Genomic DNA, 144,179 nt, shown 5'->3' with positions numbered 1-144,179 from the left:
ACATTGGTACCTAATGATGGGAGATACAGTATGATGCTGCAGATTGGAAGCTTTGAGGTAATTTTTCAAATAATTCACCAATTTCTATAAAAAATTATAACTTTAGAAAAGAATTGCAACTTGGTAGTTTGGAGTACATAGATATATTTACCCATTTGTGATTTGCCAGAATCTGCTCTTTCTAATAATGGGTAGTTTTCTAAGGTAAACCTACTGGGAAGGGAATCACAATGCCCTCAATCTTCATTTTACCTCTGAATTCCATCCTACAGAGATAAACTTTTTGGATATCATGTTAAAAGGTCAGGATGATGTAGTTATGACTACTCTTTATCGGAAAAGTTGTGCTGCAACACCATACTGCAGGCCTCGTCATCCCATCCCAAACATTTGATCAAAAATTTTCCAACAGATGCCTCAGATGTTTATGCTCCAATTTTCAGGAATTTGTAAAACAGTCTTGCAGCCTGAGAGACAGACTACTCTCGAGGGGTTGTCAACTGTCTATACTCACCAAAGCATTTGAGAAAGCTTTAAGAACTCAAAGAGATTCCCTGTTGCAGAAATACTCCTCAAAATATTTGCATCAACCACAATCACAACAACCAGGAACACCACTTTGCATACTCACCTTTAGCCCTCAACTTTCTAGTATTAAAAACATTATCAACAAACACCTGCCCATATTACAGACAGATTACAAACTTAAAACCATTTTGGGTCCTAGGTGCAAATTTGTCACCAGAAAAAGTGATACGCTAGGGAAGAGTTTCTCACCTAGTGTGGTTTGTGATAAGAACGTTTTTAAGCCATCGATCGAATGATTTTTAATCAATCAAAGTGCTCAGTAAGGTCCCCATAGGCTAACAATGCACTTCGGTAGCTTTAATCTGGCGAAGTATGAAGTCGAAGTTTTTTTAAAGAGACAGTACTTCGATTATCGAATGGTCGATTAGTCGAACGATTTTTACTTCGAATCGTTCGAATCATTGGATACGATCGAATTCGATTGAATTTGACCAATTCGATGGTCGAAGTACCTAAAAAATTACTTTGAAATTCGAATATTTTTGCATTCGAATTATTCACTCGAGCTTAGTAAATCTGCCCCCAAGCGTGTAATAATAACAGATAATGTATTTTTCTATATATAAAAAAAAAAGAGGTTCGATTTTTTTAGAGACATATTTTTAGAGAAATATATTCATATCATATTTATTCATTCATATTTATACACTATTATATTGCTTAATAGTCATATTAATCTTTTGAACAATACCATTTATGTATTTACTATTATCATAATTATTCACTTACTATTTATCTACATTCATACATTTTTCTACCTAAATATTTTTCTAAAATGCCTTTATATAATCATCTTGCTCATTGCTAATTGTTTTTAGATGAATTTAGCTTATTTCCTTTATTCATATTTTTTCTGTGCCTTTTGTACATATAGTCTGTGTATTTTTGTGTATTTGGCCATATTTTGCCTTTAAATTTGGATTAGATGTAATGTGCTGTCATTTTTCCTTTCTCCTCCCCCTCCCTCTTGATTGGTGGTTCAGCCTTTAAATATTGATCCATATCTGTGTACACTCAAGCCTATGATTAAGGGGCACATTTACTAAGCTTGAGTGAAGGATTCGAATGAAAAAAAAACTTTGAATTTCGAAGTTTTTTTTTTTGGCTACTTCGAACATCGAATTGGCTACTTTGACCTTAGACTATGGCTTCGACTTGAACGTTTCGAACTAAAAATCGTTCGACTATTCGACCATTCGACCATTCGATAGTCGAAGTACTGTCTCTTTAAAAAAAACTTCGACCCCCTACTTTGCCACCTAAAACCTACCAAGCATCAATGTTAGCCTATGGGGAAGGTCCCCATAGGCTTTCCTAGGTTTTTTTGATCGAAGGAATTTCGTTCTATAGATGGATTAAAATCCTTTGAATCGTTCGATTGAAGGAAATGCGGTAAATCCTTCGACTTCGATATTCGAAGTATTTTACTTTGACGGTCGAATATCGAGGGTTAATTAACCCTCGATATTCGTCCCATAGTAAATGTGCCTCTAAGTATCCTAGTGATACGAAACGCGTCAGACGAGAGATGATTATGTAATAAAGCTTCAATTTTTAATTTTTAATGCCTGTATAAATTCTATAGTATATGTGAATTTTAAGGTGACTGTCCTTATTAGTGTTTTGTGCCCCATTTACATTTGCTGTGTAAAGCTTGATTTCAAGGTCAGTAAAAGTTGCTGCCCAGCACCCTGGGCTTCTCCCGGACAAAGGCAGACAGTAGAGACTATTCATTTAATCCCTGTCTAATCTTATACATAATTTTATGTGCAACACAATATTGCCAACATACCAGATTAATTTACTGAATGTGTTTTATCACCATCATTTTTATATTCATTATCACCTTGGAAATGTTACTGCAATAATTGCGCACCTGCTTGTCTGAGTTCACAGACATTTGAATAAATCATTATACTTTGTACATAATACTTTTTGCTTTCCAGACACTGCACTTGTTTTACCTTTTTTTTTCTGTTCTGGGTTCTGTCATTAGGGCTCATCATTTGCAAACTGTACAATAGCTTTTATATAAAATGGGCGATTGACAAAAATAAATATATAGATAAATATTTTTTTTTTTACACAGACATATCTGATTCCACAGTCTGATGCACCCCTAAAAAAATCCCCAAAAATCCTTTAGACTGACAGTGTCATACAGCCGTTCCCTCAACTTGTTCTATTTTCAATTAATGGGCTCTGGGACCTGAAGCCCCTCTTCTTCCTATAGTGGCTGGTGCACAGATTCTCTGGAAAGCAGAGTCCCAGAATATACCGTATGGGATCCATTATCCGGAAACCCATTATCCAGAAAGCTCAGAATTATGCATAGGCTGTTTTCCGTAAATGATTCCCTTTTTCTCTATAATAATAACACAGTAACTTGTACTTGAACCCAGCTAAGATATAAACAATCCTTATTGGGAGCATAATCAGTCTATTGGGTTTATTTAATGTTTACATAATTTTCTAGTAGACTTAAGGTATGAAGATCCAAATCATGGAAAGATCTGTTATCTGGAAAACTCCAGTTCCCGAGCATTCTGGATAACAGGTCCCATACCTGTTCCACTTCACAGCTGATCCCTGTATTACAGGAAGACTATCATGGCTTCATTTCAGTCTGCAGGGCCGGATTTACCTAGTGGGCGCCCATAGGCCCACTGCTATTTGTCGCCCCTGTCCCCTCCCTTTTATTCATGCAAATTTTCATCATCTGGACCGGAGCAAGGGGAATTGGCGCAGAGGAAATTTAAAAAATGATTGTACCTCCAGCGCATCCCCAGTGTTTTTGAACCAATGTGGGTGTGGTTGGACAGCAGGCCGCCCCCCTAAAATCCTGCCACCCTAGGCCCGGGCCTAGGTGGCCTTTCCACAAACCCGGGCCTGTCAGTCTGTGGAATCAGGTAAAAAAATATTACTAATAATAATATTACTAATAATTACTTTTGGCAATTTAGACAGTGTTTATGTACCTTTTGTACAACTGAATGAGCTCTTGTGAAAAGGGGTGGGTAGATTTTCCCTTAAAAAAAAAGTAAGAAAGCAGAAAATGTTTAGAGAAAATGTTTGTGGGTTCCTCCTAGTCGCTTCTTGTTATTCTTATGTAAAATGTTATAGAATAGATTTCTAAAACTGTATGATCCTTCTTTTCTCCCAACATACAAAATGGGTTACATATTTAAAGGAAAACTATACCCCCAAAATGAATACTTAAGCAACAGATAGTTTATATCAAATTGAATGACATATTAAAGAATCTTACCAAACTGGAATATATATCTACATAAATATTGCCCTTTTACATCTCTTGCCTTGAGCCACCATTTCGTGACTGTATCTGTGCTGCCTCAGAGATCACCTGACCAGAAATACTACAACTCTAACTGTAACAGGAAGAAGTGAGGAAGCAAAAGACAGAACTCTGTCTGTTAATTGGCTCATGTGACCTTACATGTGGTTTGTATGTGTGCACAGTGAATCTTACGATCTCAAGTTCAACCCCTCAAAGTGAAACCCAGCGCACATACATTCACACCAACCCCTCCATACACTAACATAAACAATACAGTATGTACCCATATCTTTATTAATTGTAGATTTAAGTATTACAATATCCTATGATATTATGCTGGTTAAGACATTAACAGAATCAGAGATCACATCATCAAAGAAAAAAAAATGCACGCACAGCATATCACATCAAAGCATTTAATTGTGCATGCATTTTTTTCTTTGAGTATATAAATACATGGACCTGTGCACAGTGCTCACCAATTGACAGCAATTAACCCATACAAACACTTGATTCTTTCATATCACAACATCATCCGGCAGTGCATTCCACAACCTCACTGTCCTCACTGTGAAGAACTACCTACGTTGCTGCAAATAAAAGTCTAAAGGGGTGATGTAAAATTATTGTTAGTTCTTAAAGGGGTTGTTCAGTTATAAATTAAATTTTAATATGATGCAGCGAATGCTATTCTGAGACAGTTTGCATCAGTCCTTCATTTTTCATTATTTGCAGTTTTTTAAATTATTTAGCTTTTTTTTTTCAGCAGCTCTGCAGTTGAAATTTCAGCAGCTATCAGGTAGCTTTGGTCAAATTTAACCTAGCAGCCAGGCAGTGGTTTAGGGCAGAGACACACGGTCAGATTTGGGAGATTAGAGATTAGTCTTCCGGGTGACAAATCCCTTCTTCTTCGTGGCGACTAATCTCTCCAAACTGCCTTCCCCTGCCATTCCCGCCAGCTAGAATGTAAATCGCAGGAGGGATGGCACTCTGATCGCTTTGTTTTCAGAAGTTGCCTCTCGAGGAAACTTCGGGCGACTTCGTAAAACAAAGCGCTCCGATTGCCAACCTTCATTTGAAAACTGTAACGAGTCAGAAGAGAAAGAGCAAATAATTAAAAGAACAATAAAAAAAATAAAAAGAGAAGTCCAAAAAAAATTTGCTAAGAATAGACCATTCTATAACATACTGAATGTTAACCTGAAGGTGAACTACCACTTTAATTAACCCTGGTTAATACAAAAATGCATTCTTCCCTGGGCAGACATAGTTAAAGGAACAGTAACACTCAAAAAATGAAAATGTTCTAAGGGAATGACAATATAATGTTCTGTTGCCTGCACTGGTAACACTGGTGTGTTTTCTTTAGAAACAAGCTGCTGTATAGCCATGGGGGCAGCCAGTAGGAGCGCAAGCACAGATGAGTTTTGAAGAATTCCATTGTAAAATACAGAGTTTATCTGTTATCTGCTGCATATCCTGTGCCTTTTCTCCCTTTTCAACTTTAAATGGCTGCCCCCTGGCTACACAACAACTTGTTAATATAAACTGTAGTTGTGCTTCTGAAGCAAACAGACAAGTTTTTACAAGTGCAGGGCAACACTACATTATATTGTCATTCATTTAAAACACTTTTTTTTGCTGTTACTGTTCCTTTAAGCTAAAGGCTTTAAGCTTGTTAAATGCCCATTTTAGCAGTTGATAAAGCTCTGTACTCAGTTTCCATAAAATATGATCCTGCATGCAAAACCCTTAATGTATAAAAAATAAAAAGAATGAAAATGAGATCTGTGAGAAGTCCACTTGAGAAGGGTATTTGTAAAGGACCGGAATCTGCCGCTGCAGGCTCCATGCAAGGCAATCAACCCAAAGCTCAAGGAGCAGTGAATGTTACACAAGTTACGTGACGTTATCAGAAATCACTAATGCAATGCACTATAGGCTGCTGCACTTGAAGTAAACCTCACGGAGCAGATTCTGACCTGTACAACCCACCTTGATGACTGTGACATGTAAATTGTCACATGTAAGTAATGTATCAGTGTTTGCAGATGACACAAAACTATCCAGCCCAATTAATTCCATCCAGTATGTGGCATCCTTGCAACAGGATCTTGACAAACTGGCAATCTGGGCAGCTAAGTGGCAAATGAGATTCAATGTTGATAAATGTAAAGTCATGCACCTGGGATGTAAAAATATCCAAGCCACGTATACCCTTAATGGGACTGCACTAGGCAAATCGATTATGGAAAAGGACCTTGAAGTCCTTGTAGATGATAAACTTGGCTGTAGCAAGCAATGCCAGTCAGCAGCATCAAGGGCAAATAAGGTCTTGAGTTGTATTAAAAGGGCCACAGAGTCACGGGAGGAGGGGGTCATTCTTCCACTGTATAGAGCACTTGTAAGGCCCCATCTAGAATTTGCCGTACAGTTTTGGTCTCCGTCACTCAAACAGGACATTATTGTATTAGAGAGGGTACAGAGAAGGGCAACTAAGCTGGTAAAAGGTATGGAAAATCTTAGCTATGAGGAAAGACTGGCCAAATTGGGGATATTCACGCTGGAGAAGAGGCGTTTAAGGGGTGATATGATAACTATGTATAAATATATAAGGGGATCATATAATAATCTCTCTAATGCTTTATTTACCAGTAGGTATTTCCAGCTGACACAAGGTCACCCATTCCGTTTAGAAAAAAAGAGGTTCCGCCTAAATATTCGGAAGGGGTTTTTTGCAGTGAGAGCTGAGAAGATGTGGAATTCTCTCCCTGAATCAGTTGTACAGGCTGATACATTAGATAGCTTTAAGAAGGGGTTGGATGGCTTTTTAGCAAGTGAGGGAATACGGGGTTATGGGAAAAAGCTCATAGTACAAGTTGATCCAGGGACTAGTCCGATTGCCAATTTGGAGTCAGAAAGGAATTTTTCCCCCTCTGAGGCAAATTTGTGAGGCTTCAGATGGGTTTTTTGCCTTCCTCTGGATCAACTGGCAGTTAGGCAGATTTTTTTTTTTTAAAAAAAAAAAAGGTTGAACTTGATGGACGTGTGTCTTTTTCAACCTTACTTACTATGTTACTAAGTTACTATGTTACTATGTATGTCTCCCATAATCATCTACAGATCTCACCAATTTGTAACAACATTGCAGTTAGTGTTAGCGATGCCTGCAAACAGTAGTGGTATGTATATGTATTCCTACATTGCCTTCCCTAAAATGTGAAACAGACCAATTCTCGTTGTTTCATCTTTCAGCTGATCAAATAAAAAAGTTTATTTTAGACTGTTGCTTTTTTCTACATTTATTCCCTTTTCAACATCAGTTCTTTAGTCTGTAGCATGAACTGGCTCAATTATAGCTTGTGGCCCCATTTTTTAATGGCCTATGGAAAAGATTTGTGTCTTGGCAAACCTTTTATGTCTGTATATAACCTGCCTAACTGCTATTTGATCCAGAGGAAGGCAGAAATACATCTGAAGCCTCTCCAATTTGCCTCAGAGGTTGAAAAAATTCCTTCCAGGCTCCAAAATGACAATCGGACTAGTCCTTGGATCAACTTGTACTATGAGCTATCTTCCATAACCCTGTGTTCCCTTACTTGCTAAAAAGCAATCCAACCCCTTCTTAAAGCTATCTATTATATCAGCCTGTACTACTGATAGAAACCTATCTCCAATTTACTTTAATTAAAAAATGTGTACCATTTTTATAAGAAACCTGACTGTATGCAGTGAAATTCTCCCTTCATTTACTGCTGTGGATAGGAATTGTCAGACGGTTCCTAACTGCTGAGCAGGGAAACAATCGTACTTATGAACAGCAGGGGGAGCCCCCGCCTTACTTACCAGTCATGGAGGACTCAAGCTGCTTTGTTTATGACGATCCCTAAGCAGCCCAGACCACACTGAGCATGTGCACTTAGTCTTAGTCTTGCAAAGATGTTTAACAAAGTTATAAGATGGTGACCCCCTGTAGCCAACTTTGAAAGCATAAATTATTTGTTTGATTAGGCTTGTGATGCAGTAAGTTCATGTTTATATTTAGTATACATAATACAGCATTTCTAGCCTTATTCTATATTAGACTTTACATGCCCTTTAAGGAGGCCATGCGCGGGCAGGTTTAATATACAGTTTACCTGTATGGAGCCCTTAGACGTTCTCCCAACCAATATCATTGGATAGATTTAAAATCCCATTGGGTTTAAGACTGTATTGACTTGCTGATGCAGTCCTTGTCCCAATAGTCTTCATCCCCATCATTGTCATACAGTCGTTTGGACCTAGGGTCAAATAATTGGATCAACCTCTCTGGCCAGGACTTTACTCTTTTATGCCAAAAAAGTGATTGTGATGACATGGATGGGTGACAAGCATCCCACCTTGGATCGTTGGATCAACCTTGTTAATTCAGTGCTCCCCTCGATTAGAATAACTTATGAATCTCGAGGCTCCCCTGCGAAATTCCAGAAGGTGTGGGCCCCCTGGCTTGATATTCACTTAGTTGAAGATTAGTGATGCTTCTGTGATCACACTCATTTGTTTTTCGGCTAGCCCTTCTCTACTCTGTTTGTAACAAGATGAGCATACGTTTATAGAGCAGCTACCTCTTTATATGTACTATGTTAAACACTGTGCATTCTCTTTCCTTCTTTCTTTCCCTCTTTCTTCCTTTCCTTTCTTTCTTGTTTATTGTAAAATGAAAATAAAAACCTTTTACAAAAAAAAATAATTGGATCAACCAGATATTGTCTACCTCAGGGTGGGCATATCAGGGAAATATCTGCATATCTTCCTCTACATATTGTGCCGAAAATGACACCTAGATATAAAAACTTTCCAAACAGAACATAAAAGTCCTTTTATTTACACTGCATAAGAACTGACAACTCATATAGCTGCATAAACAGCTATTTGTACAGTTATGACAGAGCATATACATTGTATATATAATACCTCCAGGAATGCTGCACACATTATTTGCCACTTTCTATTTCAACTTCATTTTGTTGTTCATGTATGAGAGTGGGATCAGAATTTCTGCTATAGTAATGAAGAGCACTCTTGTAGAGCGTTGTAAGGCTGAATGTTCTGCCAAGTCTAGACAATCCAGCCTTTTGTTCATGTATAGCAAGTTCTTGGAAAACCGGGAATTGCTGTGTGGCTCTGTATCTTTGTAACCATCTGCAAAGATGCCGCTAGCACAAAGGGTGACCTTTCTGTTCATTCTGCTGAATATTAGCATTCTCACCTTGGGTTGGGCCTACAGCTCAGATAATCACTGATTACAAGTGTGCAGAGAAATATCACACCAGATCTGAAATGCATATATGAACTAGTCTCTGGTGTTAGCGCGCCTATCCTTACCCCTCTCACCCCCTCTTATAAACCAAGTCCTCATACTATTACTTACCTTACCCCAGCAGTAATGTTTTTATATTAATCAGATGCTATTTTGCTAAAATAAACCTTTTGTATAATCAAGTGATAACTGGTTGCAGTGTTATAGAACTAATGACACTATTTGAATGTTTACAAATAGAACCCCTTTCCAGGTCAAATTAGAATTGCTTGCACCTTACCTTCTATTGACAGACATTTTAAATCAGTGACTGTAAATCCACAAATCTCCATATGAACTCAAACAATTGCAGGAAACAAAAACAGAAATTATTGTCTACTTTGGCCTTGCACATCTATGCAGAAGGGACCATAGATTTTCTATATACTCCTAAACATGCTACCTATCATATTCTACTGGTATGGGACCTGTTATCCAGAATGCTTGGGACTTTTCCGGATAATGTATCTATCCGTAATTTGGATCTTCATACCTTAAATCTGCTAGAAAATCATGTAAACATTTAATACCCAATAGGCTAGTTCTGCTACCTGCTACCATTGGAAGGGATGCTTAGATAAAGTTAAAATTTACATTTAAAGGGAACTGCCTAAATCCTATCATAAAATAGTTCATGCTATACTTTGTGGACCAATTTAAATACCTTTAAAGTTTCTTTACATTTAAGGGTAAGGCCACACGAGGAGATTCGGGGAGATTTTGTCGCCTGGCGACTAATCACCTTGTCTTCTGAGCTGAGGCAACTTCGGGCGACTATGGAAAACGCTTTGCCGCGTGTGCATTAGCACAGGCAACTTTTCATTATAGCCTATGGGAAAACACGCTGACGCAGTTCGGGAGATAGTCGCTCAGAAGACGAAGCGATTAGTCGCCAGGCAACAAAATCTCCCCGAATCCCCTCGTGTGGCCTTACCCTAAGGAGATACTCAAACAACTGAAGGTCCCATGTTGTTAGTAGAAGACCATCACTACATTACATTATATTAATAGACAAATAATCCATCCACTTTCTATTCAGCAAGGCACATTTGGAATAAAATTAAATCATCTGAGCCTTCTGGGATGGGAAAAGGAGGCCTTTTCTACAAATACATCTTGGATTTAGGCCATACCTCCTAAAACATGTATATTTAAAATATGTTCCAGTATTTGTGCACATTGTCTTTTTTATGATGTGTTTTTGATCTTTTTTCAAAACTCATCCTGGCTATTTGTATTTCTTACCCTATATGAAACTATTTCCTAACATTTTTATTTGACCTGAGGGCTTCTGTATGAAATAATGAATGTTAAAACCGAGTCGTTTGCACAATCTCTTATCCGACTCTGCCAAGGAACTTCTCAATCCATACTTGCCAATGAGATGGCTTTCCGCTGAGAGCTTATTCTTTCTTAGATTGTGACTGGCAAATGGCTTAAAAAAGGTTTACATTTAAAACATAGCTGTAGTCAATTATAGGGTGATTGATGCCTCTTGTCTTCTTGCCAACAGTATCTGATAACCCTAACAGGACAGCTTCAAGAAAGATCCTGATGAGCCTTATTTAGCATTACTGTTTAGTCCATTAATAGACTTCTATTTTTACAAGATGCTTTGTAGACAATCTGTGAAATAAGGCCAAGTTCAAATTGATAAAAGCTGAATATCTCAAATGAATTGATGCACCAATGATCTAGAGTCAAGAATAAGCAAAATTTATGGAACAGAGAGGTCGATTGATGTGAAAAAGCTTATTGGAAGAGGAATTAACCAGATGTAGAATAGACCATTTCTCAGTGGGATATCTCAGAAAGGAGACTGCAAAGTAACAGGATTCAGCTTTTGTTGTTGAATACAAATAGACTATGTTAATGCATGTTTTCTTTTTAGCTTTGCAAAGATCCAATATTGATAAATGTTTGCTGAAGTCCAAAACAGTCCAAAAGCCAAAGTCCATTCATCTTTGGATAACTGTATGAACATGGACAGAGAACTATTAAATAGTACTAGCGGAGAGTAGATATCAAATGCACATCTTTTATTAGATTTGTGTTATACAGTACAGCAGAGCTTTGCCTTGGGGCCACTTTCATTTAATAAAGATAATGTTTTAATGAAGAAATTGAATGCAGGCATTGAAACCAGTGTATCTGTGTTTGCAGTTAACACAATATTATGTCGAATAATAGAATCCAAGAAGCGGCAGATCAAGATACTAAACTCTCCACTGAAACAAATGCTCTTTCTCCTAAACCCATCAAAAGTGCAATTAAATCAACTCAACCTCTAGACAAATGCCCCCCCCCCACCTCTGGTTCTCATCGCTACTGCTCTGATCAAACTAAGAATTTTTGGTACTGTTGAATCCATGCCGGATGTATCAACCTTGTGTGGGGATCTTAGAAAACTAGTGAACTGGGAAATAAATAGATTGGTGATCTCCAACCGGTGGCTCGTGAACAACATGTTGCTTACCAGCCGGTACTTATTTCATGTTTCTTACTTGGAGGCAAGTTTTGGTTGCATAAAAACAATGTGTACTGCCAAATAGAGCCTCCTGTAGACTGCCAGTCCACATAGAGGCTACCAAATAGTGAAGCATAGCCCTTATTTGGTACCCTGGGGACTTTTTTCATGCTTTTGTTGCTCCCCAACTAATTTTACATTTCATTGTGGCTCACAGATAGAAAAGGTTGGGGACACCTGATATAGATTATACATTGATATAGATTATACATTATTCACACCACTCCCTGCACATGCATAGAGTTAAGTGTCTGATTACATTGCAATGTGAACTGGGGTCTTTTTCACCAGAAGTCAATAACCTACAGTATGCTTTTTCTAATTTGGGAGGAAGCCAGAGTACCCCCAGGAAAGGGGCACAACATACAGACTCCCTGCAGATAATGACTAGGTCGGTATCAGACTCAGGATCCCAGCTCTATAAAGCAGTAGTGCTACCCAATGAGCCCCCGTGCTGATAAGCATTCAGACTCAAACATGAGTTCTCTGATTTTAATAAACTTGCTTATTCTCTGTAAAAATGTTCTTTAGCATATGTTAAGAGTTTGGAAACTGTCTTTGGTACAAAATATAAACAAACACAAACTGTAGCCATATCCGTTTCAAATTTCAGTTTCAGATCCGAGGGTGGATCCGTGTCTCACCATACTTCATGTTGTTTTAACAGAGATTTATAGGAATAGTCTCTCCTAACATGTTAGTAGGTGCACCTTGACCAGGGTAATTTGGTTTTCACAACACCCATAGAAGACATTGTAGTCTGCATTTGTTTCCTAAAGGGTAGAGTGCCCACAGTCTTGTACATTTAAAGAAGCCCTTCAGCATGTCTCTTTGAATACAGGGGGCTCTCCACCCAGTGTCAGAGGGCCCACTGACACCTGGGCCCACAAGGATACCAGGAAAACTCCACGTGGGCCAAGGTGTCAGTGGGCCTCTTGCTTCTAACCATTTAGCCTGTTTCATGATCATTCCCTATTTCTTTATGGGGAAAAGGCATAATAATGGAAGAATATAGTAAGTAGATATAAAAAGAGGAGAATAAAGAGGTTGAGTGAGGAGAGGAGGAATAATAGTTTGGAAAGTGAGCCCACTGTCTAAGGTTTTCTGGTGGGCCCACGGTCTAAGGTTTTCTAGTTGGCCCCTCGCATCCCTGTCCAGCACTGCTCCAGCCTCTGTTTCTGAAGGACATTTCCAACATGGCTCCCTAGACAAGGAAGAATCTCACACATTAGCAGAAATAAAATACCTTCCAGCCTGTGTTCCCTGATAAGGAGCAAAAGTCCCTAAATAACTGGGCTCCTCAGTCCAGCCTCCAGAAATTCTGTTGCACACTTTGCTTGCCATCAGTTCCTACCAATATTGGCAATATCACAATGAATGCTTCATTTACATTAAGCATTTCTCCAGTTATGCCCATTTGGTGTGAAATGACTTTGCCTGGCATGCCACCAATCAAAAACATAATTAAAATATATACTGTCCTGTAACCAGAGAACTCAGGGCAGTCTTCCATTGATCTCTAGTCATCAAAAACATTACATAGAAACAAAGAATATCTAACTTTAAAGGACCCAGGAAGGTAGTTTCACAAGGAAAATGAAAATGTATAAATTACTATATGTTTTGTTTTGGTAGCCGAGGATGAGTAGAGTTTAACAGTGCTTTATTAGCAGGCTCATGCAGTCATTACACAACACAAGCTGTATACAAGGTATGCACAGTATAAGTCTTGAGCACAGTGACATCTACAGGCCATTTGTATAAACACCACACTATACATTCACGAGCAACATAGAGATGAAACGTAAGTGGGAATGTAATAAAAGTCGGTAACGGAAAAATTTTCACGATGCAAAAAGTTATGCCTCTGTGCAAACAAATTTTCCTATGCGTGAATTTAATATAGCTTTTGCAAACCTTGAAACTGTTTAGCGACCACTTCCGACTAGGGATGCACCAAATCCAGGATTCGGTTCGGGATTCTGCCAGGATTCAGCCTTTTTCAGCAGGATTCGGATTCAGCCGAATCCTTCTGCCCGGCCGAACCGAATCGGAATCCTAATTTGCATATGCAAATTAGTGGTGGGGAGGGAAATCGCTTGACTTTTTGTCACAAAACAAGGAAGTACATTTTTTCCCCTTCCCACCCCTAATATGCAAATGCAAATTAGGGTTTAGATTCGGTTCAGAATTCGGCCGAATCTTTCACAAAGGATTCAGGGGTTCGGTCGATTCCAAAATAGTGGATTGGGTGCATCCCTACTTCCGACAGTGGAAGAAGGTTTGCAAATGTTATTATTTGCGCGCAGTGAATGTAATAAAACTTCTTACTGAAAAAGTTGTTGTGTTTACTCCAAAATATTACAACACCAGCACTTCTTAAAAGTGGGCAATGTGCAATGAAAATTCTCAATGCAAAAACAGCTTAAGGAAGAGTATTACATTGCCAAATCCAATTATTTATTCTTATTTGTGCGAATTGTTTTGCTCTTTGCGACTTTTATTACATTCCCATAATGTTTAATGCTTAGTTTGTTCAATTTAATGTAAGGAAAGAATGAAATGAAAGACCATTTGAAAGTGTCCACCTTGTTCTGTATTACAATTAACTAAGGCCATTAATAATATTGCATCTTTCCAGTTTTGAGTATTTTACACAGTGAATATTGGCAATTTCAATGGGACGTATCTTGGCAGGATTGAGTACCAAATGTTCATTGCTGTGTTTGTGACAGATGGAGCTCATTGTGTTCAGATCCTTCCACCACAGGTGCTTAACTCTACTATTATATTGAAAGCCAGTGATCCATAAGGTACACTTGTTGTGTGACACAATGACACAAAGACTATGATTTGTTTGGAGTGAATGATATGATAAACAATATGATATGCAATATCTGATGATATCAAACATTCTACAGGTCAATACTCAACTGGGGCACAAGCATTAGTGATGTCTCATTTTAACAACAGGCCTTGACAGTAAATCAGCCACGAGAATCATGAATACAAAACATTATATACCATGAGCATTCACAAGTACTGTAAATGCAGTATTTTACAGTGTCTCCTACACTATACCTTATGCTTTATTGCTTTCCCTGTGAAAAGAATGGCAGTCAAAGCACTCATTATCCCAAATCAGTGCTTCTTGAGCATCTTTCTCCATGGCCTCAGAAGCTTATCATAGCCAATAGCCAGGCCTCAACTATCTGAATAATCACTAGACTAGTGTCTATATGAATTCTGTACACACGTTTATACATGTACAAAACAAACTGGAATGATGTGTTAGGCACTTATATTTAAAGGGCATGTAAAGTCTAAAATAGAATAAGGCTAGAAATGCTGTATTTTGTTTACTAAATATAAACATGAACTTACTGCACCACAAGCCTAATCAAACAAATAATTTATGCTTTCAAAGTTGGCTACAGGGGGTCACCATCTTATAACTTTGTTAAACATCTTTGCAAGACTAAGACTAAGTGCACATGCTCAGTGTGGTCTGGGCTGCTTAGGGATCGTCATAAACAAAGCTGCTTGAGTTCTGCATGGCTGGTAAGTAAGGCGGGGGCTCCCCCTGCTGTTCATAAGTATGATTGTTTCCCTGCTCAGCAGTTAGGGACCATCTGACAATTCCTATCCACAGCAGTAAATGAAGGGAGAATTTCACTGCATACAATCAGGTTTCTTATAAAAACGGTACACATTTTTTAATTATAGTATATTGGAGATAGGTTTCTTTTTCATTAAAGAAAGTAAAAATTGGATTTTATTTTTTTGGCTTTACATGCCCTTTAAAGCAAAACCTCTGTGTATCAGCTGAAGGAACCCCTGGGATGCAAAGGTTCTACTAAGTTCTCACCAATGATAGAAAGAAATACATGTATGTTAAGGCCTTGGTGCCATAATGGAGGAAAAGAATGCACAATGTTCACAGAATGGCACAACAAAAGCATGCATATTAAAACAAAAAGATCATGGGTTTACATTTACAATCACATCCCAAGTGCCCAACAAACACATGGTAATATATTAAAAATAATCAATGTTTTTGGATAAAATATAAGTTGTGGAGTTGCTGTTTGGGCATAGGCATATTTGTAATGCCTGTCAATGTACTTGGTGCTGAGAAAGGAGATCAGTCATGTGCCCACTAGAACATTCGTTGTTCCATCCTCAGCAAGAGTGCAGTAGTTGGGATGTGAATTACAACTATTCAATAACTTGTATAAACATCTGCTCTGTAGCACCATTGTCCTCAGGGAAGAGGGAGCGTTCAGCTGCCTCTATAAATAACTATGGCTCTGACAGTCACTCTTGTAGACAAAGCCTTAGCTTCAGGGCTCAGCCATTTACATGTTGGCACATCTCTGGCTCTTGAACATTGTGCCAACAAATTTACTCAAGTAAACTGGTCATTATGCAGTGTGAGCATTGCATTATTCATTATTTTAAATTCATTGGATTCATTTTAAGTGTTAACAATAATAATAAAATGGCCTGTAAAATATGTATATTACTCAGCAGATTCTATGCTGGGAACAGTTCAAACATACTGTATATAATATTTTATTAATGACAGAGGGCTTTTTGTCTGGCTCTGGTACTCTAGGATGTTTTTTATTGCAGATGGCTGATTGTAGACTCTCAATGTCACAGTTAAACACTGGCTGCCTTTCCTTCTTTGTTCTATTCACAGATGACGACATTGTCTACTAAAGCTAAATATACTTGTCAGGGTGGCTTGCTGCTATGGCACACTCAGATACTGCATTGTGTAGGTGCCATGCAGAAAGCTGCCAGGGCACTCCTTTCCTGAAGTGTATTATCCAATACAGCCGGGATGCCAGGCGAAGGAGAATTTACTGAATGTGCTACAGTAAAATGCCAGGAAGAATCATCTTAGAATGCAGAATGATGTGTCCTCATATGACCTACTGAGTACTTCAGTCGTCTCCCTCCAAGGAATCTCTCTCTTTAATCTGCTACATTGATAGAACAATTGCTCTCGAAAATAGCTTGTCCCTATCTGACCTGCTTGAGACTGCCGCAGTTTTGTCTCTTTGTCTTTCCAACTCTCTCCTTTCCTTTCCTTTATTTTCTTTTCCACTACCTTCCTCAATATTCCTTTGTTTCCCATTACTGAATATTTACTCCTGATCTCCAGTTAACTATATTTAAATCTGCCTGATTTACCCAATTCCACTGTTTCTCATTTGCCATATTGCTGTGCTGTGAGACTGTCCTTAAATGACCCAGACTACCAGCCAGCAATAGGAAACAAAGAGACGTACGGCTGTGTTTGCTAATATCAGGATTCTTTACTTTTGTATCGGCATATTTACAGCAGAATTACTATATCTTATATAGCTATTCTCTTGGCTTTAAATATGCGTTTGTATCTGCAGCCTATTACCAACTGAGTAACGTCTAGCTGTGTAGAGGAACTGCAATTATCATCATTCTAATGACAGCTGAAGGTGAATGGTGTGAATTTCATATTCATAGTGTTAATTGTTCTATGATAACAGAAGTAACTTAAAGGAAAACTATACTCCCAAATTGATAAAAACAGTTTATATCATATTAAGGGGCAGATTTATCAAGAGTCGAAGTGAATTCGAGGGAATTTTCGAAGTAAAAAAGTAATTTTTTGGATACTTCGACTATCGAATAGGATACTACGGGGCACATTTACTAAGCTCGAGTGAAGGATTCGAATGAAAAAAAACTTCGAATTTCGAAGTATTTTTTTGGGTACTTCGACCATCGAATAGGCTACTACGACCTTCAACTTCGATTCGAACTACAAATCGTTCGACTATTCGACCATTCGATAGTCTAAGTACTGTCTCTTTAAAAAATACTTCATCTACATACTTCGGCAGTTTAAAGCTACCGAGGTACAATGTTAGCCTATGAGGACCTTCCCCAGCACTTTACTAACCTTTTTTTGAAAAATACTTCGACTTTGATATTCGAACTCAAAATATTTTAATTCGATGGTCAAATTTCAAAGTATTTTACACTTCGAAATTCGACCCTTGATAAATCTGCCCCTAAGTGACATATTAAAGAATCTTACCAAACTGGAATATATATTTAAGTAAATATTGCCTTTTACATCTCTTGCCTTGAATCACCGTTTTGTGATGGTCTGTGTGCTGCCTCAGAGATCACCTGACCAGAAATACTACAGCTCTAACTGTAACAGGAAGAAGTGTGGAAGCAAAAGACAGAACTCTGTCTGTTAATTGGCACATGTGACCTAACATGTATGGTTTGCTTGGTTTGTTTGTGTGCACCGTGAATCCTAGGAACCCAGGGGGTGGCCATTATTTTTTAAAATGGCAATTTTTTATTTAGGATTTCCAAATGGCACATACTACCAAAAAAGTATATTATCATGAAAACAGTTTATTTATATATGAGTTGTTTTATGCAATATATTTTTATATTTTATATATTTTTAAAGATACCTACTTTCTTCTCGGGGTATAGTTTTCCTTTAAATAGAAAGTGTGATCAGTTAGGGCAGACGGGGATTTCACTTGTGGCTAAATCTTAGTAATAAAGTAAATTGCCAATGGGAAAACATTTGTTACGCTTTGTTTTCTACAGTTGCCTCACAAATGTAACCGTGGCAACAATACTTAGGGGCAGATTTATCAAGGGTCGAAGTGAAAATTTGAATGAAAAAAATTAGGATTTTGAGCTATTTTTTGTATACTTCGACTAGGGAATAATCCAAATTAGATTCGAATTTGAAAATTCGAATATTGAAATTTATCATGTACTGTCTCTTTAAAAATTCGACTTTGACCATTCACCATCTAAAACCTGCCGAATTGCTGCCCAGGGGGTTTCCTTCTCCTTTAAGGACTGGTGAAGGCAGGTGATACTTATACTGTTACCTTGTGCTGCGTCTTCTGTCTTGCGCCTCATGAACTTAATAAACCACAAATTGATGAAATGAATGGCATCAAGATACAATAGCGCAAGATTTCACTGCATGCTTTGTGGTGAAAGCCTGTGATTTACCCTCCTTGCCCTGACCTCTCCATGTTGTTACTCCTGCCCACAGAAGCCATGGCCCTATGATTCCATATCTTACACTCTTGAGAGAGCGCTGTTATTAGTTGTATAACTAGATAATACTGGGCCCCACAGCAAATTATTTGTCAGGCCCCCGAAATGTCTAGAGGTTGACTTGTTTTATCAATATTTATTGAAATTGGATATGAGTTAGGACCTCGTGTTACCCCTATACCTCCTGGCCCCCTGCAGCCGCAGGGTCTGCTTCCTCTGTAGTTATGCCCCATGGTGCTATATTAATAATCATCATCAAACAAGCTTGGAATATGCTCTCTGCAGGTTTGGATTGGAAGCTCTGAATTTCAAGACTGAATATATGTTATGAAACCATAGCAGGCCTCCTTTGTATAAATATTTAAAAGTGAATTAAACCCTCTTGTCTTTAGTTTTTAACAAGGAGTGCATCCTTTACCCAGTCTTGAAATACAGCAATTTATCACCTATTTCTGCACCTAAATGTGTGTCTAGTAATCATAAATGAGTCCCTGAATATTGTGTATGTTTAATAACTGCAGTAATAAACAAAAAACCAAATCATGCGTTTGTGGCCATCATGAAACAGATGTACAGGTATGTGCTGTAAGCATGAATGGTTTTTGTGGCACAGTGAAATGCTTCCAGAGATACAAAAAACATAGAATATGCCACTAATTGGGCACTTCTAATTAATGTACAAAAATTGTAATTCTAACTAATCCCTGGATTTATTTAGAGTGTTATATTCACTGGCAATAAACAATATGTCTAATCTACTTCCTGCTACACAATGTGAAAATGCAGTTTCAGGGAATTTTATTTACCCACAATGCAGCATTGTTTCCCATAATTCTATCATAATTGAGTTTGCGAGGGCTCAATGCACCTGACAAAATTGCAGCCAATGTGTTCAAATAAACGGACTTGCACATGGGCTTCAATGTGACACAATTGCACTGAAGTCTGAATGTCACTTCCGGTACTTGCCATCAAAATGGGCCCAAGTATGCCATGGGAATTGATGCAGAACACTGTCATTAGACGCACTTATATATAGTTTTTTAAGCAAACAAATGGGTGCTCAGTGCAACTATTTGGAAAAGCAAGGGGGCAGCTTTAGACACCAATGAATAATAAAAGGCATTTTTGTGCAACTTCAGCCATTTGGCACAATGAGGACTGTAGTTTTGAGTTATAAATGACCTGTAATACCTCTTGTTGTACAATGTCACACCGGAGGGAACCCACCAGAATCCCTTAGGCCAGTGATCCCCAACCAGTAGCTCGTGAGCAGTGGCGGAACTACCGGGGGAGAAGGGGGTGCGAGCGGGCCAGAGCCCGCACCCCCTCAGGGCCCCCCGGCAGCCGGTGCGCCACTGAAAATGCGGCCGTAAAGAGGGGGGCGGGGCCCGGCTGCGCGTCACGCACCAGGGCCTGCCCCCCTCTAGTTACGCTACTGCTCGTGAGCAACATGTTGCTCTCCAACCCCTTGGATGTTGCTCTCAGTTTCCTCAAAGCAGGAGCTTATTTTTGAATTCCAGACTTGGAAGCAAGTTTTATTTGCATAAAAACTAAGTATAGTGCCAAGTAGAGCCTTTTGTAGGCTGCCAGTCCACACAGGGGCAACCAAATCACAGCCCTTATTTGTTACCCCAAGGTGTGTTGCTCCCCAACTCTTTTTACATTTGAATATGGCTCACGGGTATAAAAGGTTAGGGACCCCTGTCTTAGGCTATTGGCCCGTTGACATACATATTCTTTACTTACTTGCCATGCTCCATATGCAATATACTGCAAATATGCCCTGAAATACATCTCCATACTTTTGCTTTGAAACAGGTGACAAGGAAATGCTATCTGCTGGTTTATATAGGTTACCACCTTTTACAACCACCCTTCATTACAAACCCCACTATTCTCTATCATTTTATTTTCTGTCTTCTGATCCTGTGGACTATGATGTCATTTTGCCCTTCTCTTTTCATTCCCTCTATGGAGAAAGACCATAACATAAGCATAGCCAATAATAGCTGGGCCTGCCAGGGTCCCCTGGGTGTTTTCCTTGTACCCTGGTGGGCAAGTTTACTACTTTCTTCTGGGCACTAAGTAGCAATGTATTATTTATATTGTTATAGTAACACCAGCCTCATAATTTTTTGTCCACTAACAAAGGTTCCGTCCAGGATATTTTACCTGAAATATTGTTACAGTCATTCCTATTTTTAATATACAAAGCAGTGATGTAATGAATACATTTCCTGATTTGCTATGTTAGTGTGCCACCTTCTGGACAGAAAGAGCAAGAATTAACCAGGGCAACTGCCATGAAAAGACATTATGTGCAGTTCATTTCTTATTATCACAGAAACAAAAAAAGCCAATCAAAAATAAGAATTTTTTTTTTAAATTAGCATTGCTGTATTTCAGAGCTTTCTGGATAACTGATTTCTGTATAATAGATCCCATACCTTTAGTTAAAGGGGTGGTTCACCTTTATGGTAACTTTTTGTATGTTATAGAATGGATAGTTCTAAGCAACTTTTCAATTGGTTTTCATTATTTATTTTTTATAGTTGTATAATGATTGATGAAAACTCTGCTGCGTCTTCATCCGACAGTCGGATAAATGTAGTTCTTATCTGCGATTTCTCCTTCACTTCCTGTATCTTCAGGACATCTGACACATCGCATGCGTTTCATCGCATGGGACGCATCAGCTTGAGCCGCACCGGTGAGTTCTACCCTTAGAAAAGAGTAAATGGGTCTGATGTGAGTCAAAACACAAATATAATTGTGCAAATTGTAATACACTGGATGCAATTGCACCTGCATTATGGGGAAAGTGCTACATTGTGCTTAATAAAACATGGCAACTGCGGTTGTAAATGACCTCTAAAGTCTATACAATGTGTAGTTAGGGATATTGTATAATTAATACTGCCAAATCTGAATTGTGCAGCTCCTTGCCCAGCGGCACTCCAGACACATATCATTCCACATAGAATTAGAAAAACAGTATTTTCCTTAGAGTGAATGAAGACTGCAATAAGCTGCCTAACTGAGCCACATATACCAGATTAATACATATGTGAAATATTCACCCATGTATAGACTCTGCTCACTCACAAACTGTTTTACTGCTTTTGACAAAGCTGCATAGTGATGAATAGAAGTTCTGTAGTAGTTAAACTACAGCTAACTATATGCCTACAGTCTCTGGAGTAGCTTACTTACATAGTTACACCTATTATGTAGCAGTTAAACTATATCAGCTAACTGGTGCAATATTCCAGCTAGAAGGAGACTAAACATTGGAGCATGACAATCATCTACACATCTACACCTGATTAGACAGCATGATTTAGACCTGTGAATCATAGGATCCCAGGGGACAGCTCTTACTTCTTAAAATGGCAATTTTGTGTTTAGGATTACCCAATGGCACGTATTTCTAAAAAAATATATCATTATGAAAATGGTTCATTTTACATGAAGCAGGATTTTACATATGAGCTGTTATAGAGACCTATATTGTTTGTGGGGTATAGTTTTCCTTTAAGAAACAAAAGGTGCTGGTAATACATGAGAAACATGAAAAGCCTGGAACTCACTCAGGGCACCAGATGAATTACCTACAGGAGGTGTTAATTCCAGGGTTACCATTGCAGTCTGCATCAGCAGACACAGAAAGTGCAGCTGTCATTTTAAGGGCTCTTACTGATGAGCGTTGAAGCTGCGCTCCCCTGCATTCCGTTTTTCTGCGTTCAGCCGCAGGGGATCGCAGAAATAGATGCATTTTTTCAATTGGGCTGTACTTACACAGGCGCGTTTAGGCGCCGAACGCAGGAAAAATGCAGCATGTTGTGTCTCAACCTGCGTTCAGCGCCTACACGCGCCTGTGTGAGTACAGCCCCATTAAAAAAAAAACTTAATGTGTCTATTCCTTCGCTCTCCTGCGGCTGAACGCAGAAAAACGGAACGCAGGGGAGCGCAGCTTCAACCCCCCGTCAGTAAAAGCTGCTTACTCCACACAAATGCAGTTGTATGTATCAGGCCAACTTGTGCCAAAGGAAAAACATTAAGTGCCCACAGTTTTGCTGGAATTCTGGGTGAAAAGTAGTAATGTATAAGGAACAAACATGAAACAAAAATTGCACTCAGCACACTACACTTGCAGTCATAAACAAGCTCTTACATGGTACATTATGGGATGTTCAAGCATGAGGGCACCTATAACTCTTTCCTTACTCACTGGTTATGCTTTAAATCTCAGCACTTGTTTGACTCCATTGACTTTCCATAAGAGTGTTGCTGCTTTGATTATGTTAATGGTGATGTTGTCTCATAGTAGTGAGATTATGAATTCTGCAATTAACGCTACGACCAGCCTGTGAAGCAATCCTCCCCTGCTCGTACCTCATATGCATATACTACGGCTAAATTCTATTTTTCAGCTGTTCTGTCTACGACATTCACCAACAAACAAGCTCTTTCTCCATTTCATAATAACAAGCTACACAAGAATTTACAAGACTTTTCATTTTGGCTGGTATTTTATTTTTAAATACTTCAGTTTTTAATACTGCAAGATAAAATATCCCCCAACCCCAGAAAATGGAAATGCCAGTTTAACCGAGAGTGTTGCTTATAATGAGTGAAAATTAAGGCAGTTGAGCCTTTGTGCGCTAAAAGCTGAGAAGCATCTTATCATGTGTCCAACATTTAATCCTCAAACACGGTAGTGACCAAGAACAAAAGGCTTGTGGAACTGAATATGAAGTCCATGTGGTGATAGAAAGTGCATCATACACTTAAAAATGCCAAGAACAGCAGCAAATGTGTTTTCTCATTTGGCAAACCAGCCAGTAGCCTTCTAGTATTATAATTACCCCTTGTTTATAGTGCCAATATGTTATGCAGTTTTTTTACTGGCTTTGCTTTTCATTCACATCAGTCCCTGTCCAACCAGAGTTTATAATCTCAGCTAGTAATTCTGGTTGAAATCAAACTCATGCACATAGGTTAGGCTTGGTTTCATCAAGAGCCAATCTGCCTGTATGGAAGAACACATACTTTGTTCATAGTCCTATGGTTGGAACTGAACTCAGGACAAAGCGCTGCGATGTAGTTGCACAGCAATGTGTCCTCCATTGTCCCTGTAATAGCTTCCTTGTTTGTATGATTAAGATGCAATCCATTCTGGCAGCAATAATTTAATGTTTAAAGTGTTCTCCAACCCAGTTTGAGTTTATTGTCCAAAGGTTCATATGTTTGGAGATGGATGATCATTATCTCCCACATTCAGGTTTCTGTTTTAAGACGTGAGGCCTGTGTGGTTTTTGTGGTTTCTGCACTGTGCTGTGTATCTCTGCTGAGAGGAGAAACACTGGACTCAATGATGCTCTCCTTGGACCCCGCTCTTTTCTGTAAGACAAAATGTTCATAGTGAGGTTTATGGGAGGCATTTATACACGATCAGCTTATGTTACGGCTGATGTTCAATAAAAGGTGCAATCGATTTTGTTAATTAATAGTGGTGGCCAAACACGCCTAGTACCTAACATGAATCTAAAATGCAATACAAGATGCTTTTGCAGTATATACAACTAGTTGGGTATTTTTCAACATGGCGCCTTGAGTAGAGATTTATTTCTCTCTACACCATGGTAAGTAGAAAATAAAAGAGTTGGGGGTTGAACTAGATAAAAATATGACCTTTCTCTTGGTGCCCTTGAAGGAGAACTAAACCCTAAAAATGAATATGACTAAAAATGCCATATTTTACATACTTTACTTATTGCGCCAGCCTAAAGTTTCAGCTTCTCAATAGCAGCAATGATCCAGGACTTCAAACTTATCACAGGGGGTCACCATCTTGGAAAGTGTCTGCGACACTCACATGCTCAGTGGGCTCTGAGCAGCTGTTGAGAAGCTAAGCTTAGGGGTTGTCACTAATTATCAAGCAGAAAATGAGGTTGGTCTGTAATATAAGCTGTAGCTACAGGGCTGATTATAAAATTCTGATGCTCATTGCACTGGTCTCTGTGCTGCCACATAGTAATTATCTGTATTAATTACTAATCAGCCTTATACTGTGACATTTCTATTCTATGTGTACTGTATATTGTGAGTGGGTCCCTAAGCTCAGTAAGTGACAGCAGCACAGAGCATCTGCAGTGAATCAGCAGAAAAGAAGATGGGGAGCTACTGGGGCATCTTTGGAGACAGATCTTCACTGCTAAAGGGCTGTGGTTGCCTTGGGCTGGTACAGAAGCACAAAACATAATGTACATACTTTCTAGTCTACTTCTTTAGTTAAGCTTTAAAAGGATACTGTCATGGAAAAAAAAATTTTTTCAAAATGAATCAGTTAATAGTGCTGCTCCAGCAGTGCTCTGCACTGGAATCCATTTCTCAAAAGAGCAAACAGATTTTTTTATATTCAATTTTGAAATCTGACATGGGGCTTGACATTTTGTCAATTTCCCAGCTGCCCCTGGTCATGTGACTTGTGCCTGCACATTAGGAGAGAAATGCTTTTTGGCAGGCTGCTGTTTTTCCTTCTCAATGTAACTGTCTCAGTCGGACATGGGTTTTTACTATTGAGTGCTGTTCTTAGATCTACCAGGCAGCTGTTATCTTGTGTCAGGGAGCTGCTATCTGGTTACCTTCCCATTGTTCTTTTGTTTGGCTGCTGGGGGGAAAAAGGGAGGGGGTGATATCACTCCAACTTGTAGAACAGCAGTAAAGAGTGCACATGACTTGCACAAGTCACATGACTTGGGGCAACTGGGAAATTGACAATATGTCTAGCCCCATGTCAGATTTCAAAATTGAATATAAAAAAATCTTTTTACTCTTTTGAGAAATGGATTTCAGTGCAGAATTCTGCTGGAGCAGCACTATTAACTGATTGATTTTGAAAAAAATGTTTTTTCCCATGACAGTATCCCTTTAAACAAATAAGAGGAGAGGGGTGGCTGCAGTTGAACATTATTTACTGATTTATCAATTCCATGTGTAATGGAAGTCCATTGACAAGCCCTGAATGCTCTGTCATCATATTCTAAAGATACACATGATAATTTGCAGCTTGCCTCCTATGCCAGTTGCTGGATCTCGGGGAATCTTTACACCACTGCAAAGCAAAAGAGATTTACTCACGTGTTGTGCAGGAGGCCCAGTTGAACCATGAGTGTCTGAGGCACGTGTCACAGTTAGAGGAGGAACAAGGTCGTTTTTTGCACTGAAAGCAAGAAATGTGGCATCGCTGTTACACAGTAGAAGGAACATTATGCAATTAAAATAAACAATGGATCTTGAGTAACAGCAAAATGAATAACAAGGAGGAGTACAGGAGGAAGATCACTGTGCCTGGGTTTGCCACTATTGGTCTACAGCAGCATGTAAAGGGTTGATCTGCTACACTAAGAAATTACAAGGGTTAAATATGTTCTTTCCATCTAAGTTTCAAAACAGAGCTAACTCTAACTGGCAGCCATTATTTCTGGGGTTCCATTGTGAAACCTGCTTGAAGCAGTGCAGCCTGCAGGCATCTACTAATAAACTGTAAATTCAGAGAGGTACATAAAACACGTGTCTGGCACCATTTTTCGAATGCAACTTACTTGACTTCTGATAGTACTGATCTCTCCCCATCAGAACACTGAGATCGTCTATACTGGCGAAAGCTGCGGGGAGAATGGGAGTGGCGGATACGGATGGGGTCACCCTGCGTCCTGATAAGGGAATACAATAATGTGAGACTACGTTGATATCAGCTTTAAGTCAATATAATCATAGCTCTTACAGCAACATAATCAGCCACCAAGATAAGTGCTGTATCGTCTGAAATGACAGATAAATACCCTGTATATACGAGTTGGTTCATTTAAGGTGATAGAACTTACTCTATTTTCATGTATGGAATTTCCTTTAATTGTTCATCAGACAAGCCTGAGGGATCAACCAGTTCCTTCCTGCAAAATAAATCAAGAAAATTAACTTCCAAGAAAAGAAGCAAAAAAGATTTGCAGCCAAAATTTCCCATTATCAGTGTTAAAGTTTTGATGAAACACTTGTCCCGGTAGAACAAAAAGGCAGGTTCAAACCCTTCATAATACACTGGACCTGAGCTGCTGCTGAGACTCTTCATCTATGCACCACTACACGTGACACTTTAAATGTAATTTGCCAAGGCAGGCAGTTTCCCACCCAAACATAACACAGGTTTGTAGTGTAGGAATATTTGCTTCACAAAGCATCCAGTACTCTACTATTTAGTGTCTACTAAAGATAGAAAAAGCATTGTGTAGTTCTTCCATATTTACAATTCCTTGAATATAAAGGATGACATATAAGTATTGATTTAAAGGGAATGGTACACTCTTCTAGCAGGCCTTTATTCATACACAATCTCTATTAACTGGCCTGTGATTTAGGGCTATAGGAATGAAACACATGAGACATATAAATGCTTTACAACAAAGAGGAAAGTTTTTACCTGAAATCAGACATGCTGTGGAAATGCCATTTTCAATGAGTAATAGTTGACTCCCACTGCACTGGGCTGAGTATAGCCCTTTAGTACTAAATACTAACACTTCAAACACTTTACACTATTGCTGTGGGTTGAGTAAAGCCCTTTAGTACTAAATTATTAACACTACTAATACTTTACACTACTGCTGTGGGTTGAGTAAAGCCCATCATACTAAATACTAACACTACTAATACTTTACACTACTGCTGTGGGTTGAGTATAGCCCATTAGTACTAAATACTAACACTACTAATACTTTACACTACTTCTGTGGGCTGAGTAAAGCCCATCATACTAAATTCTAACACCACTAATACTTAACACAACTGCTGTGGGTTGAGTATGGCTACACCCAAACCAACCGTTAGTTGTGTTAATAGAGAGATTGTGTGCTGGCAGATGACTTGAGATTTAGTAAACCAAAATTGCAATTGCTTTATTGTTAAGATTTAGGACTGGCTTGCTTATTTCCAATTCAGGATCTATACACTGTGGGAGTGTAGAGTTACAGTATATTTTAGTGCTTGAAGATATCTGTAGTTTCCTGAATAGATATCAAATACTATGATATGGTGTGCATGCTAGCTGGGCTCTCCAGGGTGCAGTAACATTTTTTTTACACAGAGCCAGAATTAAAAGAATGACCGTTAGAACGCTTTCCAAATGTGCACTGCCCTATCCTTTCCCCACACACAAACAATAACTAAACCTGATACTGCCACCAAGTGGAAGCCTCGCCTAACTGTCTGCCATTCTGAAAATTGACAGCAAGGGTAATGAGATATGTGATCATTATTATTATTACACAAAGTGCCAACATATTATGAAGTACTTATACTTTGCATACATAATTCGGTGTCTGTGTTTGGACATTATCCATCTAGCATTAACATACTGTAGTACCAAGAATCACTGCTTCCTCCGCACAGGAACCATATTCTATTACGATATTCTATTATGAAGCAGCTGGAACAATAGACAATGCCAAGGAAACCACATTCTAAACAGTTAATGTTCATTACTATTACATTTCTATTGTGCTTGATAAACCCACTTAATACCTACAGCTGAATGCAGGCATTGGCCTCTGGAAAATGAAATATGTTCTTTGTAGTTGGTCAGTTTTAATAGCTACCGGTAAATGAAAAAGTAACTTTGAAAAGAAAATGGTACTTAATAATAAGTTCCCTTTTAATGAAAAGAATGTTAACCTTTGTTTTTCATTGTGGCACCACATTATGGGGCAAATTCACTAAAGTGCGAAGTGGCTAACGCTAGCGCAAATTCGCCAGCGTGACGTCATTTCGTTACTTCGCCGATCTACTAACGGGCGCTGGCGTAAATTCGCTAGTGAAGTGGACCTACTCTAGCGATACTTCGCACCCTTACGCCAAGCGAAGTTGCGCTATGGCGAAGGGACGTAACTACGCTAATTCACTAACTTGCGGATTTTCATGAACCTTAACTCTTGCGCCAGACTTGCCTTCGCCAACTGAGACCAGGCAAAGTGCAATACAGTAGATAGGGCTTCAAAAAAAGTTGAAATTTTTTCTAAGTCCCAAAAAAACGCTGGCATCTTTTCCTTTTTAAGAGTGATAGGCTGAAAAAGATTGTACATATTTTTGGGGGTACCCTCCTTCCCCCCTACATTTCCTAACATATGGCACCTAAACTATACAGTGGGCACATGTATAGGGCAAAATAACAACTCTATTTTATTTTATGAAGCTTTCCCAGGCTTGTGTAGTGTAATGTATTTGGTGCTACACATACGTCCATTGTACTTTAAGTTGGCGCCGTATGCAAATTAGGCATCGCTAGCGTAACTTCGCTTTGCTTGACGAATTAACGCTAGCACAACTTCGCTACTGTTCGCCTCCCTGAGCGCAACTTCGCAATTTAGTGAATTTGCGTATCGCTGGCGAAACTACGCCTGGCCAAGTGCGGCTGAGTGTGGCGAAGGCATCGCTAGCGCATTTTCGCTGCTTAATGAATTTGCCCCTATATGCTTCAAATAAATAATAACCTTCTTCCCCTGTTGGAAGTGGTCGCTAAACAGTTTCTGGGTTTCGCAAAAGCTATATTAAATTCACACAAAGGCAAATTTATCGCACAAAGGCATAACTTATCGCATTGCGAATATTTTTCTGTTACCGACTTTTATCACATTCCCCTACTGTATGTGTGTTCCATTGACCAAACAAATCACGCCACATTCTCTATATCAGGCACCCAATAAGGAGATCAAACGCCTACTAATCAAGTCAGATAGGGCTAACTCTATTGAATTAAGAATTCAATGCTTACCAACTGGCAAAACTTTTATTTATCAGCTCAATAACACTGGTCCTGGATTTCTAATAAAGTACTATAAATAATGCTGCAGCAGTTCAGCTATGAACTATGCCTTCTGCCACATAGGGAGAACATTATTATAACCTATACTATTCCCAATGTAGCCAAAAGGAAGCACCCTACTTCCACTCCATCAATAGCTGCAAACTACTTTATTTCCATCAATTGTATGTGTTAATCATAAAGATCATAGATCAGTGTTGCACAGCATGTAGACATATCCACACCTGGAATAACTGGTCTCCTTTGCTAAGAAAGAAACTTACTGAATATGCTTCCATAACGCTTCTTTTGCTTGCACGTCTGGGCTCCTCCTGAAACAAAACACACAGATCTTGATTGGTCACTTTCTCTGCTATGGCACAGGACATAATCCATGCAAGACAGCAACAGTAGTACAACTGCTTTTTGTTTTTCTGTTTATTCTGTTTACCTAAAAAGATATCTAAGATATTTTTAAAGCATAGAGACATCTATTGCTGACAGTGATGCTATCCCCAAGATTTTTCTGTACTGATAATGAACACGTCTTAAAGTGGCCATACACGTGCAGATTTTTTACTTCCAAACGACTGATTCCAGAACGATAATATTGATAACCGGATGGTTGATGGTGTACCAACGATCGTCTCGACATTAGTGTTTCCAAAATTGATCAGATGAGTTTAAAAATTTTAGTCGTTCAGGGATAAAATCCCTCTTTGTGCATGAATATCACCCTATCACCTCATATGGAATATCACCCTATCACCTTATATTTAAAAGAAGTTTATTATGCCATAGCAAGACATAAATCCATATGTCTGCATGGAGCAGGGAAGGAGAAACTGACTATATACTACAGACAGTGACACAATGCTAGCACCACTCCTCGTTTGTTGAACAACGTTTGGCATATGGATGGCATATCATATGGTAAAATAATCATCAGATGGTCGTTTAACAATACAATCGTTCACTGCAGAATGATAAAAGAATGCCTGTGTATGGCCACCTTTAGTTATCACATCACCTTGCAAACTCTTCTTATAACACAAATAGCTTTAAGGCAACTAAAGGCCCAAACAAATGTATAGCATTGCATTGAATGAACAGGATTAGCCTCGGTATTTGCATTTGACACATATCTGAAATCTGTTCAATGACCCGCATATAAGCTGCACCCACAGCATGGGCACAATAATATCCTCAGGCCACTTTTGGATCAATTGTAACAATTCTCCTTTTAAAGCATCTTGTCTCTATCCAGTAAGGGTGGTGGCAGATGAGGCTACTGGGGGAGAATTGTCGCCCAGCGACAAACGGCCTCTTCTTCGGGCGACTAATCTCCCCTAAATGCCTTCCCGCCGACTAGAATGTAAATCGCCGGCGGGATGGCACTCGGATCGCTCGTGAGGCAACTTCGGGCGACTTCGGAAAATTAAGCGTTCCGAGTGCCATCCTGCCAGAGATTTATATTCTAGCCAGCAGGAAGGCACGAAAGCTGCAGCAGTTCTGAGGAAATCCTCCATATTCATTGGCAGTTCTGCCTGTAATGTTCTATTTGTGACATATGTGGAACAATGGCTTTGACTTGCTATCTCTTTGCTGCGAAATTGACATTAGTATTTGAAATTTTCAGAACTGACACAGTAACCCAGGAAGGAGGTGTTGTATTTAGTTTCTCCAGCTCTGTATGTGGAAACATGTACATTTGTATCTGTGAGGTTAGGTCCTGTCCATGTGGTTAAGACTTAAGGTGGCCATACACAGGGAGATCCGCTCTTTGGCGATGTCGCCAAACAAGCAGATCTTTCTCCGATATGCCCACACTGAGGTGGGCGATATTGGGCTGATCCGATCGTGGGCCCTAGGGCCCAACAATTGGATCAGAATGGAGGCAATACGGGCGGTCGGATCGCGGGGCTGCATCAACAAACAGATGCGGCCACGATCCAAACTGATTTTTTTACCCTGCCCGATCGACATCTGCCTGACTCTCAGCCAGATATCGACCAGGGAAGACTTAGTCTGTCAGCAGCTTTTATTGGCCCATGTATGGGGCCTTTAAGCTGGCCATAGATGTTCAGATTTAATTTGTCATCTGACGAACTTTTGGAGATCAAACAAAATACTGCAACAAGCTAAAATTAACATTAAGATTTAAATTGTTGGATGAAAGTAAAAAAAATAACAAGTCGGTGATGTTCATTAAAGGGCATGTAAAGTCTAAAATAGAATAAGGTTAGAAATGCTGTATTTTGTATACTAAATATAAACATGAACTTACTGCACCACAAGCCTAATCAAACAAATGATTTATGCTTTCAAAGTTGGCTACAGGGGGTCACCATCTTATAACTTTGTTAAACATCTTTGCAAGACTAAGACTAAGTGCACATGCTCAGTGTGGTCTGGGCTGCTTAGGGATCGTCATAAACAAAGCTGCTTGAGTTCTGCATGGCTGGTAAGGTGGGGGCTCCCCCTGCTGTTCATAAGTATGATTGTTTCCCTGCTCAGAAGTTAGGGACCATCTGACAATTCCTATCCACAGCAGTAAATGAAGGGAGAATTTCACTGCATACAGTCAGGTTTCTTATAAAAACTGTACACCTTTTTTAATTAAAGTATATTGGAGATAGGTTTCTTTTTCATTAAAGAAAGTAAAAATGGGATTTTATTTTTTTGGCTTTACATGCCCTTTAATTAACAGACATAAATCCTGCAAAAGTAATGACCTCGAAACAGTAGTAACATATGTTAAACTTTCAACCCGGAAATTACTTCCTTGCATAAATGGATACTGCATGTTCATACAAACTAACTGGTTCTTTATGACTTGCTGTTCTCTATTTTGAGCGGTCAGGGGTCCACCGGGTTCTTTCCTGGTGTCCTGCCGGCCCAGTCCAACCCTGCAATTCAATGTGGGGAAATTTGTGGGACCACTATTGTGCTAGTTTAGTTTAGATTAGGTTAAACATTAAAAAAAATGAATAAAATGAGTTTCCTAAAATATTATAAAGTTAAAAAAATGATTATTACCTCATATACTATATTCACAGACCTAAAACTATGGCAACAGAATGCTTGCTGAACTAAGCAGTTACTTGGTTACACCCAAGAGAACTGGTATCAATTTCACTACTTAAAAATGAAAGAAGACAATGAAGTGATTGTCGATGGATAAGAATTTTAGAGTATGTAATATGGGTGCAGGGTGCTTAACGTACGATCGAGATCGATGCCTGGATCTTCTGTAGTTCGGGTCAGCCTGGTTCTTCTCCTTTTGTCTTCTTAAAACGGCTTCCCACTGAGGGGCTGAATCGACCATATCATTTTCCTGCCGTAACCTGCAATAAAAAGATATTTTGTGTTTTGTATAGAAGCACGTGAATATTATTTATCATGAGGTGGCATGTAATAGCAAATATCTCAGCACAGGGAAAGCCTTAAAACCCACTTATCTTAATCTGCATTTTCCTTCTAGGTATGGACTTGTTATCTGGAATGCTCTGCACCAGGGGGTTTCCTAATGAGGGATCCTTCCGTAATTTGGATCGCCATACCTTAAGTCTACTAAAAAAATAATTTAAACATTAAATAAACCCAATAGGAATGTTTTGTCACCAATATGGGTTCATGCAGCTTAGTTACCATGTATCATTTTTAAAAAAATTAAAAATTTGATTACGATGGAGTCTACAGGAGATAGTTTTTCTGTAATTTGGAGCTTTTTGGATAACAGATTTCCAGATAACAGATCCTATATCCATACTTGCATTGCCTCCATCCATTCAATATAGGCCCTGGCATTTCCAGTACACAAACAGCCCTCCCCAGCCCATTAAATAGTCTATGGCATATTACAGCTGCCCCTCTGACATTTGATATAATCCATAAATTGCCAGATTATTGTCCAGATTATTACTGCTATAAATATCTGTCCTTAGGGCCCACAGCCTGAACAGCAACCAGAATGGGCTGAAGTTTATGCCAAATGATACTGAGGAGGTCAGATAGGTCATTAAGCAAGTGATTAAAGGGATACTCTCATGGGAAAACATTTTTTTTTCAAAATGCATCAGTTAATAGTGCTGCTCCAGTATTCTGCACTGAAATCCATTTCTCAAAAGAGTAAACTGATTTTTTTATATTTAATTTTGAAATCTGACATGGGGCTAGACATATTGTCAGTTTCCCAACTGCCCCAGTCATGTGACTTGTGCTCTGATAAACTTCAGTCACTCTTTACTGCTGTACTGCAAGTTGTAGTGATATCACCCCCCCAGCCCAACAACAGAACAATGGGAAGGTAACCAGATAACAGCTCCCTAACACAAGATAACAGCTGCCTGGTAGATCTAAGAACAACACTCAATAGTAAAATCCAGGTCCCACTGCGACACATTCAGTTACACCGAGTAGGAGAATCAACAGCCTGCCAGAAAGCAATTCCATTCTAAAGTGCTGGCTCTTTCTGAAAGCACATGACCAGGCAAAATGACCTGAGATGGCTGCCTACACACCAATTTCACAACTAAATAATACACTTGCTGGTTCAGGAATAAAATTTTATATTGTAGAGTGAATTATATGCAGTGTAAACAATGTAATTCAGAAATAAAAACTACATCATAAAAATGAAAAAAGAATCCCTTTAAACCAAAGCTCTCTCATGAGCCACCATTCTCTCTGTTTGCCGGAGAGGCCAGACAATTCTTGACCAGTTACAGTAAGTGAAGGGGTTACAACTAGTAGTAGTACTGTATTTTCTGCCCATGCACGTTATATTCCTTTGGGTGCTTCAGCTGTAATATATGCAGGAGATGTGAGAAGAGTTTTCCGTGTGTCTGCAGAGAAATACAACGGCTAACAGCTGACAGGATAACAGCACTTGATAGCAGTGATAAGAACAGACAGGAATAACAAACATGTCACAGAGACAAACAAGCAGCAAAATCTACACTGACATTAATATAAGCAACTTTTCAAGTGCATTCTCAGAGCAGCACCATGGGGTGACACCTTCCTGCTGAGAACAAGGAAATCATGGCTGGCTCATGCTATACGCCTGTACATGTGTTTGAATCTATTAACAAGTGCAGATCTCTTTTATGAGCTGTATTCTCAGGGGTGATTGCTGGGAATAAATAGACTAAAAAGACTTTTTATTTTGATAATACATCAAATACAATTACCTGGCTTTATGCAGTATGGTGAATATTCCAGAGAATGTTCTGGTGTGTGGGTTTTGTTTATCAGTGATGCTTCAATCCCCTCCTGGCTCAGCAGGAATAAAGAAAGCCTCTTTCTAGGGATTTCTCATTAATATTTAAATTCATAGGGGCAATGGCACATGGGGTGAATTGGAGCATTTTATCGCCCTGAAGTTTGTAGCTCAAGGGTCGGAAACAATATTTTTTAAACTAGCCCTTTTTAATATGGAAATCCCCTAGGAGTACCTGGTATTTCCATTCAGAGTAAACAGGGGCAGTAAAAGGCATTTTATAAATATTCCAGGGTAAAAAAACAAATCACCAGGTGCCATTGCCCTAAAATAAAAAAAATAGCAATTACTTGTGCAAATGACCACTCTAGCATTTTCTATTTGATACTTAAAAATCCACAGTACATAATTTTTTTATTCCTAAACTGTTAATCTGAGCAGGTTCTGAATACACCAGTACAAAAAGTCTTCCCTATTAGCACAGACTTGTTATTTGGGGAATTAAGAAGTGGTATGATCATTGTACCTGGCCTACAAGGAGCAAGAGACGACCCATTTAACCAAGGTCCATCTGTGCTCACTCTGATCCTTTAGACAAATCTAGGGGTTTTCTGGATAAGGGATCTTGCATGTAAATTGGATCTTCACTTACAGCTACTATAAAAAAAAACATTTAAAATCAAATGAACCCAATAGGATTATTTTGCCTCCAATAAGGATTAATTGAATCTTAGTTAGGATCAAGTACAAGGTACAGTTTTATTGTTCCAATCGTTTATGCAAAGTGCAGGTACAAACATTTGCTGATGACCCATGAATTTGCCAACATCATCAGCAGATTAAATTTTAAAGCCGTCTCATTTCAGAAGCAAATGATAGCCATAAAACATGGATGTTAACTGGCCATCATAAACATAATTACTGCATGGTTATAATTCCTTTATGTCACATGATATTATTGGTATGTGTATGTCCATCTTGAGTATATCCAGGGATTAAACATTTCTCCCTCTATATCAGATGCAACCCTTCCAGAGCAGCATTATGTAAACTAACCACAAGTTACAGGTTTGTTTTATAGGTTTGGGGGGGGGGGAGGTTGTTCCTATTTAGCTATAACATTAATGAGATTTCTGGAGCAGGTCTGCTCCTTTATGACAAGCTGTTTGTGGAAGTTCATTGTAATTCACTTTATGAGTGTTTTCACTGCATTCTACTGGTGTGATTTGATTCATTTATCACAAAGCTGTCTTCTGTATTGATCGTGACAGGCACAGAGCTGAAACAGTAATGTGCCATAGAGTGGTAATGTAAAAATAAGAGAGCAGATTAAATATTCCCTTGATAATTAGATAATTAGAATACAAACAATCAATGAAGACTGTTTGACAAAGGAACAAAAAATCCCATTTTCTTCTTTTTTTATAATAGCAGCATATCCTTGTATCACAGGTGCCTTGAGAGACTTTTATGTTCTCCTACTAATCCCTCCATTGACATTTATTTGCACATTTAAGCAGAGCTTCCTGGCCAACAAGATAATCTGCTCCTGAGACACATGGATGGAAAGCCATAAAGTTCAGTATCTTGGGAATCAGTCTTCATTGGGTCCGTGAAGCCTTTGTCAGAGCCCTGTGTCTTTATCCACAGGGTCATTAATTTGAAGTAACTATAAAAAAAACTCATAACATGCAAAAACTGTCTCCCTGTCAGTGACTGGGCAGTAAAACTCATTCTTGAGACATAACTGGGTGGGCTATAACATCTCAGTAAAATTCTACCAGTTACCAGAAAGCTTCTTGTCTGTCTCTTTAGAAACCTATTGTTCCTCTCTCTTACCCATTGTTGATTAGAATTAGGTGTTTGACAAAGGGGGGCTGGGGCACAGGGATATCCTGGGAGTGGTATTTAGCTCAGTATAAAGAACAAGGCTCAGAATAGCCAGAGACCACACATGAAATAATTCAGACATACAACTGCCGCAGTGGGCTTTTTTGGATCCCATTATTAGTTGTTTTGTTATTATCCAGAAACCAGGGCAGTATAATGGCATGATCCGCTATATTATATTTTTGTTGTAGAGATGTTATAGAAATGACATATCCCCATTAATGCAGTTATACCACAACAGTGGAAAAATAAGGACATTTTGCCATTACAAAGGAACTTAATATACAGCTGTAAAACATTCAATGCTGTATAAAGTGGAAAAGGAACATAATTACTGCAAACAGAACTGTTACACCATGTATGGCATTATCTAAGTACAAAATTATGTGAATACACATAGTAATATGGATCATGTTGTGATTACATTACAGAACAGGGACCTCTCACTGCTTAACACTTGGTACTATTGTATATTTGTATTTATTTCTATATATTGCACTGATTTTCCCCCTTTGCTATATATTTTAAGAAACGAAAAGCGCTATGTACAAGTGAGCTCCCTGTGCAGACATTAAGCGGGTTATTTACTAAACTCCGAATGCAAATATCACAAAAAATTTCACAAATGTTTCGGAATTTATTAACCCCTGAGGATGGAAAAGTCAGAATCTGAAAATCCAGCATCTCAGACCTGTCGAGGTTTCCTATAAGTCAATGAGAGAAGTCCCAATGATTTTTTGATGTGCACTGGGTTTTTGTGCAATACCCCAAAGTTTTTGGGTGAAAATTCCGTAAAAATCATGAAATTTGTGAAAATCGGATGAAAAAAAAAAAACGTGAAAATCTGATTTTTTCCTGCAAAGCAAATTTTCGGGAAAATGTAATAATAAATAAACATAACAAAACCCAAACGGATTTGATCAGAGTTTGTAGAAGGAAATATTGAGATAAATTCGGACTTTGACAAATAACCCCCTATAAAATGAAGTGATACAGCTCAGGGAGCTGTGGGGAAAACACTTATAGGGGGCACTGCGGAAACAGCATGTTTCATAAATAGTCAGACTGCCAGTGGATCAGTCTGTTCTGGTTTCAGAAGATTCAAATTAAATTTATTTGGCTGCAAATGTTGTATGTGAAGCTAAAAAGTGCCCTGCAGGGGCGTAACTATCGAGGAAGCAGACCCTGTGGCTGCAGGGGGGCCCAGGAAGAATAGGGGCCCCATGAGGCCCTAATTCGTATACAACTTCAATAATTATTGGTAAAACAGGTCAACCTCTAGATATTTTGGGGGCCTTAAATAGTGTCTGACTGGGACACCAGGGGCCCACCCAAAAACCTTTGACCAGGGGCCCACCAATTAATCTTAGACCAGGGGCCCACTCTTAGTATTATTTTTCTTCCTCTCCTCACTCAACCTCTATTCTCCTAGTCTCTTTTCTTTACATACTATACTCTATTTTTCCAACTATTTAACGTCTTTGTTCTCATAAAAATAGGGAATGACCATGAAATAGGCCAAATGTTTAGCAGCATGAGGGCCCACTGACACCTGGGACCAGCGGTACTTTTCCTGGTATCCCTGTATCCCAGTCCGACACTGGCCTGAAAAATATTTTGCTCTAGGGCCCAATAATATCTAGTTACACCACTGGTGCCCTGTCTTGTGAAAAACCCTGCTGTGAATAAAACTCATGTGTGGACCTGCTTGAAATTTACTGTGCTTCAAGTCTCTTCATATAAAAAAGGTATTGCCATTTGAGTAAATCCCCACAATACAAGCGAGGCACTGCCTGCAAAAGCTACTTCATTCCACTAGATGGTGCTCAGTGCTCCTAGTTCTGTATGTAGTTTCCCTGTGTACATTAGAATACATGCCTGGTTTCACCTGGGAGATAAAGTAAATTTTATGTATATTATTGCTTACGAAAAGCTACTTTCTGCAGAGTTTGATTAAAACCTTAACATGGCTTTAACATTCCTATCAACTGAACCACAGATGATGCGGTTTTGGCAATACTATTTATTTTTGCATACAATAATTTCAGCTTAAGTATTCAAGGGAATATTTTGTGGAGGAAATTTCATTGTAAACATTAATTCCATCACAAATCTCTAGGCACACCCGACAATCCTCCCAGGAGACACAAGCTGGGGGAAAGGATATTGGGGAGGTCAAGTGTATGTTCTATGTATGCCAATACTTCCCTCCAAAATTCCCGTACCCGGGGCACTCCCAGAAGACATGGTAAAATGTACCCACTTCATTCAAGCATTTTGGGCATACCTCTGATGCACCCTGGTATACAGGCCCGGATTTGCGGCAAGGCCGCATAGGCCCGGGCCTAGGGCGGCAAAAAAATAGGGGCGGCATGCCGCCCAGCCGCATTATGGGGACGCGTGCGTCCCCATTCATTTACAGCAGCTGCGCCGGCGTTTTTTCGCCGGCGCGCTGGGAAGGGGAGGTGAGGTGGGCGCTAGGACCGCGCGGCCGCCTGGTCGGACTGCGCGGCCTAGGGACGCGCCTCATTTAAATCCGGCGCTGCTGGTATATTTTGGATATCTTATGTGGCATGAGGTACACCCTGTGAAATTTCATTTGTATATATCTGTCCCTTGCTGAGATTGTGAGTTGGGGTATTCCATCCAATGCTTCCTCCCACATCTCCTCATCCAGCTCTGGGATATTGAAACCTCGCAATATCAAATAAAGCAGCAGCACTCCGGTATTGTTGAAAGTAGTGAAAAAGTTTACTAAAATGTCTTACAAAAGGGCTTATAAAGAGCCTGCGTAGCCCGAAATGTTGCCTGAGGCATTTTAGTAAAGTTTTTCACTACTTTCAACAATACCAGAGTGCTGCTGCTTTATTTGATATATACACAGTTTACCCTGGCAGGGGGTACAGCTTGCACCCGGGGCTGCAAGGAGCCTAATCCGCTTTTGAAGCACACTTGAACTACATTCGTTGAAACCTAGCAATGAGATAACTACTGCATTTCCAAACTGGAGAGCTGCAAAGTAATTTTATAAAAACATTAAAACTGAAGACCAATTGCAAATTGTATCAGAATATCTCTGTTTTACTAAAAAGGTAAACTACCCCCTGAAGACAAAAAGCGGAGGGTGTTTAAAAATACGCGTCAAAGGTTTGCTTAGACTCGAATTGGAAAAATTTACTGAGCGATGAATAAAAACAGATGGCTGGATTTATGTGCAATTATGCATGCTTTACTGAATACACACAGTTATTTGCCTACTCTCAGGTCACTTGGACCTTAACTCTGTTTGCTCTCTGCTGTGAGACCTGTAACAAAATCCTGTAAGAACGTAAACAACAATTCTCTCTCAAAACATTCAACATAGTTTACTTTATCTGTCTGTCTCTCTATTCCCACTGTCTATATGGGAAGAGGTTCTCAGAATTATTTTTTGACCAACTTGGTTTTGCCAAAAAAAATCACTGCAACTTTCTCAGGCCAAAGCTTTTAAGACATATGGCATATGACCTGCAATGTCGCTACTACTAATTCCAAGTGGAAATATCTGCAGTACTGTTATCTAAAGTTCCATGCTCACCTGTTTCTCTTCTTCCTGTGTTCTCTGTTGCAGTTTTCAGATTCACTGCCGCTACTTGTATTGCAACGAGACCGTGATCTAGATGAAAAAATGAAAGTATTACCTGTGCAAATTTGAATAGAAGTATTGTATAATACACTCTCAAAATATAGTTTGTGCCCAAAACCCCTATTCAGGGCAGTGCAAGGCTAAATCTTTTGTACAATACTGAACAATACAGTCATATGAAATAGTTTGGGAACCCCTCTTAATTATTTGGAATATCCAAACCCTGCGTAACTTCAACTTTGTGACTGAATTCATCCGACCCGCGACTTTAACAAAGGCCCCATTCCCTGAACTAGCCACGTAGCCCCACAGCATGATGGAACCTCCACCAAATTTGACAGTAGGTAGCAGGTGTTCTTTTTCCAGCATGCAAAGCGCTTTTTGTTATGAACAAATAACTACATTTTTGTCTCATCAGTCCAAAGAAATTTGTTCCAAAATGACTGTGGCCTGTCTAAATGAGCTTTTGCATACAACAAGCGACTCTGTTTGTGGCGTGAGTGCAGAAAGGGCTTCTTTCTCATCATCCTGCCATACAGATGTTCTTTGTGCAAATTGCGCTGAATTGTAGAACAATGTACAGGTACACCATCTGCAGCAAGGTGTTCTTGCAGGTCTTTGGAGCTGATCTTTGGGTTGTCTGTAATCATTCTCACAATCCTCTGCATATGCCGCACCTGTATTTTTCTTGGCCTGCCAGACCTGAGTTTTACAGCAACTGTGCCTGTGGCCTTCCATTTGCTGATAACATTCCTTACAGTTGAAACTGACAGTTTAAACCTCTGAAATAGCTTTTTGTAGCCTTCCCCTAAACCATGATACTGAACAATCTTTGTTTTCAGAGCTTTTGAGAGTTGCTTCGAGGATCCCAGACTGTTACTTTTCAGAGGAGAGTCAAACAGAAGCACAACTTGCAATTAGCCACCTTTAATACCTTTTCTCATGATTGGACACACCTGCCTATGAAGTTTAAGGCTTAACGAGCTAATCCAACCAATATGGTGTTGCCAGTAATCAGTATTGAGCAGTTACATGCATTCAAATTAGCAAAATTACAAGGGTACCCAAACTTCTGCACAGCCAGTTTTTGACATTTGATTTAATTTCATACAACTGAATACTGATTAACTAAGCATCTTTGTTCAGAAAACACCCCAGTACTAAGATGTTCCTGTGAGATGAAAGACATACCATTGTTATCTTTTTCGTTGAAAGTGGAGTAAATAATTATACAGGTTGAGAGGGGTTCCCAAACTTTTTCATATGTAGAACTGTACTTGCACTTGAAACTTGACCATCAGGTGGCACATCCAATATGAATAAAATGAGAAGAGCTAGAGGTTTATATAGTCTCATACTAAGGGCTCGCCAGTGTGCGTTATACACAACAAAATTCGCCTATATCAGCAAGCGGAATTCTGTGAACACTTCTGCATTTTACATTGCTGGTCACTGGTAAATCATGTGGATATCTCATCATACTGCGCCATTATTAACAATCCACAAAGACTCCTGGGACGAAGAGGTTACTTTTGGCTTCATAAAGGTTATTATGGCTTTTCATGGGCCAACTCAAGTAAATAATGTTGTTTAGCCTAAGCTTTATAACGTACATAAGCATTTTTATCAGCAATAACAGATTACCCCTCTAGAAAACTACGTTTTACAACAAAAAGATGACTAAGAACATTATTGTAGAGCCTTCACATATATATAAATATATTTAAAGAAATATGTGTTACATAAGCTTTACTGTGTCCCTGCAAAACTAGGATATACTAATAAGGCAGGAAACAAATGGCAACGAGATTACAACATGGATCAATTGATTTATATCCCAAAGAACAATTAAGTGCAGATTTGAATTACACTTTGCCCTCTGAGATATAAGGATTTGGTGTGAGGATAAAACCAGGGTAAAAACATTCTTTTAAATTGTATTTTTGTTACATCATTAATTATAAGTCATGGGAAACCGTTACTAACCAACATATGTGCATACGTGTAATAAATATAAAGAAAAAGCACATACTTTTGGGCAGCTAAGAGAATTTTAGATTTTAATTGAACATCAAGGCAAGCCATTATTGTTTTTTAAATCTTTTCTACTGTTTCCCTTTTTTTCCTAGCAATTGTGTATATTCATCCCACAGATACCACAAGGGACTAGGCAAGCAATGAATTTGTGTGACAAACCTTCTTCTGTGCTTTACATCTGCATCATCACCACTGCACTGTCCTTTCCTGCAAACATGTGGTTAGGAGCATCAATAACACTTCCAGTGAAAAAAGCATAGGAAGCTTGCATTTTTAATCTCTCCAGCCATCAGAGGAATGCAATACCTACTGGAGATGATTTCCTACCTTCTCGCCAGTTGTCCTGTTTCATTATCACTACCGGAATGGTTACGATGGCGGGGAGTTGGGAACTTTGGTGATTTGTTGCGGTCAGTAGGAGAATTATACAGTCCACTAAAGAAAAAACTTCTTAGATCACTTTATCAACATCACAATTAAGTAGCAAATACAATGGTGCATATTTAAAGGTTTATATGACTATTATTTTCATTCATCCAGGTCATGGAATATCTAGTACAGGTAAAACTAAAAACAACTGGACTTGCTTAGTAATCACTGAATGCTTTTTCTCTTCATGATATCGAAACCATCTACACTTTGATCTCAAATGCCGACAACAGGGACTCACCCCTTGTAGCCTACGCATGGGTTCCACCAACAAGCCAACAAGCCGAGCATCATGAAGAGAAAAAGCATTCATTGATTACTAAAGGTTTATATGTTGCAATATTCAGCGACAAGGCTATTAGGGCTACTTGGTTCAAGGAAAAAGAAAGATGATGCACTGTCACCTGCTCCTTCGTGTAGCCCCACTGAAAGGCAAGGTGTTGGTGTCTGTGTGCTACACTGAGAAGATTTGAGCACAAAATTGTCAAGCAGATGACAGCGTACAAAATGCAGGCTGAGGAAAGCAGATAATCCGCTCAGTGTGCCCTTGCCTTAACTGATCAAAGTGAGCCTCGATTATAGCCCCTTTAAGTCCCTAGTTATCATAGTTAAGTCCTTAGGTCTTTTAGGAATGACTAATTGCTCACAATCAAAAAGTAGGCACCTAGATCCACAGTAGATGCTGAGCTGGTTTGGAGGTTACAGCTATCAGATCTGTACCAATTCTGTTTTTAACATGATTGTTTTTAATCTGTTCTTGATGGTAACACTGGAGCACACGCTTTTGAGAATAAACTTGTAGTTAAATGGGTTAAGGAAGGCTTTTCTACAAGGATGTGCTGCTGATAATGTTTCATTCCTAATTGGACTTTTAAGGATTTTAAAGATCTAGAGAACATGTGCTGTGATAGTCAAATTATATTTGATGTGAAATTGCATATATACCTGTAAATGTAATTTTAAAAAATGGCAAACGGCTTTAAACAGATTAATGAGAAAGCATAAGGCAGTAGAAACATCAAGCAGAACAGGTCAATGCTCATGATGCTCAGAATATCTTTATCTGCAAAATCTATCTATCTATCTATCTATCTATCTAGATTCTCTATAGTACAAGATGTCAGATATAGGCCTATGTAATCTCCCTCTTTCCTCTTCTCAAGGAAATTCATTCCTTCATTTCCATTCCTAGCATTTACATAGCCTAGTCCCCAGCCACTGTCTCCAACTAGACTGCACCTATGCAACAAACATTGTGTCTTATTCTACATGAACTAGGTGAAGCCATAATTGTGTTTGATATTCCATAAATATAAATTTACCATACCTAGGAGTGCCATTTTCTTCCCATGGTGCACTTGTTTTGCTTTTATTAGTATCTGTGCTTGTATCACATTTTGCTTTCTTGGAGCTGAAATTAATGAAAAAAATATGTAAACCTAGTACTGAAGAATACTTGGCTGGATGATTTTTTGGACAGACATAATATCAAAGGCTATTGTGATACTAAACTCTATAGTTTGTATAGATATGGATATATATATAATTTGTGTGTAAAAAGTATGGAGGGGTGTGAGTATGGATGCTGGGTTTTCATTTGGAGGGTGTGAACTTAATGGACTTTGGGGCAGATTCACTAAAAGGGCAAAGTGACTAACGCTAGTGAAAATTCGCCAGCGTGACGTAATTTCGGTACTTCGCCGATTTATGGTCGCTGGCATAACTTCGCTAGCAAATGAGATAGACTCTATCGGTACTTCGCTCCCTAATGCCTGGTGAGTTTGCGCTCTAGCGAAGGGACATAACTATGCAAATTCACTAAGATGTGGATTTTACTGATCGTTACCTCTTGCGCCAGACATGCCTTCGCCACCTCAGACCAGCTGAAGTGCAATAGTAATAGAGTAGATAGGAGTTCTTCAAAAAATACTTGAAAAAGTCCCAAAAAAATGCTGGCGACTTTTAATTTTTCAGGGTGATAGGCTGAAATTTTTTCTGGGATACCCACCTTCCCCCCTACATTTCCTTACATATGGCACATAAACTATCCATTGGGTTCATGTGTAGTGCAATATAACAACTTTATTTTCTTTTATTAAGCTTCCCTGGGCTTGTGTAATGTAATGTATTTGCTGCAACTTATACGTCCCTTGAAATTGAACTTCCAGCCGTATGAAAATGAGGCAACGCTAGCGCAACTTAGATTTGCTTGCCGCAGTAACGCTAGCGCAACTTCGCCAGCATTCGGTGCCCTGGACGCAACTTCAGATTTTAGTGAATTAGCGTTGACCTGGCGAATCTACACCTGGTGAAGTTTTGCGATGTGAGAGAAGCCGTCGCTGGCGAATTTTCGGAGGTTAGTAAATTTGCCATCATGTCTTTTTTCAACCAAATTTAACTATGTTATTATGTAAATACTTATGTAACTATGTATGTGTTCAGCCAGCAATAACCTGCACAGCTCCTTGGGGTCAATGATTGCAAAAGTCAGTCAATATCTTCTGATATATTATAACATGTGTGAAAGTGTATTTCACTGGTCAGAATGACTTCTAAATCAATTATATGTGCAAAGCTTAAAAACTGATCAATTAAAAGAGAAATGCAATTCAACGACATACACTGCAGGTCAGTTATACATGTCTGGTCTCTCACTTCAAGTCTGCATATAGCCCTCCCCCACACCAGCAGCATTCCCAAATCCCACACATTGTACAAATGTGAATGAGTGCTACATAAACCATACTGACACAAAATATCTCAGAGCAATGCCCCATTCATCCAAACCAAATTGCAAATGTCAATCCTATCCCCAATAAAAACCATCAGCCCAGTCAAGAAAGGCAAAGCTATTCAGGGGCATAACTACAGAGGAAGCAGACCCTGAGGCTGCAGGGGGGCCCAAGAGGCATAGGGGGCCCCATAAGGCTCTAATTAATTAGGAATTTTAATATATATTGTTAATACAGGGCAACCACTGGATATTTTGGGAGCCCTAAAATTATTTTGCTGTGGGGCCCAGTAACATCTAGTTACGCCACTGAAGCTATTAAAACATCCTCTATCCAACTGCAACAGATACATAAAACCATAAAATACACATTATGTATATGAAACTGTGGGTATACTTTGACCTTTATAAACATGAATATAATATGGAGATTTTGGGCCTATGCCTGTTAAGTATTTGTGACGCATGAAACACATTAAGCCATATTTCTGAGACCAATATTTTGTGATGGATAATTTAATAAAAGGATGTTTGACTTTAGATGTGTGGGGTATTTTTTGGTCCTGACAAGAAACTGTCAAAAACAACTGTAAGCCATGTTTGGCAAATCTACTAGTATATATATTAATAATTATGTAAAACTACTTTATTTCTGTAATTCACATGCTATTACCTCATCAACTTGAACTAAATTAGACCTAAATAAAAACCTTATGGCTAAGGCACAACCTATTTTAATAAATAAGGGGCCCTGGCAAATGCAGCAGCCAAAATGCCCCATTCTGTTTGTCACCATTTCCCACAGTAATGACAGTGTGGATTAATAACATGTGGGACCCCTATGCTACATTCACACAGGTCGCCCTTCTAGGCTCCTGCTGGGTCCGGATGTGTGCAGCTCCACCTGAGCTCTCTATGTTGGGTCAGGTTTTGGTGCACAACATCATTGAATCTGCACGCACCAATGCACCTGCCTTCTGTTCCCAGCATGTGAATCAGATCAGAACCCGTAGCACAAATAAAAATAATTAGTAAAAGAAAATAGAAATAATAATTTTAAAAATAACGAGATTGGTCCTGATCACACTGAACCTCTAGAATATAGCCTAGGACAGCCTGTGCATTAATCTGCCCTGATGACAAACTAGCTGCTTGAAACACACTTATAGATTACAGGTGAACCTCAACTCTGAAATGCTCATAACCACCAATGCATGTAACATGGAAACTTTTATTTGTCTTCAAGCCCAAATTTGTGCGAAGGCTTTACATGTTATGGGTAGGGTAGGGTTGCCACCTGGCTGGTATATTACCGGCCTGGCCGGTAAAAATGTTGGCTGATCCCAATTTTATTAACAGGGAAAAATTATAAATATATAGGAAGGACGATATTTGGGTGGCAACCCTAGTTATGGGCACTGGCATATATTTTACAATAGAAGGTGTATCTGCAAATCTACAGACTAGTGATGCATGCACTGACTAACTAATCCTCTACTATAGTATCAGCTGAATTGGAACCCACAATCCACACTAAAATCTGAACAAAATACAAAAAAAAAATCGAAGGCGCCTAGGATTAACAGAATTCTCCTAGATTCCATGCAAAAGAGACACTAAAGCCTTTCTCAGATCTCCCTACAAAAATTAAGAAGCATTTACTTCTAAGGCAGTGGTCCCCAACCAGTAGCTCGCGAGCACCAACCACTTGGATGTTGCTCTCAGTTGCCTCAAAGCAGGTGCTTATTTTTGAATTCCAGGCTTGGTCCCCAAATCTTTTTACATTTAAATGTGGTTCACTGGTAAAAAAGGTTGGGGACCCCTGTTCTAAGGTATTACAACATACAGCAAACACATCAGGAGGGTTTAACATTCAACAAGGCTTTTTCCTTCTTGCAGTCTCTAAACAGACAAATCAATGATGATTGATTAGAATAGTCAGTCATTTTTTCTCCTGGGGACATTGGACACATCATTACAGAGACGCTATTTATACACAGATTTTATGTTGTGCATATAAGAATCCCTACCATGTGACCCTACACATTTCAAATCACAGTTAAGGTTGTCTCCAAATGTTTAGGATATCCAAAGACTTCATACATTGATCAGATATTAGACTATTTGTTCCACAATTAGATGTGATCAGACTAACTGTGAAATTTGCCAACACATAATTGGTAAAATTGCACTAATCTAATCAACCTGATCAATGATGGGAGCAGTTCCAGCCTATTCAGCACTGGCTAGTGACAACATATAAATACAGAAAGGGGTCATCGGTCAGCAAGGTCACACTAATGATTTCCCCATGGCCACAATAACCCAACAGAAAACCTCAATAAAGTTTATTTGCTCTGTGCTTGAACTTAATACTCCTTGCTTCATCCTAGCTCCGTGATTACTCTTGTGGTAACAAATCACAGTAGACAAACTTGTAAAAAGCAACAAAAAGAACTAAGGCAAACTAACCCAAACACTGTGAATTACAAATAGATTACTATTAATAGAGATGCACCAAATGCATCATTTTTAGATTTGGCTGAATACCCAGTCCTCCACAAAAGACTTGTCAGAATAACAAAAGGAATCTGAATGCTTATTTGAATATAGAAATATGAGATAAATCTAAAATTAAATTGTCTGTGGACAAAATAATTGTTAAGGAGCTTTATCGTTATATGATTACAAGCCAAATTCCAACCTTAAAAAAAAGCTGTAATTCTGCCAAATATATATGTACCCCCATATATTAAAGACAATATTATTTTTTATTATTCTTCTAACTAGTCATCTCTGTACGGTTTTTTATTAGTGGTTCATTTTCATTCAAGAAACATGTCAAACACAGGTTATGATGCCAAAACACAGCTTATAAGGCTTCAAGTCTAGTCTTAAATCATGAATATGCATCAATGTGAAATTAATGAAATACCCACAAATGTACAACTGAATGAGTGCTACTAGCCTGGAAGGCAGATATCATTGTGCATTGGGATGGTAATTAAAGTAAGTCAATCACATGAGTCTGTCAGGGAAATCAATGGTGTCCTGGGGTTTTGCTACCAGTATATTATCTACAGTTTACCCTTTCTAAGAACCTGCTGCAGGATTTGTGCTAAACACTAAACTGAGCTTACAGAAGGGATCTACAAACCACTAGCCTGAAAGATCTACTTAGCAACAACTGAAAACACTAAGGCTTACGGCAAATGTTAATTTTTTTTGGTTAAAATTATTGTTGTAATATCAGAGAAATTAGTGCTATTCACATATCTACCAATAAACTGTAATCTTGTGTATCTAGTTATCATCCCATTGCTCCAGTGTTAGACTGCCGGGGAGGAAAGGGGTTGATATCACTCCAACTTGCAGTGCAGCAGTAAAGAATGATTGATGTTTATCAGAGCACATGTCACATGACTGGGGCAACTGGAAAACTAACAATATGTCTAGTCCCATGTCAGATTTCATAATTAAATATATAAAAAAAAAAAATCTGTTTGCTCTTTTGAAAAATAGATTTCAGTGCAGAATTCTGCTGCATCAGCACTATTAACTTATGGGTTTTGAAAAATACACGTTTTCCCGCTACAGTATTCCTTTTAATCTAACATTTAACGTAAAATCAACCCGATAAACCCATAAACCCAACAGGACTGTTTTGCCGCCAATATGAATTCATCACCAAGTACAAGATACTATTTGAATAAAGGAAATCATTTAAAAAAAATAATTTGCTTTAAATGGACTTGATGGGAGATGGACTTGCCGTAATTTTGAGCTTTCTGGATATTGGGTTTCAAGGTCATATAGTAGTATACCTGTATATATTTCAGTGTATTCAGCAAACACAGAGAAAAAGCTGTTATTGCAATTGTCTAGTCATTAACGGGACACTATTATCAAAATAGAAACATCATTTTATGCCTGTATAATGCTTAATAGTGTTGTAAGAAACAGATTATTTGTAAATCCTGTGTTTGCTTGGCTGAATGTATCCATAGGGCCTTCATTCTGTGGTTTCTCTCAAAAAGCAGCAGTGCTGTCACGCTCTGTGGCTGAGACTGTATTTTATAAACATGTATTTATATAGTGCCAACATATTGTGTAGCGCTGTAAAGTAAATGTGATTATACAACTTAATCACATGAAATTATATATATAGAACATATTGAGTTACATACATCACAATCAATACCGTTACAAAAGGTGAGGAAGGCCCTATGCAGAAAGAGCTTACACTCTTAAGGGAAGGGAGTAATACACAAGGTGTGGGAGTGGGCAAGATCGAATTAAGTGGGTGAGAAATGTGGTACTGTATGTGGTGTTGCGTTTGGTAGTTAAGCAGAGTGAGGGTAGGCTTCTCAAAAGAAGTGCGTTTTAAGAGATTTTTTGAAAGCAGAAAGGTTGGGAGAAAGTCGGACAGACCGTGGGAGAGTGTTCCAGAGGAGGGGTGTAGCCCTTGCAAAGTCTTGAATGCGAGCATGTGAGGAGGTAATGAGAGAAGAGTTGAGTAGCAGGTCAGTAGAGGAGCGTAGTAAGCGGTTGGGTGAGTATATAGAGATGAGTTCAGAGATGTAGGCTGGGGCAGAGTTATGAAGTGCTTTGAATGTCAGGGTAGCTATCTTTATAAATAGTATTCGACATCAGTAGATCTGACAGTGCTTTGTAGTCATCATTACATCAGTAAACCATGCAGAATATTTTTCATCCTCTTGCATTTGTGGAAAGGTATGGCACGACTGTTCTAGTTATCTAAAATAACAGGGATGGATGTTTGATGCATATGTGCCAAACGTGCAGTGATTCCAGATGCCCTTGATTGAAACAGACCAAAGCAATATTTTCAATTGTGTCCCGACTTCAATTCGCTGACATAGAAATCTTTTTATTGAAGAACAAGAAGAAAGGGCAATTCATGGGAATAATAATATCTCTAAAAAACAATTCACGGACTTTCTTGCTGGCATGTTCGATATTCTTTATTGCAAAATCAAAACATACCTTTTAACAGGAGATGGTGCAATAACTTTTGAGGTGCCTTCCTTGTCGCCCTGTTCCAAATTTGTAGTTACCTGTTCTACATTGTTTGATCCTGTTAACAAAAAAAAGAATCTAATTAAATTTGTACAATCTGATTCTAAGGTATTACCAAATAATTTTGTTATATTAGATTTATTTCAGCACGGTGCACTTCTGTCTTCTCTAATCTGCGGCTCAATAATCAAAATACAGCTGCGGGCTAAATTCACACGAGCAAGAGGAACAGGCTCCTTTGAAGTTGTTCATGATACGCTGATACAACTGCATTGTTGAAAGGTTCTGCTGAACTCAGCATTCACACAAGGTTATCCTTTATATTACATTCTTGATTCTTTAGTATCACAGCACAAAGCTGCCTAATAGACAAGCCCAAATAATGCATTTCTAGTTGTATTGCAAGTATATGCACAGCACTTCATACATTTTCCTTGTGTTACACAGTAATAAAGTAAAAGGTTATCTATTCCATATTCACATTAAAAATGACCTACCATAGGGGACAAATTAAGATGAGAGGTTTCTGCTGAACAAACTGACACAGTACCGTTTTTGTACTTTTCTATGAAAATATCCTATTATTGATACTCATTCTACCCATTAAATTACATTTCAATGGTCTTATAATTAATAAATCTGCATTTATGCACTTTTAAGCATTATTCAGGATCCACTTAGCTTGTAAAAAAGAGGTCAAAATATATATAAGCATACAATTACTGTACTATTACTATGGGCCTTTTCAAAACATTAAATGAACGTTTACACCAAATCCAATTTTGACTGGCTTTCAGGCTGCCATCCCGATCTTTCCACTGCTCTGGTACAGGGGCAGGATATCCCTTTCATATCCATTTGCATTTTAATCTGGGGTATTTTATTGCTTAGAAAATGGGCTGACTTTAGAACTTTGCATCTCTTCAGTTAGAACAACCTAAAGCTGTACAATAACATACAGAAAGAATATGAATCTGCGAATCTGTAGATCTAAACCCAAAAAATGAATTGATACAAATATCCTCTGAGTGCTGCAATTTATAGACAGTTGCAGACCGCAAATACAATTTTTTGAGTTATGAGTTCTTTTAACAAGCAGGAGCCAAAAACACTGCTTCCGACGAGTTCACCTGGCTGCCGCGCGAGTGCTGTCCTTTTGGGGTAAGTTTTACTCCGACTCCTCTCCACTCTTTGGTCAGGCCGTGGCAGTTGATTGGAGAGGTCTCTGCTCATTTGATAAGCAGTCCTACCACTACAAAGATGAAAATAAAAAAATATATAGTGAATGGCCTCCTGCATTTTCTAATCTGTGTACTGAATAAGGAAAGCAAGGTTAACTTGTATTAGAAATCAATACTGGTTATTTACACAGCTCAGAGGTAGAAGTACAAAAGCAGTAAGGGGCAAAAGAGCACACCTCTTAATGATCATTCAGCGAGCAATTGTTTTCCTGGTCCAGCAAGGTCCGCAGCTCATGCCAGATAAAAGAATCCATCGCATGCAGTAGATAGGGTTGTCATCCAGTCGGTAGCTAGTAAATCACCAGCATTACAAATTTACCGGCAATGTAATTGCCAGTAAATTTCTAATAAACCCTCTTTTATCTTCATAATTAGAGCCTCTTCTCCTGCCCATACCTTGTCCTGTCCCCAATTGCCCATTCCCGTGAGGTCATTGCCCTGCCTCTGTGATGTCACAGCAGGCATCCCTGGAGCAAAGGCTGGTAAGGCTAGGGGAAAAATGTGGCAACCCTAGCTGTAGACTGCAGCATCAGAGGGGCACAGACCAGCCCTGTCCTTGCCATTTGGCAGGACAGGGGCCCTGTTGCATCCTCTGCTGTATCCTCACTGAATGAAGGGCAAATCTGGAGACAGGTAGGAGACAAGAAGGGGTGAACGTCTACATGTCTCCCCCACCTGCCCCTAATGAATTCAATGCTCTCAAACAAAGGTGGTGGATTCATTGGGGCAGCAGTTTCAGAGACCTGCAGCAGTTCTGCAACACAGGAAGGCACTTTGCACAATGCCTAGAAGGGCAGAATACACCCATAATACATTTAATTGTTTTTATTTAGCAATTCTCATTCCTTATCAAAATCAAACAGAAGGATAGGTAAATTAAAGATCAAATTGGATAATCAGCTATTTTTTTTTCTTTTGTCCTGAAGACTTTTATCAAAACTGATATCAGGGTCACTTCTTTGACTTTGCTTTGAGCCCTTTATCTAGAAAACACCAGATCTCAAGCATTCTGGATAACAGATCCTATGCCAGTCGTTTATTAACTTATTCTCAATACGAAAGCACAATATGTAGCTGTGCTGCTACTAAGGAAACCTCAACATTTTTCCACCCAGTTTGCACATGCATGTTGTAACCAGCATTCAGGCCTCACCTATCTGAAACATCAGAACTGGAAGTACACTTTTTACAAACGCCTTCACAGAAAAAACAAAAATTATAATTAACGAAGGGTTATAGCTTTTTGCACTTTGGACTTAGTAGCAGCTCATACCTATGTGGACAGCCTCAGCAAACCTGCAAGCATGTGCCCCACAGTTTAAAAAACGCTGATTTTTTTTAATAGAAACTGAAGACTATTATAAAATACTTCTCAGGATAGTTTATGTTTATCAAACAGTAAATATACTTCATTCAAGTATTACAAAAAGAGAAAACACTACACAGATTACAGACACATGGACTATTTAGGGATTAAGCTAGTTTAGAGGATTTTGTTTAAATTTACCTGTAGCGATGCCTGGACCCCAGAGAACCAAGTTTGTTCAGTTTCCTTGACAGTGCACTAGAATCATTATCTGGAATCCTTTAATTGAATGCAACAATGATAAGCAGTTCATTAGCCAAATCACCAAGGACAACATTAGACACAAAATACAATTTTTTGCCCTTCTTTTATATATCAAAACATATTCGATTTTGTTGTTCTCATGTTTGTGAGATACAGCGATGTGACATTTCACAAGGAAGATAGGAGGCCTCAGTATTATTATTGCTTTTTTGTGGGGTGGGGGGGGGAAGAGAATCCAAAAAGGCTTTTTTTTACGTGTGTAAAAAATGCTTAAACACAACTTTTCCTGAATTAATGTAGAAATTAGATTTAGAAATGTAATGGCTGAAAATAATGGCATTGTTATTCTAGATGCATTCATCCATGATTGGTTGAATGTTTTATATGTTCTAATCCTAGAACTTTAAGGGCAGAGACACACAGGAAGATTCAGGGAGATTTAGTCGCCCGGTGACTAATCGCCTCTTCTTCGGGAACTTAATCTCCCGAAAAGCCTTCGCATCAGAATCTAAATCTTCAGCAGGATGGCACTCAGAGCGCTTCGTTTTCCAAAGTCGTCTGAAGTTGCCTGACGAGGAAACTTTGGGTGAATTCGGAAAATGAAACGCTCCGAGTGCCATCCCGCTGGCGATTTCGATTCTAGGGGAGATAAGTCAGGACCTCTTCACGTGTGTTTAAGTTTAACAGAAATACACCATAGGATCAAAAGTATTTGGCCACCTGGCTGTCCAACGCATTCCAAAACCAAGGGCATTAATATGAAGTCAGTCCCCTATTTGCTGCTAAAGGTGGCCATAGATGCAAAGATCTTATCGTACGAATCGAGGATTCATATGATTTTCGGATCGTGTGTGGAGTGTGCCAACATTTTTCGTCCGACGGAGATCGGTCGTTTGGCCGATCAGACAGGTTTGATTTTGACCCGATAGATCCCGCCGCAGCCCATTGCGTATCGTAATCAGATCGTTCAGATTACCCCCAATATAGCCATGCTCGTTAATGGCATACGGGGGAAAGATCCACTCATTTGGCGATGTCGCCAAATGAGCGGATCTTTGCGTCTATGGCCACCTTTAATCAGACTTCAACCACTACTCTTTTAGGAAGGCTTTCCTTAAATGTTGGTGGAACATTGTTGGTGGGATTTGCTTCCATTTATATGTTGGAGGTTGGGCACCGATGTTAAGCAATCAGGTCTGGCTCATATTTGTGTTCCACAGGTGTTCAGTTACATTGAGGTCAGGGCTCTATGCAGCACCGTGTGGTCCCTAATTGCACAGGATTGTTATACAGCCTTCCTCAAACTGCTGCCATAATATAGGAAGCACAAACTGGCATACATTTCATTGTATCTTTTAGCAATTATGGGTTTTGCTTAAAAAGCCTATAACATTTGTGATCCAAAGCAAAGGCAGAATGTGTAAATGTTGCAACAGAATATTATTTACTAGTGTCTGAGGAACTATCAAACTGACCCTAGAGGAAATGTTTACTAACCTGAAGAAAGTATGATGCTCCACACAGCACTTCCACAGATTTTTACAGGCAACTTTATTCCTTGTTTCAAAAAAGAATGATGTCTCAGTGCACTGCGAAACAAAGAAATACAAGAACATTGTAAGCAGATTGCCAAGCAGAAACACTGCACACACCACTGGTTTATTGCCAGCTCACACACTGTTCCTATGGAATGACTGGCAGTCTGATTGGCACTTCTATGTAAAACTCTCTGCCAACTCAAACACACAATTTCTTGGGGCAGGAAGCCAAGTTAAATTGTGACAATTAACCAGGTGTTTGCTAAACTAGCTAACAGTGTGTGGCTTGAACTCCATGCAACAATGGCAATAAAGATTATTTGCCGTTTTTGTGAACTGCAGAATTAAGTTAAGGATTTTTTTACTGTAGTTTTTAATAAAAGAAAATTGTGCTGTCATAAAAAATTTACAAAATGATAGTTATTTTTATAATTACACATATTCCATAGTGCTGTATAGAAGGTAAATATATCAAATATAGAAATAGGTTTGATTTGTCAGTGAGTACAAGGTTTGAATCCATGGTTTGAATCTCCATACCCTGAGAACAAGTAAAGCCAACATTTTGGAACAAAATCTCAATGCCCAGAAAAAACAGCTATTTATTAAAATATATTGGTGAGTGGATTTCAAATAAATCAATTACTTTTTTTTGAGAAGTTGGCTGGCTGTATTAAATGGCATGCCTGTAAACACTCAAATGGCCCATAAGCACTATTGGCACTGTAATTCTGTTAAAAAGATGTTTGGATACAAACAACAATAGCTAGTCTGTTATAATAGCAGCATATAAGTAGGGATGCACCGAATCCAGGATTCAGTTTAGGATTCATAGATATATAGTTACATAGTTAAATTGGGTTGAAGAAAGACAAAGTCCATCAAGTTCAACCCCTCCAAATGAAAACCCAGCATCCATACACACACCCCTCTCTACTTTTAATTAAATTCTATATACCCATATCTATACTTACTATAGAGCTTAGTATCGGTCGGGATTCGGCCAGGATTCGGATTCAGGCAAATCCTTATGCCGGCCGAACCGAATCCAAATCCTAATTTGCATATGCAAAGGAAGAATCTTTCGCGAAGGATTCGGGGGTTCGGCCGAATCCAAAATTGTGGATTCGGTGCTTCCTAAATATAAGACATGTCAGTGTATAATATAAGGATGCGGGACCTTTTATTCAGCGGGAAATCACGTGACTTTTTGTCACAAAAAAGGAAGTAAAAAATTTTTTCCCCTTCCCACCCCTAATTTGCAATTTGCATATGCATATGAAAATTAGGGTTCGGATTCAGTTCGGTATTTGGCCGAATCTTTAGCAAAGGTTTCAGCAGTTCGGCCAAATCCAAAATAGTGGATTCGGTGCATCCCTACTTATAAAAGATGTCAGTGTATAATATACAAATGTGGGACCTTTTATTCAGAATGCTCAGGACCTGGGGTTTTTCAGATAAGGGATCATTCCTTAATTTGAATCTTAGTCCGTTAAGTCTACAAAAATTAATTTAAATATTAAATAAACCCAACAGGATTGTGTTACATCCAAAAGAGATTAATTATATCTTAGTTGTTAGGTGCTGCTTCATTATTACAGAGAAAAATTACTTGATTAAAATGGAGTTTATGGGTCTATGATATTTTTATTCATTCATGTAAATATTTTTTTCCAAAATGCCATGTTCAAAAATAAAAATGAATCACAAAGAATAAAATCCTCAGAATGAAATCCTGAAGCATGCTTCCAGGTAGTATCAGGTAAAAAGCTGAAGAAAAGCAGTCCAGGCACTCCTTTATGATCAGTGTGAAAGCTACTTCTGTGTCAGAATAGTTACCCACTACTGTGCCGTGTATCTAGTTAATCTCTGCTGCAGTGGGGATGTTATGAGTGAATAGATGTCAATAATAAAGAAAATCCATTCTAATGAATAATATAAATCTGGATTTTTTAAATTATTTTTACTGTTGATGTTTTCTTATTTAGACATGCAGAAATGCAATGACGTTAGGTTAATCAAGCAAAGTCAAAAGACACTGAAAGCAAACAGTTCAGTTATTCCAAGTTGGGATGATTTGCTCAAGTGAATTTTGAATCCTGTGTGTAATGTTTTGTAAGGGGGAAGCCCCGTTGTGCCTCAAATAAAACAGCCTTGCAGTAACTGCAGATATGATGTGTGATAAGGCTGGTGGGAAGGAAACCAATATTTTTCAGGTTATTTCCTGTCCTGAGTTGCCTTTTCAGCTCTGAACAGTGAAAGCCTTGAGCTGTCGGGTGGGGCTTGCTCTTACATCCTGATATTCTGCGCTGAGAATGCTCATGGGGACAAGGAAACATGTGCTATAAAAAGTGTGAATGCTACTTGCAGTGTGTGCACTCAACCAGGCCAGAGTGGCGTTTCTTAGCTTCACTTTTCATATCTACAAAAGCATAACAGCTGGAACATCACACTCTGAAAGGTTCACTTAACTAATTTCTAAAGAACAGCAACTCAGCAATCATGGGAAAGTGGCTCCATTCAGCTATCCAGGTTACGGCTCATTTATTTATTCTGTGCTGTAACAGTGTCAAATTAACCTTTTGGGGTTTTAAAAATAATGTAATGTAATATTGTTAGGGCAGAAAAAGTAGCTTTTTTTGGCAAGGATACAGAGTAACTAACTACATATTGGCACTAATAGTACAAATGCTTCCGACGCTACAAGCTGGTATATAACATGGCAGTTTTAAACCTGAAAAGAATGCAATAATGCTATAAGGGAAGGCTTAAACTGAAAAGCTTTTTATTTCAATATTGAATACTTTCAGATTTCTAACTAGCAATTTACCCTTTTCTTATCTGTCCATGTTCTATATCTTGTTTGTTATGACAGTCTTTCTACTTTTTTGACATTTTGATCTTTATTTGTATGTTTGTATGTTGACTTTTGCCTTTTATATTTGCTATTATTCTGTTATCTATTGGCTTTCATTTCTGGTTCTGGTCACTCCCACCTCTTACATGGAACGGGTAAGCATGAAAGTTGACCAAAGGCATATATTGACTGAGCCATTATACCAAATAATGGACACCAGATAAGAGATTGTGGTAGAGAAAAAGCCCATGTTAATATGTTAACAAATCTTAAACACTTTTAAATATGAATTTCATCTTACAAAAACTAGAATTTTTCTCTGTAAAATCCTAACATAGCCAGGCCCTTGTAATTACTGGAGCCCACCACTGGACTAATTGTTATGCCATTGTGCTGACCAATCACACCCAGTTGCAATTCCAAGTATCTGGGCAGACATTTATGCAAGCCAGCATCAACCATCACAGCATTACCCCAATCCTGCGTTTAACTGAAACAGCCCTCACTATTCCACCATGACACCATTTCGCTCAGCTAAAGGTGAGGTAGGTTTTTCTATTTTTGTATTGTGTCATATGGGGGCTTTCTGCTCAAGTACATTGTATTTGATTTTTCTTTTGCAGTCCCTTTAATATTCTCTTTTACTAACACTATGGGGGGAATATAATATTGGTTAGTGCAAAAATCATCTGAAATTCAATCGCAATATGAATAAATGTTCACAAAATGTTGCCTTTGCTAAAACTTTGCCCTTCACATCGATTGCAAATGTTATAGTTTTCGAACGTTCGCAGTGTATATATTAAAATTTTGTAATTGCAAACCATTTTTTGAGACAAAATATTTAACAAAACTGCAAAGCAGGTGTTAAAGGTTCGCAATGCGTAAAAAGCCTAATGAGGAATATTACATTGCAACAGTTTAGCTCTTTGGGAATTTTATTACATTTCCCCCATGTTTGTCTTGTACTCTACTTAATGTTTCATTATAGAATGGAGGTGTACTGTGTAAAGACGAGAAGAGCAATCACCATTACATTTAAAGGGGTTGTTCACATTCAAACACTTTTTCCAGTTCAGTTGATTTCAGATAGTTCACTGGAAATAAAGACCTTTTCCATACACTTTCTATTTGTGACCGTTTTGCTAATATTTAAAGTTTCATTTTTCACCTTCCAAAGCAGCTCTAGGAGGGGGGGGTTGCAGACTCTTTTACTGTTCTAAATTGATAAATTTAGTTGCTACATTTGTTATTTGCTACTTTGTCCCTGTTGAACAGAATCCCTGAGTTTCAGTAAAGGCAGCTGTTAGAATTGATACATTAGTTGATAATATTCCACAGATGCTGCCAAGAAATGTATCAACTAATTATATCAACTAAATGAAGTAAATCGTAACAGTTCAGATGCTGCACTATTCAGAAGCAGATCTCTCACTGCCTCCTAGCCATCTCCTGTTGAATTAACACCACCTCAAAATGAACTGGTTTTGCCACCCCAACCTGGCTCTATTATCCATTTCACTACCATCCATGCCCTTGTCATAGCCTACCTAGCTAAATTCAGCCTACTACACACCAAGCTACTAGACCACTGCCTTAATTTATCAACTCCTTATGACTGCTGTCTTGCTGCACTGGGGTCCTGTGTTTGATTCCAGCCAGTTGGGGATTAGTATGTTCTCCCTGTGTCTATGTGTTCCTCTGGGTTCTCTGGTTTCTTATACACTCCAAAAACATACAGGCAGGTTAACTTGCTTCTAATAAACTTTAAGCTACTTTGGAAGAATGCATTAGGAACCTTCAGCTTTAATATCCACTGGGACAGGGATTGATGTAAGTGATCTATCTCTGTAATAAAATGCATACAATGTGTTGTACACAATATCCAGTTTTGTTCAGAATAATAGCAGTCTGACATCACTAACCTGATCAATCCCTGTTTTTGGTACAAATTATATTTCTACATTACAAATAATTTACTAGTAGGTGTAGTAGAGTAATAGAAAACCAACAGACCCAACAGTCATGACATGCTGCTGATTCTGTGTAATTGAATCATTCGTTGAGGCTTGTTCAAAATAATAGTAGTGTGGAGTTCAATTAGTGGGGTCATTCATTCTGTGAAAAAACAAGTATCAATTATGGCCCTTATTTATGGAAGGAAGGCAGAAAATGTTCTGCATGCTGGTTATCGTGCATTTCTTTCTGAGTAAAATGGGTCGTTCCAGACATTGTTCAGAAGAACAGCGTACTTTGAAAAAAAAGTTGACTGGAGAGGGGAAAACATAAAGAAGTGCAGAAAATGCTCAGCTAAAATGATCTCAAATTCTTTAAAATGGCAACCAAAATCTGAAAGACGTGGAAGAAAACAAAAACTACCATTTGAATGGATAGAAGAATAATCAAAATGGCAAAGACACAGTCAATGATCAGCTCCAGGAAGATCAAAGAAGGTCTAAAGTTACCTGTGAGTCCTGTTACAATTAGAAGATGCCTATGTGAAGCCAAACTATTGGCAAGAAGCCCCCGAAAGTCCCATTGCTGAAATAAGACATGTGCTGAAAAGGTTACAATTTGCCAAAGAAAACACTGACTGGCCTAAAGAGAAATGGTGTAACATTTTGTGGATGATGAAAAAAAGATTGTTCTTCTAGGGTTGAGGGGCCAACAAATCCCAAACACTGAATTCAAGCCACAGTACACTGTAAAGACAGTGAAACATAGTGGCACAAGCATCATGATATGGGGATGTTTCTCATACTATGGTGTTGGGACTATTTATCTCACACCAGGGATCATGGATCAGTTTCAATACATCAAAATACTTGAAGAGGTCATGTTGCCTTATGTCGAAGAGGAAACGCATGCAACACAAATGTGCAGCAGTTCTCAGAAACACTGATTATACAACTAAATATCAGTTCAGTGATTCAAAGAAAGGCAAGATCTTAAAGCATTTTTCAGTTTATACAGTGAATGTTTGGGTTTGTAAAGAAGAATGCAGACACTACTATATTTTTAACAGCCTAATATTCCTCTTTCTTCACTTTTTGTAAAGGAATAACACAAATTTGATAATTTTTTCTTCATGTCTTGATTTGGAATAACATGTGCAGTGTTCCCAATGCATTTGCAGGTATGGAAATAAAAGCTATTATAAGGATTTTAGGTATTTTTCAAACTGCTATTATTCTGAACACAACTGTAAATACCAGGAAAAAATAAGTAAATGGCTTTCAAAGTCTCACTCCTTTACACCTCCACCAACACATCTTTTTACTTGTATCACCATACGTACATGGCATATTCCTTCATGCTCTGTTACCCATAAGGCATTTTAATCATTACTGAGCACCAAACAAAACAAGGACTAGCTCCCCATTGACACAGATGAGAATTTCTGCAAGTACACTCAAGCTTTTAATTGTTGAATTGAGGTTGCTAGAGCTTGACATCTCAAAGTGATACTGGCACATTCCCATTTTGCAAATGAGTTTCACAGTATTATTGACAGTATTTATGCCTGACAACCCTCTCTGCGCTATTATTTCCCAAAAATGTTATCCAAACATTCCAAGACCATACTCTGCTGCATGGTATCTGTCTGTGTTGGTCTTAAACGTCTTTTCTCAGGCACTTAATGTCTTAAGTTATGTAATATGCTAGTATGCTATTACATCTAGATTTTTTATAAACACATATAAAATGAAACAGATGATGTAAAGCTAAATGTGTGATGACGATAATCACATAATGTTCTAAATAAGATTGGAAATGCTGTTGATATATTAGTACCACATGTCTTGGCTCCTTCTATGTCTTCGCAGCCAGCATAAACCATTTAAATCTGGTGCAGCCATCCTCTTCCATACAATAGAGCCAGACTGAAAACTAGAAGCTTTGGCTGTGTGACAAGCACAATTGCTTAATGATGCACAAAAGAAGAAGCAGGATAACTCTGTATCTTGTAAACAACTAAGCATATTAATCATGCAGTTTCTCATTAGCTCTGATGGTATATACAGTAACAGTGTGCTCATTAAACACAGCATACACTTGTAGGAATTATTTCAATTAATGTAACTGCCAGTTGCAACAGCACCCATTACTACTATATCTATACAAAGCTGCAAAGCCTATTAAAAAAACAAAGCTCTTGTTACATGAAAAATGTAAGCAATTAATCATCAGTGACTCAATAAAGCAGGGGGCATTCTGAGTTCTATCTAGTTACAATAATGACTACAGGAATTACAGCCTGAACAACTCTGCAAAATCCCTTTAAAAACTGCATCATGGCTTGTTTCTCTTAATTTAATATTATATTACTGACAAGATACAAACCAATACAGGTTATAATTCAGGACAAGCAGTAATTGCCATACTGAACTCAAACTACAAAAAAAAGATTTGTAACTATTGTTCTTTCTTGTACAAGTATATGTCTATCCATGTCAACGGCACTACACCAATCTTTACTCTAAACAGAAAGTTAGTGTTGTTTTTTCTTCGTCTGGTCTTGGCTTCTAGTACAGGGAAAAAAAGATGACTATATTAAGAAGGGTCCACATAATCATGCTTGTGTCTGGAAAGTTCAGCACAATCATGTTTTCCATCCACTGCACCATAGCCCAAGCCACAACACAAAGCACAACCCTATAGGTGCATTTTAACACTTCTATTCTGGTGAGTTGCTAAGGCTCTCGCCTTAATGATACACACTTACATGCTTCTAATGTGCAATCTGTTACCCTTTCTACCTGCACATGAAAAGCAAGCTATAGATCATTCAGTGCTGTTGGCAGAAGATTAAATAAATGCAGAAAACCTTCCAGGGCTTCATTTTAATTTCCTCTGAAAGACAATATGTAATCACTATAATAATGCTATATTAAAGAAAAAGGAAGTTGGACCATCATGCTTCTCATATATTTGAGAATGAACAACTTACAAGGTTCGTATTACTATATTTTCATATATATATTAAAAAGAAAATGCACTAAATCTCTCCAAAGAGTAGATAAGTAAAAAATCATGTATTTTTCATTATGGTCAATGAGACAACACCTTATGGGGTTTGTGAGCTCTATGTCAGCCTTTCAAGCTAAACTGAAGTACAAGTAAAGAAAAAAATGCATTAACTGTGTAAGAATAACTAAGTAAGAATACCGATAAAATTAAAGCCCCTGGGTCAGTTAGTTTAAGGGTACTGTAGATGGAAAGAAGTAGAATAGAAAGGCTTATAAATAAAAATCTATGTCAAATTATAAACAAAGACTCAATAATACATTTAGGGGCCTATATATTAAACATTAAATTTTTCTGGTTGAGTTTTTAAAGGGGAAAAAGAGGACGGGCAAACATTGAACATTTTTTAGAGATTTATTATGCTCCAAAACTGCTAAAACGTCTATTCCGAAAATACTCCAGCTAACCTGTCAAATACTCCAGCTAACCTGGCAGATATTCTATTTAACAACTGGAGAATGCTTTTTGCCTTCATGAGTGTATAAAGTTTCGGGCGGTTTGATGCTGGCTTTCGTTTGGGTATTCAGATAAAAAAAAATTTTTGTTCGATATTCCAAATTATTAGAGTTTTTCAGATGACAGTTTGAAAAACTAGCATGATTAAAATTGTCGCATGATTTTGTTGCGACTTTTCCCACACGGACAATTTTTGATCGGAATTGTTAGTAAATTCAGCCAGATTGTGGATGGGAGTTTAGTCTAGGGATGCACCGAATCCACTGTTTTGGATTCGGCCGAACCCCCGAATCCTTTGCGAAAGATTCGGCCGAATACCGAACCGAATCCGAACCCTAATTTGAATATGCAAATTAGGGGTTGGAAGGGGAAAACATACTTTACTGCCTTGTTTTCTGACAAAAAGTCACGCGATTTCCCTCCCCGTCCCTAATTTACATATGTAAATTAGGATTCGGATTCGATTCGGCTGGGCAGAAGGATTCGGCCGAATCTGAATCCTGCTGAAAAAGGCAGAATCCTGGCCGAATCCCAAACCGAACCCTGGTCTAATTTGTATTATTACAATAATGGGAGAAAAATGTAGCTTTATTAAATAGCCCCCTAAAAGCCAATTTAAATGTAACTTCTCTTATAAATTCAAGTTAGAAAAAGCACAATATTTTAATTTATGTTTGAAATATTTTTTTGGTTTTCACAATAAACCATAAAAATCAATATGATAACAAATAGTATGCAGAATAAGAAGATTAATACAATAACATATTATACAGAATGTATATATTTTAATTTAAATGTCATTTTATTAAAATTTTGGGCTCTCCATGAATACCGACATCAATGCAAAGAGGGACGTCTTTGTATTGTGTAGCACGACAGGTCACTGTGTACAAGGTTGCACCAGAATGGAGACTGCCATTTATAAATAATAAACAGACATGATTAGAAATGTAAATAAAATGAATAGCAGCCCCTAAGAAAATACTTTGGCCTTTGTTTCCTGCAGTTGTTAGATCCAGGAGGCACAGTAACACTGAGGTTCCCATTGCACTGTTGTACAAAGGCTATGATTTACCTCAAGGCCATCCCTGAATGCAAACAATCTTAAAATGACTAGAGGGAAATAATTAGTATGTCAACATAAATAAATCATTTTCGCCTATGGAGGTTACTGATTGTTCAAGTGTAATATAGACCTCACAGATACTTATATTCAGCCTGCAACACAGACTCGTTCAGTAGCTTGTTGGATTCATATAGTACATTTTGATAGAGGCATTGAATATCAGCCCAGAGCAGCGAGACTATTTTTTCTTATTTACTGACTACAAAGAATGATCACCCTGCAGGTCACTGAAATTTAACCAAGAGGAATAACAAAGGTGAACACACAGAATGAGAACATGAGCTGCTGTGGGTTAGTACATTATTGTAGCTCATGTTTATCTCCAAATACTGCTCTGAGCTTTTGTTCTGCAGTGCCCGGTGTTTCCCCCCCTAACATTTTTGTGGGAGCAGGTCATACTCCTATACTTTATCTCTAAAATATTTCTCACAGTTTCTGACCAGAGTTCAGTTGTGTTTATCTGAGGATTAGGTTGTACATTTCCTTACACAGTTAAAAGAACGCAGCAGGCTGCTTGGAATGAAGAGCAAATAGGAGAGTCACATTGAGGTATGTAACAAAGAATTAGGGAGGGATACGTGCTTGGCACATGTGTGTGTATTTTGCAGTTAATGGTAAACTGCTCTGAGATTTCAAAAAGTCTCTATAACAGATTTTGTGCCTGAAACCAATGATGTCCATTAGTGCAACATTATATAAAATGTAAGTCATTTTGCATTTTATCTTGTAAATTTACATTTTCTTCTGCTTGCTGGGTGAAGCCCTCTCCCTGGCAAATACCATACTCTCAGGAAGATGTGCACAGGCAGGCAGCTAAATAGGAAGACAGTGGGATTAGAAATGAATTATTTTGTTTTTAGCTGTTTTTTTTGCCAAATATAATAAATTAAAGCATTAACAGTTTTGTTGTTTTTGTAGTAATAGCTCAAGATTTGCTGCTGCCGCTGATTTCAAACCTCTTGAAATCATTTCATGTTTTCTGGAGTTGTTATAAGGACTCCTATTAGGCAGCTCTATCATTTGCCAATCATCATCTGCCAGCCAATGCCTGTGTAGCTACTTGCATATGCACATATTATATATGTGGAACTGAAAAGTAGACCACTAAACCAGAGGCCAGATGTGCGGATTTTGAAATGTGGTGAAACGCACAAGAGTTTGCATTTCACATCCGGTGTCTGTCTGTCTGCACCCAAGAAGACACAATGCTTCCGGGAGCAGGCACAGCAGCAGGACAGCAGCAGCCAGGGGCAGATTCTCGGCCTGCGGCTGGTCCCAGCCTTAGGGGGGATTTGTAATAAAATTTGCAAAGAAACATTTCTGGGTTTGCAAATGCTATATTAAATTCACACTAAGGAAATCTGTTCGCACAAAGGAATACATGTTCGCATTGCGACTATTTTTACCATTAACAGCTTTTATTACATTCCTCCATGATCTCTAAAATTCTTAAAGGGATTCTGTCATGGTTTTTATGATGTAGTTTTTATTTCTAAATTACACTGTTTACACTACAAAAATTCACTCTACAATATAAAATGTCATTCAATTGAATTCCTTAGTTGTAACATTGGTGTGTAGGCAGCCATCTCAGGGCATTGTGCCTGGTCATGTGCTTTCAGAAAGAGCCAGCACTTTAGGATAGAACTGCTTTCTGGCAGGCTGTTGTTTCTCCTACTCAATGTAACTGAATGTGTTGCAGTGGGACCTGGATTTCACTATTTAGTGCTGTTCTTAGATCTACCAGGCAACTGTTATCTTGTGTTAGGGAGCGTCTATCTGGTTAACTTCCCATTGTTCTGTTGTTGTTGGGGGGAGGGAGGGGGTGATTTCACTAAAACTTGCAGTACAGTGTGACTGAAGTTTATCAGAGCACAAGTTACATGATTGGGGGCAGCTGGGAAACTGACAATATGTCTAGCCCCATGTCAGATTTCAAAATTAATTATAAAAAAATTGGGTTTGCTTTTTTGAGAAATGGATTTCAATGCAGAATTCTACTGGAGCAGCACTATTAACCAGGGCCGGAACTAGGGGTAGGCAGAAGAGGCACGTGCCTAGGGCGCAAAGGTGGAAGGGCGCCAGGCACTTACCTCTTCCGAAGCCTACCCCTAGTTCCAGAAGCTGTGGCAGCAGTTTTTCTCTTTTTCCGAGTGTCCGCGTCCTCTGCACATGTGCGCGTCCTCTGTGCACGTTCGCGCGTCATCGGCGCATGCGCTCTTCAATACAGCAGGGGGGCGATGTAGTCGGCCAGGTTGCCTGGGGCGCCTGGCCGACTTGGCCCGGCACTGCTATTAACTGATGCGTTTTGTAAAAAAAAAAACTTTTTTTCCCATGACAGTATCCCTTTAAGATGCTTGTTGTTGCCCATGTACATTGTTTTAGTGTACATTACATCAAATATACCTGCTGCAGTCCCCCAACTGTTTTACATCAAATGCCAACACTGAATCTGACAGTGGGGCCCCAATATTAATTTGCCACTGTGTATACAGTATGCTTGTCCTGGCATCCAAGGAGGGGAGAATTTTAAAACATTGAGACCCTGTGAAACACACTGTATTTTTTAAACTGAACGCTCTGCAGCCTGTTGATCATAATGCTAAAACACATTTTTTACCTAACTTTTATTCGTTTTTATATATATTTTTTTAGAACTAAGATTTTTTATGGACAATGACTTTCTGGATTATACTATATATCATATACATATTGAATGTAGCTTTTTTTGTACATATTAATATGTTTTAATGCACTTGCATTGTAAATTCTTAAGTACATGAATATTGTTATCATTGCATTTATGGGTTTACTTGGGATCCACACAATGGCATAGAGAAATGCAACAGCCCCCAAACAGCTGCTGGAGTGTCACATGAACATCGTGAGTACAGTGAGGGAGTGTGAATACATTTAAATTCATAGATCTGTCTTTCTCGTTCAGTTCAGTCCACTTGAAAATATGATGAACCAATACCGACATAAGATCAAGACCAAGGCATTTGATGCACCAGTGGGGCAACACTTCTACAATCAAAATCACAGGCTTTGGGGCATGAAGGTCTTAATTCTAAAAGGAGCTTTAAAAATGAATGAAAACGAAAGATCTATGAATTAAAATGTAAGGCAATGCTAAGCATATGGCATGAGATAAGTAAATACCTTCTGTTTTCAGAAGGTAATAGGCTGCATGTCTTGTGAGACGGGCTCCTTTAAGCCCATCTCACCCTAACCCGGTTAGGTTCTCTGTTTCAAATGTATGGAGTTACAGTAATAACACATTAAGATTAAGACAGGGCTTTAATTTGGGGTCAGGTTTCATGTCATACTATGTGACTAGAGTTGCCACCCAGGCGGTATTTTACCGGTCTGGGCGGTAAAACACCTGCCAAGGCCGGGGCCGGTATTACAAATTTACCGGCAATGCAATTGCCGTTAATTTGTAATACCCTTTAAAAAAAGCCCCTGGCCTGCCCCCAATTCGCAAAGAACTTACCTTTTTCCAGCGCCATGGACGTCTCTGTGATGTTGCTCCGCCCCTTTTGCAGCACACCACGTAGCTCCGCCCCTTTTGTGACACGGACCGCCCCTTTGCCCGCCCCCTACTGGCCGGTATTATTTTTAAGTAAAGGTGGCAACCCTATATGTGACCTGACTAAATCCACACTACTGGACAATTTTCAATCCATCCCAATTACTTTATTATGTCTATAAGTAATCTCTATCTGTAACTTTCTAACTTAGTGCCCACAAACACTTTTTTAATGATCTAACAGTATATATGTATGATGCACCTTTCTAGCTTTCATTTGTATTTTGCCTGACGAAGGGGCCTTGGTGCTCAGAAAGCTTACAAAGTCATTTTATGGTTAGCCAATAGAGACAGATAAAAGACAAAAGATCAATGCCAAGCAATTCATTTTGAGCACGATAACAGAATGTCTTTAATATGCAGAACTTATCCAGGCACAGGCAACTATAGGTAATGTAGTTCAGCTGTACTGGCAAAAGAACCTGTGAAGTAGTCATTTAGAATTCATAGCACAATTAACAATTTCCACTGCTACCGATTCTTATTCATGGGACTTGATAAGGTTTTACATTTTATTTTGCAATAAAATCATAGAGAACTTACATCTTTTCCGAGGACTTGTACTTCAAACTGTGTCTCTTTGAAATGTATCTTTGTAATTTTTGGCCTGTAAATATATCATCACAGTACAAGAAATTACATAAAGGGGTGAACAAGAAAAATCCAATAATTTACAATGGCTGTTATATCTAAAGACACAACAGTACAATTTATAAATCCAAATGTTATGATGCAAAAAAGGAATGCATTGTGATGCACCTACATACTATACTGTACAATCAAGGCGATATTTGTATTTAGGCCCATGGCTAGAGCAGCACTTTAGGTAGGGACCCTTGGATGCTTATATATAGAAACATAACTCTTGAAACTTGAGCTAAAGGAGAGAGGGGGTACTGCTCTGTTCCCTAAAGCTGGCCATAGACGCAAAGATCCCATTGTACGAATCATCATACGATTGGACTTTCCCATCTCCCGACCTACCACTAACTATTCCGATCAAATAAAGTACAAAAGAACAGATCAGCCGAAGTTCTGCCCCTGACAGCAATCGTACGATAGTTATGTCCGACAAAAGCTGGTGACAGTCTCCCTCTGAAAATCGTACGATCGGCAATACATGCAGAGATATTATCGACCAAACGACGATCTCCGCCGGACGGAAAATGTTGGGACTCTCCACACACAGTCCGAAAATCGTACGAATCCTTGATTTGTACGATCAGATCTTTGCGTCTATGGCCAGCTGTAGTGTCACGTGCAAAAGGCAGTTTGCACATAGGTGGGGCAGCAATTGAACTATATTCAGCGTTGTGTATAATAAACAATAGCACGTATATATATATAATAATATACATCATATATAAATATATATTATATTATAATGTATACTGTATAAAGCTCAAATCTATCTATTTGAAATCTTCCAGAAAAAAACCTCAGATCCTACCTTTTGAAGCATTAGAACATACCTGCCCATGCCTGGAAATTAAAGGCCAATGCCCAAGCCTGTACTTTTCCCTATTTGTGCCAGTGTGTTATACACTCACTTAGACTGTAATCTCTATGGGGCCGGGACTATCTTCCTACTGTGTCTTTTATCACGTGTGATTGAGAGAAGCAATTCTTTTTGTGGCATCATGTATAAGGAAGGATTGGCCAGATCCTACAGTAGATTATTAACATACGTTCTTGATAATGAAGATTGTATTTCCTTGGCCAAATATAAGATAAAAGGTGAAAAACACAAATATCAAATCAGTCTGTAGATTTCATATCTGCTACTTGAATTCACTGGTTATACCACTATTCTTTGGTACACTATAATTGGACAAACCTGTTCTTAAATTATATTGGTATGGTGATTTATCTTTCTATATTTATTTCTAGCATTTTCATCCCATGTGTAACAAAACATACTGTAAAAGTTAAATTGTCTTAATTTTAGGAAGACAATAAACCCCTGTGCAATTAGCCTTCTGCGTGTAAGTTTTACATTGGTCTGAAAAGAAGTAAAATCTTGTTACAAACTACAGTAGATTAGGGGGTTATATAATAACCAATTAGATGTTTCCTATAAAGTTCTCTGTTGATTGTTATTGTTCACTACTTGTTGCTGAATAAAAATGCAAGTAGCTGTGACAATTTCTTTGTATTCTACAGAATATCAGCAGAACTGAAGAGGTGAAAGTTGTGACTATCAGCCTCTGCTGTGGATGCTGTGATATAAATAATTTACATTCAAACACTTTAGGGCCAGACAATTGACAACCTGCAGCCTTTAACATCCTAATAGAAAACACATCGCCGCATGTGCATTAGCACAGGTGACTTTTAATTGTAGCCTATGGGGAAAAACGCTGAGGCAGTTCTGGGAGATAGTCGCTCAAAAGACGAGGCGATTAGTCGCCAGGCGATAAAATCTCCCCGAATCTCCTCGTGTGGACTAGCCCTTAACGTAGCATGTAGATGGCCAAACTGGGCGAAGTTCCACTCATTTGTTGACCTTGAGAAACAAGAGGATTCTAATCCTCATGTGTATGGCCAGCCTAAGGAAGTGAACTGATAATTAAGTATTAGTACTTAGTATATTGTTTTACCTCTAGTTGTGCTCTTTTGTTTGTGGGTTGTGTGACTAATAAAGTTTCTTGTATATACACAGAATGAAAAAGAAATTCCCAGCCTATTTGGAAGTATGTAGTTAGGGATAGCAGTTTGTCAGGTAAAGAGTCCAATGGACGAAGCACTGCACACCTTGACTGGATTTATTATGAAAAAAATAATGAATAAAGCTTACAATCTGTTCATAAAAAACAACCACAAAGGAGTCTTCCATATGGTCACACCTGTCACAGAACCGTTTATGACCTTATCTAAGGATGCTTAGTAAATGTAACTTACCAGTAATATTTTCCAACTTGCTTTTTATTCTTGTACACAGCCAGTCCTACTGGAGTCAGGCCTAAAAAGTATTCAGAGTTGTTATCCCCCTGCATAAAGAAGAATAAATTAGAATGTCTGTAACAGCTAAGCTGCAAAAGAGCCAGCTGTAGTAGTCATAAATAGTAATACCTATGGAGGATAACCCCATTGATGTCACTTATATGCCAGTAGTGATGGGCGAATTTGGGCGTTTCGAGTCGCCGAAAAATTTACAAATTTCCCGCGAAATTCGTTAAACTGTGAAAAATTGGCTTTTCGCAACAGATTCGCGACTGTTTCACAAATTTATTTACCGGCGGCAAATCGCGGGAATTCGCAGCGAATTCCCGGGTGGTGAATAAATTCGCCCATCACTATATGCCAGGCCTTAACTTGTTTAAAATGTATATATGTACTAAATCAAGGAGGTGTTAGACAATGAGAAATACTGCCAAATAAAGGAAAACTAAATGTGCAAGCTGTCCGAATTATGAACTACTGTAAATGTTACTTCCTTGTGAACTTCCATATGCCCAGTGATCTTATAGCATGTCAGTGGTCAAGTGAAGGTCATTTTCTTACTGGGTATTATATTTTGCCAGCTGTGCCTGTGCTAGTGCTCAATAAGGTCAGATGCAGGAGACCAGCCAGCAAGTGAAGATTGGCAGGGTTCTTAGTCTGGAGAATATTCTTTCCACAACATACAAGATCAGTTACAAAGTGAATTATATAATGAAGTAGAAACAGTGGTATTATAACACAATTCCTAGGATTAAAGTAATGAAATGAAAATATTTACATCACTGACACCTCTATATCTTTAATATAATACCAGGAAGATTCATTTTAGAAGCTTTTTTTTTTTATTTTTTTATTATAAAGTGCACCTTGGTCTCAATATAATGTTCATGTGAAAAGTCAATACACTGTGATGTGCTCACGTGAATAAGTTAATAAAGCATCAAATAATAAAAAAATATAATTTCAAGCACAAATCTAAGCACGAATAATGGATAATAATGGATATATATATATAATGGCAATAGCCAATAATAACAATAAATACCTACCATATAAAGGCCCACAGGGATAGTATAGCTAGTAGGATTTATTGTACTCCTTTACCGTTATATAATAAATGAAAAATGCCTGAATTAGTACCTAGATTAAATAATACATGAGTGGTTGCCTCAGCTAAAGTAAATCTGAAACAAATTTACCTTATAGCAATATGTGTGAGTAAATATGTATGTGTGTATATATAAGTGTGTGTGTGTTTGTGTATAAATATGACTACTTAATGGAGATGTTGCCATTGTTGTCCAAGGAGAATCAGGCTTTAGTAGGAAATCAACATAACCAGCATATTCATACTATTCACTTCCTAAAATATGCTACCATACTGGATAATAAGAGTCCTTGTCCAAGCAATGACATGACTAGGAGTATCTCACTAGGAGTGTGAAGACTTGACATCAAAGGGAATTAAATGCCTTAATGATTTGATGTTTAGTATAAATGAAATGCATTTCTCAGTGGTGCTCTTCTTCCAGCTGTTAATAATTTACAAGAGACCAGAATAATCGTTGCTCCAAATTAAGCTTTTAACTGGTACTATAAACAAAACAAAAGGACCAGAGAGGTGAGGGAGAGTAGGGCTAAACAGGCTAAAAAGCCCTCCGCTGTACAATAAATTCAATGAAAGCAGAGCAAGGGAGTATGTAACCTATAATGTATGTGTGCCCTTGGTTTGTGTGTGAGCAAAGAACACCATAAAAGTCTTTACAGAATTATCCATAGGAAGAAAATATTTTTTTTGAAAAAAGAACATACAGTACATTCAAATGCAATAATGCTTTAAATGTGGAATGTTTATTCTTAACCCAAGTCCTTCTAAACTCAGAGGGCCTAGTCAATATTGGAAATTATAATGAAACTAATTGTTTTGCTAACCATTTCTAACATTCTTCTCAAATATAATGTATACAGCAAATGCACTGATCTCTCATCTTATGATGCTGGGGCTGCAGGAGAAACCACTAGCTCTGATGCATTAGTGCCCTGCTTACCGTACTCATCTGGCTAACGGGTTTGGTTATAATGGATAAATGTACTTGTGCAATTTACCATCTGACTATATTAGCAACTCAAAAAGATAAAAGGTCAGTAAATGTAAAATATGTGTTAATCATTACAAAAAAAAAACTGTAGCATATATATTTTGTTTTACAACAGAACTGGAACTGCATTATGACATATGACTGGATATATGGGAAGGCCAGTATGTAAAGTGGCAGCTCATGGCATATATGAGAATCTATTTATTTGTATTAATGAACTGATAAATGGGTTGTGCTATTCTTTTCCCAGGTTTATACCATAACTATTAGCAAATGCTCTTGTTTAGCTCGAGTTTGTGTCTGATCTGCCCTATGAGTAGGGGTTTGGTGCCAGCATGTTCATAGCAGTTGAGTGTGTTACAGTCCAGAAAAAGAGTTATTTCCACACATCAACAACTCAATGGTGAGACTAAGGGGCATATTTATCAAGGGTCGAATTTCGAATTTGAAAAACTTTGAAATTTGATTTCAAAAAGACCAACCGAAATTTAGTCGAAGTTTTTTTTGGCCAAATAGGTCAGTTTTCGATTGAATAGGTCCGTATTCGGACGAATTAGAATCGGACGAATCAAAGTAATAGTGCATTCGATCGAATTTGAATCTATGTTTTTCCCAAATAGGAGACAGTACATGATAAATTTCGATATTCAAATTTTTAAATTTTTTTCAAATTCGAATCGAATTGGGACTATTCCCTAGTCGAAGTGCACAAAAAATAGCTTGAAATTCGAAGATTTCAATTCGAAAATTCACCTCGACCCTTGATAAATCTGCCCCTATGTCTGCTGGCTGCTTCAATGAAGGCTAATTTGCAGTATATCCTCTGCTTTTGGGTCATGTCTGGGCAGATAAGGTTGTACAATATTTAACTGTTCCCTGACCGCACCAGAGTGTGAACTTGGATGGAATGCTGTGTCCTCCAGGGCTAAAATATTCAACAATTTGTAGTTGCTTGTACCTGGTCAAAAATAAAACATGCTAATTGTGTACAACACTTTGTAGACTACTCAAGAAAACAATGAAACCTGCAGTTACTTTGAGCTGACAGCAAGTTGTCATCTGCGGGTTGTGCAGGTTAATTAATCATCCCATTTAAAGTGCTAGTGGGTTAAAGCAGATTAATTTTAAGCAGTCACAATGACCCTAGGCTGTGCATTTGCTCTCTGCTTAAACACTTTCTCCCATTGCAGATGTTTATCCTCTGTTTTTAGCTCTTAAAACTTCCCCTGGTATTGTAAGTATTAGTTTAAAAGGGAAAATAAGATAATGCCTTCCACTAAGTGCTGCCTGTTAAATGCAAGGAGCTATACATTTTTTAATTAAAACGATATACAGAGAGCATGTCCAACACAAGCTCTATGCACTCAACATGTTAAATACAGGTGAATAAGGGGCCCTTTTAATACTTAAATGTTCTGCTTTCTACTAGCCACCTAGAAGAACTGGCTGTTGTAGTACTTACAACTTTTAGTGTGCCTTCTAGTTTTGTTCATTTAGCAGAGGATTTAACTGGAACGCTTCTGACCTGGGGTATTCTGGATAAGGGATCTTTCTGTAAATTCGGCCACTAGAACTTACGTCTGCTAAAAATCATATAAACATTAAATAAACCTAACAGGATTTTGCCAAAAATCTTGTAACAATGTACAGCCAGGTCTACTACACTGGAGATATACTCTAGGCCCAAAGTGGTTATGCATAATGTATGTACATTTTAAGTGCAAAGTTTGTTGTTTTTATGCCGATTTGTCAATATATTTCAGTTTTTCAAATTAGTAAACAGAATGTTCTGTACCTACAAGCAGAAAGGGTGCATTTATGTAAAAATTATCTAATCGAGAAGCCTAATGGATAGGAAAGGAAAAGAAAACAGTTATTTATGCTTTTCTTCAGCCAGTTTGAAAAGGTGCATTTATTACACATGAAATGAATTCCAGCAACAATAAGAAATATTTTCTAATTCACAATCTGAATATTTTCTATATCATTCCATGATTTTCTCTATTTTGTTTCGTGCAAGACTTACATAAACAGGATGAAGATCCACTCCATACATTTCAAGGGATTTGACAACTCCTAAATAATTTGACTCAGCTACAGCAGGCACCTGCCCCCTGAAAGAACAAAGAACAATCAGACTGTAATGATCATCATAGTAAATAGAATTTGACAGTGTTTACAATTTGGTTACTTACCATTGATGTCTATTCATATTAAGGTTACAGCATACAAGGTGTATTTCCTATGTATTTTAGCTAGAGGAAGCTAAATACCTGTGTTTGGGCATATGGGCACTTGAATTTTCAGGGCCTATTTTGAAATCTCAGTCCATGTAAGGCATTAGCTGAATTCCGGAGGGAAAATGACTAAAGGGCTTTAGTGATGGCCGAATTTATTCCCCAGGCACAAATTCCCACGATTCGCCAGCGGCGTCAGTTTTTTTTGGACTCCGGCACATTTTCGCGAATTTTTCCCCCAAATTCGCCCATCACTAAAGGGCTTTACTAAAGTTTGACCAGCGAAAATTCGTCAGCACAAGCATTTCAAATCAAACTTTCGATAGCGTTACTTTCTTCCTAGTGAAATTTGGGATTAGGTCAATTTGAATATGGCGGGTAGAAATAGGTCATATATACGTCTTTATTAGAGATGTTGGTGCAAATGGTTAAAGTGGCCACTTATTATTAAAAATGTCCAAGGAAGCAAAATGAAGCCAAAAGAGATCCTCTATTGTCCTAGACCTAAGCCCATCCTAAAACAAATGTGGCATGACCTTCAAATGGTTAAAAAGATTTTAAAAATATACATATATTAGGAATGCATCGAATCCAGGATTCGGTTTGGGATTCGGCCAGGATTCAGATTTATTCATCAGGATTCATATTCGGCCGAATCATTCTGCCCGGTCCGAACCGAATCTGAATCCTAATTTGCATATGCATAGGAGATCCGGCCAAATCCAAAATAGTGGGAAATCACATGACTTTTTGTCACAAAATAAGGAAGTAAAAAATGTTTTCCCTTCCCATCCCTAATTTGCATATGCAGATTAGGATTCAGATTTGGTACTCGGGCGAAACTGTCGCGAAGGATTCAGGGGTCCGGCTAAATCCAAAATTCGGTGCATCCCTAATATATATATATATATATATATATATATATATATATATATATATATATATATATATATATATATATATATATATATATATATATATATATATATATATATATATATATTTAAGAACTTTTAAAATATATACAATTTTACAACTTTTAAACATAACATGTGAAAAGATGCCAGCGTTTTCTCTTTTTTTATGACTTTTCGGCATATAGGATATAATGTCACTGATGTAGCTTCATCATATCAGTTTGACAGGTATAACCTAGCAAAGCAGACTCTAGTGAAAAGGGTAACGTAGTTGAAAATTCATACGGATGAATTTGCGGAGTAACAATCGTCCACCTGAGCGAAAATTCGCCTGGCGAAAGGGCGCTAAACTTCATTAGCGATGAGCTCTTTCACTACCATATTGTCCTCTAATAAATTAGCAATGTCCCAATTATGGGTTAATGGGTTAATATTTCATTCTAATAACTCAAATGCAACCTTGAAATGTATGACCACTCTTTACAAACAAACTTAACTTATATGATTTCAATTCTAAATACTTAATAAGGTTAGCACTGTTGATCTTAGTGCAGAGTAAATCACTTAGTTTATAAGGCACATATGCAACAAAGAGTTGTGATTCAAGAGGTCCAAGCCCTTTGGGAATCATCTGAATCAGGATAGTCTACATAAAAAGCTGTAACCTAGTTGGCAAGGAAGTGAAATGAACAAGCTATTCATGATTAATTCTTTTTTTTTAAATGTCAATTTTTTGTACACATACTAAAGGAAAGTCAGTTATAAATACTGTATATGCATGAACTATGTGTATATCTTCCATAGGCCCCTGCGTCTTTGTTCCATGGTTAGTTGAAGTGTGGGAACTGCTGCTGAAGAATGTATTATGGGCCCTCAAGCATTTATATGTGTGATATGAGGAAACAGGCTAAACAAGAAGAGAGTTCACCAGATTGATCAATTTTCTTCAAAATGTCAAATCTTCCTGAGGAGTAATTTTTAATTGCAAGCAATTTATCATTACATAAACGTATATACCTGATTAAAGGTAATATTTACTGGGACTATGCGCTGTTAACTTGAAATTCACCTAATCCGGTGCAATTCAAGTTTTCTTCTGAAGAAAATTATGAGTACGAGGTATGTGCGTCATTTTATTTGGGCTATTTCTACCAGCGGCTATCAATTTCTGGGTCCATTTCAAGTGCAGAGAGGCCCAACAGCCCCCCACCAGTCCCACTAAAAAGTAACTGTCTATGTTGGCATCTAAGAGCAGCCCCTCTGGCATTTGCTAGAACCCACAGATTGCCAGTCTAGGCCTGCGGTCCCATGTTTGATCCAGCCAAGTCACTTGGCGAAGAGTTTTGCCAAGTTTTGCAAGGAGTTTATATTTTTTTCCTGGTGCTTGCTTGGGTTTACTCTGGGTACCACCAAGAAGTGAGTGTGAATGTGATAGGGACCTTAGATTGTAAGGTCAATTGGTGCAGAGACTGATGTGAATTATGTATAATATCTGTAAAACACTGCAGAACATGTTGGACCATTATGAATAACAATAATAATAATATTAATAAAAGGGTTTCTAAATGAAAGGTGCCACACCCACATTCACAGAATAGTGCAGTAGTATCCCTTGATCTTGTTATCTTTACATGATGACCTAAGCTTTCATATTTGTCTACAACAGCTCCCTATTTTTTAATCTTTCTTTGCCATCTATTGAGTTAGTTTCACTGCACATGCCTATTAAGCCCTGTACTGCTGCTGGAAACTAAGCTAAGGATCGTGGGAAATCAATGCATTAGGAGAAAGTGATGTTACATCACTTAGAAACTAATGGAACTAGACTGATTATTTAATCAATTCTGATGCATAATTCATTGGTTTGCATGCTTCAGTGTAATGTGAATTCAGCAACAATTCTGCACTGAGGAACAGTTATCTCGCATCGGTGTGGATTGAGGGAGGGTGCATCACTAGTGCAGAGAGCGCAATAGCGAATAACCTCTGATAATATGTTGATAGGTTATGATACTACATTGCACAAGTATTCATAAAGAAGTTCATCCAAACAAATCTCCTTGCTTGATGTTAAGTTTCTGACTTTGACCAGACACATGTCCCTCACCATTGACTTTCTTTGAAAGCCATGTGATAATAACAGGCAAGCTTAACTTGAGATAACCCTAGTAATAAGCAGTATAAGGCACTGGAAACGAGGGGTGGTTCACCTTTCAGATAACTTTCACAATGATGTAGAGAGTGATATTCTGAGACAATTTGCAATTGGTTTTTATTTTTTATTATTTAGGGCCTTTGAGTTATTTGGCTTTTTATTCAGCAGCTCTGCAATTTGCATTTTAAGCAATCTGGTAACTAGGGTCCCAATTACCCTAGCAACCATGCACTGATTTAAATAAGAGACTGGGATATGAGTAGGAGAAGCCTGCATAGAAAGATAAGTTATAAAAAGTAGCAATAACAATACATTTGTAGCCTTACAGAGCATTTGTTTTTTAGAAGGGGTCAGTGACGCCCATTTGAAAGCTGCAAAGAGTCAGAAAAAAAGGCAAATAACTATAAAACTATAAAAAATAAACAATTAAAACCAATTGAAAAGTTGCTTAAAATTGGCCATTCTACAACATTACCACCCCTTTAAGCTACTATATCATACCATTATACTACAAAAGAAAAACAATGGACATATACAGGATTGAGTAGGCAGCTGCTATGATATGTTTCCATTAAAACTCATGAATCTATTAACAATTTGTAACTGTATGTATGCAACAACAGATTGCATGCAAGATTAACATAATAGCAATAACTGGAATTACTATAAATCAATCCAAATGAGGTCCAAAAATTAATATATCTTAAATGTCACTATCCAGCCTTCTAATACACAAGAACTTTTGGATCTAATGGACTAAAAATTGCCTATGGAGAAAATGCATAATTATAGGACATATTGTTTCAATCAGTTGCCTATGTGTTGAAGGTCTTATCTTGATTAATTTGACGTAAAGCCAATGTTTTGGCTGGTACACCAGCTTTTTCTACCATAAAATCAGTAGAAACCCAGAGTAGGGAAATAATACTTCCACAATATCTAATTGTTCTGGTATGGGATCCCTTAAAGGAGAATGAATACCATTTTACACTTGGGGGTGCCAAAAGTTAGGTACCCCTAAGTGACTACTTTTACTTACCTAACACCCGGGGCCAGTGCTCCTATCAGCAGAAAACTGCACTGGCCCAGGGTTCTTCTAGTGAGCACCCTATTACTGCTTCTTCTCACAGCTGCCCATGTGCAGTAGGGCACAAAGCCGAACTTTAATAAATGGAATTCCATTCTACAGCCCATGCGTCTGCCCGGGAAATTTTAAAAATAAAAAAGGAAGAGGATTGCTCCGTGGTGCTCGCTGGAAGAACTCGGGCCGGTGTGGTTTTCTACTGATAGGAGCACCGGCCCAGGGTGTCAGGTAAGTAAAAGTAGAGACTTGGGGTGCCTAGGTTTTGGAAACCCAATTGCAAAATGGTATTTATTCTCCTTTAACTGGAAACCCATTATCCAGAAAGCTTAAAATCACGGGAAGGCAATTCTCAAAGAGCTCAATTTAAGAAATCATTTCTCATTGTTCATAATGATTTCCTTTTTCTCATAATAAAACAGTACAGATATGGGTCCATTATTCCGAAAACTGTTATGCAGTAAGCTCCAAATTACAGAAAGGCTGTCTTCCATAGACTCATTTTATTCAAATAATCTACATTTTGCTTTTCTTTGTAATAATAAAACAGTACCCTGTACTTGATCCAAACTTAGATATAATAAATCCATATTGGAATCAAAACAGGCCAATTGGATTTTTTTTTAATGTTTATATGATTTTCTAGTAGACAAGGTATGAAGATCCAAATCACGGTAAGATCTGTAATCCGGAATCCTCCAGGTCCTGATAATTCTGGATAACAGGTCCCATACTTATACTTTTAATTTGATCCTACCTAAATTGCATAAATTCATATTAGAGGCAGAACTTTTCAAACAAAATTATGGCCTGGAGATCCAAATCACTCAAAGCCCCATTATCCAGAAAACCCTAGGTCCCTAGCATTCTTGGTCTTTCACCTGTACAACTATAGGTTATGGTTTCTAGAACTCTCTGGAACTCTGTCCCACGGTCTGTCCGAATTTCTCCCAACTTTTCTGCTTTCAAGAAATCTCTTAAAACGCACTTCTTTCGAGAAGCCTACCCTCACTCTGCTTAACTACCAAATGCAACACCACATACAGTACCACATTTCTCACCCACTTAATTCGATCTTGCCCACTCCCACACCTTGTGTATTACTCCCTTCCCTTTAGACTGTATGCCTATGCATAGGGCCTTCCTCACCTCTTTGTACCGGTATTGATTGTGATGTATGTACTCCATATGTTCTATGTATGTAATTCATGTGATTTAGTTGTATAATCACATTTACTTTACAGTGCTACGCAATATGTTGGCGCTATATAAATACATGTTAATAATAATAATAGAAGAATACCGGTCTATCTATCTTATTATTAGCTTTTACCTGTTTTCCCATATATAGGAACAAATTAATTATTACAACCAATAGGCCTTCGATTCCTGGGGAGAGCATACACTGGGCAATGCAGCCAGAGCTAAATAACCAGAATGTTGGAAATAACCTTTTCCCATAATTTCAGTGTCATTGCATCTGCCAGGGCAGAGTTGCACAATTGCGCCCAATAGTCATGAATAGGACATAATTGTGGTGGAAAAATGGCAAAAAAATTCAAGTTTAGTCAAGAAAGGCCAATGAAGTTACCAATATTTGTTTGTGCACTTTGGTTGATTTTAGGACATTTGTGCATTGCATGTTGTCATATGTAAAAAAAATGATCACTACACTAAAAATCCTCAACTGTGACCCTCTACGACAATTCCTTGAAACTGCCAGTACATTCACCTGTTGGTCAATGCAAAGTCAATGAAAACAAACGCAGCAGGTAGGGAATAAAATCTAAATATCACTGAAACCAATGACTCCAACATGCAAAAATTACAGCTTGCAGTGTTTTAGACAAATCTCCAAGCATGGGTTGTGTCTTTATCTGAAGTCACTTGATGCACAGAGGGCAATCCAGTCAGTGAAACTTTTAACAAGAACAGCAATAGCACAGAGAAGAGATTACAGCGAAAGTATATTAAAGGAACAGTAACAAAAAAAAAAAAAAAACTGTTTTAAATTAATGAAAATATAATGCAGTGTTGCCCTGCACTGGTAAAACTGCTGTGTTTGCTTAAGAAACACTACTATTGTTTATATAAATAAGATGCTGTGTAGCAATGGGGGCAGCTATTCAAAGGAGAAAAAGCTCAAGTTACACAGCAGATAGCAGATAAGCTCTGTCTGTCTAATGGTGTTATCTGTTATCCATTAGTTAACCTGTGCCATATAGCCGTTTTTCAATTTCCGCCATTGCTCCACAGCAGCTTGTTTATATGAACTATAGTAGTGTTTCTGAAGCAAACAGATCAGTTTTACCAGTGCAGGGCAACAGTACATGATATTTTTATTACTTTAAAACACTTACATTTTTTGGTGTTACTGTTCCTTTAAGGCAAGAGGTGAAACGGAGTTGAGCATATAGCTAAAGGCAATAATGGATTATGGGGCAAATTCACTAAGATGCGAAGTTGCGCCAGGCGCAACTTCGCCGCACTTCGCCGCACTTCGCCAGGCGTAGTTTCGCCAGCGCTTCGCAAATTCACTAAAATCCGAAGTTGCCCACAGGGGTAGCGTAAGGTTGCAGAGTTGCGCTAGCGTTGTTTCGCTATATAAAGCGAAGTTGCATACGGCACGAAATTCAAATTTCAATGGAGGAATACGTATTAGCACTACAAATGCCTAGAAAACCTTCAAATCTGCAAATAAAAATTTTATTTTGCCCTACAGATGTGCCTACTGTCTAGGTAAGTTGCCATGAGTCAGGAAATGTAGGGGGGAGGAAGGGGAGCCCCAAAAAATTTTCGATCTTTTTCAGCCTATCAGCCATCATGTAGAAAACACGCCAGCGTTTTTTGGGACTTAGAAAAAATTTTGACTTTTTTTTTAAAGAATCCCTATCTACTCTATTGCGCTTCGCCAGGTCTGAGGTGGCGAAGGAAGTCTAGCGTAAAAGGTAGCGTTCACTGCACTGCGCAAGTTAGTGAATTTGCGTAGTTTCATCGCTAGCGAAGATTCGCCTGGCGTAAAGGTTGCAAAGTAACACTAGCGAAACTACGCCAGCGTTCGTTAGTGAATTTGCGCAGTAGCGAAAATGCCAAACGCTAGCGAATTAACGCTAGCGTTCGGCGCTTCGCGCCTTAGTGAATTTGCCCCATTGTGTCAGCTTTTCAATTCTTCTAGTTTATACTTCTAACAATGCCTCAGATTAGTCAGTACTCAGCATCACATAAATGTCCAAGTAGCCTGCTAAACTCAGAGCTGCATACACCTGAAACAAAGAAAAGAACCGGAGAGGTTCAGATAGTGAGAAGATATCATTTCTCCAGTTCTAAAAAACAGAATGGAGACCAAAACAAGAACATTTAAAGACACTTTAAACAAATATAGGGGTCAGTTTACTAACGTAACCCATTGCCATTATCACTCAGACTTGTGACAAAATTAACGCTGCTCACATGTTTACTAAAGTGTGATGAGATGCATTTGTCTTGCGATAAGTGCCATTAATTAACCAAGCGCAGCATTTCGTTCCAGGGTTATTTCTGGTGAATTGCAAGTTTTTTGGCAATCATATAGGTTAATTACATAATCTGCTTGAAATCTTGCTGATTTTTTTGGCACCACTACCAATGGCCACACTAACGAATACTGTATATATATATATATATATATATATATATATATATATAGATTTATATAAAATGGTACAGTTTATAATGTATTATTTAATGTACTTATGGCCAATTAAGTACTATCAGGAATACATTTCTGTCATTTTTTCACAACGCCACTCTCTGGGACAGATTTATTAAGGGTCGAATTGAAAATTCTAATTTTCACATTTTTTTTATGGTCAAAGCTGTCAAATTTGACTAGGGAATTGTCCAAACTCAATTCAATTCAAGTATTTTAAAAAAGATTCAAAGATTTTCAAGATTTATCATACTCTGGCCCTTTAAGAATTAGAATTCGACTATTCGCCACCTAAAAACTGCCGAATTACTGTATAAGTCAATGGGAAAGGTCCAGGGATCAATTTGGTGATGTTTGTAGCCTTCCTGACATTCGAGTTTTTTTCGGAGAAAAAACTTGAATCGAGTTTGGTGGAATTCGATTCGAATTAGAATTTTCGAGTCGAATATTTGAATTTCAAGTACAGGTATGTGACCTGTTATCCAGAATGCTCGGGACCTCGAGGTTTCCAGATAACGGGTCTTTCCGTAATTTGGATCTGCGTATCTTAAGCATGCGTATCTAGAAAATCATGTAAACATTAAATAAACCAAATAAAGTTGGTTTTGTTCCAATAAGGATAAATTATATCTTAGTTTGGATCAATTACAAAGTACAGTTTTATTATTACAGAGAAAAGGGAAATCATTTTAAAAAAATTAGATTATTTGATTATAATGGAGTCTATGGGAGACGGCCTTTCCGTAATTCTGAGCTTTCTGGATAACGGGTTTCCAGATAACGGATCCCATACCTGTACAATCGAATTCATGTGAGTTATAAAAAATAAAACTCACATGAATTCGAAATTCGACCCTTGATAAATGTGCCTCTTTGTGGCGATAAAAATCACTAAAAATTGTCAACATCATTAGTAAACCTTGCAACTTTATGTAGCATGAGTGCGAAAATAGGTGTTAATATATATGTTCAGCAGAATATTCGCAATGGCAGAAGTGCTCACACTTTAGTAAACTTGCTCTTTTCTGACGTTTTTTCTGGCATAGCCATAGTCCACTAAGGGGTTTTAAAAGCCTCTAGAATTCCCCAAGAATTCTACAGGATGGGTCAAAAACTGAATTTTCATTCTGAACAGAGATTTGCACTTTTTCTTAATGCCTTGCTGATGACTTGGCTAAAAACAATAAAAAAACACAGAAAGGTTTAATACCCGTTACAAATGGCAAACGTTTTTGCAAAAGTAATTGGAGCTGTAGGCCAGCGTAGAAACAAGATTAAGGGATTTTATTAAAGGAACAGTAACACCAAAAAATGAAAGTGTTATTAAAGTAATGAAAATATCATGTAGTGTTGCCCTGCACTGGTAAAACTGATCTGTTTGCTTCAGAAACACTTCTATAGTTCATATAAACAAGCTGCTGTGTAGCAATGGCAAAAGTTGAAAAAAGGCTATAACAAACAAGGAAAAGTTGTGCTCACCACTAATTTTTAAAACCATTAGGTGGGGGGTGCAATGAGGTTGTGACCACAAAATACACATATACAAATACAAGAGTCTTCTGCACTCAACCCATTATCAATATATTTAAGACAGAGACATTTTGTGCATATAGCTACTGAAAAATGCCTTACCCTTTAAACAAAACAGGGATTGTTTGTCCATATATTGCAATATATTTAAGATGGCCAACTACGTCAAAGTCATCCCTTATCTGGTCAGTCCTATGCTCAATTTTCATCTGATTCATTAAGAATTCTATTGCTTCATTATACATTTTACAAAGGGACTAAGTTTTACTTACAACTTACTAGCTGCTTTCAAAGTAAAACTCCCAAACTTGGCTGCCCTTTTATTAGACACCAGTGGGATCACCCGACTATAGCTGGGAGGGGTGGGAGCTACAACATGGAGCTGGTCACTGCTCCTGTATAAACTATAACAAACAAGGGAAAGTTGTGCTCACCACTAATTTTTAAAACCATTAGGCCAGGGAGCAATGAGGCTGTGACCACAAAATACATATCAGCCTCATTGCAAACTTAGTCCATTCCCAACATGTTTTCATATCCTTTTACCTGGTGGCAGATTATCATAAAAGCAACCCAGGTTGTCAGGATCTATAGTTTTCTGGGGGCCCTCAAAGTGAAGCAGTGGAGGGGGTGGGTCAACACACAGAACAAAAAACAGTGTTAATCCTCCATCTACCTGTAACTTTGGAGTCTGAGGACACCTGGACTAACCGCAATTGAGAATTTTAACGATGTAATAAGTAGTCAACTGATTACATAAATGCCTATATACTGGAGTAGGTAATGGCCATATAAACACAAGGTTTTATTCAGACTGCTGGCACAGTATTACTACAGTATGATTTATACATATTTATATTTTAATAAGTAGTAAAGTTACTGTTTTACATTTTAAATGTCCTGCATTATTGCTACATATTTCATAAGCATTCCCTTTTTTACATAACTTAAACAATATTTTAAATAAAAATAATGATGCCCGTCATTATTCCCAGATCTCTGATTCCTAATTTCACCCCCTCCAGAAAGAGTGGGCTGAGGCTAGTGTGCAGGTCCCGTGTTGCTGTACTATTACTAATTACATGCTTAAATTACACTGAATAAGAGCCGACTGATTTCTTACATTAATGTTTTGTGCGTCCTCTCAATGGCCTCTTCCAAGTCCTCCTTCTGATCAGGCACATAACGGTATTCCGACACATAACCAGAGACATGCTTAAATGGATCATAGTCCCCAAGTTCAGCTAAAGAAAAAATACAACATTTTTTCACAACTTGAAACCTCTTCAACTAAAGTCTTGCAACAAAAAATTGACAGCAAAAGTGACATATTAAACCTGACAAAAAAAAAGGCCAACTGCTGAAAAATTGTACAATTTCTCCCCATGTAAGGATGCTTGAATTGCGCCCCATTTAATTAATTTCATTACTTACCATACATACATGCCAACTGAGAGTTAGCAGGTTTTCCTTCTTGAGTGATGATGTATAATGTCAGCGAGAAAAGTATCAATTTACTTGTTTAGTGGCTCCATACACAGACCAGTGATTGTTTTATTGTAATTAGATTATCTAATCCTTCTGTGACACCAAATTTAGATAATGTAAAAGTCCTGTTTTTTTTTTGTATACAGTATTTTATTAGTATATAATACACAAGAGCCATGAATATCCTGTAAATTATATGCTTATAAACGGTGCTTAGCGATGTCGTCAGTTATAATCGGAGCTTAGTGATGTAATTTCTGTAAGATGACTCACTGAAACTTTTATATTATGATAATATCCCCATTGCAAAATATGAGACTATTAGAAGTCACCTCAGAGTTTCATGACCTGTATAAAAACACTTGACTGTTGGCCTCATGCTTTTATATGGTCACGCAACTCCTCGGTGACTTATAATATAGAGAATAAAGTACCCCTTCTTGTAAATTATAAGGATATTATAAGTTACCAAGGAGTTTCATGACATTTGTAAATAAATGCATATTTAGGTATGGGATCTGTTATCGGTAAGAAAGGTCCGTTGTAGACTACATTTTATCCAAATACTCCAAATGTTTAAAAATAATTTTCTTTTTAATAATAAAACAGTACCTTGATCCAAACTAAGATATAATTAATCCTTACTGAAACAGAACCAGACTATTGGGTTTATTCAATGTTTACATGATTTTCTAGTAGACTTGAGCTATGAAGATCCAAATTACAGAAATATCTGTTATCTGGAAAGCCCGAGGTCCATTACATGAACAAAAAAAAATTACATTACAGAGTCATTACAAACTAAGGTGAACTTACTTTGTTGAAACATTTTCTCCTTCTGTTGTTTTTGTTTTAAATATGAGCAGGGATAATTTGAGGAAACATGGATCTAGATGCCACATAAAACTTTCTATATTTCTTAAACTGTATTCTCGAACAGCTTGGATTATATCAGTATTGGTAATCAGTTGAACAGGAGGACCAACCTCATTGAAACCACTGCAGTTGTGTGTTTTTATTCATCAGACCTGCCAATAATATGTCTGTGGGCTTTCACTGACAGAACAAAGCAACATACAGCTTGCCACAAGCACAATAAATGCAGAAGCAGAGTGAATATTGGTGATAAGCATTGTACTATTGGGCTCCATTGGTGCATTTAATAACAGGGATAAAATGTGTTTAGGCTCACAACTTTTACAGCAAATAAAAGGATTGTTTTTGAATATTGTCATGGTGGCCTAAGAAGAGTTTCAAAGTATGGTCTTTTGAAAAGAATCAAAAAACATCTCGTGGAATATACCTAAATCTGAATAAAACAACATGTTTTTTGAAGGAGAAGTCAACCCCTACGTGCAAAAATTCCTCCCCCCTCCCCTGTGTAGGTGTGGAGGAGGGCTGCCTACAGATCAACAAAAACATACAAAACCGGTGACATTTACAAACAACTTTAAAATCATTAAAACATTTTTTAAATCCTTAAGGTTACATTTTTCCTTCATGCATATTTCTTATTTTAGATTTGGATTTTTTCTAGAGTTGCTTTTAAATGGGTAAGCCCATCCAATTATTGAAAACATTTAATTATTGCTTAATTGTTATCAAATAAAGGTCCATTTAAGTGATTTTTAAGCAGAGAGACAGAGACTAAAGTCTTACAAAGTTTAGGACCCTTTCCCTGTGGGAACTGAGTTGGATAGCTGAGTGCCAGATAGAGAGAGATACTTACACTGGATAGCATATGCTCCTAACTGAGCAGCAATATTAAATGGACATGGCAGGCGTCCTTGCAGAACATCCTGTTTCACTTGCAGAAAGAACTGATACCTGGAATATAAAGCATTACAATGAATCTGTTATCGGTCTGTAATTAGTTTTCCTGAGCCAAGCCAGTCACCCATCAGACCTAAAATCCTGGGGATTTTTCCTTTACCAACACAATGTACTATAGATCAGGCAGATAACTGGTTCCATTAGTTATGTATAATTATGCAGCTTTTATATGGACATTAGTGCCAATTCTAACCCAAAAATCTGAGAAAAAGGCAATGCAAGAAAATGAAATATGCTAGTATAAAACCTTACCTTGTTATTTCTTCCTTCAATTTACAAGGATCTTCAGCATAAAATTTAACACCAAAATAGAGAGTGTAGGGAGGTCCGGCTGCAGGACAAAAGAACAGTTTTACAATTTTGCATAAAAAATAGAATAACATTTAATTAATTATATTAACAGTGATGAAACGAAATTGCTGCTGCTAAAGGTGGCCATACAGCGGCCTATCCTCTGCCGCTCAAAAATAACAAGCTATTAATCTAAGTATGTATTTCTAGCCTAATATTATAATTCCTTGCAGCCATGATCTCAACTTGTTATGGCCATGTCCATTCTTAAAGGAGAACTAAAGCTTAAAGGGGATGTAAAGGCAAAAAAATAAAAACCCATTTTTACTTTCTGTAATGAAAAAAGAGATCTATCTCCAATATACCTTAATTAAAAAATGTGTACCGTTTTATAAGAAACCTGACTGTATGCAGTGAAATTACGCCTTCGTATTACTTTACTACTGCTGCAGATAGGAAATTTCAGACGGTCCCTAACTGCTCTGCAGGGAAACAATCATACATTCAAACGGCAGGGGGGAGCCCCACACCATACTTCCTTGACCTCGAGCAGCTTTGTCTGTTTCCCTGTAAAGCAGCCGTCGACCGTGTAGAGATTCGTATCCACAGACTCAGTGCAGTCTGCAAATTCTGATTATTATCATTCTAGCTATATCGGCTTCTATGGCAGATATTATATGACTTGTGCTATTTTGATAATGTTATGACGTTCCCTAAGCTTAACCTCCCAACTGAAGCCCAGACCACACTGAGCATGTGCATAGTCTTGGTCTTGCAAAGATGTTTAGCAAAGTTACAAGATGACAGTCCCCTGCGGCCAACTTTGAAAACATAAATCATTTGTTTTATTAGGCTTCTGGTGCAGTAAGTTCATATTTATGTTTAGTATTCAAAATACAGCATTTCTAGCATTATTCTATTTTAGATTTTAATTCCCCTTTCAATAAAGAAGTGGGGCAGAATCGCCTGTTGCTATGTATTATGGGCCCTAACAAACAGTTTATTTATAACCAGATTGCTGCTCATTCACCACCACCAGTGCTGCACAAATACTTACTACTGATCAAGTCTCTGTGTTCTGAAATTGTCTTTGTAGGATCCAGCCAATACTGTAAAAGGAAAAATATTTAATGTGACAAAATGAAAGAGATGAGAAAACATATTTCGGCAGTACCATTATAAAGACTTTGAGTACAGGTTCAGTAGAGTTTTCCAAACAAGGAAATATCCGCACCCTATAATGCATAATAATGACAGGGCTGCCCTGTGTCCACAGAAGCAGAACATATATATATATATATATATATATAAACTTCAAATATTTATGAATGGAAAAAGTCCATTACTAAATGTTCTTTTAATTTAGCCTAAATGGGCCGATGTTGTTTACTTGTATGTATGGGCCAAGTGATGGCTCCCTGACCAATATCTGTTTGGGGCTTGGCCAAATATTGATGGAGCAAGCTTAAAATTCAAACACAGCTGCCATGATCTGACTTTTATGCAACACTAGAGAGCTGCGCTGTTTATAAATATAGTTCCATTATCTATCTGTATTCATGCAGATTGCTTATTGTGTTGCTTGCCTAGATTTGTATTTGTGGAAGGAAAAGTATCTGTCAAATATAATGCCACAAAGGGAGTAATTAACTTATTTTTAAATTGAAATACAAGTGTGAATGTGGTATCAAGAAGAGAACACACCTAGAAAAAAAATAATCTTTCTTAATATATAACGTTGGGAAGACATGCAAAAATATGATTATTAATCCTAACGTCTAACTAGACAGAGCAATGGCCAGCTCAGCTACACAGTGAGCAAAACAGGCCAACACTTGATCTGGTATCAGTCAGGAGACTCTGTTCATCAGTCACCCTGACAATTGTATATCCACTTTGATATAATTCCAACATATTCAATGACAATCTGCTTGATTCAAATTCAAATTTATCCGCTGGTACCCAAACACATGGGCGCATGTTGGTTAGTTTCCTTGGCTTACTCCTCAAATTTAAACAAAAGCTAGAAAAAAACATTTGGGTTCAAACATATATATATTTAATAAATGTGGAATAGGTTATTTAGAAGTAAAAAAAATCATATTTACATTTCACATTTAACTGAACATATCTGACGTACAAAGGAGTGGTTTTGTCAAGTTTTACAGAAAACTACTGTCAACACCTAATAAAAAATCCATGCAAGTGCAGCAGTCACCAGCACCAGGGGCATACATTTCCCAAATTACAATGCAACATGCCTGCCGTGACTAGAACAATACTGCACCGGGGTACATAACACCTCAAGTATATATTGCGTATGATACTCAAAAGCAATTTGTTCACCCTTCATAATAAGGGGGTTATTTATCAAAATCTGAAAATTTCTCAGAATTTTCTGAAAACTACCCACCAATTTTTTACCCATATAATTCAATACATTTTCCTGAAAATTTCTTGTATGGGAAAAAACTTGATACTCGATAAAATCATGAAAAAAATTTGAATACTGCAACTTTTTCTATGTGATGCCCGAATACCATGACTTTTTTGGTTTTGGCACTCAAATACCGTGACTTTTTCATATTTGATGCCCAAATACCACGACTTTTTCGGAAACCCAGCGTAAATCAGTATATATTCGGGATACTGTATCTGCCATTGACTTACATATGAACTCGGCAGGTCTGACTTGAAGTATTTTTTATTCGGAATTTTAACATCCCCGGGAGTTTAATAAATCACGAAAAATTCTAGTTTTTTTTCCCCACTAATAAATTTTGTTTTACCCCTTTAAAAAGTCAATGAGAAAAAAAAATCTGACTTTAAAGGGATACTGTCATGGGAAAAAAAAAATTCAAAATTAATCAGTTAATAGTGCTGCTCCAGCAGAATTCTGCACTGAAATACATTTCTCAAAAGAGCAAACAGATTTTTTTATATTCAATTTTGAAATCTGACATGGGGCTAGACATTTTGTCAATTTCCCAGCTGCCCCAAGTCATGTGACTTGTGCTCTGATAAACTTCAATCACTCTTTACTGCTGTACTGCAAGTTAGGGCTGGGACACACTGGGCGATTTGGGTAAATTTAGTCGCCTGGCGACTAATCGCAGCGACTTTTCTCCCCGAATGCCTCCCCTCACTCTGTGCCTGGATAAAATGAAAAGTCACCGGCGCTAATCACACACTGCGATTCGTTTTCCGAAGTTGCCCGAAGTTGCCTCACGAGGAAACTTCGGCGACTTCGGAAAACGAATTGCCGCGTGTGATTAGCGCAGGCGATTTTTCATTTTAGCCAGGCGCAGAGCGAGGGGAGGCATTCGGGGAAGATTGGTCGTGGAAAGTCGCGGCGATTAGTCGCCAGGCGACTAAATCTCCCCAAATCGCCCAGTGTGTCCCAGCCCTTAGAGTGATATCACCCCCTCCCTTTTCCCCCCCAGCAGCCAAACAAAAGAACAATGGGAAGGTAACCAGATAGCAGCTCCCTAACACAAGATAATAGCTGCATGGTAGATCTAAGAACAACACTCCATAGTAAAAACCCATGTCCCACTGAGACACATTCAGTTACATTGAGAAGGAAAAACAGCAGCCTGCCAGAAAGCATTTCTCTCCTAAAGTGCAGGCACAAGTCACATGACCAGGGGCAGCTGGCAAATTGACAAAATGTCTAGCCCCATGTCAGATTTCAAAATTGAATATAAAAAAATCTGTTTGCTCTTTTGAGAAATCGATTTCAGTGCAGTATTCTGCTGGAGTAGCACTATTAACTGATGTGTTTTGAAAAAAATATGTTTTCCGATGACAGGATCCCTTTAATAAAGAAAAAAAGAACCTACCAGAATATTTAGAATACATTTTGAAAGAATGAAAGAAATTGCTATTCTAATGCTAAGCATCTTTCCAAAACATATTCACTAAAATTTTTCAGTGGGTTTTAGGTTATTTGGAAATGTAATTGCTTTTGAAAGTAGTATTTACCTGTCCCTTTCTGCACTGGTTGGTTTTTAATATAGTGTAACTGAAACAGGTCAGGGGCCGATTTTTGTTTCCAACAAATCATGAAGCTTTTGGATAACAGTATTTATATATTTTGGATAGAAAGATCTATGTTAAATTAAAAGAGTATGGGGGTTATGTAATAAAATGCACTAAGTTTGCCCACAGGCAGTAACCCATAGCAACTGGTCAGCAAGGTAGCATTTACTGGTCACTTGTTTAAAAAACAACCATCATGTTGTTGCTATGGGTTACTGCTCCTGGGCAAACTTAGTGCCTTCTGTTACATTTGGGGGTATATTTTGATTTACTGGTCCTTAAAATCATGCAGACGTCACTAGACCACATCAGACTTGTCAGCTCACTGGTATTTTTTGGGAGTCACCTTGATGTAACCTCCATCATCCTGTCACCTGCGTTAACAGGTCCTTCATCTGTGGTCACTAATAAGCACCAGAAACCTAAATGATCTCTATTATGTATTTGTATAAGCTGTGTCATTTTTTAGAAAAGTAATTGCTTTTTACAGATTTCAGAATATTGCTGCCTAGTATTAGGAGACTGGGAAATCTGAGTTCTGTTTGTGAAAATGAAAGATGGTGAACTGTTGCCACCTTTTAAGTGGCTCAAGACAGGGTGAGGGTGGTGACGATCCAGGGACATGGTGGGTAACATCAAATGGTGGGACGGTGCCATTTAGTGGGCAGGTTTGAGATATCTGGGGAAGGAGGCCTATGATGAGCAATTGGTGATTGGCCAACTGATGAGTCATTCTCTTCAGCATCCTGTAGATTTTCTAATTTGGAAATCTGGACAGGCAATTTTCGTCCAGGTCGCCTTTCTGAAAACAGGGTTATCCAGGTGAAAACTGGACAGGTGGCAACCGACAAGTCTCTTCTGCCTACTCCTAGTTCCAGCCCTGTGGGGGATGGGGCCGGCATGACTAAAATGCACCAGGATCCCTTTTGGGTCCAGGCTGGCATCTCAACCACATTCATTACTGGGAATAAATGAAATATCACCCATTGACTTCAATAAAATATCCCTCCACATGACTGATATGGCATGATAAATGTCACTAGGGTTGCCATCTGACCAGTTTTAGCCAGACAGCCCAGTTTTCAGAAGGCCTGTCTGGGTGAAAACTGCCTGTCTGGATTTCCAAATTAGGAAATCAGCCAATCACTGATCGCTACTTCATAACCCTACCACTCAATATCACTGGCGTACCCACAAAACATCACCTCCGCTGACATCTCTGATGGTGGAAACCCTAAATTTCACTTTTCTCCAAAACAAGGAGTATAAGAAATAAGGTAGGTGACAAATGTGCTATGTATAAAGGCAGTGCTGCTCCAGCCATGAGGCAAGGGGGGAAATTTACTAAAGGGCGAAGTGGCTAACGCTGACGAAAATTCGCCAGTGTGACATCATTTCTGCACTTTGCAGATTTACTAATGGTCACTGGGCGTAATTTCGCCAAGGAGATAGACTATGGCGCAACTTCACACTCTAACACCAGGCGAATTTTCGCTCTGGCAAAAGAGGGTTACTACACAAATTCACTAAGTTTTTGATTTTACTGACCGTTACCTCTATCACCAGACTTGCCTTCGCCACCTCAGACCAGGCGAAGTGCAATAGAGTAGATAGGAGTTCCTCAAAAAAAGTTGAACATTTTCCCAAAAAACAATGGCGTCTTTTCCTTTTTACAGGGTGATAGGCTGCATTTGATAACATATGGCACCTAAACTAAACTGTAGGCACATGTGTAGGGCAATATAACACCTCTATATAATTTTATTAAGGTTCCCATGCCTTGTGTAGTGTAATGTGTTTGCTGCAGCATATTCGGCCATTGTACTTTAACTGCACTCCGTATGCAAATTAGCCAACGCTAGTGTAACTTCGAACTGCTGAGAGAATTTTCGCTAGCACAACTTCGCCAGCATTCGGTACCCTGTGAGCAACTTTGGATCTTCGTGAATTAGCGTTGTCCAGGCGAATTTACGCTTGGCAAAGTGTTGCGATGTGCGCTAAACCATCGCTGGCGAATTATCGCCGGTTAGTGAATATGCCCCAAGGTGAGAACAGTGAGCAACCAGTTAGCAGGGTTGGCAAAAAAAGCCACCTCTAATAACTTTTAGGATTTTTTAAAAAATTAGCTGTAAAAAGTTGTGCCTAAAGCTGGGAAAATGTTTTAGTAAATTAATGTGCTGGCTTTAATTAGCAAGTGAGATCAAATGCTATTCATGTCATTTTTTACCTGAAATAACACAAGTAAAGTAAAAAAAAAAAAAAAGATCAGATGCATCAGTAATTTGTCAGTTATAAATTTTCCCACTAGATATAAAAAAAATTCTGAAATACGTTAACAGCAACTTATAAGTCAAACATTACGCATGTCCCCCAAGGATATAGTAACATGAAACACAGATTTGCAGTATGTTTGGTCTTGTTTAAAAATGAAGAATTTATTGCACAAGCAAAAACGTTCACCAACACGAGTGCATAGACACGTGAAGTGAACTTGGCAGCTTCTCATTTTAACCCCTGGACAACTCATCTAAACTATAGTAAATATAAAAGGATATTAAGGATTCTGGCTGTCCGCTTCCTCTGCCGGTATATCGTATGTCTGTTCTCCTTCAGACTCAAAATAGGGATCCAAAGTTTTAAAAGGAAAACCAGCGCTTACAGCACGAGGTCAGTCTCCCGGAGAAAAGAATAAGAGAGAAGAGAGATTTTCGCCAATATGGTGTAGTATTTTCCAAATGTATTCACACACCTTTTGTGATTATCTTATATAATAAATAAAGTGTCCCTTATATCCACTCAAGCATATCTTTGTGATTTATTAACCACTATCTCGAGCCTTATACCGTGAGGATTTGTATAGGGGGGTACTCACAGACGTTTAAAGAATGATGCACATTAAAAAGAGGTGGATAGCAGCAGCGGATTCTGCATACGGCTCCAAAACGTACTCACCTAAACTATACCTTAAAGGGGTTGGAAACCCAAACAGCCCATTCTGTATAATGACAGAAAATGTCATTCTAAGCAAATTTCCAATATAAATGGATTATACATATTCAATGACAAAGTTATTGTTGTAAGTGATGAAAACCAGAAAAAAAAAGTTAAAAAATCCATATATATAAATTACAAATAGTTTTGAAATAGAAGGGGGCCTGTGACACCCCTTGTCATCAATATGCAATGCCTCTTTGACATCCTTACCCCAGCAGTTTCACAATTCACACATCCAGTCATGTACAATGAAACTTCTGACTTAATAAGAATCATGGTGGCATTGTGACTGGATCACACTTTTACACATTTGTGAATTTCAGCCAACACCGACATGAACAAAATGGAATGGAATAGCTGCTTGGTTGAGTGTAGTTGCTTTAGACTTATGGTACTAGATACAGTATAATAATAATAATAATACTTAAAGGAGAACCCCCCAATAAGAAAAGCCCCTACCTACTAAACTAGATAGTTGCCCCCCTGCTTCCCCCCCCCACATAGTTTGTTACCCTTCAAACTGCCCTAAGAGTTTGCTCACGTATCGGTCAGACTATGCACAACAGAGCTCATGGGCGCCATCTTGCAGATCTCCGATCTTCTTGGGGTCCTCTTCCTTCCCTTCGGCAATTTCCAGCACTTTTGGCGCATGAGCAGTTGCCATGAACCAGAAGACTGCTCCAACTGCGCATGCTCTATTACATCGCTTGATTACAGAAGAACAAACATTTAGATAACGCCTCTATTACAGATCTCAAGCACAGATGTCCGTAAATGCCAGGCTCCCACTCTAATACCTTTAATAAATATTGCCATTACATTAGTTTTCATACCATCATTGATGTCTTACCAGATTAAAGCAAGTTTGAGAAAATAAAACAGACAGCCCAGTTTAGCTTTAGCCAGGCTGTTAGAAGTACTAGCACACACTAAGGGGGTTATTTATCAAGATCCAAATTTATCTCACTGTTTTTGGAAAGCCACTCCGACAAAATTTGCACTGACTTTTCCCCCTATTGATTAAATTTCTTGTGCGGGAAAAGTCTTGATAAGATTGTAAAAAAATCTGAATCCATGAATTATGGATTTGACATCCAAATATTGCAACTTTTTCGGAAACTCAGTGCAAATCAGGATAGCTTAGGGACATCTGCCATTGACTTCTACATGAACTTGGCAGGTCTGTGTTGGAGTACTTTTTTATTCTGACTTTCTTAACACCATTGGGGTTTTAGTAAATCACGAAAAATCCAAGTATTTTTTTTCTACAAAAAAATGGTGGGGCAAATGCCCGAGTGCACCAAAAAGTCACATATGGAAAAATGTTTGGCACAACAAAGGAATTTTTTACTAAATCCTATGTTGTGCCAAATGATTTAGTACTAGTACTAAGCCACATCCCTTGCTACCTTTGCTCTCAAATAGACTACATAAAGAGCACTGTATTCTATTTGTATTTATTTAGTTATATAGCACCTAGTTACTGTCTGTAGTTCAGAGCGATGAACTCTCTAAAAAGAGTGTATATATATATATATAAGCTAATATTAAAATTCTTTGGTTCCATTGTGTTAAAAATGGCTGTCATCTGCCCTTCCTTGACTCTGTTAACTATTGCTTTTCTGAAAAAGCTAATCTAATTTTTTGGGAGGACAATCTAGATAGAATCAGCCAATGCTTGCACACTAATTTATTGTCTATAAAACTCCTCTGAACAGCATCTTCATAAATGTTTATTTCTACTGACAGGTTTGCCAGATAATAATTTCCTGGTAGCAATCCTGTCTCCTCAGAAAGGGAAATACAATGAACATGTAAATTGAATTTAAGATTCATCTCAAAGGAAATAAGAAACTTAAATAGAGTCAATTACAAATTATTTACTGTTTCTGCAATAATTAAGTTGCCTTCACTGACCCCTCTCAGTAACATGTACATGAAGTTTTGTGTCTGAGACCGTTATTTTAAAAGACACTAAGCTCTTATTCATTGTCTAGCAAAAGCAGCACACACCAATGGGCCTACCTGTCAATCAGAATTTGACTCTAACATCAGCATGAAGAGAGGCAGATTGTTGAGAGGTGGAACATTTATCAAGCGTCAAATTTAGAATTCATGTGAGTTTTTTTGAAAATAAAAAATAAAATTGAATTAATCAAATTACAACAAATTTTACCAATCTCGCAAACAAAAAAACTTGAATGTCAGAAAGGTTACAAACATCACCAAATTGATCCCTCTCACATTGACTTATACAGTAATTCTGCAGGTTTTAGGAGGCGAATAGTCGAATTCGAGTTTAGTTTCAAGCTTAAAAGGCCAGAGTAGGATAAATCTTGAAATTCTAATTCACAATTCGAAATCGAAAGTTTTGACCAAAACAAAAAAATTTTATAATATATATAATAAATCTGCCCCTACAGTGATTTATCAGTGTTCATATTCAAAATGTTGCCATTATTTAAGATTTTTTTTTTTTGCACAAAAAACCTTGCAAGTTCCTGTAAAAGTCGATGGGAGTTGTCCTAGGCAAAATTCAAGCCATATATTTAATTCGAGATTTTCAAGTTATTCAAGTTTTTTAAGGCTTGTAAACTCACGTAGCAAAGTTTTTTGACCTTGTAAACTCACAAATTTGAGTTCTTTAAGCTTATAAATTTACAATGTTTTTGAGGTTTTTTCCAACATTGTGTTCAATCAAGGTTTTTAGAGTCAGATTTTTTAATAAATAAGCAAATATTTGATTTTGTATTTGAAGTAGAAACCCCTCTAAAACCTCACAAATTTGATTTACCGACACCAAGTACCTCCCCTGAGTTGAAGTCGATTGAGCAGGATTGTGGGCAGCAGAGACCAATACAGTAAAGGCATATACCCATGTTGAGTGAAAGGCAGTGGCTCAGCTATAAGAGGGGCAAGTAGAATACAGACAGAGTAATCACACTAGGGGGCCAGGTCAGGAATGGAGAAATTATCACAATTGAAAAAAAGTGGTACTATTTCTATATCGACTGCATGTTTATAGCCAACCTATTATGTATAACACTTTAGCTATCAAAGGTATCAGTAAGTGACACAAAAGACTACAACACAATTACATACAACATTTTTCAGACACAATGCTATATAATCTATAATCTTACCAATGTGTATACCAATTCAGAAGTCGCCCGAAGTTGCCTCACGTGGAAACTTCGGAAAACGCAGAGTCGCGTGTGCTTTAGCGCAGGCAACTTTTCATTATATCGGATGGGAAGACACGCAGAGGCAGTTCGGGAGATTGTCGCCCAGAAGATGAGGCGATTAGTCGTCAGGCGATAAAATCTCCCCGAATCTCCTCGTGTGAACTAACCCTTAACTCAATAGTGGAGTGATCTGGGGTGAGTACAGGCAGTTTGATCAAAACTACTATTGTAACCCAACAACATAATGATTTGTTTAAACAAGAACCATGTAGGAAACAAAGAAATCATAACTTTAAAAATATATCTTTTTTCAAACCATTTATTTTTTATTAGAACTCTATCAATCATGATGGTTACGTGCATGATTATTACCGCTGTGTAATCTACTGTCCCTGAGAGTGTCCTGAGCTATAAAATAGTTACTGCTAAACTACAATTTCTAGAATTTCTGTTATGTTGAACAGCCGTTATCTTTCCAAGATACACAGAGCTAGTAGTAGCAGCTACTTGTCAAGGCTACAATAATAGACAATGCTGACAATTTACTGATAATTGTACTAAGTAGGTTCAGGTGTCTTCACCCTTAGGGTAAGGGCACACGCAAAGATTCAGGGAGATTTAGTCGCCGGGCAACAAATCGCCTCTTCTTCGAGCGACTAATCTCCTTGAAAAGTTTTCCCGCCACGAGGAAACTTCGGGTGACTTCAGAACACAAATCGCTCCGAGTGCCACCCCACCGGTGATTTAGATTCTAGCCGACGGGAAGGCTTTTCCAGGAGATCAGTCGCCTAAAGAAGAGATGATTTGTCGCTGGGTGACTAAATCTCGAATTTTAGCATGTGTAACTGCCCTAATTCAGAGGCAGCAACACATGTCTCTCCAACACTTTTTTCCATGTGGCAACTCTATAGAGAGATTTCAGAGGATCCTATAAGGGATGTTGACAGGGTTTGATTTACTTATGTGGTTTGGGATCTGACGTTACACAGAGAGCCTTGGATAAATTATTTATTTGAATCTGCTTATTTGTTTTAATCATTCTCATAAAATTAAACGCTATCATGAGAACCAAGAAAGAGGAAGCAGTTATGGTTGGACAAGCAAAAGCTTCTTGTTCCTTTCACTCACCGTCTGATGATTTCTGTCACAGTAACGTAGCCCAAAGTAATCTATCTCCACGAGATTTAGGTGACGGAACGCGTAGTCCAGGAGAACAGAGCCTTTCGTTGACTTCTGTGGGAAAGAATGCGCAGAATCTATTCAGAAGCATATTCCAGCTTTGTGAGTGCCATTCATGCGTTTACTATACCATTGTAGAGAGGAGGCTTCTTTTATTGACCAGGAGTTACGTTTGGCCTCCTCACAGCACAAGCCTCTTTAGGCTTTGTGTTTTCCCTATTCACATATAAATGCATGAAGCATTTCTTGAGATGCTCCTTTTGTGTTTTTTTTTCCTCACTGGGCTTAATAACAGACATTTTCTTACTATTCACATAAAAGCATCTATAGAAAACTGAAACATTTGCAGGACATAACCAGCATCTCCATGTGCATTAAAAGCCCCGTCATTAGAAGTCAGATGTCGCTTTATATTTGAATGAAAAAAAGAATAGATGATAGTAGGAAAAAAACAACGGGGATATAGAAAATTTTAACTCTTGATTTTTCAACAATCGCTTTCATGCACTATTCATTTATTATGTCTGAAAATCAAATGAAAGGATAATATTGGTGCTGAATGACTAGTAATACTGGCAAGTTCCTTAGATTCAGTCAGAAAATCAGTGATCTTAAGCCATATACTTGATCTATAGAAAACATCTTTCTCCCATATGGTTGCCATACTGCAGCAAAATACAGAACATTTTCCCTGAACTGCAAAACCTGAATTATAAGTTAGTGTTAGCATACTTTATTTCTACATATCAAACACTGGAGCAGGAGTCAGAAACCTGAGGTCCTCTAAATGTCACGTACGGAAAATTCTCCCTGAAACCAGTGTTAACATATTTAACTTTAAAGAACCACTTTAACACATCCGGAAAGCTCAGAATTACGGAATGACTGTCTCCCATAAACTCTGTTTTATCCAAATAATCCAAATTTTTAAAAATGATTTCCTTTTTCTCTGTAATAATAAAACAGTACCTTGTACTTTATCCAAACTAAGGTAAAATCAATCTATATTTGGAAGCAAAGCCAGTCTATTAGGTATAATTAATGTGTACATGATTTTCTAATAGATTTAAGGCATGGAGATCCAAATTATGGAAACATCCATTATCCAGAAAACTCCAAGTCCCGAGCGTTCTGGATAACAGGTCCCACAGGGGCGATCCTGAGGCAGCAGTCCTGATGCTCCGCTCTTAAAACTTTAGTGTCGGAGCAGGTCAAAGGGGGCCTGCATCACTAGTGAATGAGTGTATATAGTGCTCTATACACTACTGGAGCCAAATTTCATCATCATCATTTATTTATATAGCGCCAACAAGATACGCAGTGCTTCCACTTTAAAAATATGGAAATTTGGAAAAAGGTGACTTTTTGCCACCCCTTGTCACTGGCCGCTCACTGCCGCCAAAGGCAAGGAGCAGCCCTGAGGTCCAATACCTGTAATTATATTTGCATATTTGACTAATTTAAAGTTTGCAACAAGGAATATAAATACTGTATTTGTGTTTAGAGATGCTTTTAATAAGATAGTAGTACTTCTGGGAAACAGAATAAAAATTGCTAATCCTGTGAAGTGCATTAATGTGTAGACACACATTAGCACATAGTGCTACAATACTAAGGGTTGGGGCAGACGGACAGATTTGGGGGGATTTCGTCGCCTAATGCACTCACGGCGCTTCGATTTCCGAAGTTGCGAACTTAGGGAGACTTCGGAAATTGAAGCACCGCGAGTGCATTAGCGCAGGCGATTCTTTATTCAAGCAGGCGGAAGGCAGTTCAGGGAGATTGTCGCACCACAGAAGAGCCAATTAGTCGCCAGGCGACTAAATCTCCCCGAAATCTGCCCGTCTGCCCCAACCCTTAAAGGAACAGTTCAGTGTGAAAATGAAAACTGGGTAAATAGATAGTCTGTGCTAAATAAGTAATGTTTCTAATATAGTTAGTTAGCCAAAAATGTAATCTATAAAGGCTGGAGTGATATGATGTGTAACATGTCAGTCAGAACACTACTTCCTGCTTTTCAGCTCTCTTGGTTTACACTGACTAGTTACCCTAGCTACCAGGCAGTAACCAATCAGAGACTTGAAGGGGGGCAACATGGGACACTTCTGTTCAGTGAGTTTGCAATTGATCCTTAGCATTCAGCTCAGATTCAAAAGCAACAGATATGACCCATGTGCATCCCCCCCTCAAGTCTCTGATTGGTTACTGCCTGGTAGCCAGGGTAACCAGTCAGTGTAAACCAAGAGAGCTGAAAAGCAGGAAGTAGTGTTCTGACTGATATGTTACACATCAAATCACTCCAGTCTTTATACATTACATTTTTGGCTAACTATACTAACTAACTATATTAGAAACATTACTTATTTAACACAGACTATTTACCCAGTTTTTATTTTTACACTGAACAATTCCTTTAAGGCTTCATATTGCCAAGAAATTGTAGAGCAGAGTACATTTATCCTAGATGCCTATCAGAAGAGCTTTTTAGGGAAAAAAACAAAGGTCTCTTCAGTCTGCTATAAAAGATGTTTCGATATTAGCAGCGGGAGCTGAAATGTAAAAAGCCTGCCATTAGTGGACAGAGCTACCCAAAAACTATCTTTTCCCTCAAGACTGATATAGTACACATTCAGGAAGCTGTTAGGCCAGGACACGCAGCATAATAATGTTTCAGGCAAGAAAAGAAGATAGTGAAGTGAACAAAGCAAATTAAACCCTCCACCGACTCAATATTATACTTTAGATGCAGGGATAACATCTAAATTAGCTCTTGCTGAGCAACAACTAGCAGCTGCTTAGGGCAGGCCAAGAGTTTTGTGTAAAATAGGTTTTTGCCACAGTGTGGATTAAGAAAAAAGTGTACTGTCATTTCAACATTAGTACAATTAAGTGTTTGTGCAGAACATGCTGTCTATTGTTTTAAAAGAGAAGGAAAGCTATGGAGGCATTTTATTGCCAATAGTTTAGCTGCAATAGTGCAAGCTAGAATACTATATTTATTCTTTAGAATGTTCTACCATACCTGAGTAAAAAGCTGTAGAAGCTTTCTGTTTGTTTAGGATAGCAGCTACAGTATTAGCTTGGTGTGACATCACTTCCTGCCCGAGTCTCTCCCTGCTCACTTATAGCTCCGGGCTCAGATTACAGCAGAGAATGGGGTGGGGGAAAGGGGGGAAAACTGCAAATGGGACAAGGAGGTTTAAGCTGAAGTCAGGAAGTCTGAATAGAAGCCCATGTCTACACAATAGAAGGATAGAAATGCAGTGTTTATTTTGACTCAGAGCAGCACTACTTTGAGGGTTTACTGGTATATTTAGGTGGACCTTTCTGATAAGGCTTACTTAGTTTTAACCTTTCCTTCTCCTTTAAAGGGCATGTAAAGTCTAAAATAGAATAAGGCTAGAAATGCTGTATTTTGTAGACTAAATATAAACATGAACTTACTGCACCACAAGCCTAATCAAACAAATAATTTATGTTTTCAAAGTTGGCTACAGGGGGTCACCACCTTATAACTTTGTTAAACATCTTTGCAAGACTAAGACTAAGTGCACATGCTCAGTGTGGTCTGGGCTGCTTAGGGATCATCATAAACAAAGCTGCTTGAGTTCTGCATGGCTGGTAAGTAAGGCGGGGGCTCCCCCTGCTGTTCATAAGTATGATTGTTTCCCTGCTCAGCAGTTAGGGACTGGCTGACAACTCCTATCCACAGCAGTAAATGAAGGGAGAATTTCATTGCATACAGTCAGGTTTCTTATAAAAATGGTACACATTTTTTTAATTAAAGTATATTGGTTTCTTTTTCATTAAAGAAAGTAAAAATGGGATTTTATTTGTTTGCCTTTACATGCCCTTTAAATACAAAATATTTATGGTTTTTGTTATTTCTTGCACCAAACAGGGCAAAACCTAACATTTAAATTAGTCACATTCTACTTCATGTCCATATGAGCACAAAACAAATCAACTGTTCACTGAAAAGCCCTCCATATAAACTCCTCCATTCCCCCAACTACAACTACTTTTCGATAATGACAAGCTCATTATACAGAGGTTTTGCAGTGGACTGCTGGTTTGTTTTGATTGGGTGTTTAAAGCAGAAGAAATGAGAATACTTGTTGGAAGCAAAAGTACATACAGCAGAAAAGCCTTAGGTGTCTATTTCATTTCTTTATTCATTTCTGCACAGATTTCAAGAACATAGTTGTGGTGTCCAAATAAGGAATGTGTTCCCGTAACAAGGTCTGGTAACGTACATGGTATTATGCCATTAAATTTGCAGTAGCATAGGTTATAATGGAAGACATTAAGGATTAATGTGCTATTTCTTGCTATTTCACTTGTTGAGAGAATGTAGACACAGCTGCAGTTCTGGAGATGGCAAGGCATTAATGTGCGGCTGATGGCATAAAACGAGTGCTACTTTCCGCAGATGTACCTGCTGTCTGACAGAGATAATTCACCAAGCATGGTCCCAAAGCATGTACCTTAATTACTACATAGTCAAATTGCTATTGAATGTATATGCAATCTGCCTCAATTCAAAAGTATTAACAACACGGACTAAATAGAGGAATACTACAAATTCTACTGGTTTCTTTCATTACCCTTTTATTACCCTACATCACACACCTCATTTGTAAGATAGACAAAAATGCAATCTCTTTCTAAAGTACAGTATAAACCTGTACAATAATTGTTTAGCTATCCAATATTTAGATTTGGATTTTCTTTCCATATGTTTCTTGCAATCAGTGTCTGCTTAGGACCATGTCATTAACCAGAGATGGTACAGTGTTGAATTTCCATTACAGTCCACTGATGTTATCCACAAAAGTCCAATTGTTGTGTGAATATAGGCCTAAATTATTCAAAATGCTTAAACAGAAGATGCTAGGAGAGCATATGTTGGGGATTCCAAAAGCAGTGTTTATGTAATTAAAGACTTTACTCCAGGCCAGAACTAGGGGTAGGCAGAAGAGGCACGTGCCTAGGGCGCAAAGGTAAAGGTGGCGCCAATCACATACCTCTTCTCCATGGCTGCCCCTAGTTCCTGAGGTCCTGAATTTCTGCCTCCCCTGCTCCTGGCCCACACAGAATGTCTGCCTCCTCGCTCCTGGCACATTATTTGAATGTGCAGACTGGGGGGGGGAGCTTGTTGACAGTGCTCTTCCTGGGGAGTACTGCTGACTTAGACCAATAGCAGGGCCAATCCCAAAATATTGAGAAGGAGCCCACCTCTCGATTATATTTAGGGCCTTTGAGATCTATGATTACAGTTTTGCAAGACTATACTGTGTTAAAAGAAACACAACTACAGTGGCGTAACTAGTGGGAGGTGCGATTGCAACTGGGCCCACTCCCCTTCGGGCCTGCTGGAGACCACACTGCTGGTAAGGAAACACTTGTCTGGAGGGGGGGGGGACAGGTGCACATCCTCCACCCAGGCCCAGAAGAGGGTAGTTATGTTACGGCATAACTAAGTTTAAGTACGTTTTCCACAAAATAATATAGAACCAAGAGAGAGCCTTGCAGAGGCATCTTTATGTAAAGATCTCTACTCATATTTATATATGTCATACAGTATATTCAGACACTAATCTCTAATTACATGGGGAATAGTTTGAAAATAATATACAACACCACTAAAGCAGGTTTTAAATATCATTTCTACACTCAAAAAATAGGATATTAATTATCCATACATCGACAGCCTCAGTACAAATCTGATATACATTTAACATTACATTACAGTTAGGTCCATAAATCTTTGGACAGAGACAACTTTTTTCTAATTTTGGTTCTGTACATTACCACAATAAATTTTAAATGAAACAACTCAAATGCAGTTGAACTGCAGACTTTCAGCTTTAATTAATTCAATGGGATGAACTAAAATATTACATAAAAATACATAAATAAGGAACTAAAGCCTTTTTTAACACAATCACTTCATTTCAGGGGCTCAAAAGTAATTGGACCATTGACTCAAAGGCTATTTCATGGGCAGATATGGGCAATTCCTTTGTTATTTCATTATCAATGAAGCAGATAAAATCCCTGGAGTTGATTTGAGGGGGGTGCTTGTATGTGGAAGATTTTGCTTTGAACAGAAAACATGCGGTCAAAGGAGCTCTCCATGCAGGTGAAAAAAGCCATCCTTAAGCTGCAAAAACATTAAAAAAAACATCCGAGAAGTTGCTACAATTTTAGGAGTGGAAAAATCTACAGTTTGGTACATCCTGAGAAAGAAAGCACTGGTGAACTCAGCAACGCAAAAAGACCTGGAAGTCCACGGAAAACAACCGTGGTGGATGATCGCAGAATCATTTCCATAGTACAGAGAAACCCCTTCACAACAGCCAAACAAGTGAACAACACTCTCCAGGAGGTAGATTTATCGATATTCAAGTCTGCCTTAAAGAACAGTGCTCTCTGCCAAAAGCATTTCAGATCCCATATCTATATATGTAATGGAGTTTAGAAGTATGCAGAGCTTAACCATGTGCCTCATATCACAGATCTCTTCTATGAAAGAATGCAAATATTTTACAGCCATATTCATGTAAACATTGCAACACATCAGTCTGAGCAGTATGTACATGTTAATATTACAGTCCCATTAGAATACCATTCGGTTCCCACGTGCATGTTCAGTTAATGATGAACTCAATGGAAAGCACTTCTGACTGACAAAAAAAACACAAATGGTGCCAGAGTTCATTAAATGTCAACTCCAGTGCTGGCCTCTGTTTACTATTACCAAGGTTGCTGGAAACATATCTGTAAATTACTATGAGGGGAACAGTGGCACTGCTATGTTTTAACGAGATTAAACTGACTTGTTAAATTAAAGGAATCCAGTCATGGCAGGTGGAAATAAGAAACTAATTTACACAATTTGCTGCCTGTGGGGCCCTCACACTGCTACAACCGACAACACCGGTTTGGCAAACACATTTTACACAGGGCAAAACAGGAGGTACACAAAAGGGCTTGTTTGCAAACAGAACAAGGCAGCCCAAGAAATTACACCTGCATGTCAGGCTCTGCTGGGATTCGAGCCAGGGACTTTTGGGTTTCTGGCTCTGTCTTAACCTATCACCTGGAATTTGTAGCTCTTTCCCAGCAGCAGCCCTCCTCGCCCTCAAGCCTGAGCATTGGCCTACCATAGCACTGTTGCATTGACCATGGCTAGGTTTCCTGCTCTAGCCCTTTTCCATTGAACCTGCCTTGTTCTTGTTTCTTGTGCCTTGTACCTTTCCTTGCCTTGACCTTGCCCTGCTTTGTCTGACCATGCTCCTGCTCCAGCCTTGTACCTTGAACCTTGCCTAGCCTACCCAGTACCTTTTCTTGTCTGTCTAGCCTAAATCTAACATTGCTCTGTACCTTGCTCTTTCTGCCTTACCCTTCCTGTTCCTGCTACGCCTGCTCTGTCCTCTCCTGTCCAGTCTGCTCCTGATCCACTCTGTCCTGTCCAGTCTGCTCCTGATCCGCCCATTCCATCTTCCTGTCCTGTCCTGTATGTTCCTGATCCGCTATGCCCGTTCTATCTTCAGGTCCTTCCAGTCTGCTTCTGATTCGCTACACCCGCTTCGTCCTGTCCAGTCTACTCCTGTACTGCTTTCTTTGTCCACACTGTCCTGTACCAGTCTGACTCTTCGCTCACTTCACCCTGTTCCTGTCCTACTTCTCTGTTCCTTGTGTGCACAGCAAGTCCCTGTCTTATATTTAAGACTCTCCTTCTCACCTCTGCCTCCTCACCCTTGACAATGCAATGAAGTAATGTTACTTCCATGGTTCCCTTTGCATAAAAGTTATTGCTCATAAACAGCAAGTTGTAAGTACATGAGATGGAACTGGGGCCTATGAATGAGATTTGAAATATTTAGTATAAATGTAGTTGAATAAATATAAATATGACTTGCAAAAGTACTGAAACCCTTTGATACTTGGTTAATGTATCTAGGTTGTGTAAGCTACATATATACATTTTACATGGCCAAAGATAAAGCTATTATTACCATGCACACCAAACCACAGGGTCTTGTTTTTACTTAAATGCATTTACTAAAAGTCAGCATAGAAAAAAAGATGTGTGGGTATCATTGTTAATCCAGCAATGTTTGAAATGTCCCTAAGAAGGTTCTAATTATCTTGCAAGACACTTGTGAGTGAGTAAAGAAGCCTCCCTTTAAATAACCTAGACACATACACTCAGTAATACATACTCATACACTCATCCATACTGATAAACATTGAAAAACAGAATTAAGATGAAATATATGACTTGGATTAATAACAATTCACATTCTTGTGTTTCTACAGGATGCTTAATTACCAAGATAGCCTGCATATTGTCTGGTATAGGCAAGCAGCCAAGCACCCTACACAAAGCCCAGTAAGGTAGCAGATACTTCTAATGAGGCTGGCCATGTATGTCATGTGTAATTTATTTTGTATATTTTTCATGGATCTTTAATATGCAGCTGTGCATCTTTATAACATAACAACCCATAGCACCCCTTTAGCAGTGGAGGGGAACCTTGTGAACACTGAAAGAAAAGGTTTTCATAATGCATAATATATATTTTTCCCCTTTATGCTGTTTGGCTTTACACTTCCTCTCCTTGATTAATCATACATTCCTTAGCCATTTGATCCTTCTTGGTGTCCAGTACTAGTCTTGGCTGTTATTCTTTTCCCCAGTGTCTGCTTCTAAACCTCTCCTGGTGGCCATTGGCCCAACAGTAAGACAGGTCCTCTTAAAGGCCTCCATACCCAACAATCCTCAGAAACAAAATGGAATGGGTTTAAGAAGTTATGTATTCCCCCATTTCTGCATAATTATGCAATTAAAGAGTAAATACTACTAGGAACAATGAATTCAAAACAGTTTTACACAAAATAAATTAATTCTGCTGAAAAAGCACACAATGAAAGCTAGGTAAGTATAACTTAATTGGTCATACCCTTCCTATATGTCCCTATTCAAACACACTTGTTACAGTAATCTCTAGGTAACCTGCAATGAAGATATTTTTTTCTAGTTCACCCACCAACCATTAAATGTTCACTTTAAAGAGAGCAATTAAAAATACACTGACATACAACTTAATTTTCTGCATGGTTGAAAAGTTAAATGTGGAAGCTTATTTTTAATGTCTGAACAAATGCACCAATTAAGGAAATATCTACTTCAAAAGTAATCCCAGAAACTGTATTCAGTCTCTTTCTTCATTGGGAATAATAGCAATTGTTGAAATGCGCATCCTTTTTACAAAGTCATTGGGGTATGGACAATGTACTGTACAGATAATTCATATCATACAACCAAAACACATTCAATCTTAAATTTTTTTTAACACCATTCAATTTATTGAATGGTGAAACATCTTCAAGAATAAACACAGCAAAGCCAGTTGATTTGACTTATAACTAAATATATACTAATAGGAACTCTACTTCCTGCTTTGCAGCTCTCTAACCTGTTACCAGGCAGTGGACTTAAAGTTGCTGACTAACAGAGTTAGAGAGCTGCAAAGCAGGAAGTTATGTTCTGGATATTTTGTTAGACATCCAGTCACTCACACTGACACTGAACTGTTCCTTTGACATCTACAAACCTCTCCATCCATGATTATTAGTCCTTATTTATAAAATACTGATGTATTCCTCAGAGCTTCACATAAATTTTATATTATTCACATCAGTCCGTACCCCAGTGGAGTTAACAATCTAAGTGATTATGTCGGTGCTTCTTTAACCATTCCCTAGATACTTGGCATGGTGTCACTATATCTCATGTGTTCAGCCTTCAGTGTAAGGACAGATGTATATTATGGAAGTTGAGGGAAGAACACCACAAATTTGCAGACATGTCAAAACAAGTTTTTACTTTTAACCTCCCCCCAACTGAAAAACCCCACATAGATACAAGCAGCAAGGAGAAGAGCTGGAAGGACAGTCAAGCAGGGGCACTGCTGCTATGAGGATAATTGAGAAACTCACCTCAGGCAGCAGAAGCCGCAGGTTACCAGGGGCGGCAAAAAAGCCACTCGTGGGAACTTATAAAAAAGGAAATTCTGATTTTTAAATCAGAATTTCAGATCTCCTCATGTAGACAGCACAATTGTGCTCTCTGCACTACTGATCCAGCCCCCTCGACCCACTCGGTGCTCGGAAAAGTAAGTGCCAGTGCAAGGAGGGGGGACGAAGACCAGAGAAACGCACATGCAGTCATGACACATCTGAAAAAAGCATAGAGCAGACATCTCGGAATTAGCTGGGGAGTGTGTGGGTCTACCAATGGTTTTCTTGCCCTGTGTACACAGACACCTTAAAACAGTTCTGTTTAATAAAATTAAATAGATCCTCAAGATGTTTCAGAATAATTAGAAACTACTAAGAGCTACACTGTATAAACCTATGGCATCCCCTAAAAATTGCCTTGGTGTCTGGTTTAGAAAGTGAACAATGCCGATTGGTGATGAGCGAGACGGAGGCTACAAGCAGATTCAGGTGTCAGTCACCAATACAATACTCTTCCCACAGAATTTGATGGGAGACAATTCTAGGCATATTATTACAGCAACTTGTCTTAAAGAAACCCTATTGATTCTCTTATATAACATATTTGTATATCCAGTGGTGTGTACAATGTACAAAGAAGTTAGTTTAATTTCACTTTTATACAAGGCATCATTAATATGCATACCAAGGGGGGGAAAACGCATACAGCATGTCACTGCAGAGCAGCACGTGTGAAAATACCTGTTTTAGGTTTCAGTGTAATGCAATATGAGCTGTATTTTCACAACAGTTGCTAGAGGAGTTTAACCATCCAGGCACACTGAACTGAGTCATGGACAAGGATATGGAGTCTTAACCCAACTGTTTACAACGCCTGTTAGCTAAAAGCTATGCTTACAAATATTCCCTGGGCAAAGAGAAACCATCATCACATCTACAATCTACACGATAAAACTTGCTTCATGGCCAGTGCCCATTGTTCCTAAGAAAACGTTTCTAAGAAGCAGACTCCAGATGGAAGAAAAACACATTGATAAATAATAGCACATTTTAAGCTTGGATTTCCATTTCCTTCTTTTGACAAAAGATAATTAAAGTAATTCTGACACAAAAAACTTTCAAAATACGTCAAAATATTATTTTACATTAAAAGTTAATTATAGGTCATGTTGATCGATTTTCGCTGATAGGTCTGCTTTTGTTCTAAACCTGACTATTCTTCTTAACCTGTCAGTTAAAGTTTCTAATGCTAACAAATATGGCAGCCTGCTTAGAGAAACTTGATGGATCTGATATGTAATTTAAAAGCATCAGGTAAAATTATAAAGCTCGAGATACAACAATTTCATGATATATTTAAAAAAACTGTTTTTTTTCCGGTGTCAGTATCTCTTTAAATGAAACAATCAGCCTAAAGTCAGCAATAATTGTCCTGTCTTTTAGGGAAGGATGGGGTTTTTTTTTATGCAATTGCAGAAAATGTGTCAAAATTAATATTTGCCCTTCATCATGAATTAAACACAACTCCAATTGGTGTGAGAGTGATTTGTTACCCAATTTGTTTGACTTATCTGCACTGTATCCAGTGGTGTAACTACAGAGGAAGCAGACCCCGCTTTGTGGAGGGATTGGGGGGCCAGGTTGCAGGGTCTGCTTCCTCTAGTTCCAAAAAACTGTAGTTCCAAAAAACTCTCTAGTTCCAACTATTGGCAGTGGGCACACGTGCACATGTGAGTGGGCAGGGAGGGGGCAGCCAGTATGTAGCAGTGCATGCTGGACCATTCCAAAGAGTTTTTTTGCGGGGTGGTCTGGCCCATTCTTGTGGGAACCCAGAAGCTACTGCCTGAAGCTGTGCTCGATTTTGAACAAGAGGCAGGCATAAGGGAGCAGTACAACTATATGGAAGTGCAAGGAGCGCAAGTTGATACAAGTACCTTGAAAATTAATTGTGGGGAATTTTGCAGGTCCTAAAACTGCACTTCAGTCATAAATGACCCCCTCAGAATTATAGCCTGGCAATACAGACAAGAACACATTGCACCACAATAACATTATTTTTGTTCTCCTTTTTTTTGCGTGTTTGTCTGAGAGGTTAACAAAGTTTTGTCAGGCGGAGATATCTAGAAGGAAGATGAAGTAGTTAGGCCTTTCTGGTTAGTTCTTAAGAACTGAGTCTTCCACTATTCCTTTCTTGACTTTTACAAGGGACTTTAAGGGATTATCCCTTGCATGGCTATGGCTGGCAATTCAGGAGATACACAGTTTCACAAAGCAGAAGTAAACACAACAGTTCAAAGTAACTCAAGAGTTCAAAACCATGAACTTAGAAAAGATACAGCTTACAGAAAAGGGATATGAATTTGGGGAAAATTAGGGGTACAGTTGGTCTGAACTATACATAGCCTGGCAGGACTAAGGGTATCTTCTAAACTGTCTCATATTTTGAAATCTGGTATTCAGTATGGTTTTGTGCTTTGCCCACAATCATTTCCCTGATTATTTTTTCTCTTCCTTAGGGTAGTGGCACATGGGCAAAAATGCCCCTCCATTGCCAGTAATTAAAATCAGTTGCAGTATGTCCAACTTATTTCTTAATCTCCCGAAGTTGCGTCCGGAGGAAACTACTGGCGATTTAGAGATGAGTTGACATACCGTCAGCAATTTCAATTACCACCAATGGAGAGGCATTTTCTGGAGATTTTTCACCCACAGCTGTGGCGACAAATCTTCCCATGTGTCACTACCCTCATAATGAACTGCACTTCTTTGGAACACTTACAACATCATTTTATTCTCCCACATCTAATTCTGAAAGTCATTCTTTACAATTCTATAATTTTACTACTTTACATACAATTTGTTTTCTAACCTATCATGTAACTGTGCCTCATGACATACCTTCTCCAATACAGTCATTCTTTCTCATCTTTTTTAATTTCATCCCATTTATTATCAATATACCTGTCTACTATGCATCCCTCTCATCCTTAATTTCCATTGTACCCTGCCTTAAAGATTCTAAAACATTCTTGCTCCCTTCTCATGTCTTCATATCATGATCCTGATTATAGCTATTCTTTGTCATATTGTCTCATCTATATTCCTGATCTCTGCTGCTCACACTCTGTTACTTCTGTTTGAAGTTTTAAAACCATTATGTAAATCACAAATGAAATACTAAAATGAGACGCCTCCTTAGGCATATAATTGAGGTACAACATTTTGATCTTATCTTCTCAATTAAGATCCCTGACAATAAGCTTGTGCCCTGGTGTGAATTTGCATGCTGGGATACATTTGGCACAGATAGAGATCATTACCTGCTGGCACACATACATCTGTACTACTTGTACTGTTTAAGGTCACTATTAAAAAAAAGATTCAAGATCTGGCTAGAAGCAAAGTTTCTCTACCACAAATGATAGTTGCAAATCATTACATGTATACTTATGACAGGCATTAATAGTTTTAATGGGCTGCAGAGAAGGAAAGATATCAAAGCACTGTCAGTTTTATTAATTTCTGAAAAAAATAAGATTACTACAGCCTAGACATAAAGGGGAAATGATATTTTACCTAAACATCTATCTTTTGGCACCTCTATAGATGGACAGCAATAAAACAATACAAAGTAGTAGTTGCTCACGCACACCTGTCTGTGTAGATAATTCCAATTTCCTTGGTGCACAGTGATAGAGGTAACCGGCAACCTCAAATCTGATACTAAGAAAAGGCACACTGGCACACAAGCTGTGAATGCAGGTGAACACCTTGCAAAGTTTTATGCACTTTGCAAGGTGTTCACCTGCATTCACAGCTTGTGTGCCAGTGTGCCTTTTCTTAGCAGCAATAAAACAACCAATTTTATTCATGGTTCTTAAATACTTTGTCCTTATAATCCATCTCACTCTAGCTTAGAATTCAAAATAATATCTAGTCAGGACATGTCATTGCCAAATGAATTTGTCACCAAGATCAGAGCAGTGAATTTGTAATGGAACTGTTTTGTGTACAGTTAAGCCAAAAAAGTTGTAGGACTAGACTCCTACCACCATTGCCATAAATCAGGATATGATTTTTTTTTGTTGCAAGAAATAATATTGTGAAATATTTCCCCAAGCAAAGCGATTATAAGAAATTAAAGATTACCTTAGACTTTAATTTGTGTAAGTAATTGTATTTCAATTTTACGGCTGCATCTTATCCATGGATGTGAAGAGGTAAAATAAACTGAGGAATGGCATTGGCAGCAAATTACATTATCAAAGTAATATCCATAACCAACTGCATTTGAAGAAATTGAGCAGACTGATTTGGCACATAATATTTACCTGTTTGTAGGCACCTTTACCCACCATCTCATAAAGTTACTTCTTCTGCTGTCCTTGCATGTCTGTCTGTGGCTACAGATACATATTATGGAAATAGAAAGGGAAATACTACAGTGTATATGACCTTTGTGCTGTGTTACTGTTTATAAGATATGTGTCACAACGATGTAGCCATTACTGGCATGATTTAATGCACTGTCTCTAATGGAAACTCATTAGTGTCAAAGCAATTTCATTCTCCTCAGTGTATTTCCAGTAAATATTAGAGAACCATGAAACTGGAAAAAATTAATTTTCACCGGAGACTTAAAAACAAGAGCAATATTTATTGTGCATGAATGTACTCTAACAGCTGCACAGTACTTAGTAGGGGCCCTACATTTAAAGAATATACACAGATGCAGTGATTTCATAGAAAATATACCCCGTTTATAAGGAGGTTTTAAGCTCACTAAAGGGCAGATATACTTTGCCCTGTTAATCTTTATGTTCATACAAATTGTAAAAAAATATTTAAAAAAAATGGACAAGTGAAGCTGATTCACTAAGCCCTTATTACTTGCTTTGCTTTCAATCAGATGCAATTTCCAGGGCTTAACGATTTGATGGGGTGTTAGAGTTCAATGCTGTTGCTCCCAGATTTCAACTGCTTAAAGCAGTCTAATAAAGATAAATGTGCCAAATTATCTGCCAGTCAAAAAAGTGTTTACAACTGGGGAACTGCTTCTGCAATTTAGCATTAAGGACAATGGAATCCAGGAAAATTTGCAGTGTTAGGCCATCCCCCAAGGTGAAAATCACACTGGTCAGCAAAACACTGAGAACTGCCCCTCCAATGCTGAATTTCTGAAGTCAATGGAGGGGCCATTTCCAGAGCTTTGTCATCTGATGAGTTATAATTTGCACGGGTGGCAAAACACTGGGAAACTCCCTGTGTGTTATTGCCTTTAGTGTTTAATATAACAAAATGCGAGGTATAATTATGCAAAAAAGAGCCTTATCTATAGGCATATTTGGGTTTACTGTCACATTGTAGAAGTCCCCAGGCATCAGTGACCTGGGCTTTCTTGCTTCGATATGTACAATTATTCTGACACTATGAAATATGCATGCTGATACCTTAATGCAATGGCAATTATGATTATTATGAAAAAGTATGGAGATATATAATTAAACCATACTAGATGTTAAACATCACATATATCTTAATTAACACAATAAAACAGTTTCAGTGTCCTAGGCATGTTACTGCTTGATATGTTCTTATAATAACAATTCTTCAGCACACACAGGTACAGATGTCAGAAACCAGCCAAATCTGCCAGCAGTAATCTTACATGCAACAAAAGCACACACAATGCATCTTACTAGACTAATAAGTGAAATTCCAACATGAAATATACTTCCCCTCTTTGACATGACATTATTTAGTTGGGATTATTAAGAAAAGGTACATAAACTGATCTTCCAAAAATATTTCCTTTTTTTTTTTTTACACATTCATACCAATTCCACAGTTTGAAAGCAAGCCATGTACAGAACCATTACCTAACCCCGCTTAAAGGGGTTGTTCACCTTCCAAATCCTTTTTTATCAGTTCAGTTTTCAGATTGCTGCATTTTTCATTTACTTTCCATTTTTATTTTTTTGCCGTTTTTCCAAAATTGGAGTCTAAAGTTTAATGTTCCTGTTCCTGGTGTTTCAGTCTGGCAGCTCCGATAATCCACATGCAGATTCTGAACTGTTACATTTAATTGTAGCAGTTGTTACAATTCGCTGCATTTAATGGATACATTTCTCACATGCATCTGTAGAATATTTGCAACTGTAATGAAATTCAGGGATTTTTTTGCTCAGCAGGGACAAAAATAACAAATGTATCAACTAAATGTATCAATTTAGAACAGTTTACAGAGTCGACGACCCCCCCCTCCAGAGCTACTTCAGAAAGACATAATAAGGTGAAAACGTCAACCTTTAATTTTATAAAAACTATTGCAAACATAAAATAGAAACTAACTGGAAAAAGTCTATTTCTGGTGAACGATCTGAAAGCAAGTGAGTTGAAAAAAGTGTTGGAAGGTGAACAACTCCTTTTTCGTCTGTAAAGTGATGGATTTTTGGACCTGAATCCATATGCTATCCATAGTGGGTAGTGCATCAGAAGTCCCTTTGGAAAGCATAGGGATTTGAAGTCCCAGAATCCATCCTTTAACAATAGAACAAAGTTAAAGGACCAGTAATATCAAAAAATGAAATTGTTTTAAAGTAATAAAAATATAATGCAGTGTTGCCCTGCACTGGTAAAACTGCAGTGTTTGCTTCAGAAAGACTACTATTGTTTATATAAATACACTGCTGTGTAGTAATGGGGGCAGCCATTCAAAGGAGCAAATGCTCAAGTTACACAGCAGATAACAGATAAGCTCTGTAGAACATAATGTTATCTGTTGTCCATTACTTATCCTGTGCCATTTAGCCTTTTTTCAATTTCCGCCATTGCTACAAAGCAGCTTGTTTATATGAACTATAGTAGTGTTTCTGAAGCAAACAGATCAGTTTTACCAGTGCAGGGCACCAGTACATGATATTTTCTTTACTTTAAAACACTTTCATTTTTTGGTGTTACTGGTCCTTTAAGGAAAGGTTGAATTACACTGTGAGACTACAGCTGGCCACAGACACAAAGACTTTCCCATCTCCCGACCCACCACTAACCATTCAGATGAAAGTCTTACCATTCAGATCAAATAAAGTAGTTAAAGAACAGATCAGCCGATGTTCTGCCCAACAGCAATTGTACGATAGTTATGTCTGACAAAAGCTGGTGACAGTCTCCAACTGAAAATCGTTCGATCGACAATACACACAGAGATATTATCGGCAGGCGACAGAAATTTTCTAACCTGTCTGATCGGGCAAACGACCGATCTCCGACGGACGAAAAATGTCGGGACTCTCCACACACGGTCCAAAAATCGTACGAATCCTCGATTGGTACGATCGGATCTTTGCGTCTATGGCCAGCTTAAGTTCCCTAGTACTCATGACGGTCCTTTTAATGGAGATTAGGCAAACAAGGTACAATGTACAGGGACATAAGGAACCATGGAATTAACACTTATGTTACTTAGAGATGTTACTTACCCAGTACCGTAACTAGAGGGGGGCGGGCCCTGGTGCGTGACGCGCAGCCGGGCCCCCGCCCCCCTCCGTACGGCCCGAATTGCAGGAATTTTAGTGGCGTGCTGCGCTGCCGGGGGGCCCTGAGGGGTTGCTGACCCTGGCCCGCTTGCACCCCCTGCTCCCTCGGTAGTTCCGCCACTGTACTGACCATGTTCCCTTGTATTGAGTCCAGCCATATGGAAATTAATTTTGCTACCTTCTCCCCTATGTTTAATCATTCACATCAGTTCCTGCTACAGTGGTGTTTACAATACATTTTATCTACTACAGACAAAAATTAACACACACAAGCCCATTTTAACAGAAGCCAATAAACCTAGCACTATTTTTTGTTTTTAGTCGCTGGCAAGAAAACTGCAGCATTTGGACACAGACTAATAAGGCACAATGCAGTGTCCTGTACAGAATCAACCCTGAGACCCCTGTGCTGCAGTGATAATCAATATACTTGGCAGGGTCACTGATCCACAAAAATATGGCAGGCTAGGTTTTTGTTGTGATAATTATTTATTAATGGTAATTTACTATCCAGGCCATCTACTATAAATGCAGTTAGAATTTCAGCCAGAAGACCTGCAGAACTCAAATAATTTAAAAATATGAAAATTACGAGATAAAGACCAATTTATGCAGGGCACAGGTATGTGCTAAAGAAATCTTGAATGTCACAAACCAGAGGCCAAATGGAAATAAAAAATTGGAGAAACTGGAAAAAGACTTTCTCTCAGTGCTTGAAGTGTGCAAAAGAACTGCTCATAGCAGATAAAAAAACAAACATACGTTTGCCTACCCTAATCCGAACACGGAATAGGCAGAAGTCAATTTATTGGTAGCTGCCAGTGCCCCCTATCATTGCACCTAGGCAGCTGCCTCTTCTGCCTACCCCTAGTTCCAGCCCTGTTCTGGATAACGGGTTTCCAGATAATGGATCCTATACCTGTATCGATTTACAGTACCACATCTAAGCCTCCTTACCTCATTTGTTGCTAGGGAAATAAATGTGTTTAATTTAATGTGTACCAGGAAATAGGTTCAACCCATTTAAGCAAAGTTCCTACAACTTTTAAAGCCAGCTAATTTACTATTAAAGCCAGCTAATTTACCAGGACTGCAGGGAAGTTGTCTTCACGTAAAATGACTGTATTTTTATAGGCAGATGCAGGTTGAAAAATGGAAGCAAATATTTGCTTGGTTGCCATGGGTTACTTACTGCTCAGGTGCAGATTTGCCCAATGTTTATAAATAAGCCCCCTTTAAATTCTGAAGTCAATATCCCTTTAAATGTGCTGAAATGTGTGCTGGTGAGCACATTCCTCTACACAAGCCTGCTGCTACTTGATTTACTAATCAGCTTAAGTGTCAGCACATATTATAATAATAATAATAATAAAAAATAATTATAATGAAACATAATAATACATGAGCAATGTTACATACAAACCAGATTTGTTTTATTGGCAAGTTTAGTTTAAGATTCCTTTTCCTTATTAAAGTAGAAAGAATAAGTATAAGTAAAGTAGTAAGTAAACGTACAAAACAGATGAAAAAGATACTGGATACTTTGTTTAATTTTTTTTGTTTATTTTTTGGGGGGGCTTTCAATCTGAAACACTGGAGGTACAGGTATGGGATCCCTTATTTGGTAGCCCATTATCCAAAAAACTCTGAATTACATGAAGGCCATCTCCCATGGAGTCAATTTTAAGCAGATAATTTTATTCTTTGTATACTTCCTTTATAATAATAAAACAGAACTTTATATGGTTACTAAAGGTGGCCATACACGGGCCGATATAAACTGCCGACAGACCAACTCAACAGCTTGTTAGCCAGTGTACAGTATGGGGCCCTCCGACAGGGCTTCCCTGATATTTGGCTGAAAATCAGCCAGGTGTCAATCAGCCAGGCTTAAAAATCCCATCAGTTTGAGGCAGACTGACTGCCTCTATTTCCAGCGTTGTGATCCGATTTTTGGGTCCTAGGGCCCACGATCTAATCAGCCCGATATCTCCCACCTCAAGGTGGCCATATCAGCAAGAGATCCACTCGTTTGGCAACCTTGCCAAACGAGCAGATCTCCATTGGTGGCAAAACAATACTATAAGGTTTATTTTTAATGTTTGAATCATTTTTAACAGATCTGCCAAATGAGCAGATCTCCATTGGTGGCAAAACAATACTATAAGGTTTATTTTTAATGTTTGAATCATTTTTAACAGATTTAAGGTATGGTAATCCAAATTACAAAAAGATCAGTTATCCCCAGATCCCATACCTGTAGTGCCAATTCAGCATACTTATGTAAGCAACTAAATTAACTGGTTTTCTTTAGCAGAGGTTCTGATCAGAGTTTCCTCACTTGAAAATGTATAAGAAAGATAACAGTGAGCAATATAGGAGGGGAGTATCAGAGAGAGAATCCACCCAGTTAAAAAAAAATGACAAAAAAAATTTGTTCAGAGGATGAACCATTCATGGTTACTCTCCGTGGATCATCCCTCAGCCAATTTCAGACTTTCCAAGACCAAGAGACTTTAGTTTACACAGCAATTATTTATTAGCCAATACACGTTGTACATCAAAAACACTGCTGTTCAGCTTCTTACTTCAACAGGAAAACATTTGCCAGATCTGCTTGTTATAAAGCTATGCGGAATACTCCTTGCAATATTATTCTCCAGAACACAATCCTGAAAGTTATCTGTAACAGAACTTTCACAATATCGTCCCCAGTGAATTGAATTCTAAAACAGTAATAAAGACAGTAGGATACCTTAACTCTGTACCCCTTTACTGACATTCTCCTTTTCCCATACACCCCCCCCCCATGGTCAGAAAGGGCATATGGGTATGGGATCCATTATCCAAAAACCCATTATCCAGAACTCTCCGAATGACAGGAAAGCCCTCTCCCATAGACTCCAACTTAAACAAATAATTCACATTTTTAAATATGATTTTCGTTTTCTCTGTAAATCATAGAACAATACCTTGTACTTGAGCCTAACTAAGATTCAATTAATTCTTAATGAAGGCAAAACAATCCTGATTATGATTATTATGATATAATTTGGAGTAATATATATATGGAGACAAGTACAGGTATGGGACCTGTTATCCAGAATGCTCGGGACCTGGGGTCAGGGCCGCCATCAGGGGGGAGAGTTGTAGGGGGCCCCGAGGGTAAGGGGGCCCTAGCCACCAATATTTTTAAATGGGGGGCCCTGGCCACAAATGTTTTTTATGGGGGGCCCTGACCACCAATAGGGGGCCCAGGACATTTTGTCATATGGGGCCCTGCGATTTCTGATGGCGGTCCTGCCTGGGGTTTTCCAGATAACACATCTTTCTGTATTTTGGATCTTCTAGAAAATCATTTAAACATTAAATAAACCCAATAGGCTGGTTTTGCTTCCAAAAAGGAGGAATTCTATCTTAGATTGGATCAAGTACAAGGTACTGTATTATTGTTACAGAGAAAAAGGAAATTATTTTTAAATATTTGGATTATTTGGATAAAATGGAGTCTATGGGAGACAGCCTGTCTGGATACCGGGTTTCCGGATAATGGATCCTATACCTGCACCAAATTTAATGTTAAAGAAGCCATGCATTCACTAAAAATAACACCTTCATGAACCTTTAAAATGGTCATACATGAGCTAATTGCTACTGACTTGATTCCCTCAGACATGGGGGCAAAAGTAACTGGGGGGCATTGCTTCATGATCTTAGCCAGTGTCTTCCAGACTGTATTGTAGGTATTTCACTTGAGAGTCGTTTTAGGTTAATGTCACAGGGTTCTGAAACTTGGCTGAAAAACACAGGCCGAGAATCAGTTTGTTATAACGTCATTGCATAGGCCTAAGTGTAGGCACATACAATGGTTTTTTCGTTGTCCAAACGCAACAGGTCGCATTTTGGCACCAAAATCCGTTGCATGTGCCTACACCCAGGCCAATGCAACAGATCCAGGTGCAGGAAAGTTAAGGGGCTGTTTCCAGGGTAGGGGCTGATTGTCTGCCAGTGTTTCAGCCTTGTGGGCGAGTTTCAGCCTTGTGTGACAGCCTAAGGGCTCTTACTGACGAGCGGTTGAAGCTGCGCTCCCCTGCGTTCCGTTTTTCTGAGTTCAGCCACAGGGGAGCACAGGAATAGACGCATTAAGTTATTTTCAATGGGGTTGTACTCACACAGGTGCGTGTAGGTGCCGAACGCAGGAAAAATGCAGCATGTTGCATCTCAACCTGCGTTCGGCGCCTACACGCGCCTGAAAATGGAACGAAAAGGGGAGCACAGTTTCAACTGCTCGTCAGTAAGAGCCCTTAGGGCTATTGTTTTTTGCAACAAAGAGAGAGATTCTATAATACGTTATTTCATGTACAGTACAGTACAAACTATAGCAACAATTACAGGTATGGGACCTGTTATCCAGTATGTTCAGGATAAGGGATCTCTCTGTAATTTGGATCACTATACTTAAGTCTGCTAAAGATGAATTATATCTAAGTTGGGATCAACTACAACTGCAATTAGAATTATTTGCTTAAAATTGAGTCTATGGCAGATGGCATTCCCGTAATAAGGAGCTTTCTGGATAGCGGATCCAAACCCTATTTAGAAATAAGGTTTTATTTTCCTATAAAGGTTCAGAGAAATATTTGGGCACAGAATGTCCTGAACAAGGAGACTTATTTATCTCTATATTTTGTGGGGGGTTTTTTTACAGTTCCTCTTCAACCACTTATTTGACTCTGGTGAGACTCCACAGAGTGAACTCCACAGTTTATCTCCCATATATGTGAGAAGCTTGTTTTAAGTAGCAAAAAAAGCAATTGTACAGTATTGAGAATTCACAATTCATCAAAAAATGTCCCTTTAACAAAAATTCAATATTCTATGAAAAATGCAATATTCTATGAAAATATGTTGATGCCATTAAAATCAATTAACATTGTGCTTTTATCATTAAAGAAAACATGCTCTGAATAAATCTATTAGAGAAATCAAATACTAAGACACAAGGAAGACGTCTCAATAACTTCATTAAAAAAGATAATGACTATCTTTCTGTCATATTTTTTCCATTATCCTAATTAACTGTTCTTGCGTGGTGAAAAGAGGAAAATAAGTGTCCCTGATTCTTCGATAGATGCTTATTCCCATGAGGGCTAGAGATTGCCAGTCTCCTCTGTAAAAGCTCTGGAGAAATCACTAATCTATTCCAGAGATGTGACAGTAATTCCAAAGGCAGGTTCATTTATGGCTGGATTTCTGGGACCCTTTGTTCTATGTAAGGCCTGAGCTGGTGACTTGATATAATAAACTGCACAAGATAAATGAAGCCTTTGTGAACACATTTCACAGCTTTACATCTTCTTTCACATTGGGACAATTTCCATTTGTATGAACTGAAAATTTCAATAACTGAAGGGAAAGGAAACAACAATATATTACATAGATAAATAGATAATAGATGATAGACAGGCAGACAGATATATAGGCTCCTTTCATTCCTATATATGCTAGAAAGTTACACATGTATTACACCTATCTTCACAGAAAACACTCAATTATACTATTTTAAAATATGAAAATAAAAGTCCCCACACAATATTCAGGAACTACCCACAAACATATTTATGAATTTTTGTATACATACAAAAGCAGTGAGTGATATGGGGAGTGCAAAAGACTTTGTGTAAATGGGGTACGATACATACAGAGGTGATGAATGATCCTGGCAAAAATATGATCTAAGCCTTAAGGTGGCCATAGACATTAACAGTTTTAAAAGATCTTTTTATTATCACAGGACCAAGCTAATCCTGAAACAATAAGAGTTGGTTCACCTTTAAGTTAACTTTTAGTTTGTTATAGAGTGACCAATTTTAAACAACTTTTACATTTGTCTTCATTACTTTTTTGTTTTTTACATTTTTAAAATATTTGCCTTTTTCTTTTGATTCTTTACAGCCTTCAAATGGGGGTAACTGACCCCATCTAAAAAACATGGGATTTGTAAGGCTACAAATTCACTTTTATTGCTACTTTTTATTACTCATTCTTCTATTCAGGCCCTCCTTCAAATTGCAGTCTCTTATTCAAATCAATTTGGTGGTTGCTAGGGTAATTTGGACCCTAACAACCACATGGCTGAAATTGCAAACTAGGGAGCTGCTGAATAAAAAGCTAAATGACTCAAAAGCCACATATCACTCTCTACATCATACTAAAAGTTAACTTAAAGAAACAATAACACCAAAAAAATGAAAGTATTCTAAAGTAATGAACACTGGTAAAACTGGTGTGTTTGCTTCAGAAACTCTACTATCATTTATATAATCAAGCTTCTGTGTAGCCATTGGGGCAGCCATTCAAAGCTGAAAAGGAGAAAAGGTATAGGATACACAGAAGATAAGTCATGTAGTACAGTATACAATGGGATTCGTTTAGAATATATCTTATCTATTGTGTATCCTGTGCTTGAATGGCTGCCCCCATGGCTACACAGCAGCCCTTTCATATAAAAACTGGTTCTGTAGCAGTACATTATATTGTTCTTCCTTTAAAACACTTTTATTTTTTGGTATAATTGTTCCTTTAAATGTACAATGTGTCCATCAACTAAAATGACCATTTCAAGCTATATTGTCTAGTTGAAGCTATGAAAAGTGTGCATAGCTAAATGCTTGGCCCTGCAAACAATTGATAAATTTCACTGTGAATGATGAAAATTTTCTAACCTGACCGACTGATCTTCTGACCCATGTCCGCCGAAAAATCAATAGATGCACGATCATTCTGTGCCCACTAGCCTCACGATAATTTGATGGATTTGTCAGATCGCACTAAAATTGGTCGTTAGAGAAAGAAAAATCGTAATGTCTTTGGACACCTTTAGTCTAAAAGGAGACACAAACCCTTAATAAAAAACACCCTACCCCCTACCCTACATAGACCCCCCTCCCTCCCCCCCCCATCCTAGCTGCTCCCCAAACTCTTTACTTGCCCCTCTGTGCAGTTTCTGTCCAGCGGAGTTCACCGGCGCCATCTTCAGCCGCTTCAGTAATCTTCAGAATGAGACCGGCACTTCGCCTATTTTCGTGAGTTTTGGCACATGCGCAGTTGTCATGCAACAGGAAATTGCTCCAACTGCACATGCGCCGCTTCGCCTGTCTCATTCCACATATTACCAAAGAGAAGAAAATGCTTGCCATGAACTCGACTGGACAGAATCTGCACGAAGAAGTAAGTAAAGAGTGAGGGGCATTTGCCCGGGAGGGGGGCAGCTAGACTGGGGGGGGAGGAAGGGGAGTCTATGTAGGGTAGAGGATAGGGTTTGTTTTTTTTATTAAGGGTTTGTTTATCCTTTAAGATTCTTAAAACTTTAGTTGTCCTTTAAATTGCCTGTAATATTCTATCTTAGCAGATGGCTTTTGTACCTGAAGGCAGTAGGCAATTTCCCTACATTTGGAATTGCATGCACCCACGTGAACGTGCATATGTTACAGCATACTGCTATTTATTGTATAATGCTCAGATCTACTGAAAATAGATTAAATCTTCTGAAATAAAATCTCAGCTGTGGGGGTTCCAGGACTGGAAATGGAATGTATTAACATTTCTGAAATGTCACCAAATCAGAGCAGAACAGAGCTTTTGAGACACCGATGTAAGCTTGGAGATCAATTTGGATCCAAGTCACAAGTGTTGAGCTGAGAATTGACAAGACCCATCCAAATACTGATCCATCTTTGGTTTCCAACACCCAGACAACATACACTGTGGGTGGGGGCTGAGGACAGGTTTGGTGGGCTATATTCTAGGGAGCTGTGCCATTTCATGCTAAACTTCACACCCTAAGGACTTGCTGGGATTATGTCACTCTAACCTGTGAACCAAAGCAAAATTGCTTCTCACACCTACAGCATGCAGTTCATCTGTGGTGAAACAGAGATGTCAGTGAAAACAGCTGCCAGTGAAAACACCAATTTGTCTCACTAGACAAACAGAAAATGGCAAGAAAACCGTTTGTCTCGATATGTTCACAGCACATAGAATTCGCACAGTTGTTACCATAGTAAACAAACATTCGTGTTTTACTGGTTTTGTCTGTGCTTCTGAAAGCATCTCCAGGGCACTAAAAAGGTCAAAGGGCAACTATTCCAAAAGGCAGCTATCATCTGGTTTCCAAGAAACTGGTCCTCCACCCTGAAAAAATGCTAAGGAACTAACACACACACAAACACTATTATTAGTGCAATCATTTATAAAGCTCCAACATATACAACAGTGATATAGATAATCATACATAACTGACATACAGACAAACTGATGCAGAAGCTGTAAAGTAGACCCTTCCCACAAGGGCTTTCTATCTATACAGTCATATGAAAAAGTTTGGGAACCCCTCTCAGCCTGCATAATAATTTACTCCACTTTCAACAAAAAAGATAACAGTTGTGTGTCTTTCGTTTCCCAGCAGTACTGTGGTGTTTTCAGTAAAGCAGTATTCAGTTGTATGAAATTAAATCAAATGTGAAAAACTGTCTATGCAAAAATTTGGGTACCCTTGTAATTTTGCTAATTTGAATGCATGTAAATGCTCAATACTGATTACTGGCAACACCAAATTGTTTGGATTGGCTTGTTAAGCCTTGAACTTCATAGGCAGGTGTGTCCAATCATGAGAAAGGGTATTTAAGGTGGCCAATTGCAAGTTGTGCTTCTTTTCAACTCTCCTCCGAAGAGTGACAGCATGGGATCCTCAAAGCAACTCTCAAAAGATCTGAAAACAAAGATTGTTCAGTATCATGGTTTAGGGGAAGGCTACAAAAAGCTATCTCAGAGGTTTAAACTGTCAGTTTCAACTGTAAGGAATGTTTTCAGGAAATGGAAGGCCACAGGCACAGTTGCTGTAAAACCCAGGTCTGGCAGGTCAAGAAAAAATACAGGAGCGGCATATGCGGAGAATTGTGAGAATGGTTACAGACAACCCAAATATCACCTCCGAAGACCTGCAAGAACATTGTGCTGCAGATGGTGTATCTGTACATCGTTCTACAATATATATATATATATATAAACCATGCACATTCAACAGTTAATCCCACAATATATATATAGATACATGAACAGGAGGACGGCACTCCGGTAAAAAAACAGGTTTTTATTGCTGGGTACTGTAGAAATACATAGGCCTTACGCGTTTCGGGAACACCTTCCCTTAGTCATAGGCACTACATTGTGCAGGACAATCACTGTTCACCTTTCAAGCAAGCATTTCTTTTCTCACAGACCTCATCCAAGGATGCATTACTGTGTCCCAAGGGACCCATTAATAACTTGCTTCAAGGTATATATCTAGTAGAGGTTAATTTTGGAATACCTGCATCATAATCACACTGATGGTCCAAAGAGGCATTAACAAGGGACTTCTTACCTTTATTATCATACTCATTGCAATGAAAACTGGCACAGGGTTACCAGCATGAATACTGATATGCCTTTTCTGATCAGAAAAGAGTCTCTTATTATGACTGATACCTCCGCTAATGTAGAGCAGGCACTCAAAGAGCAGTCTTACCAACAGTAAAATTCAGAAAGTTTACTTGAGTACACATGCAAGCAGCCTTATGCGTATCTTGTTTCACAAACACTTAATTATAGCCTGTGATTAACTATTCCAATATAGCAATAGAAGGAAAGGAAACGTTCCTGTAAACAATAACCTTACACCTTACACAATTGCTTAAGCATTGTATTAAAGGGGTTGTTCACCTTTAAATTAACGTTTAGTATTATGTAGAGAGTGATATTTTGAGATAAGTTGAAGTTGGTTTTCATTTTTTATTATTTGTAGTTTTGAGTTATTTAGGGGGTTATTTACTAAAATCTGATTTTTTTTCTGGTGAGCATTTTAAAGAGGAAAAGACATTTTTTTCATGGAAAAAAGACTTGAATTTTTCAACATTTATTAAACCCCGAGGCTGCTAAACTTCCAGATAAAAAATTACTCCATCTCAAACCTGCAAAGGTCATGTCGAAGTTAACAGCAGATGTCCCTTTTACAATAGGAAAACATAATGATCTTTGCTGGGTTTCATACGATAATCCTAAAAAGTCTGCGTTTTCTGGCGCCAAATCCAAAAAAATCACACGATTTGGATCTTTTCACGATTTTATCACGTCTTTTCCCGCACCAACTTAATTCATTCATAAATTAAGTAAAAATGTGGATGGAGTTTGGTTGAAGTGGTTTCATTATAATAATGAGATATTTTCAGATTTTAGTAAATACCCCCCCCCCCTATCTTTTAATTCAGTTTTTCTCCAGTTTGCAATTTTAGTAATCTGGTTGATAGGGTTCAAATGGCCCTAGCAACCATGCATTGATATGAATAAGAGACTGAAATATAAGTAGGAGAGGGTTTGAACAGAAAAAAATAGTAATAAAAAGTAGCAATTAATTACAGAACATTTGTTTTATTTTTATGGGGTCAGTGAACCCAATTTTAAAGCTGGAAAGAGTCAGAGGAAAAAGGTAAATAATTCCAATAAATCCCATTGAAAAGTTACTTAGAATGAGCCAATCTATAACATACTAAAAGTTAACTTAAAGGGCATGTAAAGCCAAAAAAATAAAATCCCATTTTTACTTTCTTTACTGAAAAAGAAACCTATCTCCAATATACTTTAATTAAAAAATGTGTACCGTTTTTATAAGAAACCTGACTGTATGCAGTGAAATTCTCCCTTCATTTACTGCTGTGGATAGGAATTGTCAGACGGTCCCTAACTGCTGAGCAGGGAAACAATCATACTTATGAACAGCAGGGGGAGCCCCCGCCTTACTTACCAGCCATGCAGAACTCAAGCAGCTTTGTTTATGACGATCCCTATGCAGCCCAGACCATATTGAGCATGTGCACTTAGTCTTAGTCTTGCAAAGATGTTTAACAAAGTTACAAGATGGTGACCCCCTGTAGCCAACTTTTAAAGCATATGTAAAGCATTATTTGTTTGATTAGGCTTGTGGTGCAGTAAGTTCATGTTAATATTTAGTATACAAAATACAGTATTTCTAGCCTTATTCTATTCTAGACTTTAAATGCCCTTTAAAGGTGAACCACCCTTTTAAAGAGATTTTGCATAGCAAATCAGCAATGACTATAGATATATTTTGCACTAAATTCTTCATTTTGATAAGCAACATATATCAAAATTAATTGCTAATTAGCCATGAAGGAGTGAATTATTGTGTACCCAGGTTTTTGAGGGGAAGTTGTCACATATCCCTTTAAAAACACATGCTATTGGCCCTCAAAGGATGTTGGTGGCTGTTCAATTTGGGGCCACAAGGCAGCTTTAAAGGCTACATGTATGATATATTTTGCTTCACATAAACATGTTTCCTTTATCTGTTTTTACTGGCCTCTCCACACATTTCTTTCATTCCCAGCTCAATATACACGTGGAGAAGTAAAACACGCTAGTAAGTGCAGAACTATGCTGCTCCCCCTCAGGGTGCTTTGCACTGGCTGACACACATGCACACACACACTGTACCTGTCAAACAACTCCCTTGTATAATCACTGGATAAAATACAAAGAAGGCAGGCTGGCTGGTTCTATTGTCTAAAGCTCTTTTGCAAACTACATCTTATACCATCAACATAACCATTATAAAGAACGACAGAATACGCTTTTCTTTTGTCTAAACTGGGGATTAAGTTATTTTAGATTTACACAACACCTGAAAAGCTTTCAAATCCCCTAAACACGCTGTCTATAAATACACTAAAAGCAATGTTCCCTCTAAGATGTGCACTTGTTCTTGAGCACAAATTTTGAGTCCAGCACACAACAAATGGTGATGTGCACATACAATTTTGTGTGAAAACAAAAAAATTTGTTTCACACAGTTTTTAAAAACTGTGCACACAAATTAATAATCTGTGTGCAAAAGAATATGCTCACATGGATGAGATGGTATTAGTGGGAACATTTAACTAAAAGAACCAGAACATGAGTTTCAACATAAAATGGGCATGCAGCTTCTATCCTAAACACTGAAAAATATTTATGGATTCTATGAACCGCGAAACCCACAAATCTGCTGTAAAAGATATATATATAATATATATATATATATAGATATATATATATATATATATATAGATATATATATATATATATATATATATATAGATATATATATATATATAGATATATATATATATATAGATATATATATATATATATATAAAAAACAAGGGAAAGTTGTGCTCACCATTAGTTTTTAAAACCATTAGGCGGGGGTGCAGCGAGGCTGTGACCACAAAATACATATAGACAATTACAAGAGTCCTCAGCACTCAACCCATTATCAATATATTTGAAACTATAGAATTCTTAATGAATCAGATGAAAATTGAGCATAGGACTAGCCAGATATGGGATGACTTTGACGTAGTTGGCCAGCTTAAATATATTGCAATATATGGACAAACAATCCCTGTTTTGTTTAAAGGGTAAGGCATTTTTCAGTAGCAGTATGCACAAAATGTCTCTGTCTTAAATATATTGATAATGGGTTGAGTGCTGAGGACTCTTGCAATTGTCTATATGTATTTTGTGGTCACACCCTCATTGCACCCCCGCCTAATGGTTTTAAAAACTAGTGGTGAGCACAACTTTCCCTTGTTTGTTATAGTTCTACAGGAGCAGTGACCAGCTCCATGTTGTAGCTCCCACCCCCTCCAACTATAGTCAGGTGATCCCACTGGTGTCTAATAAAAGGGCAGCCAAGTTTGGGAGTTTTACTTTGAAAGCAGCTAGTAAGTTGCAGGTAAAACATATTTATCCCTTTAATAAAATGTATAATGAAACTATTCTTAATGAATCAGATGAAAATTGAGCATAGGACTGGCCAGATATGGGATGACTTTGACGTAGTTGGCCAGCTTAAATATATTGCAATATATGGACAAACAATCCCTGTTTTGTAAGGGTAAGGCATTTTTCAGTAGCAGTATGCACAAAATATCTCTGTCTTAAATATATTGATAATGGGTTGAGTGCTGAGGACTCTTGTAATTGTCTATATATATATATATATATATATTGTATGTGCAACCTTTTATCGCAATTTACATTCTAATTGCGCATCAGTATCGATATAGCTAGGTTGAGCAGCATTACGATTGACATTAGTTTTAAAAACTATGTAATATTTAATAAATTAGAGGTTCTGACCTATGTGGGTTTTGTTTTTAGATAATTAATTGTTGATCATGGCACCACCTATTAACTTGATACAGACTGCCAGTCTTTTTCTAGTTTATTCATTTTTTCTATTAAATGTTCCGTTTGTTATGTGTTTTTTTCTTTGGTGAGTCTTTTATTTTACCGGTAGTTTTATTGTAAAATAGGAAGAGGAAGATACAATTTGATTTAATTAATATTCCTCTGATACCTTGTTTGTGATGTTAAAAAATATATATTTTAGTATATTTTAGTTTTTATGTAATCTATACACAAGGAGGTTTTATTCACCTATTTGGAACTGTTTTTTATATCTTGAATGTGAGGTTTTTTTAATGGGTGTTTGTTAAATAATTTTTTACTTTGAGAAAGGCTGTGGCCGAAACGTCAGCTTGTGCCGGTGAATAAATTCATCTTTCTACCAATGTAAGACCTGTGAGTGCGACTACTTTACATCATATTGTGATATATATAAACAGTGCCTAGTGATGTTATCTGTTATAATCTGTGCTTAGCAATATCACTTGTCTCACATGACTTATAAAGAATGTAGTAAAATATAAAGATAATAGGGGTTACCTCTGAGTTCTATGTGCTTTTCTGTCCTGTGTCATGGCTGTATGTTTCTAGGGCAGTACCCAACCTATTTGCAATGGCATATGCACAATGTCGCTTCAGCCCACTTCGTAACAAGATACCCCCAGATTTCATGGGAAAGAGTTCAGCAGAAGAAACTTTTTTTCAATAAAAGTTTTATTTACCATATAAGTATCAGAGGGCCTTCCCCCTAAGGCTGCTGCCCTAGGTCGGGGCCCTCGAATGCCTATTTATAATTATATTTTGTGGTGTGGGCGGAGGTCTAAAAAATAAGAGACACAGCAATCTACATACACGAGTATAAATGCTAAATATTCAATCAGGAGGTAGAAGAAACCTTCAGTTTGTCTATAATATGTGTGCAGTCTGTGATTCCTCTTTTTGGTCTCCTAAATAAACTAAATAAAGGTGGATACTGCTGTTAATCATGACAGGACCCCCCTGGGCAGGAACACAGGACACCAACACCAGGAACACACCAATATTAAGGGGACAGCCAGCTTCAAGTAACCTACTCCATAGCATCTCTTAGATGAGGAGGAAGAGGGAGGCTGAATGTGAGAGAAGATTGGTTTAAATACTGTCTTCAAATGTGCTACACTGGTCAAGATGGGTGGCACTAACAATTTATGTGTAAATAAACGACAATACAAAGTGTTAACACAGGTGTTCAGGTGGCTACCATGACTCCTATGTCAATGCTTATAGCAGGACTAACACCCATTGCATCACTGTGGATCATAAAATTTACAAGGCTATTAAAACTCTGTGACCTTCATAAATGCACTCGGCCAGCAGCCTTTTGCCTTGATATGGTCACAAAACGCCTTGGTGACTATTTTAACATTATAAATTACATTAGAGTCAAAATGATGCTCGACATAAATGCTACAGAGTGATATCAGATGACAGTATGGTTTATACAATGAACATGCAGATTACATACAAAATACAGCCAATAACTGATACAAGAGGTAAGGGCCGTGCACAAATAAAAAGCTTACAAGATAAAATTTGTGTTTAATAAAAAAATTAAATTTGACCTTTTAGACGTCACCTCAGGAGTTGTATGACCTATATTAAAGCACTCATCCTGAATGGAACCATTAAAGGAAAACTATACCCCCCAAACAATGTAGGTCTCTATTAAAAGACACTGAGTAAAACAGCTCATGTGTAAAACCCTGCTTCATCTAAATAAACCATTATCATAATAATATACTTTATTAGTAGTATGTGCCATTGGGTAATCATAAATAGAAAATTGCCATTTTAAAAAATAAGGGCCGCCCCCTGAGATCGTAAGATTCACTTTGCATACATACAAACCACATGTAAGGTCACATGAGCCAATTAACAGACAGAGTTCTGCCTTTTGCTTCCTCACTTCTTCCTGTTACAGTTAGTGTTGTAGTATTTCTGGTCAGGTGATCTCTGAGGCAGCACAGATAGAGTCACGAAATGGTGGTTCAAGGCAAGAGATGTAAAAGGGCAATATTTATGTAAATATATATTCCAGTTTGGTAAGATTCTTTAATATGTCATTCAATTTGATATAAACTATCTGTTGCTTAAGTATTCATTTTGGGGGTATAGTTTTCCTTTAAGTGCCTTCTAATACCTTACAATAGAGAGTCATACAAGGCTTAAGCTGGCCATGTCATAATCAATCCACTCATTTACACTAACTATTTATCATCAAGGTGCCTAAATATATTTGTATAGGAAAGAAGAGGGAAAAGGGTCGATTTGTGTAGCCAAACTGCAAAGAGCAAGTCTCACATCTCTGTTTCATGATGTTCATATCTTGTTTATAATGCACTTGATGACATCACTAATTTACCGACCGAAACGTTGACAAAAATAAAAAAAAATCACTCATTCATAAGTCCCTTGAGTGCCACAGTTTTTCATGTGGATAACCATTTCTTTGCACCATACACCAACAATCACTTACTATATATATATATATATATATATATATATATATATATATATATATATATATATATATATATATATATATATATATATATATATATATATATAAAAACCTGTACAAAAACTGACCTTTAGGGTGAAGACATGTGGAGCTACTAGTAGCAGCTACTGTACTTGTCACGGCTACAAAAATAGATAATGCTGATAATCTACTGATAACTGTTTCTACGTGTGTAAATGTAAATCGCCGGCGGGATGGCACTCTGAGCGATTCATTTTCCAAAGTTGCCCGAAGTTTCCCTAATCGATCCGAGTGCCACACCGCCGACGCTTTACATTTTAGCTGGCAGGAAAGCAGGGGAAGCAGTTCAGGGAGATTAGTCGCCGGGTGACTAATCTCCCCAAATCTGCCTGTGTGCCCTGACCCTTAGCAGAGGCAATTCTTAGTATTGTCTATAGCAGGGTATTTTCTGGCATTTTGTAGCACTGTTAATACTGTAAGTCTTGTCTCTGAGAAAAGTGTTACTCCCCCCCCCCCGAATGAAATTAGGGGGCATGTATCCAATGTGTAAATCAGCCTAAAGCATGATTTTCTTTTTCACCAGTTTTTAGCACTCTATAAAATGTAATGCTGTTTATTGTATAAGCAGTGAGCATAATGCACTGTGCTGAAACTCACTCTTACAAACTCCATTATCACAACAAAACTGGACGTTTCATGTGCTGCTGTTGTCCTGTACAATGCCCAGTTTGAATAGACTTACAAAAAATAAATATGGTCAGTGATTTCTGACACACCTCGATCATGCACTCAGCAGGTGCACCAGATGTAACCATAAGCAATTGTATGCTGCTAGTATGAAAAGCAGATTTAATACTGTGCTTCCCTAATAAATATACACTGATCTCCAGTCACAATCATTAGAACCTGAGCCCTACAAGTCTGTGCAGAACCTACTGATAACTACTTGCCATTCAAATAAGGCAGAAAGGTTCCACAATACATCACAAATGTGGAGTCCAAATGGAAACCCTTCAGTTTCTGAACTGCAACTCTCATATCCACTCCCAGGAGCTGTACAGCCAGCAGAACACCGTCAGCTGGTATCCTAAAGGTTTCTGGGGAGAACATGCTGAAGCCTGAGAGCTTATTAGATTTTGGTGCTGATGCTAAAGCTGCACAGCAATGTATCCAGTGATTATTAATGCTGTATGTATGAGAATGGAATTGAGAGCAATTGTGCTCATGTAACTGAGAAAGTTACCCTCGGTAGCCCCAGCGATAGTCCCATGGAAGCCTGTGAGCCTCCATTGCCATGTGAGGGAGACACCCAGCTCATTGTATAGAGTATATATATATATATATACTAGACATTAAGCCTGTTAACGGGCGCTAGAACGGGCCGCCAGAGACGGTCCATGGGGCACATGCGCAGTAGCGCAATCCCATGGACACAGGGACTGGACGCAGAGACACTTCAACTTTATTATATAGGATATATATATATATATATATATATATATATATATATATATATATATATATAATATGAGTGTATATACATTAAAAAGGTTGTTTCAGGCCAACCTTTTTAATGTGATTAATAAAGAATTAATCTTTTATACTTTTGAAAAAGTACCTGGTGTGCATACATTTATATATATATACAGCATATATGGGTAGCACCTGGGTCAATTGCCCTATTTTGGAGTGCTGGTAAGATTGTATAGTGTCTCCCAGCAGATTGTATAGTGTCTCCCAGCTCACTGTATAGTGTGTGTGTGTGTGTGTGTATATATATATATATATATTTATTGTATAGTGTGTCCCAGCTCATTGTATAGTGTCTCCAAGCTCATTGTGTGTGTGTGTGTGTGTGTGTATATATATATATATATATATATATATATATATATATATATAGTGAATAAAGTACAACTGGGGGTACTTTATTTATTATAATACACATGTTTCAGTGAGTGATGTGACAGAAATGACATCAGAACTCACCGTTTATAACTGATGACATCTCCCAGCTTATTGTATAGTGTGTGTATATATATATATATATATATATATATATATATATATATAGTCATTGTATAGTGTCTCCCAGCTCACTGTATAGTGTATATATATAGTATAGTGTCTCCCAGCTCACTGTATAGTGTATATATATATATATATATAGTCATTGTATAGTGTCTCCCAGCTCACTGTATAGTGTATATATATAGTAGTGTCTCCCAGCTCACTGTATAGTGTATATATATATATAGTCATTGTATAGTGTCTCCCAGCTCACTGTATAGTGTATATATATATATAGTATAGTGTCTCCCAGCTCACTGTATAGTGTATATATATATAGTCATTGTATAGTGTCTCCCAGCTCACTGTATAGTGTATATATATATATATAGTCATTGTATAGTGTCTCCCAGACATCAGGAGGGAGCCCTTTGCTTTGCTACTGGCCGCAGTCAGGTTGCTGTGCGACTCAGGGCAGCGGGCACACTTACCTTCACCCCGTGCTGATGGCTGGTTAAAGGCAACTTGGACTCATCCAGTAACAAAACTTCACAATAAAATTCCTCCGGGACTGCGCAGAAACAACCCATCCCTAGTCCGGGGGCTGCGAGGAGCCAGGGAGCAGGGACAAGCCGCTCAGTGCCACATACAGACCGAGCCCTCCCCGTGCTACTCCCCCCTCCGCCTCTTGGGCCTGACTCGACACGGGGAGTTCCTATAGGCTCCTGTTCCATCCTCCGCGATTGGATAGGGCTACCTCTACACAAGCAGGTTCAGCAGCCGAGCGTGCTGACTTCCCCCTCTAGTGGAAATATTGGGGTACTGCTTATGACGCTCCTTTGTACCTTTCAGATTGCGGGCGGAGATGTTTCCCACACAAATTGTTTCACTTCGTTATAGAAATGATGATATGGCATGTGTGGCCTTCCAGTAGTGTTACTTTATCATACCTCCTCCCAGTAAGGGTGGAAAGAGGTAGCAGTCCAACCCTGACTTATGAAGACACTCTAAGACAGTGTCGGACTGGGACACTAGGGGCCCACCCAAAAACCTTAGACCAGGGGTCCACCATAATACCTTAGACCAGGGGCCCACTCTCAGTACTAATATTCTTCATCTCCTCAATCAACCTCTATTCTCCTAGTTTGTTTTCTTTACATACTATAATCTATTATTCCATCTATTTAGCCTCTTTGTTCTCATATCATAGGGAATGGTTATGAAATAGGCCAAAGGTTTAGCAGCATGAGGGCCCACTGACACCTTGGCCCACCGGGAGTTTTCCTGGTATCCCGGTGGGCCAGTCCGACACTGCTCTAAGAGCAAAATTAGCTGCTACTAAATCATTCAGGGCGCTATCTTTGTTAAAGGAACAGTTCAGTGTAAAAATAAAAATTGGGTACATAGATGGGCTGTTCAAAAAAAAAAATGTTTCTAATATAGTTAGTTAGGCAAAAATGTAATGTATAAAGGCTGGAGTGACTGGATGTCTAACAGAACAGAATACAACTTCCTGTTGGCCAATAAAACACCTGCCAATGTAGATGCTGGTAAATTTGTAATACCCTTGACAAAACACCTTGGCCGCCCCCCAATCCACTGGAAACGTAACTTTATTTCCCTCCTTTTGGCCATTGGTGCAACGTGGCTCTGTCCCCTTTGCGTCGTGGCCCATCCATATTTGTCACGGCTGGCCCCTTTTGTTCCCACTCCCACCACCAGCCAGTAAAATTTACGAAAAGGTTGCAACCCTAGGTAATAGAGCAGTTAAACAGCAGTTCTTTGTTTATTTTCTAACGGCCGGTGGTGGGGGCGTGAACAAAAGGGGCGAGCCGTGATGAAAAGGAGGCGTGACAAAAAAGGGCAGATTGTGTTGTAAAAGGGGCGGAGTCACAGCAATGGCCAGAAAGAGCAGAACAGTTACGTTTAGAAATCACGGGACCCCGTACAACAACATTTTTGTGGCCCCCTGGGCCAGCCCACCCTGGCACCCAAGCCCCACCCCTGATCCCGCTCACTCCACATCACAGTTTAAAGATCACACAGACATCAGCACTAAAAAAGTAACCCCCCACACACAAGTTATAAAAAGCTATTGATGCTCAAGGCCCCCATATAAGTTAAAAAAAAAACATTGGCACCAGGGCCCCCCATAAAAGTTTTTTTAAAAAAAACATTGGTGCCAGGGCCCCCCTTACTAGTAAAAAAAAAATTGGGGCCCCAAAGAATAGTTTTTAAAAAAACATTGGCGGCAGGGCCCCCCTTACAAGTTAAAAAAAAATTGGGGCCCCAAAACATATTTTTTTTTTTTAAAAAAAACATTGGCGCCAGGGCCCCCCTTACAAGTTAAAAAAATTGGGGCCCCAAAAAATATTTTTTAAAAAAACATTGGTATCAGGGGCTTTTAGAATATTAAAATAAAACATTGGTGACCAGGGGATAAAAAAAAAGAGAAAAAAAACACAAACTGGTGTTCAGTAGAATTGAACTCATGGTTTCAGGACATTGACTTCTACTCCTTTCGTGACTTTGGGTCTTTTCACCGCTTCGGGATTTCGGCTGTTCGGCTTTTTGGCACTTCCGCATTTCAGTTGTTTGGGACTTCGCAAATGGCCGATTGGCTTCGGCGCTGTCAAGGGGGGCCGGCTCTTTCTAAAGTGCAGCACTGCCGGGCCCCCTTCAGGCCCAGGCCCGGGACACTTGTCCCCCCTGTCCCCCACTGATGGCGGTCCTGGGGGCGGGCCAAAGGGTTTTGTTAAGGGTATTACAAATTTATCGGCAACTACATTGCCGGTAAATTTGTAATACCGGCCTGCCTTGGCAGGTGTTTTATAATACTGGTTTGGTGGCAACCCTACTCCCAGCATGAGCAGCCATGTTGGGGCACACGCATAATGTGCAACTTGTTCATTATGCGCATGCATGGGAAGTCTGAAGAGCATTCGCGCATCTGCCCTGACTGACATGGTCACTCACACCAGGAGCTCCCTGGGAGACACTTGCTTATCTTAAATAGTTACAAATCTTTGATTAGCATAAATTGTTACAAATTTATCGAAGAGCAGCTGCTGAGCATTCTGGGCTCTCTGCCAAAAAGCCTCATTTTAATTTTCAGAAACTTTGTGTCTTTTTCTTCAAAGAGAACCTTGGGACTTTTTAATAAAAAGCCAGGACTGCAGACTGTCCTGCATAAAAAAGGACAGTTGGGAGCAATGTTCCCTCTAATGCCTTCTCAGCTATGTGTGCACAGTTTAAACTTGTGTGCACAGGTCAGAATAAATGCAAAATTTCGTATTTTAATATTTCCTGTTGATTTCAAGGGCTTTACAGGGGTAATTAACTTTTAGTATGTTATAGAATGGCCTATTCCTAGAACTTCATTATGTATTTTGTATAGTTGTTTTAATTATTTGCCTTCTGATTGTGAGTCTTTCCAGTTTTCACTGTCACTGACCCTGACAGCTGTAAATTATTGGTCTGTGAAGTTATCATTTTATTGTTATTGTTTTTTTATTAATTATCTTTCTATGCAGGCCCTCTCCTATTCATATTCTCCTCTCTCATTGAAACCACTGCCCAATTGCTAAAGTAAATAAGACCCTAGCAACCAGATAGCTGCTAAAATACCAAACTGGTGAGTTGCTGAATCAAAAGTTACATAACTGAAAATCCATACAGTATAAAAAAAGAAGACCAATTGCAAACTGTCTTAGAATATCAATGTTTACATCATACTAAAAGTTAGTTTAAAAGTGAAAAAAAGAAAAAAAAGAGTCTCTTCTTGCACCTAAACCATCAGTTCAATCTTTTCTTGGCCTTTTGGATAAGATCAAGGAGGAGTTTCTCTGCATCTCCATATAAGACAGACTAGGTTGATCCTCTGGAAAGTGTCAGCAGCATGAAAGCCGAGGTGCACTTTACCCTGAGAGTAGTGACCCCAGGGTGCTAGAAATCACACTGTGAGATTGTACCTCACCTTGCATTACTGCAGCTCTTTGCACAAAGGACTTTATGTTTTTATGCTGAACTTGCTTCTATTGCTCCAACCTTTTTCACTGATGCAAAGAAAATTTTTGAATTCAAGCTATCTTACTATTTTTTGTACATCATATGTGATTGGGTTTTATGGGGTAATTGAACAATTAGGTCATTGCCCCATAGACCTAGGGGTGGACTGTGTGACCATCAGATTCTTGTCCATCCCAAATACAAAACAAGACTTTGACCATGGAAGAAACCGGAGGGAGGCTTCAGTCAAACCCGGAGGAAAGCTGTGAGACAAAAGTCCATAGGCCTGGCATGTGTGAGACAAAGGGGCCCTGGCTTTGGAGAATGATGACCCGAAGACCTGTTTTGTCACTGTGCCGTTTGACCTGTGGGAGTACCTGGCCTTTTCCTTTTTAGGGTAGGCTCATTTTGCACCCCTTGTGCATGTGTGCTTTGCACTGCTCTTGGGCTTTCAATAAAAAAATCAGTTCAATCAAAAACCCTTCTGCGCAGGTCCAGTCCAGGGAGTTCACCGACGACATCTTCTTCCACGCGATCTTCTTCCTGCTTTGAACGGCGCATGCGCAGTAGGATCATTTCGCCCGTACGATCTACTGCGCATGCGTGTGACTTTTGGCGCATGCCCAGTAGATCCGTACCGGCGAAATGATCCTACTGCGCATGTGCCAAAACGCCGTTCACAGCAGGAAGAAGATTGCGTAGAAGAAGATGTCGTCTGTGAACTCCCTGGACTGGTCCTGCGCAGAAGGGTAAGTAACAAGTTAGTTTTCTTACATCAGTTTTCAAAGCATTACAATAAGATCTGTCTATACAGTGACATGCTAGAAGATAGCAGCAAGTTCAGAAAATAAAAGAGAGACCTAAAGCTCTACTCAGCATTGAAGCAGATATAGTACACATGTAAATAATGAATTGTTCCATATGTTGTATTCTTTGCATACATTGGTTTGTTCTACTCTTAAAACAATACTAAGTAGAATAACAAATACATTTTTCTTTCCTCTGTGTTTCACGAACGTAAGGGGCTACAGTTATTATTGATGACTGCTTATTTTAGTCTGTAACCCTTGTTTGTTAAATGATTGTAAGAGTGCTGAAAAACTTATCCTATCTTTTCCTTGATGCACATAATGGAAACACCTCTTTCTTTCCCTTTTTTCTTTCCTTCCCCTCCTTTCCTTGGATTGAATCATTTATAAATGATGTCATTTATTTAAACTATCACTGTTTGGCTTTTTTTGCATGTACTTAGTTATACACTGATTGGTAATCACCATGTATGATATCATGTATGCAAATTGAAAATCGGTCATTTTTCCTCCTCTTTAAAAGGATCCTTTTGTGGGGAGACCACTAGCATATGAGTAAGTGCCCACCCATGCCACGAAACGCGTTAGGTTTAAATATGTCCTATTAAGATTTTCTACTTTTAATCCGCTCCTTTCTCATCTAACAGTAAGGGGCACATTTACTATGGGTCGAATAATATGAACCTTAGTAAAGTGAAGGGGATTTTAGTGAGTCATTTAGGATAGAGACACCAGGGGCCCAAAGTGGGAATAAGAACAGACCGAACAAGGCGAATTGGGCAAAGATCTTGAGAAACTGGAACAGGACACATTGGGCCAGGTCAGATCAGGCATAAAATAAAGCAGGCTGGAGCAGGACAGATCAGATGTAGAACAGGACAGACTGGAGCAGGACAGATCAGATGTAGAATAGGACAGACTGGAGCAGGACAGATCAGGTGTAGAATAGGACAGACTGGAGCAGGACAGATCAGGTGTAGAATAGGACAGACTGGAGCAGGACAGAGCAGGTGTAGAATAGGACAGACTGGAGCAGGACAGATCAGGTGTAGAATAGGACAGACTGGAGCAGGACAGATAAGGTGTAGAATAGGACAGACTGGAGCAGGTCAGATCAGGTGTAGAATAGGACAGACTGGCACAGCAGAGTGAACTCGAGCAGTGAACAGGACACAAACAATAAAACAGGGACCCCAACCCCAACCACAAATCCCATTCTCAGTCTCAGTCCCAGTCTCCCCACCACCAAGGCAAACCTTTGTCAAACACATTATTTCTTCATGCAATCAGGTGGGGGGGGGGTGGAGATCAGGAATGAGAGGAGGAAAAAAGAATCTCTGCCGATCGCAGGGGGCCACACTGGTGTCACACTGGCCCAGTCCGACCCTAAAGCTGCATTATTTCCTGTCAGGTAATTTCTGAGGGAGCACACAGACCTTCATAAAATAAAAGATGTTAAAGGACAATTTTTACTGATATCTATATTTTTATGTTTTGGTAACATTCTTTAATATGCGACTTAATATGATATAAACTATCTGTTGTTTAAATATCCTTTCTTTTAATCTGCTGATTCAGGCCTTTAGACCAATTTATCTGCCCATGTATGGGGACCTCCGATGGACTTACTCAACCGATGTCTGGCCAAAAATCATACAGATGTCAAGCAGGCAAGTTTGATTTTCCCATCGGATCAGGGACAGCTAGTTGATGCAGTCCTTGCTCCAACCATTCATTTACCTACCTTTGTAATATGATCATTCTCTTTTCACTATTTCATAGAAAAGAGAAACAAGATGTATCCCCAAAGCTGTATTTGATGAAAAAATTTGTGTGAACCAGTTTAACTTTCTAGCATAGAAGAAGAGGACTGAATAGCCAAGAGTTGTCCTTGTCAGGGCAGAGTGAATAACAATGGGGGCCCTCTTCTGTCCTATACAAGTTCCTACCCTCTCATATGGTCAACCTCCTGGCATCAACTCACTCTTCCTCAGTTCCTCTATAATAACCAGCATTCTGCACACTATATCCCTCATTGGAGCTTCACCACAGGGTCACTGCCCCATGGTTCTCCTTGTTAGGGCTAAGCATGCCTATCTCACTAGCCTAACTAACTCTTACCCCTGAGGAAAGTTTGACTTACTCTAACCTGACACTGACTAGCCTTATGGCAAATGCTGTACATAGGCCAAAGAGGTTTCCTCAATTCTGTCATGACCCTTCTGCCTTTGGACAGGGCTGCCATCAGGGGGGGACAGGGGGGACAAGTGTCCTGGGCCCAGGCATGAAGGGGGCCCAGCAATGCTGCTCTTTTGAAAGAGCAGGGCCCCCTTGCGAGCGCCGAAGATTTGCTGCCATTTCTGAATCCCGAACAGTCAAAAATGCGGAAGTGCCAAAAAGTCTAACTCCCGAAGCGGCGAAAAGACCCGAAGCCACGAAAATAGCCGAAGACCTGAAGCGGTAAAAAGACCCAAAGTCGCGAACACAGCCAAAATTGAAGTCCTGAAGCGGTGAAAAGACCCAAAGTCACGAAAACAGACTGAATTGAAGTCCCGAAGCGGCGAAAATAACCGAAGCCACGAAAATAGCCTTAGCCGAAGACCAGAAGCGGCAAAAAGACCCAAAGTCGCAAAAACAGCCAAAATTGAAGTCCGGAAGCGGCGAAAAGACCCAAAGTCACGAAAACAGACTGAACTGAAGTCCTGAAGCAGCGAAAAGACCCAAAGTCACGAAAGGAGGAGAAGTTGAAGTCCTGAAGCCATGAGTTCAATTCTACTGAACACCAATTTGTGTTTTTTTTTTGTTTTTTTTTAATACCCTGGCCAATGTATTATTTTAATATTCTATAGGCACCTGCCACCAATGGTTTTTTTTAAATATTTTTTGGGGCCCCAATTTTTTTTTAACTTGTAACTTGTGGCCCTGGCACCACTGTTTTTTTAAAAAATATATTTTTGGGCCCCCCATTTTTTTAACTTGTAAGGGGGACCCTGGCACCAATGTTTTTTTAAAAATATATTTTTTGGGGGCCATAATTTTTTTTACTTGTAAGGGGGGCCCTAGCACCAGTGCTTTTTTAAAAAAAACTTTTATGGGGGGGCCCTGGCACAAAGGTTTTTTTTGAAACTTATAAGGTGGTCCTGACCATCAATAGCTTTTTATAACTTGTGTGTGTGTGGGAGTTACTTTTTTAGTGCTGATGTCTGTGTGGTCTTTTAACTGTGATGTGGAGTTGGCAGGATCTGGGGTGGGACTTTGGCACCCAGTGATTTCTAATGACGGCCCTGCATTTGGACATCTACCTCTTCTCATATGAGCCTGCATGATTTTTAACAAAGCCCCCATTCTGCCACGTTCATGCTATATTCAGTGTCGGACTGGGACACCAGGGGCCCACCCAAAAACCTTTGACCAGGGGCCCACCAATTAAACTTAGACCAGGGGCCCACTCTTAGTACAATTTTTCTTCCTCTCTTCACTCAAACTCTATTGTCCTAGTCTCTTTTCTTTACATACTATACTCTATTTTTCCATCTATTTAGCCTCTTTGTTCTCATAGAAATAGGGAATGACCATGAAATAGGCCAAATGTTTAGCAGCATGAGGGCCCACTGACACCTTGGCCCACTGGGAGTTTTCCTGGTATCCCTGTGGGCCAGTCTCGACACTGGCCATATTCCATGCAAGAACAACCAGTTCTACCCCAGCCACACAGCTGCTTTGCCCAAAAAAATACAGACATTGGGGGTTATTTATAAACACTGGGCAAATTTGCACCTGGGCAGTAACCCATAGCAACCAATCAGATGATTGCTTTCAGTGTTCACCCTACAGCTGGCTGAAAAAAAGCTAATCACTGATTGGTTGCTATGGGTTACTGCCCAGGTGCAAATTTGCCCAGTGTTTATAAATAACCCCCATTGTGAGGCCTGCTTTTTTTCCAAAAAATCCTTAAGGAAAATAATTATCCATAAGCGACGGGCTTTCCTCTTCATTTGGGTGCATTGCTACAAATGTACAATGCTTTTTATTGGGTGCTTTTCTTGAGTTTACATAATGTTTTTGTGGATTTTACACCAACATTTTGCCCAAGCTTTAGACTGTACATCTGATATGCGCAAATCTGAAATACCCATAACCAATACATGCCCCAATAAAGTACAATATACTTATCTGACAGCTAAGTGTCACTTCCAAACCTGTGGAAAACTGACTGTGAATC

General features: G+C 38.4%; 1 protein-coding gene across 5 annotated transcripts; it reads right to left on the bottom strand.

Moving 5' to 3' along the window:
- Positions 1–23,365: 23,365 nt before the first annotated feature.
- On the bottom strand, positions 23,366–135,889 carry epb41l4a.S (erythrocyte membrane protein band 4.1 like 4A S homeolog). Of its 5 annotated transcripts, XM_018235838.2 has the most exons (24): positions 135,632–135,889; positions 124,048–124,152; positions 99,705–99,809; positions 89,414–89,465; positions 88,318–88,396; positions 87,962–88,059; positions 85,868–85,988; positions 75,163–75,250; positions 70,996–71,084; positions 68,638–68,701; positions 54,995–55,086; positions 53,435–53,512; positions 51,817–51,938; positions 50,654–50,744; positions 44,243–44,326; positions 42,814–42,921; positions 42,646–42,693; positions 40,402–40,479; positions 32,938–33,057; positions 29,995–30,042; positions 26,742–26,810; positions 26,460–26,570; positions 25,996–26,077; positions 23,366–24,255 (listed from the first exon to the last, which is right to left on the bottom strand). In XM_018235838.2, exons 1-24 carry the CDS (start codon positions 135,872–135,874, stop codon positions 24,133–24,135), a joined length of 2,298 nt encoding a protein of 765 aa, XP_018091327.1. In that variant the 5' UTR covers positions 135,875–135,889; the 3' UTR covers positions 23,366–24,132.
- Between the last annotated feature and the right edge of the window lie 8,290 nt (positions 135,890–144,179).

The sequence above is a fragment of the Xenopus laevis genome, chromosome 1S, assembly GCF_017654675.1.
Source record: "Xenopus laevis strain J_2021 chromosome 1S, Xenopus_laevis_v10.1, whole genome shotgun sequence".
NCBI lineage: Eukaryota > Metazoa > Chordata > Amphibia > Anura > Pipidae > Xenopus > Xenopus laevis.
Note: the sequence above shows the minus strand (reverse complement) of the source record. Positions and strands in the feature narration are given on the sequence as shown.

Coding starts and splice junctions, on each gene's coding strand:
- epb41l4a.S (XM_018235838.2), bottom strand. CDS start 135,874: ATGGAACAGGAGCCTATAGGAACTCCCCGTGTCGAGTCAGGCCCAAGA. Junction 88,060..88,317: donor TTGAAGGAAGAAATAACAAG/GTAAGGTTTTAT, acceptor TTTATATTCCAG/GTATCAGTTCTTTCTGCAAG. Junction 71,085..75,162: donor TGGATCTTCATCCTGTTTAT/GTAAGTCTTGCA, acceptor TTCTTTATGCAG/GGGGATAACAACTCTGAATA.